General features: G+C 64.3%; 7 protein-coding genes across 12 annotated transcripts; all 7 read right to left on the bottom strand.

Annotated features, from left to right (window-relative positions):
• Positions 1-25316: 25316 nt before the first annotated feature.
• Positions 25317-37271, bottom strand: ACADVL (acyl-CoA dehydrogenase very long chain). Of its 2 annotated transcripts, none has more exons than XM_045000662.1 (20): positions 37138-37271; positions 36692-36770; positions 35569-35637; positions 35143-35215; positions 34859-34923; positions 34596-34730; positions 34351-34495; positions 32886-33015; positions 32667-32753; positions 32095-32293; positions 31544-31648; positions 30919-31005; positions 30745-30807; positions 30404-30505; positions 29203-29300; positions 28953-29025; positions 28686-28758; positions 28322-28394; positions 27973-28048; positions 25317-26237 (listed from the first exon to the last, which is right to left on the bottom strand). In XM_045000662.1, the coding sequence occupies exons 1-20, from the start codon at positions 37197-37199 to the stop codon at positions 26100-26102; spliced, it is 1932 nt and encodes a 643-aa protein (XP_044856597.1). In that variant the 5' UTR covers positions 37200-37271; the 3' UTR covers positions 25317-26099. The 2 variants fall into 2 exon arrangements, with proteins under 2 accessions (XP_044856597.1, XP_044856596.1); XM_045000661.1 differs by having other exon boundaries at positions 32667-32792; positions 37138-37270.
• Positions 37272-41481: 4210 nt separating this feature from the next.
• DVL2 (dishevelled segment polarity protein 2) lies at positions 41482-58207 on the bottom strand. The gene is made up of 15 exons (XM_045000652.1): positions 57897-58207; positions 53297-53366; positions 52889-53034; positions 51730-51839; positions 51327-51459; positions 50715-50805; positions 50543-50612; positions 49848-49987; positions 48095-48171; positions 46361-46428; positions 45807-45941; positions 45556-45687; positions 44108-44284; positions 43053-43277; positions 41482-42092 (listed from the first exon to the last, which is right to left on the bottom strand). The coding sequence occupies exons 1-15, from the start codon at positions 58070-58072 to the stop codon at positions 41626-41628; spliced, it is 2217 nt and encodes a 738-aa protein (XP_044856587.1). The 5' UTR covers positions 58073-58207; the 3' UTR covers positions 41482-41625.
• A 2003-nt stretch (positions 58208-60210) lies between these two features.
• Positions 60211-69631, bottom strand: PHF23 (PHD finger protein 23). The gene is made up of 6 exons (XM_045000646.1): positions 69569-69631; positions 69235-69349; positions 66814-66845; positions 65438-65530; positions 63941-64613; positions 60211-61175 (listed from the first exon to the last, which is right to left on the bottom strand). Exons 1-6 carry the CDS (start codon positions 69629-69631, stop codon positions 60949-60951), a joined length of 1203 nt encoding a protein of 400 aa, XP_044856581.1. The 3' UTR covers positions 60211-60948.
• Positions 69632-70415: 784 nt separating this feature from the next.
• Positions 70416-80919, bottom strand: LOC123357405 (GABA type A receptor-associated protein). The gene is made up of 4 exons (XM_045000642.1): positions 80766-80919; positions 72352-72430; positions 71746-71864; positions 70416-70900 (listed from the first exon to the last, which is right to left on the bottom strand). Exons 1-4 carry the CDS (start codon positions 80853-80855, stop codon positions 70835-70837), a joined length of 354 nt encoding a protein of 117 aa, XP_044856577.1. The 5' UTR covers positions 80856-80919; the 3' UTR covers positions 70416-70834.
• A 3006-nt stretch (positions 80920-83925) lies between these two features.
• CTDNEP1 (CTD nuclear envelope phosphatase 1) lies at positions 83926-101179 on the bottom strand. 5 transcript variants are annotated; one of them, XM_045000664.1, is made up of 8 exons: positions 95483-96065; positions 94471-94537; positions 93431-93549; positions 92864-92935; positions 89241-89344; positions 87174-87285; positions 85818-85902; positions 83926-84580 (listed from the first exon to the last, which is right to left on the bottom strand). In XM_045000664.1, the coding sequence occupies exons 1-7, from the start codon at positions 95729-95731 to the stop codon at positions 85819-85821; spliced, it is 807 nt and encodes a 268-aa protein (XP_044856599.1). In that variant the 5' UTR covers positions 95732-96065; the 3' UTR covers positions 83926-84580; position 85818. The 5 variants fall into 5 exon arrangements, with proteins under 5 accessions (XP_044856599.1, XP_044856600.1, XP_044856602.1 ...); XM_045000665.1 differs by lacking the exon at positions 95483-96065 and adding an exon at positions 96949-97659 and having other exon boundaries at positions 83931-84580; positions 89228-89344; XM_045000667.1 differs by lacking the exon at positions 95483-96065 and adding an exon at positions 101026-101176 and having other exon boundaries at positions 83932-84580; positions 89228-89344.
• Positions 101180-103576: 2397 nt separating this feature from the next.
• ELP5 (elongator acetyltransferase complex subunit 5) lies at positions 103577-109654 on the bottom strand. Its single transcript, XM_045000653.1, has 8 exons — positions 109590-109654; positions 107239-107299; positions 106901-106981; positions 106487-106713; positions 105814-106007; positions 105409-105507; positions 104630-104730; positions 103577-104301 (listed from the first exon to the last, which is right to left on the bottom strand). The coding sequence occupies exons 1-8, from the start codon at positions 109639-109641 to the stop codon at positions 104193-104195; spliced, it is 924 nt and encodes a 307-aa protein (XP_044856588.1). The 5' UTR covers positions 109642-109654; the 3' UTR covers positions 103577-104192.
• Positions 109655-125937: 16283 nt separating this feature from the next.
• CLDN7 (claudin 7) lies at positions 125938-134795 on the bottom strand. The gene is made up of 4 exons (XM_045000650.1): positions 134300-134795; positions 127412-127576; positions 126936-127020; positions 125938-126340 (listed from the first exon to the last, which is right to left on the bottom strand). The coding sequence occupies exons 1-4, from the start codon at positions 134520-134522 to the stop codon at positions 126175-126177; spliced, it is 639 nt and encodes a 212-aa protein (XP_044856585.1). The 5' UTR covers positions 134523-134795; the 3' UTR covers positions 125938-126174.
• Positions 134796-135621: the final 826 nt, after the last annotated feature.

The raw sequence follows: 135621 nt of genomic DNA, 5'->3' as shown, positions 1-135621 counted from the left end.
CTCTGCCACAGCCACACACACACACACACACAGATAGCCATTGAAATACACAGTCACAGCCATCCACACACACAGCCGCAGCCGTCCACACACACGCACTCACAGCCACTACACACACACACACACACCGCCACAGCCACACGCGCACACAGCCCCACTGAGCCCCCCCCACCCAACCACACGCGTACACGCAGCCCCCTGCACCTTCGTCACCCCCCTCTTCCGACTGACGTGCCTGCTAGCCTACAACACACGCCCAGGGCACCCAACACACACACGGCTCCCACCTCGGGTCACCCCCCGCCTCCCGCCACCCCCCCCCCACTCACCATCTGGCAGACGGGAATGAAACACCCGCCCGGGGCAAGGTCCCGGCACCCCCCCGGGGACCCCTAACCACGAGCTGGAACTAGCCCCCGCTACGCCTCCTGCTCTCTGGCACCCACCAGCTGTCTTCGCGCACGCACACACACACACTCACCAGCAGGGGGCAGCACGGTCACTCACACACGCGTATACACACATCTCACAACACGTGCGCGGACCCACATTCCCACACACTCGCAACCGCGCACCGCCTGCAGCGTGCGCAACTCACCCCGCACACAAAAATAGCCACAGCCGCACACGAACACAAGTACACACACACACACACGCCGAACACAAAAAATAGCCACAACCGCACGTGAACACAAAGTACACACACGCCGAACACAAAAAATAGCCACAACCGCACGTGAACACAAAGTACACACACGCCGAACACAAAAAATAGTCACAACCGCACGTGAACACAAATACACACACATACACACACACACACACACACAGAACCCAAAAATAGTCACAGACACTCACAGCACAAACACACACACCCACACAATTACACACACACCCTAAATACACACACTGCAGACACACACACACACACACACGGGGTGCCAACATGCCAGGGGGATTTTTAGCTGAGAGCCCTGGCCCCCCGTCCCCGTGCCCTGGAGGAGGTGGGGCATTTGGCAGAGCGAGTACCCCAGTTGCCCCCAAATTGGGGGCAGGGGGTGTGATGCACACACACACACACACACCAGGCCCACCCAACCTCCAGCCAGCAGGGGCAGCACACAAGGAGGGAGCGAGTGTGGGAGGACTGGCTAGGCAGCCGGCAGCACAACGGAGACCCCCAGCCTCCCCCCCCCAGCCCCATAGAGACCCCCCAGAACCCCACCCCACCCCATAGAGAGCTCCCAGCCTCCCACAGCCCCATAGACAGCCTCAGCCCCCCAACCTACCCACCCAGAGCCCCAGCATAGTGCAGACCTCCAGACCCACTCCTAACATCACGGAGACCCCCCCCCCAGCCCCAAAGAAAGACCTCAGCCACCCCAAGCAACAGAGCCCCTCCAGGAGCCCCCCCCCGAGCAGCCCAATCCCTCCCACCGCCCCGGGGAGCACCCCCAGCCTCCCCCACAGTGAGCCTACAGGAACCCCCTCACAATGCTATTCAGACTGCCAGCCCCATAGAGAGTCCCCCTGCACTCCCTCCCAGCCCCATAGAGAGCCCCCAGGACCTCCCAGCCCCATAGAGAGTCCCCCTGCACTCCCTCCCAGCCCCATAGAGAGGCCCCAGCCCCATAGAGAGCCCCCAGGACCTCCCAGCCCCATGGAGAGTCCCCCTGCACTCCCTCCGAGCCCCATAGAGAGGCCCCAGCCCCATAGAGAGCCCCCAGGACCTCCCAGCTCTAAGAGAAAGCCCTCAGGATGGCCAGCCCCATAGAGACCAACCCTCCCCCTCTCCTCACCCCCGCACATCAATATCATGGAGACCCCGAGTCCCACCCCATCACCATGGAGACCCCCTAGCCCTCCCACACAGCATCACGGAGATCCCCCCCAGTATCATGGAGGCTTCCATCACCCCCCCCCCCGAGCACCATGGAGACCCTCAGCCCCCCCCAGCACCCCAGAGCACCATGGAGACCCCCAAACACCCCCCAAAGCACCATGGAGACCCCGAGCGGCCCCCAGCACCTCAGAGACTCCCCCACACACATCACCATGGAGACCCCCCTCCCCCCTCCCCCACAGCACCATGGAGACCCTCAGCCCCCACCAGCACCCCAGAGAAACCCCCAGAGCACCATGGACCCTGAGCACCCCCCCCAGAGCACCATGGAGACCCCAAACACCCCCCCAAAGCACCATGGAGACCCCAAGCGCCCCCCAGCACCTCAGAGACTCCCCCACACACATCACCATGGAGACCCCCCCCCCACAGCCCCATGGAGACCCTCTGCCCCTCCGAGACACCCCAGATCACCACGGAGACCCTCTGCCCCCCGTCCCCCACAGCACCATGGAGACCCCGCGCACCCCCCACCCCGCCAGAGCACCATGGAGACCCTCAGCCCCCCATCACCATGGAGACCCCGAACACCACCCAGAGACTCCCCCACACACACACACACATCACCATGGAGACCCTCAGCCCCCTCCCCCACTGCACCATGGAGACCCTCGGCCCCCAGCAACCCAGAGACACCCCCACATCACCATGGAGACCCCGAGCAACCCCCCCTCCCCCCCCACACACAGCAGCATGGAGACCCTCAGCCCCCCCCCACCCCAACCACCCCCCCACCGATCACCCTCAGCCTTTCCAGCACCACAGTGACCCTCCTTCCCCCCCCCACCTCCAGCCCCATGGAGACCCTCTCCCCCCCCCCCAGCCCCCCTACCTTGGTGGTGACTATGCAGAGACAATCCATAGCTGGGGAGGAGGGCGCCGCTGCTCGGGGCGGATCTGCAGCACATCAGATATTCCGGGGGGCCGGGGAATTAATTGCCCCCCCCTTGGCCTTCAATTGCCCCCCCTCCTCCTCCTCCGCCGCCGCACGCAGGCTCCGTGCCCCCCCCTCCCCACCGGTGCGCGGATCCCTGCTCCCTCCGAGGCGCAGGGTGCGGGGGGGGGGAGAGATGGAGGGATGGGGGCGGGCGGCGGGCGGGGGGCGGGGGGGTGCGCAAGGCGCGGGGTGGCGGAGGGGGGGGGTGCGGGAGGAAGACGGGATGGGGGCAGGCGGCGAGCGGAGCGCGGTGGAAGAGGCAGGAAGGAGGGATGGAGTCAGGCGCCGGGCGGAGGAAGAGAGGGAAGGAGGGAGGGAGGGATGGGAGGGGGGAAGGGTGGGGACCGCAGGCGGGGAGCGGAGGGGGTGGAAGGAAGACGGGATGGGGGCAGGCGGCCAGGGGAGGAATAGAGAGGGGGGGAAGGAAGGAGGGATGGAGGAAGGCCACGTGTGGAGGAATAGGGGGTGGGAGGATGGAGGGATGGTGGAAGGCAGCAGGTGGAGGGATAGAGGGTGGAAGGAAGGAGGGATGGAAGAAGGCAGCAGGCGGAGGAATGGGGGTGGAAGGATGGAGGGATGGAAGAAGGCAGCAGGCGGAGGAATGGGGGTGGAAGGATGGAGGGATGGAAGAAGGCAGCAGGTGGAGGAATGGGGGTGGAAGGATGGAGGGATGGAAGAAGGCAGCAGGTGGAGGAATGGGGGTGGAAGGATGGAGGGATGGAAGAAGGCAGCAGGCGGAGGAATAGGGGTGGAAGGAAGGAGGGATGGTGGAAGGATGGAGGGATGGAAGAAGGCAGCAGGCGGAGGAGTGGGGGTGGAAGGATGGAGGGATGGAAGAAGGCAGCAGGCGGAGGAATAGGGGTGGAAGGAAGGAGGGATGGTGGAAGGAAGGAGGGATGGAAGAAGGCAGCAGGTGGAGGAATAGAGGTGGAAGGATGGAGGGATGGTGGAAAGCAGCAGGCAGAGGAATAGGGGTGGAAGGATGGAGGGATGGTGGAAGGATGGAGGGATGGAAGAAGGCAGCAGGCGGAGGAATAGGGGTGGAAGGTTGGAGGGATGGTGGAAGGATGGAGGGATGGAAGAAGGCAGCAGGCAGAGGAATAGAGGTGGAAGGATGGAGGGATGGTGGAAAGCAGCCGGCGGAGGAATAGGGGTGGAAGGATGGAGGGATGGTGGAAGGCAGCAGGCGGAGGAATAGGGGTGGAAGGAAGGAGGGATGGTGGAAGGCAGCAGGCGGAGGAATAGGGGTGGAAGGAAGGAGGGATGGAAGAAGGCAGCAGGTGGAGGAATGGGGGTGGAAGGATGGAGGGATGGAAGAAGGCAGCAGGTGGAGGAATGGGGGTGGAAGAAGGCAGCAGGTGGAGGAATGGGGGTGGAAAGGATGGAGGGATGGAAGAAGGCAGCAGGCGGAGGAATAGGGGTGGAAGGAAGGAGGGATGGTGGAAGGATGGAGGGATGGAAGAAGGAAGCAGGCGGAGGAGTGGGGGTGGAAGGATGGAGGGATGGAAGAAGGCAGCAGCCGGAGGAATAGAGGGTGGAAGGAAGAAGGGATGGAAGAAGGCAGCAGGCGGAGGAATAGGGGTGGAAGGAAGGAGGGATGGTGGAAGGAAGGAGGGATGGAAGAAGGCAGCAGGTGGAGGAATAGAGGTGGAAGGATGGAGGGATGGTGGAAAGCAGCAGGCAGAGGAATAGGGGTGGAAGGATGGAGGGATGGTGGAAGGATGGAGGGATGGAAGAAGGCAGCAGGCGGAGGAATAGGGGTGGAAGGTTGGAGGGATGGTGGAAGGATGGAGGGATGGAAGAAGGCAGCAGGCAGAGGAATAGAGGTGGAAGGATGGAGGGATGGTGGAAGGATGGAGGGATGGAAGAAGGCAGCAGGCAGAGGAATAGAGGTGGAAGGATGGAGGGATGGTGGAAGGATGGAGGGATGGAAGAAGGCAGCAGGCAGAGGAATAGAGGTGGAAGGATGGAGGGATGGTGGAAAGCAGCAGGCGGAGGAATAGGGGTGGAAGGATGGAGGGATGGTGGAAAGCAGCAGGCGGAGGAATAGGGGTGGAAGGATGGAGGGAGGGTGGAAAGCAGCAGGCGGAGGAATAGGGGCGGAAGGATGGAGGGATGGTGGAAGGATGGAGGGATGGTGGAAAGCAGCAGGCGGAGGAATAGGGGTGGAAGGATGGAGGGATGGTGGAAGGATGGAGGGATGGAAGAAGGCAGCAGGCAGAGGAATAGAGGTGGAAGGATGGAGGGATGGTGGAAAGCAGCAGGCGGAGGAATAGGGGTGGAAGGATGGAGGGATGGTGGAAAGCAGCAGGCGGAGGAATAGGGGCGGAAGGATGGAGGGATGGTGGAAAGCAGCAGGCGGAGGAATAGGGGCGGAAGGATGGAGGGATGGTGGAAGGATGGAGGGATGGAAGAAGGCAGCAGGCGGAGGAATAGGGGTGGAAGGATGGAGGGATGGTGGAAGGAAGGAGGGATAGAAGAAGGCAGCAGGCAGAGGAATAGAGGTGGAAGGATGGAGGGATGGTGGAAAGCAGCAGGCGGAGGAATAGGGGTGGAAGGATGGAGGGATGGTGGAAGGATGGAGGGATGGAAGAAGGCAGCAGGCGGAGGAATAGGGGCGGAAGGAAGGAGGGATGGTGGAAGGATGGAGGGATGGAAGAAGGCAGCAGGCGGAGGAATAGAGGTGGAAGGATGGAGGGATGGAAGAAGGCAGCAGGCGGAGGAATAGGGGCGGAAGGAAGGAGGGATGGTGGAAGGATGGAGGGATGGAAGAAGGCAGCAGGCGGAGGAATAGAGGTGGAAGGATGGAGGGATGGTGGAAAGCAGCAGGCGGAGGAATAGGGGTGGAAGGATGGAGGGATGGTGGAAAGCAGCAGGCGGAGGAATAGGGGCGGAAGGATGGAGGGATGGTGGAAGGATGGAGGGATGGAAGAAGGCAGCAGGCGGAGGAATAGGGGTGGAAGGATGGAGGGATGGTGGAAGGAAGGAGGGATGGAAGAAGGCAGCAGGCGGAGGAATAGAGGTGGAAGGATGGAGGGATGGTGGAAAGCAGCAGGCGGAGGAATAGGGGTGGAAGGATGGAGGGATGGTGGAAGGATGGAGGGATGGAAGAAGGCAGCAGGCGGAGGAATAGGGGCGGAAGGAAGGAGGGATGGTGGAAGGATGGAGGGATGGAAGAAGGCAGCAGGCGGAGGAATAGAGGTGGAAGGATGGAGGGATGGAAGAAGGCAGCAGGCGGAGGAATAGGGGTGGAAGGATGGAGGGATGGTGGAAGGATGGAGGGATGGAAGAAGGCAGCAGGCGGAGGAATAGGGGCGGAAGGAAGGAGGGATGGTGGAAGGATGGAGGGATGGAAGAAGGCAGCAGGCGGAGGAATAGGGGTGGAAGGATGGAGGGATGGTGGAAGGAAGGAGGGATGGAAGAAGGCAGCAGGCAGAGGAATAGAGGTGGAAGGATGGAGGGATGGTGGAAAGCAGCAGGCGGAGGAATAGGGGTGGAAGGATGGAGGGATGGTGGAAGGATGGAGGGATGGAAGAAGGCAGCAGGCGGAGGAATAGGGGTGGAAGGAAGGAGGGATGGTGGAAGGATGGAGGGATGGTGGAAAGCAGCCGGTGGAGGAATAGGGGTGGAAGGAAGGAGGGATGGTGGAAAGCAGCAGGCGGAGGAATAGGGGTGGAAGGATGGAGGGATGGTGGAAAGCAGCAGGCGGAGGAATAGGGGTGGAAGGAAGGAGGGATGGTGGAAGGATGGAGGGATGGTGGAAAGCAGCCGGCGGAGGAATAGGGGTGGAAGGATGGAGGGATGGAAGAAGGCAGCAGGCGGAGGAATAGGGGTGGAAGGAAGGAGGGATGGTGGAAGGATGGAGGGATGGTGGAAAGCAGCCGGCGGAGGAATAGGGGTGGAAGGATGGAGGGATGGAAGAAGGCAGCAGGCGGAGGAATAGGGGTGGAAGGATGGAGGGATGGTGGAAGGATGGAGGGATGGAAGAAGGCAGCAGGCGGAGGAATAGGGGTGGAAGGAAGGAGGGATGGTGGAAGGATGGAGGGATGGAAGAAGGCAGCAGGCGGAGGAATAGGGGTGGAAGGAAGGAGGGATGGTGGAAGGATGGAGGGATGGTGGAAGGCAGCAGGCGGAGGAATAGGGGCGGAAGGATGGAGGGATGGTGGAAGGATGGAGGGATGGAAGAAGGCAGCCGGCGGAGGAATAGGGGTGGAAGGATGGAGGGATGGTGGAAGGATGGAGGGATGGAAGAAGGCAGCCGGCGGAGGAATAGAGGTGGAAGGATGGAGGGATGGTGGAAAGCAGCCGGCGGAGGAATAGGGGTGGAAGGATGGAGGGATGGTGGAAGGATGGAGGGATGGAAGAAGGCAGCAGGCGGAGGAATAGAGGTGGAAGGAAGGAGGGATGGTGGAAGGATGGAGGGATGGTGGAAGGATGGAGGGATGGAAGAAGGCAGCCGGCGGAGGAGTGGGGCAGGAACCGAGGAAGACGGGCTGGAGGGAGCTCTCTGGGGGGTGGGAGTGGTGGAAGGAGAGACGGGGGGAGCCTACGCCGAGCTGGGGGGGTCCATGGGGCCGGGGGTGGGGAGCGGGGCCGGGGGAGCCCGGGAGCAGCGGGCAGGGCCGGGCACCCGCCCCGTGCGGCCAGCCGGGTCCTGGCAGCGAGTCAGAGCGGGGGGGGGGGCTGCTCGGGGCGGGGGGGCGGGGGGGGTTAACCCCCTGCATGCCGGGAGGGACTGGACTGGTGAGAGATACACGAGTGTGTGTGTGTGTGTGTGTGTGTGTGTGTGTGTCCCCGCGCGTGCGACAGTGACAACGAGAGAGACACACAAGTAGTGTGTGTGAAAGAGAGACAATCCGTGTGCATGGGTGTGTAAGAGAGACACAATCAATTGTGTGTTTGTGAGACAGGGACACAATGTGTGTGTGTGTGTGTGTGTGTGTCCCCACGCGTGCGACAGTGACAACGAGAGAGACACACAAGTAGTGTGTGTGAAAGAGAGACAATCCGTGTGCATGGGTGTGTAAGAGAGACACAATCAATTGTGTGTTTGTGAGACAGGGACACAATCTGTGTGTGTGTGTGTGTGTGTGTGTGTGTGTGTGTGTGTGTGTAAGAGAGACTGTGTTTGAGAGAGACACAATCAATGTAGCTGTGAGGCACACAATGTATTTGTGTAAGAGAGACAATTGGTGTGTGTATGTGTGAGAGAGAGACAGAGACACAAGCAGTGTGGGGGGGTGAGAGAGAAAGAGAAAATCAGTGAGTGTTTGTGCAACAGACAAAATCAGTGTGCGTATGAGAGAGAAAAAATCGGTGTGTTTGAGAAAGAAAATCAGTGTGGATGGGTGTGTAAGAGAAACACAATCATCCTGGGTGTGAAAGAGACAAGTGTGTGTAAGAGAAACAATCGATGTAGGTGTGAGACACACAATGTGTGTCAGTGAGACACTATCGCTGGGTGTGTAAGAAAGACAGACACAAGCAGTGTGTGTATGTATGTGTGTGAGAGAGAGACACACACACAATCAAGGAGTTTGTGAAACAGACAAAAATCAGTGTGCATGAGAAAACCAGTGTGGATGGGTGTGTACAAGAGAGACACAATCAGTGTGTGTTTGAGACAGGGACACAATTAGTGCGTGAGAGAGAAAGAGAGAGAGACACACAATCAGCCGGGTGTGAAAGTGACACAATGTGTGTGTAAGAGACACAATCAATGTAGGTATGAGACACACTATGTGTGTGTGTGTATGAGAGAGACACAATCGGTGGGTGTGTAAGAGACACAGACACAAACAGTGTGTGTGTTTGAGAAAGAGACAGTCTGAGTATTTGTGAAACAGACAAAATCAGTGTGTGTTTGTGAGAGAAAATCAGTACGGATGGGTGTGTCAGATAGACACAGTATGTGTTTGTGAGACAGAGACACAAGCAGTGTGTGTGTGTGTGTGTGTAAGAGAGAGACACACACAATCAGTAAGGCTATGAGACAGATAGAATAGGGGTGTGTGTGTGTGTGTGTGTGAGCCCGAGAGGCACAATCTGTTTGTGTAAGATCCAAGAGGTGTGCCAGACGGGGTGTATGTGACAAAGAGACCAGGGGGTCTGAGGGCGAGAAACCCCCCCGCACCACCCCACAAAACACCCCACTGACCATCTCACACCCACACACCCCGACACATGGCCGGCTGGAGATGCCACCGACTTCCAGCGCCCCCTAGAGGGGACAGGCCCCTGCCCCACTCCCCGCCCCCCTGAGCCAGCCAGTCCCCGCCCTGGGGCCGGAGGGGAGCCAGCGCCCCCCAGAGGGGACAGGCCCCTGCCCCATTCCCCACCCCCCTGAGCCAGCCAGTCCCCGCCCTGGGGCCGGGTGGGAGCCAGCGCCCCCCAGAGGGGACAGGCCCCTGCCCCATTCCCCACCCCCCTGAGCCAGCCAGTCCCCGCCCTGGGGCCGGGGGGGAGCCGGCGCCCCTAGAGGGGACAGGCCCCTGCCCCATTCCCCGCCCCCCTGAGCCAGCCAGGCCCCGCCCTGGGGCCGGGGGGGAGCCGGCGCCCCCTAGAGGGGACAGGCCCCTGCCCCATTCCCCGCCCCCCTGAGCCAGCCAGTCCCCGCCCTGGGGCCAGATGGGAGCCGGCGCCCCCTAGAGGGGACAGGCCCCTGCCCCATTCCCCGCCCCCCTAAGCCGGCCAGTCCCCACCCTGGGGCCGGAGGGGAGCCGGCGCCCCCCAGAGGGGACAGACCCCATGTCCTGCCCCCACACTCCTCCCCCCGTCTCTCCCCCCATAAGGCGAGGCTAAGCTTAATCACCATCACATCATTCAATTAACGACATCCTCCCAGAGGACCCCCCCACCACTGCTCGCCCCCACCCCACAAATTGTCTTAATCACAATCGAATGGGATCCAACGTCTCCTGCCCCACACCCCACGGCGCCATGGGAAATGGGGCAGGATTAGGGAGATAAATGTTCCTGCTAGGTGAATCCCTTCCCACACTTCCACCCCAGAACTGCCCCCCCAGTGGTACAGACACCCCCCCCCAATATCATCCCACTCCTACACCCCCATTAGTACATCCCAGAACTGATGCCAATGCTCAGGGTGACCCCAGGGGGGCGCAGTGGGGCAGGGAGCGGGGTTGGGGGGGCTCCGCAGGGGGCGCTCTCCCCTGGCACAGGGCTGGCCCCACGGCAGAGCTAGGGAGAATTTTTTCAGGGGTCGGGGAGTGAACCCAGGAGTCCTGAGTCATTCCCGCTGCAAGTGAGTCCATTCCGGGTCCTTAACCCCCTGCCCCCTTCTTCTCTAATCCCTAGACAGCCAGACAGATTTCTGAGTATGGGGACGGACAGATGGCTGTGTAAGGGGATTGGATGGACAGACAGAGGGATGGCTGGATGGACGGATAGCTAGCTGTGTATGGGGACGGACGGATGGATGGATAGCTGTGTATGGGGACAGAGGGACAGATGTGTATGGGGAGGTGTGTATGGGGACAGAGAGACAGATGTGTATGGGGACGGATGGATGGATGGATAGCTGTGTATGGGGACGGACGGACAGAGGGACGGACAGCTGTGTATGGGGATGGATAGATGGATGGATGGATAGCTGTGTATGGGGATAGATGGATGGATGGATAGCTGTGTATGGGGACAGATGGACAGAGGGATGGACAGCTGTGTATGGGGACAGATGGATGGATGGCGTATACGGGGATGGATGGGTGGATGGATGGATAGCTGTGTATGGGGATGGATGGATGGATGGATGGATGGATAGCTGTGTATGGGGATGGATGGATGGATGGGTGGATAGATGGCGTGTATGGGGACGGACGGACGGACGGATGGATAGCTGTGTATGGGGATGGATGGATGGATGGGTGGATGGCGTGTATGGGGATGGAGGGATGGATGGATGGATAGCTGGCGTGTATGGGGATGGATGGATGGATGGATGGATAGCTGGCGTGTATGGGGATGGATGGATGGATGGATGGATAGCTGGCGTGTATGGGGATGGATGGATGGATGGATGGATAGCTGGCGTGTATGGGGATGGATGGATGGATGGATGGATAGCTGTGTATGGGGATGGATGGATGGATGGATGGATAGCTGTGTATGGGGATGGATGGATGGATGGATGGATGGATGGTGTGTATGGGGATGGAGGGATGGATGGTGTGTATGGGGACGGAGGGATGGATGGATGGATGGTGTGTATGGGGACGGAGGGATGGATGGATAGCTGTGTATGGGGACAGAGGGATGGATGGATAGCTGTGTATGGGGATGGACGGACAGAGGGACGGACAGCTGTGTATGGGGACAGAGGGACAGTTGTGTATGGGATGGATGGACGGACAGACAGACGGACGGATAGCTGTGTATGGGGATGGATAGCTGTGTATGGGGACAGAGGGACAGATCTGTATGGGGATGGATGGACAGACAGATGGATAGCTGTGTATGGGGATGGATGGCTGTGTATGGGGAAGGACAGATGGAAGCATGGATGGTTGAATGGACGGACGGATGGACAGCTGTGTATGGGGATGGATGGACAGCTTGAAATCTGAGAGTGGGTGTGGATGGATGGACGAATGCTCATACTGACAGCTGTGCATGAGGCTTGATGGAAGGACAGCTGTGTATGGGAATAAATGGATAGACAGATGGACGGAGAGCTGTGCCTGGGGACGGATGGATGAACAGATGGAGAGCTGGGTACAGGTGGGGATGGATGGACAGCCAGCAGCTGTGTATGGGGATGGAGGGATGGCTGTGTAAGGGGATGGACAGACGGATAGCTAGCTGTGTATGGGGGGGGGTGGATAGATGGATAGCTGTGTATGGGGATGGATGGATGGATGGTGTGTATGGGGACGGAGGGATGGATGGATGGTGTGTATGGGGACAGAGGGATGGATGGATAGCTGTGTATGGGGATGGACGGACAGAGGGACGGACAGCTGTGTATGGGGACAGAGGGACAGTTGTGTATGGGATGGATGGACGGACAGACAGACGGACGGATAGCTGTGTATGGGGATGGATAGCTGTGTATGGGGACAGAGGGACAGATCTGTATGGGGATGGATGGACAGACAGATGGATAGCTGTGTATGGGGATGGATGGCTGTGTATGGGGAAGGACAGATGGAAGCATGGATGGTTGAATGGACGGACGGATGGACAGCTGTGTATGGGGATGGATGGACAGCTTGAAATCTGAGAGTGGGTGTGGATGGATGGACGAATGCTCATACTGACAGCTGTGCATGAGGCTTGATGGAAGGACAGCTGTGTATGGGAATAAATGGATAGACAGATGGACGGAGAGCTGTGCCTGGGGACGGATGGATGAACAGATGGAGAGCTGGGTACAGGTGGGGATGGATGGACAGCCAGCAGCTGTGTATGGGGATGGAGGGATGGCTGTGTAAGGGGATGGACAGACGGATAGCTAGCTGTGTATGGGGGGGGGGTGGATAGATGGATAGCTGTGTATGGGGATGGATGGATGGATGGATGGATAGCTGTGTATGGGGATGGATGGATGGATGGATGGATAGCTGTGTATGGGGATGGATGGATGGATGGATGGATGGATAGCTGTGTATGGGGATGGAGGGATGGCTGTGTAAGGGGATGGACAGACGGATAGCTAGCTGTGTATGGGGGGGGTGGATAGATGGATAGCTGTGTATGGGTGTGGAGGATGGATGGATGGATGGATAGCTGTGTATGGTGATGGATGGATGGATGGATGGATAGCTGTGTATGGGGATGGAGGGATGGATGGAGACCTGTGTATGGGGATGGGTAGATGGAGACCTGTGTATGAGGCAGATGGATGAATGGACGGATGGATGGATATTTATGTATGGGGATGGATGGATGGGTTGATGGCTGGATGGATAGATGGGAATGGATGGCCGGACAGACAGATGGAGACCTGTGAGTGGGGATGGATGGATGGAGAGCTGTGTAGGAGGCAGATGAATGGATGGATATTTATGTATGGGGGATGGATGGCTGGATTGATGGCTGGATGCAGGGCCGGCTCCAGACTCCAGCGCAGCAAGCACGCGCGTGGGGCGGCCCTTTCCCGGGGGGGGGCGGCAGGCTGGGCCGGCGGACCTGCCGCAGTCATGCCTGCGGGAGGTCCACCGGAGGCCCGGGACGACCGGACCTGCCGCAGGCATGACTGCGGAGGGGGCGCTCGTCCCGCGGCTCGGCTGGACCTCCCGCAGGCATGACTGCGGCAGCTCAAGCGGAGCCGCCGGACCTGCGAACCGTCCGCAGCCGCAGGAGGTCCAGCCGAGCCGCGTGACCAGCGGACCCTCCGCAGTCATGCCCGCGGGAGGTCCGCTGCTCCCGCGGCTCCGGGGCGCCTCCCGCGCATGACTGCTTGGGGCGGCCAAAAAGGTAGAGCCGCCCCTGGCTGGATGGATAGATGGCAATGGATGGCCGGAAAGACGGATGGATGGCTGTGTATGGGGATGGAGGGATGGATGGATGGATGGATGGATAGCTGTGTATGGGGATGTATGGATGGATGGATAGCTGCGTACGGGGATGGAGGGATGGATGGAGACCTGTGTATGGGGCAGATGGATGGATGGACGGATATTTATGTATGGGGATGGCCGGATGGGTTGATGGCCGGATGGATAGATGGGAATGGATGGCTGGACAGACGGATGGAGAGCTCGGGGGGGGTGGATAGATGAATGAATGGACAGATAGATGGGGATGGATGGCCAGCTGCATACAGGGATGGACAGAGGGACAGACGGGCAGCAGTGTACGGGGATGAACCCATGCAGGGACTAACCGAGTGATCGAGGTGCACGGGGATGGACAGACTGAGGCGCACGGGAAGGACGGCTGGATAGCTGTGTATGGGGATGGATGGACATAAGGACACATAGCTGTGTATGGGGACGGATGGATGGATAGCAATGTATGGGGATAGACGGATGGTCAGATGGATGGGTGGACAGAAAGCCGTGCATGGGGCTTGATGGACAGATGGACGGACGAATAGTGATGTATGGGGATGGATGGATGGACAGCTGTCTATGGGAATGGATGGATGGCATGTATAGGGACGGACAGACAGATCGGTGGATGGATAGCTGTGTATGGGGATGGATGGATGGATGGATAGCTGTGTATGGGGATGGATGGATGGATGGATAGCTGTGTATGGGGAGGGATGGATAGAGGGTGTGTGTGTATGGATGGACAGATAGAAGGTAGAAGTGGATAGATGGATGGATGGGTAGATAGAGATGGACGGATGGACAGATAGATAGATACGGATGGATGGATGCATAGCTGTGTATCGGGATGGATGGATGGATGGATGGATGGATGGATAGCTGTGTATGGGGATGGATGGATGGATGGATGGATAGCTGTGTATGGGGATGGATGGATGGATGGATGGATGGATAGCTGTGTATGGGGATGGATGGATGGATGGATGGATGGATGGATAGCTGTGTATGGGGATGGATGGATGGATGGATGGATGGATGGATGGATAGCTGTGTATGGGGATGGATGGATGGATGGATGGATGGATGGATGGATAGCTGTGTATGGGGATGGATGGATGGATGGATGGATGGATGGATGGATGGATAGCTGTGTATGGGGATGGATGGATGGATGGATGGATGGATAGCTGTGTATGGGGATGGATGGATGGATGGATAGCTGTGTATGGGGAGGGATGGATAGAGGGTGTGTGTGTGTATGGATGGACAGGTAGAAGGTAGAAGTGGATAGATGGATGGATGGGTAGATAGAGCTGGACGGATGGACAGATAGATAGATAGATACGGATGGATGGATGCATAGCTGTGTATTGGGATGTATCGATGGATGGGTGGCCAGACAGATAGAGGGGGATGGATGGCCGGCCAGACAGCTGTGTTTGGGGATGGATGGCCAGACTGATGGCCAGAGATGTACGGGGCTGGATGGACTGTTGGAGAGATGGAGAACTGTGTATTGGGATGGACAGAAGGACAAACGAACTGACAGCCGTGTATGGGGATGGATGGATGGACAGCTGCCTATGGGGATGGACAGATAGCTGTGTATGGGGATGGATGGGTGGACAGAAAGCCATGCATGGGGCTTGATGGATGCATAGCGATGTATGGGGCTGGATGGACAGACGGATAGCTGTGTATGGGGATGGTCAGATGGAAGGACGGACGGACAGCTGTGTATGGGGACGGATGGACAGGCTGACGGATAGCTGTGTATGGGGATGGATGGATAGCTGTGTAGGGGGACGGACGGATGGGTGGATGGATGGATAGCTGTGTATGGGGATGGATGGAGGGATGGAGGGATAGCTGTGTATGGGGATGGAGGGATGGATGGATGGATAGCTGTGTATGGGGATGGAGGGATGGATGGATGGATAGCTGTGTATGGGGATGGAGGGATGGATGGATGGATGGATAGCTGTGTATGGGGATGGATGGATGGATGGATGGATGGCTGTGTATGGGGACGGATGGACAGGCTGACGGACAGCTGTGTATGGGGATGGATGGATAGCTGTGTAGGGGGACGGACGGATGGGTGGATGGATGGATAGCTGTGTATGGGGATGGATGGAGGGATGGAGGGATAGCTGTGTATGGGGATGGAGGGATGGATGGATGGATAGCTGTGTATGGGGATGGAGGGATGGATGGATGGATAGCTGTGTATGGGGATGGAGGGATGGATGGATGGATGGATAGCTGTGTATGGGGATGGATGGATGGATGGATGGATAGCTGTGTATGGGGATGGATGGATGGATGGATGGATAGCTGTGTATGGGGATGGAGGGATGGATGGATGGATGGATAGCTGTGTATGGGGATGGAGGGATGGATGGATGGATAGCTGTGTATGGGGATGGAGGGATGGATGGATGGATAGCTGTGTATGGGGATGGAGGGATGGATGGATGGATAGCTGTGTATGGGGATGGATGGATGGATGGATGGATAGCTGTGTATGGGGATGGATGGATGGATGGATAGCTGTGTATGGGGATGGATGGATGGATGGATGGATAGCTGTGTATGGGGATGGATGGATGGATGGATGGATAGCTGTGTATGGGGATGGATGGATGGATGGATGGATAGCTGTGTATGGGGATGGACGGATGGATGGATAGCTGTGTAATGGGATGGACGGACAGAAAGCCATGCATGGGGCTTGATGGACGGATGGACGGACGCATAGCTGTGTAGGGGGGTGGATGGATGGATGGACAGAAAGCTGCGTATGAGATGGACGGATGGTCAGATGGATGGGTGGGCGGACGGACGGACAGACGGAAAGCCGTGCATGGGGCTTGATGGATGGACGGATGAATAGTGGTGTATGGGGACGCAGGGATGGATGGATGGACGTACAGACAAATAGCTGTGTAGGGGGATGGACGGATGGCTGTGCATGGGGATGGGTGGATGGATAGCCGTGTACAGGGATGGATAGACAGACAGACGGATGGACGGATGGCTGTGGGGTGGGTGGATGGATGGACAGACGGATGGATGGATGGACAGCTGTGCACGGGGGTGGGTGGATGGATGGATGGACAGCTAGGTGTGTCTGGGGATGGACGGACGGACGGCTGTGCACGGGGGTGGGTGGATGCAGGGCCGCCCAGAGGGGGGGGCAAAGGGGGCAATTTGCCCCGGGCTCCGCAGGGGCCCCCAAGAGAACAGCGGAGGCTCCCGCCTCCGCCCCTCTCCGGGAGCCTCAGCGCATCAAGCGCCGAGTCTCCGGCGGGGCCCCTGAGCCCCGCCCCGCTCCGAGCCGCATGGTGAGGGGGAGGGGGCGGGGCCGGGAGCTCCGGGCTGAGCTCAGCTCCCTCCGCTCGGCGTGGAGCTCCCAGCCCCGCCCCCTCCCCACGCGGCTCTGAGCGGGATGGAGCTCAGGCCCCGCCGGGGACACGCTGCGGCTGTTCCGGCGAGGCGCTGAGGCTCCGGGTGAGGAGGGAGCCGGGGGTAAGAGGCTGGGGCCGGGGCGGGGGGGAAGCGGGACCCGCCGCCGAAGCGCAGCCCGGTCTTCGGCGGCGGGGGGCCCCTTCCGTTCCGGGACCCGCCGCCGAAGTGCCCCGAAGACCCGCGGCGGGGACCCCCCCCCCCGCTACCGAATTACCGCCAAAGACCGGGCTGCACTTCAGCGGCGGGTCCCGCTTCGGCGGTAATTCGGCGGCGGGGGGCTCCCGCCGCGGGTCTTCGGGGCACTTCGGCGGCGGGTCCCGGAACGGAAGGGCCCCCCGCCGCCGAAGACCCCGGGCCCCCGGAATCCTCTGGGCGGCCCTGGGTGGATGGATGGACGGATGGATGGACAGATAGGTGTGAATGGGGATGGATGGACGGATGGATGGATGGATGGATGGATGGATGGATGGCTGTGCATGGGGGTGGGTGGATGGATGGACAGATAGGTGTGTATGGGGATGGATGGATGGATGGATGGACAGCTGTGCACGGGGGTGGGTGGGTGGATGGACGGATGGATGGCTGTGCACGGGGGTGGGTGGATGGATGGACGGACAGACGGATGGACGGACGGCTGTGCATAGGGGTGGGTGGATGGATGGACAGATAGGTGTGTATGGGGATGGATGAACGGACGAATGGATGGACGGCTGTGCACGGGGGTGGGTGGATGGATGGATGGACGGACAGACGGATGGATGGACGGCTGTGCATAGGGGTGGGTGGATGGATGGATGGACGGACGGACGGACGGCTGTGCACGGGGGTGGGTGGATGGATGGACGGACAGACGGATGGATGGACAGCTGTGCACGCGGGGGGGTGGATGGATGGATGGACTGAGGGCTGGATGGACGGCTGTGCTTGGGGGTGGGTGGATGGATGGATGGACTGACGGATGGATGGACGGCTGTGCACGGGGGTGGGTGGATGGATGGACAGACGGATGGATGGACGGCTGTGCACGGGGGTGGGTGGATGGATGGATGTACAGACGGATGGATGGACGGCTGTGCACGGGGGTGGGTGGATGGATGGATGGACAGACGGATGGATGGACAGCTGTGCACTGGGGTGGGTGGATGGATGGATGGACGGCTGTGCACTGGGGTGGGTGGATGGATGGATGGACAGACGAATGGATGGACGGCTGTGCACGGGGGTGGGTGGATGGATGGAAGGACGGACAGACGGATGGATGGACGGCTGTGCACGGGGGTGGGTGGATGGATGGACGGACAGACGGATGGATGGACGGCTGTGCACGGGGGTGGGTGGATGGATGGACGGACAGACGGATGGATGGACGGCTGTGCACGGGGGTGGGTGGATGGATGGACGGACAGACGGATGGATGGACGGCTGTGCAGAGGGGTGGGTGGATGGATGGACGGACAGACGGATGGATGGACGGCTGTGCACGGGGGTGGGTGGATGGACGGACAGACGGATGGATGGACGGCTGTGCATAGGGGTGGGTGGATGGATGGACAGATAGGTGTGTATGGGGATGGATGGACGGACGAATGGATGGACGGCTGTGCACGGGAGTGGGTGGATGGATGGATGGACAGACGGATGGATGGACGGCTGTGCACGGGAGTGGGTGGATGGATGGATGGACAGACGGATGGATGGACGGCTGTGCACGGGGGTGGGTGGATGGATGGACAGACGGATGGATGGACGGCTGTGCACGGGGGTGGGTGGATGGATGGATGGACGGACGGACGAATGGATGGACGGCTGTGCACAGGGGTGGGTGGATGGATGGATGGACGGCTGTGCACGGGGGTGGGTGGATGGATGGATGGATGGACAGACGAATGGATGGACGGCTGTGCACGGGGGTGGGTGGATGGATGGATGGACAGACGGATGGATGGACAGCTGTGCACAGGGGTGGGTGGATGGATGGATGGACGGACGGATAGCCGTGTACGGGGACAGCTAGAAGGACACACTGACGGCTGGCCAGGCGGACAGCTGCCCCCGGGGGCGGACAGACGGGCGGACCCCCCCCCCGCCTCTGCGTTTACCTTGGCCCGAGCCCTGCGCGCCGGCAGGGGCTGCGCGTCCGTCACCGTCGCTTCGTAGACCTCCTGGATGTCTGGGGAGGGAAGACGCCCGGAATTTACCGCCCCCCCGGGGTCGGGAGGTTTTTCCCCAACACTCCTGCCCCCCAAACGCCACCCCGCCACCCCTTCCCCGCCACAGCGCCCCCTGCTGGGAGAGGCCAGGCCCGGTGTAGATCTTCTACACGGCCGAGCCGAGCCGCCGTGTCTGAAAGCTCCTTAGACGCCGGCCGGCCCTCGGCCTCCTCCCCTGCCCCCACCCGGGTCAGAGCTAATTAGCGCAGATTTAAACCCTAATTATAGCCCTCCCCCGGCCGCCAGGCCCCACTGCAGCCTCCGCCGCCCACACGTGGGGGGGGGTCACCCCACAGCCTCCGAGGCCGGACGACCGCTCAGCTAAGCCAGGCCGGCCGGTTCGGGTCAGCGTCACGCACCTCCCCACACTTTACGCCCCTCCCCGAATCCCTACCCCAAGCCCCGCCCTTGCTGTTTAAGCCCCTCCCCTTTACAACCCCTAAGCCCCGCCCCCTGCTCAGTCAGTCCCACCCCCATCCTTAAGCCCCTCCCCACACAGTCCCTCAACCACTGCTCCCCTTAAACCCCGCCCCTTCCGTCAGCCCCACCCACAGGCCCTAAGCCCCTCCCCTTTTGCGACAGCCCCGCCCCCAGCCCCTAAGCCCCGCCCCCAGCCCAGCACCTACCCAGCAGCGCCTGGAAGAGCCGGCTCTGGAAGATGCTAAGCAGCGTCTGGGCCTTTTGCCGGAAGCTCTGGTCCGGCGTCTCCTCCATGAGGCGCAGGGCGGCCTGGGCCTCTGGTGGGGGGGCAGATGGGGGTCAGGCTAGGCGGGGGGGGCAGGTGCATGCAGTGGGGGTTGTTTCCAGGGTCTTCCCCCCCACACACACAAAGCTGGGGTGTGCAGAGCGCCAAGGAGGAGGGGAGCCACTGGGCAGGGGAGGTATTTCCAGGGGGCACCCCGCCATGGGGCATGTGTGTGTGTGGGGGGGGTTTCTGGGGCAGCCCCTGGGAGACCCCCCAAGGTGGGACACAGTTCTGGGGGGGACTCTGGGGTGGGGCAGCATGGGGGGGGACCCAGCAGACACAGCCACACACACACACAGCAAGTCACCACTACCCCCAAGTGCACCCGCCCGCACCCACAAACCCTGTTACACACACACACACACCCCACCTGACTTGCATCTCAGTACACTCGAAGCCTGACACCACAACACACACACACACACACACACACACACACCACCTGACTTGCATCTCAGTACACTCGAAGCCTGACACCACAACACACACACACACAGTCCCAAAATTGGACCTCCAGCTCTCTCTCTCACACACACACACACACCTACCTCTTCAACCCCTTGCCCTCAAACAACACAACTCACACTCTGAGTCCTCCGCAACACCTCAACACACACCTCTCTGCTAGACACCCCACAACTTCAACGCAACAGGCAAACGATCAAAACTCGCCCATCCCAGTTGCCACAGGCACAACCCATCCACCTTCCACACACACACACACACACACACCCCTCCACAGAGCATACAGCCCAACTCCCCCCCCCCCCACACACACACACCATTGTACCCAAACAAGGCAACTCTCACACCACAACACAGCCTCGCAAACCTTCACACCGCAACGCTTGCCGCTCTCCCATGCAACCCCACAACTGTACCCAGCACGGAAACGCTCCTGCCTTCGCGTCTGCCATGCTCCATGCAACACAACCCACCTCACACGCCCCACTCATGCAGACAAACCCACAAAACCTGCATTTCCACACCCGCCTCTCCCCCATCCGATCCCACACCTCCACGCACACAGCGTTTTATCCAGCCCCACACTACACAACACACAAACTCCACAACACTACACAAACCTCCAAACACACCCCTCTCTTATCCAACCCCACACTACACAAAGTCACACACCTCCACACCTGGCTTTCTACCATCCAACCCCACAACACTACACAAACTTCCAGACCTCCACACCCACCTCTCTCCCATCCTACCCCACAACACTACACAAACTTCCACACCTCCAAACACACCCCTCTTATCCAACCCCAGACTACACAACACACAAACTCCCACACCTCCACATCCGCCTCTCCATCATACCCAACACTACACAACACACAAACTCCCACACCTCCACACCCACCTCTCTCCCATCCTACCCCACAACACTACACAAACTTCCACACCTCCAACCCCACACTACACAACACACAGTCACACACCTCCACATCCGCCTCTCCATCATACCCAACATTACACAACACACAAACTCCCACACCCGCCTCTCTCCCATTCTACCCCACAACACTACACAAACTCCCGCACCTCCACCCCGTCCTACTCCACAACACAACCCCACACAAACTCCCCCACCTCCACATCCCGCTCTGTCCCCTACAGCCCCCACTCCCTGCCCCAACTCGTGCACACGCTGCCATACAACACAGCTCCTACACAACACACAAACACACCTCTTCCCCCGTAGTAGGCCACCCCAAACTTTGCCCTCTGCGACACGACAACACGCCAGCACATCGCTCGGCCCCTCACGCCCATGGAGAACCCCCCCCCCGATGTTTGCTCACCCCCATACACGGCTCATCCCCAGGGCCCCCCCCCAAGCTCTTGTGCTGGGGTGGGAGTGGGGATAGCTCAGAGGGGGGTAGAGAGGTATCCCGGAGGCGCCATCTTGGGGGGCGGAAGGGGGTCCCTACCTCTCCGTTTCCTTGGCATCACGGTGCCCGGCGTGGGGGTGGGCAGTGTGTGTGTGTGGGGGGGGGGAGACACACGCGCTAATCTCGTAATCTGCCTTCCCAACAGCTGCCAGCTTAAAAGATTGGGAGCCCGGCAGAATTGTGGGTAGCGTAGTTCTTTCCCCGGGGTGGGGGTGGGGGCTGCAGGACACAGCCGGCGGGGGGGCGGGACGGACTGGGGGCAACTTGAAGCGTGATTCCAGGGGCGAATGACTTTTTGCCGTTGGCCGAGCTTGGGCTCGATCCTTGAACGTTTGAAAAGGTCCTACCAGGGCGTTTACACGGCACCTGCCAGCCCCCTCCCCCCCCCCGAGTGCCCAGAAACTGAGTTGAAACAGGAGTGAAACGGACTTTGCCAACCTCAAAGCTCCTGAGGCAGGCCCCCCCCCACCCCGAAATCATGAGATGGGCTTCAAAAATCAGGAGATTACATGAAAATAATAGATCTGCAAGAAGAGAACAAAGCAATGGAAAGAAAATGAATTCTTGGTTCACCTTTGGAACTCCACGCCACATGATTATCCGACCAGCACACCATATAAATTGAGACAAATTTTCATTCAGCACCCTAAAACTATTTATAATCATTTGCATTCATTCACTTTTTAAGATTATATTCATAGATTACATAGATACATTAACGATCATCGTCGTATATATTAGCTTTTATATTAAATATAACATGTAAAGATGTTCTATATATTAAAAATAGGTACATAATATTATACAAATATTGTCTATTAAATACATCTAAAGATGTATTCTTACATATAGATTATACAACTTTCGAATAGAATAAATATGTGTATTAATGTTCTATATATTTAATTTTAAAATATTAATTACAATACACTAAGTACATATTAAATATATATTTATTGCTGTTTTAAGTATAATGGGCAAGATGTATTTACATATAGATTATTAAATATAATATACAACCATTTATTATAGATATTTATATACTAAAATGTTTATATATATATATTATTAAATGTACAAAGATCTTTGTCGTATGCAAAGATGTATCATCTTTGTTAAATAGATATATTATACATTATATTAATTATAAAGATTTACATTTCATCTTAAATATTATATACATCATTTTATAGCTTTTTTATAGAATATTCAATTATACCGAGATTAATTAATTATAAAGATTATATTTGTTATATTAAATATACAGAAATTTGTATTTTTACCTATATTATGTATCTATAATGGTAAATACAACTATTTTATTAATTAGAAATATGTATTATCTTTCCATGTATTAGATATCTATAATATGAAAGGTAATATACCATTATATTAACTCTAAATATGTATTATCTTTACATATATACAATAAATATGCAACCATTATATTAATTACAAAGATGTATTGCAGGGGTCGGCAGCCTTTCAGAAGAGGGGTGCCGAGTCTTCATTTATTCACTCTAATTTAAGGTTTCGCGTGCCAGTCATACATGTTAACGTTTTTAGAAGGTCTCTCTCTATAAGTTTATAGTATATAACTAAACTATTGTTGTATGTGAAGTAAATAAGGTTTTTAAAATGTTTAAGAAGCTTCATTTAAATTAAAATGCAGAGCCCCCCGGACTGGTGGCCAGGACCCGGGCAGCGTGAGTGCCACTGAAAATCAGCTTGCGTGCCGCCTTCGTAACCTCATTGGCTACGATACTGCCACTGTGTATTAAATGTAATATACAACCATTATATTATAATTATTTACACATATCAAATTCTATACAATATATTAAATATACAAATATGTATTATCTGTTATGTTAATATAAATATATATATATATAGAGAGAGAGATGTATTATTGGTCCATACACATTAAAATATATAGATTACGGTCAATGTATATCAAGTTATTTTCATATTAAAATATGATATATACTAAATGCACTAAGCAAAGATTTCTTTTCATAGCACATAGCCTATGTCATTATCGACGTTAAATTAAATAGGCCTCACCCCTGAATGTAACGTAAAAGAAACTAACCGCAATCACCGACATTGCCGTGAAAAGTTGCAATTTGGCCGAAACGGCGTGGCTTGGGCTGGAAAACTCGTGAAATGGTTTGAACCGGCGCCACACATTTACGGCTAATTAGCCTGTTTGTGCTCAGCGCCGGGATATCCCAGGCTGTTCCATTCCCCTCGGATTTGAACTTGGGATTAGCCAGAGCATCGCCCGGGCCTTGTATCTGAAGCCAGCGCGAGACGGACACTCGGCCGCAGCCCTCGGCAGCCGGGTCCGACGGCCAGTCTCCCTCGCGGTTACAAATCGGTCCCTCGTTCCCGACGTCCGGCCTGGCTCTGCCTTGCTCCGCTAGATTCAAGAGCGTGTTAATACCCGGGGTTTTCTCCCCGCCAAGGGGTATAGACCCTGGACCCCCAGGTCACCGCGTTTCCAGAAGCCAAACAGTTCACGAGCCGGAAGGCGTTTTTAATCCAGCCCTCTACACCCTCTCCAGCAGCGCCACCGACGCTTTAAACGGCACACACCTGAACCGGATGCCATTTTCCGGCCTCAGGCTCCCCAAGGGTAAATATACCGGGGTAAATCGCGCGTTCGCCTCGCTTTACGCCATGAAGTTAAGCTGCTAACCTGTGGAACTCCTTGCTACATGACACTGAAGCAGCCACGGGATTGCTAGAGCCAGGGATACCGTTTCTATATCCGTTGCCGATTCCCCACCATGTGATGAGCTCCGAGCCCAAGACAGTGGCACGGAGAATTATGAGAAGGGTTGTTAACCCGCGGGACTCCCTGCCACATGATGGCTGGTGAGGCAACCGCTTGGGATGCTTACATAGGATCACTAGAACCTTGGACTGACCTTCAATCCAATTAATTAGAGCCAGGACCAAATAATGAGGGGTGGGGATGGGGCAGTGACAGGATACCGGGCTAGATGGGCTCATAGTCCGATCCAGGATGGCAGGGAGGGGCCGGGATATCGGGCCGCACGGTCCATTCTTGCCACACCTTGATTTCATTCCCTTCCCAGCCCCCCGTCCCTCCACAGAATCCTCCAGGTGTTAACCAGCGGAACTCCCCGCCGCATGGCTGCACCATGCAATACGCAAGCAGCAATTCCTTTTCTCCCCACTGGCTCCTTGGAAATTAGCAGCTCCCCACTGGACTCAGTGGGGCATATCCCCAGGTGGTGTAATTGAAGGGGATCAGGACACTCTGCTCTAACCCACCAGCCTGCAGTCCCCTCCCGGAGCCGGGGAGAGAACCCAGGAGTCCTGCCTCCCAGCCCTCCCTGCTCTAACCCACCAGCCCCCACTCCCCTCCCGGAGCTGGGGAGAGAACCCAGGAGTCCTGGCTCCCAGCACCCCCCTGCTCTAACCACCAGCCCCCACTGCCCTCCCAGAGCCAGGGAGAGAACCCAGGAGTCCTGGCTCCCAGCCCCTCCCCGCTCTAATCCCCACCTGAGAGTCTGAACCCCAGCTTCCCCCCAAATCCACCCCCCCCCAGCCCCCAAAGCAGCCGCACAGGGAAGTCCCGGTTGTAACGCATCCAGTCCTCCAAAATGTTTGATTTATTACCGACAAGGAAACAGCAGCCGGGCCGGGCTGATGCTGGCTGGGATCGGGGGAGCCCCATTTCTGGGGGCACCCCTGCTTGGAGGGCAGCAGTGTCGGGGTGCCCGGTTTTCTCCCACAGGTGCAAGATTTGTGGGCAACCCCCCCGCCCCCACCAGCCTGGCACCTCCCCCACCCTAAAACCGACCCGTCATCAGGGGAACATAACGCAGCTATGGCTGATTAAAGCTCAGATCTATCCCCAGGGGGGAGAGGGGACCTTTGTAACTCACATTTCCCTTCATGGGGCTGCCTCGAAACAGACATTTACCCCCTCCTTGGGGGAGCCTTGAAAAAGACATTCCACCTCCCCGGGTAGTTCCCCCCTCCTCCAGGGTAGACATTTCTCTCCTCCTACAGGGCAGATCCCGCTGCTTCCTCCAGAGTAGCCTCAAAAGACACATTTCCCCCCTCCTCGGGGAGCCTCGAAACAGACATTTCCCGTCCTTGAGGGAGCCTCGAAACAGACATTCCCCCTCCTCCAACAGGGGCACATTAAGGCATTTCCTCAGCAGAAGAGCTATATCCCAGAGGTAGCATGTTAGGCTGGGCGTATTGGGGGAAGGGAAAGGGGTACAGTACCCCACTAATTGCCCCCCCCTCCGTTCCCAGATGCTTCAGGGAGAGGGCAGAGGTGTATGCCGGGAAGTGGAAGGGGCCAGTTTGGGGGTCAGAGTGTCCCAGGCACGTCTCCCCTGTCCCCGCTGGAGCTGCGTCGGGGCTCAGAAGCCCAAGGGGTTGGGGGAGACCACACCCCCGCTCTCCACCACGGCCCGGGAGATGCTCCGCAGCTGCCGGAAGGTGTGCCGGGCGCCGTCTGAGCTCAGCGGGCTAAGGGTGGCCGTGAGGCGCTCGTAGGCCTGGAGCGAGACAGGGAGAGAGGGGGAAGGGAGGGGTGAGAGATGGGCACGGAGACACCCCCACCACCACCACCACCAAAAAAGTCCTGCCCATCCCCCCACCAGCACTGAGCGGTGAAGAGAGGAGTGGGCGGGGGGGGGAAGAGAGGGAGGGAGGGAAGGAGAGATGGCAGAGGGAGGGGTGGGTGGATGGATGGAGGGAGGATGGCAGGGACAGGAAGCTGACGGAGGGATGGACAGAGGAACGGACGGACGGAAGAAGGGATGGAGGGATGGAGGTGTGAATGGAGGGATGGAGGGATGGAAGAAGGGGGGACGGAGGTGTGGATGGAAGAAGGGACGGAGGGACGGAGGTGTGGACGGGAGGGAGGGAAGAAAGGGTGATGGATGGAGGAATGGAAGAAGGGATGGAGAGATGGAAGAAGGGGTGATGGATGGAGGGATGGAAGAAGGGATGGAGAGATGGAGGAAGGGATGGAGGTGTGGAAGAAACGGGGACGGAGGTGTGGATGGAAGAAGGGATGGAGGTGTGGACGGCAGGGACAGACAGAGGAGTGTACAGACGGATGGAAGAAGGGGTGGTGGATGGAGGGATGGAAGAAGGGATGGAGAGATGGAAGAAGAGGTGATGGATGGAGGGACGGAGGAAGGGATGGAGGGACGGAGGTGTGGACGGCAGGAACGGACAGAGGAGCGTACAGACGGATGGAAGAAGGGGTGGTGGATAGAGGGATGGAAGAAGGGATGGAGGTGTGGGGGGACGGAGGAGTGTACAGACGGATGGAAAAAGGGGTGATGGATGGAGGGACGGAGGAAGGGATGGAGGGACGGAGGTGTGGACGGCAGGAACGGACAGAGGAGCATACAGACGGATGGAAGAAGGGGTGGTGGATGGAGGGATGGAAGAAGGGATGGAGGTGTGGGGGGACGGAGGAGTGTACAGACGGATGGAAGAAGGGGTGGTGGATGGAGGGATGGAAGAAGGGATGGAGAGATGGAAGAAGAGGTGATGGATGGAGGGACGGAGGAAGGGATGGAGAGATGGAAGAAGAGGTGATGGATGGAGGGACGGAGGAAGGAATGGAGGGACGGAGGTGTGGACGGCAGGAACGGACAGAGGAGCATACAGACGGATGGAAGAAGGGGCGGTGGATGGAGGGATGGAGAGATGGAGGAAGGGATGGAGAGACGGAGGTGTGGACGGCAGGGACAGACAGAGGAGTGTACAGACGGATGGAAGAAGGGGTGGTGGATGGAGGGACGGAGGAAGGGATGGAGGGACAGAGGTGTGGATGGCAGGAACGGACAGAGGAGCATACAGACGGATGGAAGAAGGGGTGGTGGATGGAGGGATGGAAGAAGGGATGGAGAGATGGAAGAAGAGGTGATGGATGGAGGGACGGAGGAAGGGATGGAGGGACGGAGGTGTGGACGGCAGGAACGGACAGAGGAGCGTACAGACGGATGGAAGAAGGGGCGGTGGATGGAGGGATGGAAGAAGGGATGGAAGAAGGGGTGATGGATGGAGGGACGGAGGAAGGGACGGAGGGACAGAGGTGCGGACGGCAGGAACGGCCAGAGGAGCGTACAGACGGATGGAAGAAGGGGCGGTGGATGGACGGGCTGCCGGGGGGAGAACCGGGAGGGCTGGAGCCAGCAGACACCAGCTGCGGCTGGAGGGGGCTCTGGGGCTGTGGGTCTGGCTGGGGGGCCGCCCCCCCCACCCCGTACTCACCTCCTCACACCAGGTCTCGCAGAGCAGCTTTTCGTGCTGGGCGGTGGGCTGGGCCTGGGCCAGGGAGCGCGACGCCCTGGGGGGGGGGGGAGAGATAAGCCATTAGAATGGGGGCCCCCCCCCAAAAAAATTTGGGACCAAGAACCCCCTTAGAAACACATGGAAAGGCCCCCGACCCGCTCCCCCAGCCCAAGGGGTGAGCCCCCGCCCCCACAGCCCCTCCTGGATGGAGGGGGGACACCCCAGACCAGCCTCCCCCCCCCCAATAGCCCCCCCGACACCCCCCCAACCCCCCCAGTCCCATCTCCCCCCCCGAGCCCTCCCCTGTGCCCCCTGCCCCGGGCATCACCTGGACAGCAGCACCACCATGGCGTAGAGATCGATGGCCCCGTCCGCCACCCGCTTCAGCACGAACTGCTCGTCTGGGGGGGGAGTAAAGCGGGAGGGGTCAGGGCAGAGCCAGCCCCCCCCCAAAGCAACCCCCCTTCCCTGCTCCTCCCCCAGTGCACCAACCCCCCCCCAAAAAAACCTTTCTGGCCCCCAAACCCTCGCTCCCCTCCCAAACCTTCCCAGCCCGCAGCCATGGGGGTCCCCCAATCTTCCCACCCCCCTCAACCCCCCCCGCACGCTGCAGCCCACAGATGTGGGGGGAGGGACGGCGACCCAGGCCCCCTTCCCCCCCCCCAACCAGGGCTCCCCCCAAATCCACTCACCCACAATTTTCTTGCCGTATTTCAGGAGCAGCTCCTCCACCGTGGCCCCGAAGAGATCGACCCCGCGCACCAGCTGGGGGGGGGGGGGGAGAGGGAACGGGGGGGGGGCAGGGTTAGCGGGCGGGGGGGCAGACCCACCCCCGCAAATATCCCCCGCCCCCCGAGATCCAACCTCCCCAAAATGGGGGGGGGATCTCACGGGGTCGGTGCGAGTCGGGGGCATGGGGATCGGAGTCTCCCCGCTCCCCCCCCATTCCCCAGCTTCACCTGCTCGGCGCTGGGGTCCAGGTCGGGGTGCACCACGTCCCTCAGGGTGATCCCGGAGCCCCACCCGGCTTTCCTGGGGGGGGGGACAGACGGCACGTGAGGGACCCCCCACACACACACAAGAGCAGCGCTCCCCCCTCCAAGGACCAAAACCTCCCATCCCAGGGACCCCCCGGAGAGTGAACCCCCCCCATAGACCCCCCCGCCCCATCAAGAGCGCCCCCCCGGGAGGTGTCCCCCCCCCCGGTACCTGCGGAGACGTCGGGTGGCCTCTTGCGCCAGCAGCCCCACGTTCCCCACGGGGCTTTTCAGGGCTTGTTGCAGCCTCCGCAGCTGGTTCCCGGCGTTCTGCGGGGGGGTGGGGGGGTGTCAGTGACCTGCGAGGGGGGGGGCACGGACATTTCCCCCCCCCCATCCCAGAGAGGAACCAGCCCCTTCCCCATTCCAGGGTCTCCCTCGCCCCAGCAAACCCTGTCCCGGGTCTCCTGTCCCCCCCCCCCCACAGATCATCTCCCATCCTTCCCCCCCCCCGCAACAGCACAGCCCCCCTCCCTCTTTGAGCTCCACCCCCATAGCCCTCCCCCACCCCCATATCCCCTCCCAGCCACAGCCCCCCACCCCTCCCCCCAAATCTCCCCACCACAACCCCCCTTTGAGCTCCACCCCCATAGCCCTCCCCCACCCCCAGAATCCCCTCCCCCACCCCCCATATCCCCTCCCAGCCCCAGGCCCCCCACCCCTCCCCACCCCCACAATCCCCTCCCCCACCCCCCAAATCTCCCCACCACAACCCCCCCTTTGAGCTCCACCCCCCACCCCTCCCCCACCCCCAGAATCCCCCACCCCCCATATCCCCTCCCAGCCACAGCCCCCTACCCCTCCCCACCCCCAGAATCTACTCCCCCACCCCCCAAATCTCCCCACCACAACCCCCCCTTTGAGCTCCACCCCCATAGCCCTCCCCCACCCCCCATATCCCCTCCCAGCCACAGCCCCCCCACCCCTCCCCACCCCCAGAATCCCCTCCCCCACTCCCCAAATCTCCCCACCACAGCCCCCCCACCCCTCCCCCACCCCCCAAATCTCCCCACCACAACCCCCCTTTGAGCTCCACCCCCATAGCCCTCCCCCACCCCCCATATCCCCTCCCAGCCACAGCCCCCCCTACCCCTCCCCACCCCCAGAATCCCCTCCCCCACCCCCCAACTCTCCCCACCACAGCCCCCCCACCCCTCCCCCACCCCCCAAATCTCCCCACCACAACCCCCCCTTTGAGCTCCACCCCCCACCCCTCCCCCACCCCCAGAATCCCCCACCCCCCATATCCCCTCCCAGCCACAGCCCCCGCTTTGAGCTCCACCCCCCATGCCCCCACCCCAAAAATCTCCCCCCCCGCAGCACCCCCTCTTGGAGATCCTCAAGTAGCCCCTCCCACTCCCACCCCCCCACACCTGGAAGCCGTTCAGAGCCACGAAGAGCCGCAGGATGTCGTTGGTCCCTTCGAAGATCCGGAAGATCCGGAGATCCCGCATCACCCGCTCCACGCCGGCGTCCTGGGGTCGGGGTGGGGACAGCATTAGCCGGGGGTGGGGGGGTCCCGGCACCCTGGGGGAGGGTGAGTATCCAGGCCCCGGGGGGGAAGTCGGACAAGGCTGGGTCAGCGGGAGGGGGGGGGTCCCAGTGCCAGAGCAGGTCGGCTGCGGGTGGGGGGGGGGATCCCGGCACTGGGGGGAGGCTGGGGGGGGGACGGGACATCCCAACAATGGAGGGGGGGGGGAGCATCTCCACTCACCTGCATGAAGCCCATGCCGCCCATAATCTGGATACACTCATCCGTCACCGTCCAGGCAGCTTCCTATGGAAACCAACCCACAGCCCCACGGTCATGTACCTGCCCTGCGGCACCCCCGGCTGGGGGCTGGGGTCCCCGGGAACTCCCCCCATTCCCCGCCCCGCGGAGCCTCACCGAGCCGAAGATTTTGCTGATGGCTGCCTCCGTTTGGAAATCGGCCGCTCCTTGGTCCATGTTAGCGCTGATCATATACGCCATGGACTGCACGGAGAGACAGCACAGGTGAGATGCGGCCACCTCTGGGGCGGAGCGGCCGGTGACCCGGGGACCCCTCGCCCGGCGCTGAGATGCGGCCACCTCTGGGGCGGGGCGGCCGGTGACCCAGGGACCCCTCGCCCGGCGCTGAGACGCAGCCACCTCTGGGGCGGGGCGGCCGGTGACCCAGGGACCCCTCGCCCGGCGCTGAGACGCAGCCACCTCTGGGGCGGGGCGGCCGGTGACCCAGGGACCCCTCGCCCGGCGCTGAGACGCGGCCACCTCTGGGGCGGGGCGGCCGGTGACCCAGGGACCCCTCGCCCGGCGCTGAGATGCAGCCACCTCTGGGGCGGGGCGGCCGGTGACCAGGGGACCCCTCGCCCGGCGCTGAGATGCGCCCACCTCTGGGGCGGGGCGGCCGGTGACCTGGGGACCCCTCGCCCGGCGCTGAGATGCAGCCCCCTCTGGGGCGGGGCGGCCGGTTACCCAGGGACCCCTCGCCCGGCGCTGAGATGCAGCCCCCTCTGGGGCGGGGCAGTCTCACCTCAGTGACATAGTGCAGCATGGCCATACGTGCCAGCTTCTCCTGGATGGCTCCAAAATTGTGGATTTTGTCCCCAAACTGGGTGCGACTGGCTGCATGCTCCACCTGGCGGGGGCGGGGGAAAAGGCCACCCAACCGTCAGGCGTGCCAATATCCCACAATGCAATGGGGTAGTTGGGGGAGGCAGAATTCCCACAAGGCAGTGGGGTTGGGTCACTGTGGGGAGATGAGGGTCGCCGTAGGGGGAGGACTGGTGGAGACACCGGGGGGGAGATGGTGGTCACTGTGGGGGGGGGGGAGACTGCTGGGAGTGAGGGTCACCACGGGGGCATCACTGGGGGAAGAGGGGGACACCAGGAGAGATAGGGGGTTGCCGTGGGGGGGGTCTCGGTGGGGAGATGAGGGTTGCCGTGGGGGGGACTGGGGGGAGTGGGATCGCCATGGGGGACTGATGGGGACCCCAGAGGGAGATGGGGGTCACTTTGGAGAGATGGGGGGCGCCATGGGGGGAGTGGGGGCGCCGGGGGGGGGGTCACCGCGGGGACACTCACCGCCTTGCCGATGACGCCCCGCATGGTCCCGGCCAGCGCGGCCGCCATGCCAAACCGCCCGCTGTTGAGGACGTTCATGGCCACCTTGAAGCCGGCGCCCGGCGGCCCCAGCACGTTCGCCGCCGGCACCCGCACGCCCTCGAAGTGCACCTCGGCCGTGTTCGACGCCTTGATCCCCATCTTCTTCTCGGGGGGGCCGCTGCCACGGGGGGGGGGCGGGGGTGAGTGCGGGGAGGAGGGGGGCCGCCGCTGCCCCCAAAATACAGCCCCGCCAATGTACACCCCGAAATAAAGACACCGGCCAACTCCCCCCCACCCCGTACAGACCCCGCCAACGTCCCTCGAAACCCATGCCCTGAAATACGGCCCCCCCCTCACCAACAGCCCCCAAAACGTACACCCCGGAACACCCCACCCCTGAAATACCCAAATATACACCTGCCCCATGCCAATATACGCCACCTCTGAAATACACCACCACCACCAAAGTCATGCTATGCCCGGAAACCCCCAAACCCCGGGGCCTGCCCCCCCCAAAACACCGCCGGGCTGAGTTTGGGGGGGCTACTCACTGGGTGACCCCCCCGAACGCTCGCTCCACGATGAAGGCCGTGACCTTCTCCTTCGCCTCGCCCGTCGCCTCGTTCTTTACGGGGGTCTTGGCGAAGACGGTGAAGAGGTCGGCCAGCCCGCCGTTACTGTGGGGGGGGGGGGCGGTCAGGAAAGTAGGGTATGCCTGGGGGAGTCCCTAGCCCTGCGCCCCACAGCGCCCCCCCCGGGCCGGGGCGCACCTGATCCAGATCTTGCCCCCGTCCAGGGTGTAGTAGGCGCCGCAGGGGCTGGGCCGGGCGGTGGTGCGGATGGAGGCGGCGTCCGAGCCGCTGGCCGGCTCCGTCAGGCAGAAGGCGGCGATGGTCTCTCCTGGGGAGGGGAGGTGGGGGGGGGGGGCAAGGTGACACGCTGGGAGGCGTTGCCCTTCCAGAGCCCCTCCCACTCATTAGGCCACACCCCTTTCGTTAGACCCCGCCTCCCGATGCTCCCCAAATCCTCCTCTAGCTTCCTGCCCCCCAAATCCTCCCGTATCCCCCCGTAGCCCCGCTATTCCCACCCCGCCGCCCTGCCCCTCATCCTCACGTACCCCCCGCTATCCCCGCCCCTCCTGCCTGCCTCGCCAATCCTCCCGTACCCCCCGCTATACCCACTCTCCTGCCTGCCTCGCCAATCTACCCGTACCCCCCCGCTATCCCCACTATCCTCCCTGCCTCGCCAATCCTCCCGTACCCCCGCTATCCCCACTCTCCTCCCTGCCTCGCCAATCTACCCGTACCCCCGCTATCCCCACTCTCCTCCCTGCCTCCCGTAACCCCGCTATCCCCACTCTCCTCCCTGCCTCGCCAATCTACCCGTACCCCCGCTATCCCCGCCCTCCTCCCTGCCTCGCCAATCCCTCCGTACCTCCCCCCGCTATCCCCACTCTCCTCCCTGCCTCGCCAATCCTCCCGTACCCCCGCTATCCCCGCCCCTCCTCCCTGCCTCGCCAATCCTCCCGTACCCCCCCCGCTATTCCCGGCTCTCCTGCCTGCCTCGCCAATCCTCCCGTACCGCCCCCCGCTATCCCCACTCTCCTCCCTGCCTCGCCAATCCTCCCGTACCCCCGCTATCCCCACTCTCCTCCCTGCCTCGCCAATCCTCCCGTACCCCCGCTATCCCCACTATCCTCCCTGCCTCGCCAATCCTCCCGTAACCCCGCTATCCCCACTCTCCTCCCTGCCTCGCCAATCTACCCGTACCCCCGCTATCCCCGCCCTCCTCCCTGCCTCGCCAATCCTCCCGTACCCCACCCCGCTATCCCCACTCTCCTCCCTGCCTCGCCAATCTACCCGTACCCCCCCGCTATCCCCGCCCCTCCTGCCTGCCTCGCCAATCCTCCCGTACCCCCGCTATCCCCACTCTCCTCCCTGCCTCGCCAATCCACCCGTACCCCCGCTATCCCCACTCTCCTCCCTGCCTCGCCAATCCTCCCGTACCCCCCCCGCTATCCCCGCCCTCCTCCCTGCCTCGCCAATCCTCCCGTACCCCCCGCTATCCCCGCCCCTCCTCCCTGCCTCGCCAATCCTCCCATACCCCCACTATCCCCACTCTCCTCCCTGCCTCGCCAATCCTCCCGTACCCCCCCGCCCCTCCTCTGGGGCCCCTGGCACTGGTCACTGTTGGTCGACAGGATCCTGGCCCACCTCCCTCCACCGCGCTCCTCACCTGTGGCCAGCCGGGGCAGGTATTTCTCCTTCTGCTGGGGCGTCCCGTAGAGCAGCAACCCCTTGAAGCCGATGGACTGATGGGCCCCCAGCGTGATCCCCACGCCGAGGTCGTGCAGCCCCACGATCTCCACCAGCCGGGCGTACTGCGGGGAAAAGGGGTGAGCGCGGGGCTGGCCGCCCCCCGGGGGGGGGGGGCCTTCCCCTCTAGGGGGCACCAGCTGGGTCGGGGGTGGGGTGTCTTACCTGGGTGTTACTCAGCCCCAGACCCCCCAGCTCGGGGGGGATCTGCAGCCCGAAGGCCCCCAGCTCCTTCAGCCCCTGCATGGTCCGGTCCTCCACTCGTTCCAGCGAGTCGTTCGCCGCCGGGTCGTTCACCTCCTGGGGGCAGGGGGGGGAGTCTGAGGGAGGGCCCCCCCCACAGCCCCCCCCCACAGCCCCCCCAAACTCAGCCCCTTCCCCCTCACCCATGTCTCCCCACAGCCCCCTAAAACAACCCCCCCCCTCACCTGGAAGAAACGGCTGACGGGTCCCACGAGCTCCTTCAAGAACTGGCCCTGCTCCTCGGTCAGCACTGGGGGGGCAGGGGGAGAGTCAGGTGGTGAGTGATGGGGTGGGACCAATGGGGTTGGGGGGGGTGGGGGTTCAAGCTCCCTGCCCCCAACTTCCCCCTTCGAGTCACCCCCCCAAGCCAACGGGGCAGCCCCGCCTCCTCCCAGCCCCACCGTGGGGGCAGCAAGCCCCCCACCCCCACCCCAGACTCCCCCCACCCCCACCCCAGACTCCCCCTTACCTGACGGGTAGGGGAACACCTGCTCCGTGGTCATCCGACCCTGGAACATCCCCATGGCGAAAGACTTCGACTCCTGGGGTGGGGGAACAGAGTGAGGGGGGGGGCCAATCGGGGTCCTGTCCCTCCCCTTTGGAACCCCCCCCCGACTCAACCTTGAACCAGGGGAAAAATGCGTGGGGGGGGCGACCCCCCATACACCAGCAAACGCTGTCAATTCCTTTCCAACCAGAGAGGGACCCCCCCCACATCAGACTCCGGCGATCCCCCCTCTAACCGGGGCGGGGGGGGGGATTGGAACCCCCCCCCCACACACACACACACAATCCCCCTCGAATGGGAGTGGGGAAATGAGGTTAAAGGAGAGACCAGATCCACAAATCCCTTCCCGGGCCCCTGAGCGGGGTTTAGGGGTGGGGGCGTACGTACCCCCAGCAGGGACTTGGTCTTGGATACTGTCGGAGAAGCCGTCCCTGCTCCAGCCTTCTCCAGCACAGCCTGCGGGGGGGGGAGACAGAGCGCGTCAGTAAGGGGCTGTGGGTCGGGAATGAGGGGCACTGGCAGAGCTGGGGGGGGGGGGGAAGGGGCTGGTATTGTTCTCAGGGGACCAGGCCAGATGTTAAAGCCTCCCCTGGTCTCCTTCCTCCTCCCCGCCCCCCCCAAACTCGGCTGTCACCTTTCCTCTAAATACTTGTGTCCCGTGACTTATCCCAGAATAACAAAACCTTTCACCCAGATAAATTCGCCGAGATTCCAGGTAACACAAGGATTAAACAGAAACGCGGCCAACTCTGCGGTGGGTTGACCGGTTATTCAGGAACCCTCGCCCGGCGCTGAGATGCGGCCACCTCTGGGGCAGGGCGGCCGGTTAGCCAGGGACCCCTCACCCGGCGCTGAGATGCAGCCACCTCTGGGGCAGGGCGGCCGGTTAGCCAGGGACCCCTCACCCGGCGCTGAGATGCAGCCACCTCTGGGGCGGGGCGGCCGGTGACCCAGGGACCCCTCGCCCGGCGCTGAGATGCAGCCACCTCTGGGGCGGGGCGGCCGGTTAGCCAGGGACCCCTCACCCGGCGCTGAGATGCGCCCACCTCTGGGGCAGGGCGGCCGGTGACCCAGGGACCCCTCGCCCGGCGCTGAGATGCAGCCACCTCTGGGGCGGGGCGGCCGGTTACCCAGGGACCCCTCGCCCGGCGCTGAGATGCAGCCACCTCTGGGGCGGGGCGGCCGGTTACCCGGGGACCCCTCGCCCGGCGCCGAGATGCGGCCACCTCTGGGGCGGGGCGGCCGGTTACCCAGGGACCCCTCGCCCGGCGCTGAGATGCAGCCACCTCTGGGGCGGGGCGGCCGGTTACCCAGGGACCCCTCGCCCGGCGCTGAGATGCGCCCACCTCTGGGGCGGGGCGGCCGGTTACCCAGGGACCCCTCGCCCAGCGCTGAGATGCGCCCACCTCTGGGGCGGGGCGGCTGCTTAACAGCCTCACCGGGGTTTCGGGGCAGGACGTGAGAGATTGATGGGGACAGTGGGGAGAGCGCCCCCCCCGCACGTCCTTACCTCGGCAGCATGGGTGCTGTACAGACAGGTGGCGTAGGGCAGGGGGGTGGGGTATGTCCCGGCCAAGGGCCCCCCAGAGCTGGAGAGAGACGGGAACAGGTCAGCGGTGGGGGGGCCTATGGGGGGGGGAGTGAGGGAGAGGCAGCCCCTTCCCCTGCTGCTCCCCTCCCCGTTCTTCCCACCCCTTTGGGGTCATCCCCCCCCACCTAATCCAGCTCACCCCATCCTCTCCCCTCCCCCACCCTCACAACGTCCCCCAATTCCCCTCCCCCACCCACTTCCTACTCCTGCCCCCCCCGCAGCTCCCCCTCTCCTGCCCACCCCCACACATCCCTTTCCCCCAGCTGTCTCCTCCTCCAGAGCCTTCCCCTCCCCCACCGTTATAATGCCCCCACCTCCTACTCCCCCCACATTCCCGTTTCCCACCCCAACATCCCCCCCCTCACCCGCGGGGGGGGCGGCGCAGGAGCCGCAGGCAGAGCCCGGGGGCCGCTCTCGCTCCCCGCATGGTGCCGGGTCCGTCTGTCCGCCCCTCCCCGCAAGGTCACCGGGATCGGGCCGGCCCCGCCCCCCACCCCCCACCTATGGGTGCGGAGGGGGGGGGGAGGGGCCTGCCTGGGGCGGGGAATCCTGGGAAAGGCCGCTCGAGTGGGGGGGCGTGATGTCATGAGGGACACGTCACTGCCCCCCCCAGGTGTCTCCCCCACTCACACCCCCCTCCCCCCACCCCAGGGGTCCCCTCTACAGTCTAGTCCTCCCCCCGCGTCACAGGCCTCCCCCAGGGATCCCCCCCGACTCACCCCAGGGATCCCCCCTACAGACTATCCCCCCCGGGTCATAGCCCCCCCCAGGGAGCCCCCCGATTCACCCCCTCCCCCCACCCCAGGAACCCCCCTACAGACTATTCCCACCCCGGGTCACAGCCCCCCCAGGGATCCCCCCCGGCTCACCCCCCTCCCCCCACCCCAGGAACCCCCCCTACAGACTATTCCCCCCCGGGTCATAGCCCCCCCAGGGATCCCCCCCGACTCACCCCCTCCCCCACCCCAGGAACTCCCCCTACAGACTATCCTCCCCGGTTCATAGCCCCCCCAGGGATCCCCCCCGACTCACCCCCTCCCCCACCCCAGGAACCCCCCCTACAGACTATCCCCCCCGGGTCATAGCCCCCCCAGGGATCCCCCCCGACTCACCCCCCTCCCCAGGAACCCCCCCTATAGACTACCCCCCCGGGTCATAGCCCCCCCAGGGAGCCCCCCGACTCACCCCCCTCCCCCCACCCCAGGAACCCCCCCTACAGAGTCTCCCCCTGGGTCATAGCCCCCCCAGGGAGCCCCCCGACTCACCCCCCTCCCCCACCCCAGGAACCCCCCCTACAGACTATCCCCCTGGGTCACAGGGCCCCCATGGAGCGCCCCGATTCACCCCCCGCCCCCCCACCCCAGGAACCCCCCCTACAGACTTCCCCCCCGGGTCACAGCCCCCCCAGGGATCCCCCCCGGCTCACCCCCCTCTCCCCACCCCAGGAACCCCCCCTACAGACTATTCCCCCCCCGGGTCACAGCCCCCCCAGGGATCCCCCCCGACTCACCCCCCTCACCCCACCTCAGGGATCCCCTCTACAGACTATTCTCCCCCCCCCGCCTCACAGCACCCACCCAGGGGTCCCCCCCTACAGTCTGTTCCTCCCTGGGTCACAGCCCCCCCCACCCATGGGCCCCCCCTACAGTCTATTCCCCCCCCCGCGACTCAGAGACCCCCACCCAGGGACACCCCCCCACCCAGGGGTTCCCCCACCTACAGTCTCTTTCCCCCTGGCTCGCAGCCCCCCCCCCCCCGAGGGATCCCCCCCAACCCATTCCCCCCCCCAAGGTCACTCATACCCCCCCCCACCCCCGCGGGATTCTGCCTCCCCGGCCCTCCTTCACTTTCATGCAACTTTTATGTAAAATAGATGCAAATTAGTTCCCTGGGCATGTGATGGGCCAAGGGCAGTTTGGGGGTGGGGGGGGAGAACCTGGCTACTCCCCCCCTCCCCCGCATTGCCCATTGATCTCGAAGAGCCCGGAGCCAGGCTGCCCTTAGTCAAAATGGCCGCCAACTCCCACTGCCATCGGTGGGCCTGAAGCCAGCCTGCCCTCACCTTAAATGGCCACCCACGTCCTTTACCCAATAGGGCTGAAGCCAGGCTGCCCTCACCTAAAATGGCCACCTCCTGCCATTACCCAAAGGGGCTGAAGCTAGGGTGCCCTCACCCAAAATGGCCACCTCCTGCCATTACCCAAAGGGGCTGAAGCCAGGCTGCCCTCACCCAAAATGGCCACCTCCTGCCATTACCCAATGGGGCTGAAGCCAGGCTGCCCTCACCCAAAATGGCCGCCTCCTGCCATTGCTTTCTCTGGGCCTGAAGGCTGCTGCTCCTATTGTACTATATCACCATGGTAACTGAGCCCCCCCTCAGCCCAGCCCCACTGGGAGATGTGAGCCCCAGAAAGCAAAAAAGCCTCTGACCCCCGTGGGTCTACTGGAGTCAATAGGCCAGAGGATCAGGTGCTGGGGACACGCATCCCTAGACTGCACTCCCCTCCCAGAGCCGGGGAGAGAACCCAGGAGTCCTAGCTCCCAGCCCCCCCTGCTCTAACCACCAGCCCCCGCTCCCCTCCCAGAGCCGGGGAGAGAACCCAGGAGTCCTGGCTCCCAGCCCCCCCTGCTCTAAACCACCAGCCCCCACTCCCCTCCCATAGCCAGGGAGTGAACCCAGGAGTCCTGGATCCCAGCCCCCACTCCCCTCCCAGAGCCAGGGAGAGAACCCAGGAGTCCTGGCTCCCAGCCCCCCTGTTCAGCCCCCACTCCCCTCCCAGAGCCAGGGAAAGAACCCAGGAGTCCTGGCTCCCAGCCCCCCTGTTCAGATACCAGGGTGATGGGCACCAGCTAAGCCCCTGCGAAGGACCACATCTGCACCCCCAGCCAATGCCGGCGCACAAACACCCCCCCTGCCCCCCAATTTTTTTCCGAGCCCTTTACTTTATTTTTATAGGTTTATTGTTCTTTTCATACACAAAGAGCTAAAAATAAATACATTATTCAAAATAGGATTCTGCTACCATGCCCCCCTCGGCAAGGGGGGGCACACTGCTAGAGAAATGGGGGACCCCAGCACCATTTACGGGGGGGTATGTACCCTATGTGTGGAGCTAGAGAAATGGGGATCCCCAGCCCCATGTATGGGGGGTAGGTAGTGTATGTAGAGGGGGGGCTGGAGAAACGGAGGACCCCCCCATGCCATTAGGAGGGGTACACAGCCTATGTGAGGGGCTGGAGGTAAGGGGGACCCCCAACACCATTCACGGGGGGGGTGTTACACATGCTGTGTGTTGAGGGAACAATCGCCACCCCTTGGGGGTGATCCGAGCCAACTCAGAGCCCACCCCCAGGCAACAGGGGCGGATCGGGAATATCCCCCCCCAACCTCGAGTGGTCTTGCCTTCCCAGTCAGAAACACCCCTGCGCCCCCCGAGCACCTGACCGCTTGGTTTAGACGAGAGCGGTCGCTATCGGCCAGGTGCGTCGGGGGCAGAGGGGGTGCCCCCCAAATGCAAGGGGGGGAGGAAAGGAGGAAGGAGTCGAGGAAAGCTCGTCAACTGACCACGCCTGCAGGCGGAGAGGGATCGTAGCTCGCCGGGGGGGGGGGGTCGGAAGCGGGGTAACTGAACCCCCCATATCAGACACCCTGATTATGCAAGTTTGGGGAGGATAAAATGGGACCTTTCGAAAACGGTGCATTTTTTTTTTTTTAATACAAAGAACGTTTATAAAAATGTCTCAAAGAACGTGGTTTTTCTGTTTTTGTTTTTAAATCGATAATAAAAAAAAAGATTAAAAAAAAGGATCTTTTTGGAAGGGAAAAAAGATCTCGTCACTTCATCCACACCGGGGCTGCGGGGGGGGTGGTACCAAGCGGCGCCGGGGTGTCAGTACCAAGGGGGGGAGCTGGTTCCGGACAGTCCGGCCCAAAACTGGAGAGCGCGCCCCGGCGCCAGCCCCCAGTCCTGGCTTCGCTCCCCAGCGGTGGGTCACGTGACCCCGTGCGCGGTCACGGGGCTTTAAGAAAGGCGTAGGCCCCGGAAGGCGGTCACATGACTAGAACTGGCGACTGGCGTGGCCGCTGGCCACGGGAGATGACAAGGCTGTCAGGTGGCCCGGGGACACGAAATCACCTGACCAGGCGCCAGTCATGTGACATCAAGGCAGCTACAGGACAGGAAGGCTGAGTCACGTCGGACCACACGTGGTCACGTGACGGCGGAAGACTTGGTTCATGGAGCCCGTCGGATGTCAGGGACGTGGTGGGAGGGGGTCACATGATCAGAGGGGAACCAGGCGGGGTGTTGGTCACGTGACCTGCCTGGTCCAGCAACCACGGGTGGCCACCAACTCAGTCACGCGACCCTGGAAGGCTCCGTGGCTGGAGGTCACCCGCTGTCAAGGTGGCTACAGGCTGTCACATGACCCCAGAAGGCTCTGTGGCTAGAGGTCAAGGCTGCATCACGTGACCCCCCAAAAAGGGTAACGTGGAGGGAGATCACGTGATACCAGCTGGTCACATGGCATCTGAAGGCTCCGTGTGGATGGCAGGTCACGTGACCTCAAGGCAACGCGTGATAGCCACGTGGCCAGGAGTTCGGCCAGGCGGCTTCTCAAGGCTCCGTGGCTTGGACGGAGGTCACGGGCCATCAAGGCAACGTGGCCGGGAGGTCACATGAGGTTGAGGTGCTTACGGGCTTGGGTCACGTGACACGGCACCACGGGCGGCTGGGCTGGCCGTGCGGCATCAGACGGCTCCGTGGGACGGAGGTCACGTGACACCAAGGCAGCCACGGATCGAGTCCCACGGCGCGTGGGCGGCGTCCCGTGACCGCGGGCCGGCCGGCCGGTCACATGACGTCGACGAAGAACTCGCTGGGGTTCCCCATGGCCATGTGGAAGGACTGGCGGCTGGCGGTGAGCTCGGGGGGCACCGAGGCCAGGTCCCGCACCGGGGGGGCGCCGGGGGGCTGCACGGAGGCGGGGCCGGCGCCGGGGGGGCCGGGGGGCATCATCATCACCATCATGGGGTTGTAGGGCAGGGGCACGCCGGGGGGCCCGTAGGAGTGGTGGGAGCGCAGGCTGCTCACCAAGCTGTGGTGGCTGCGCTGGGGGGCCCCGCCCGCCTCGGCCCCGCCCACGGCCAGGGCGGGGCCTCCCCCGCCCCCCGGCTCCGCCCGCCGCAGGCTGCCGCGGGTCGAGAACTCCGATTCGCTGCCGCTGCCCGACTTGGAGTCGGGGGCCGCCTTCTCGTCCTTGGCCTTCCCCCGGCCCCCGCCGCCCCCGTCGCTCCGGTTCGAGCCGCTGCTCCGGCTCCCTGCAACGAGCGGGGGGGGGGGTTAGCGACCCGCCAACCCACAGGGAGCACCCCTGTTACACAGCGAACCCAGGCGTCCTGGCTCCCAGCCCCCGCTACTCTAACCACCAGCCCCCACTCGCCTCCCAGAGTCGGGAAGAGAACCCAGGAGTCCTAGCTCCCAGCCCCCGTTACTCTAACCACCAGCCCCCATTCGCCTCCCAGAGTCGGGGAGAGAACCCAGGAGTCCTGGCTCCCAGCGCCCCCCTGCTCTAACCCTCCAGCCCCCACTCCCCTCCCAGAGCCGGGGAGAGAACCCAGGAGTCCTGGCTCCCAGCCCCCCTGCTCTAACCCACCAGCCCCCACTCCCCTCCCAGAGCCGGGGAGAGAACCCAGGAGTCCTGGCTCCCAGCCCCCCTGCTCTAACCCTCCAGCCCCCACTCCCCTCCCAGAGCCGGGGAGAGAACCCAGGAGTCCTGGCTCCCAGCGCCCCCCTGCTCTAACCCTCCAGCCCTCACTCCCCTCCCAGAGCCAGGCAGAGAACCCAGGAGTCCTAGCTCCCAGCACCCCTTGCTCCAACCTACCAGCCCCCACTCCCCTCCCAGAGCTGGGGAGAGAACCCAAGCGTCCTGGCTCCCAGTCCCCCCTGCTCTAACCACCAGCCCCCATACGCCTCCCAGAGCCGGGGAGAGAACCCAGGAGTCCTGGCTCCCAGCCCCTCCCGCTCTAACCACCAGCCCCCACTCCCCTCCCAGAGCCAGGGAGAGAACCCAGGAGTCCTGGCTCCCAGCCCCTCCCGCTCTAACCACCAGCCCCCACTCCCCTCCCAGAGCCAGGGAGAGAACCCAGGAGTCCTGGCTCCCAGCCCCTCCCGCTCTAACCACCAGCCCCCACTCCCCTCCCAGAGCCGGGGAGAGAACCCAGGAGTCCTGGCTCCCAGCCCCTCCCGCTCTAACCACCGGAGCCCAGGCGTCCGCTCACCCTCGCTGTGCTGGCTGCTGGCGCTGCCCATGCCGTAGCTGTAGGAGGAGAGCTCGTGGTAGGGCGGGGGCTGGGTGCTGTAGGGGTGGGGGGCCGGGTACTGGTAGGAGAAGGTGGGCATCAGGGGCCAGGGCGTGGCCCCGGGCAGCGGGAGCGGCGCCAGCGTGTCCTGGTCCGAGGCCCCGCTCGAGCCGTCGTTGTCGTTGAGGGAGAGGTTGGCCATGTCTGCGAGGGAGGAGGAGAGGGTCAGGGGGGCGGGAATGGGGCAGGGGCCTGTCCCCTCTAGGGGGCGCCGGCTCCCACCCGGCCCCAGGGCAGGGACTGGCTGGCTCAGGGGGGCGGGGAATGGGGCAGGGGCCTGTCCCCTCTGGGGGGCGCCGGCTCCCGCCCGGCCCCAGGGCAGGGACTGGCTGGCTCAGGGGGGCGGGGAATGGGGCAGGGGCCTGTCCCTTCTGGGAGGTGCCGGCTCCCACCCGGCCCCAGGGCATGGACTGGCTGGCTCAGGGGGGCGGGGAATGGGGCAGGGGCCTGTCCCCTCTAGGGGGCGCCGGCTCCCCCCCGGCCCCAGGGCGGGGACTGGCTGGCTCAGGGGGGCAGGGAATGGGGCAGGGGCCTGTCCCCTCTGGGGGGCGCCGGCTCCCCCCCGGCCCCAGGGCGGGGACTGGCTGGCTCAGGGGGGCGGGGAATGGGGCAGGGGCCCGTCCCCTCTGGGGGGCGCCGGCTCTCATCCCCCCAGGCTGGTGGTCTGACCCGGCCTGCTCGGCAAGGAACTTAGCAAAGAACCCAGGAGTCCTGGCTCCGGCTCCCTGTAACCTCCTGCCCAGCCCCACGGGCCGAGGGGGGGGCTGAGCGGGGTGGGGGTTAGCAGGCCCGGGGGGTCGGTGGGGCGCAGGGAACGACAGGACGGGAAAGAGGGAGCAGGGGGGATCCCCTTGTTTAAGGCACCCCCAGGCCGGCTCGGCTCGGCATCCCCCCCAGATCGGGCCTGGCCCCCGCCCCCCAGCCCGGAGCTCGGCCCCCGGGGGGCAGGGGGCCGTGGGGTGGGGGCCGCTCACAGTTCTCGCAGCCGCGGAGGTCCCCGAAGACGTAGTAGCACTGCTCGGAGAAGGTGATCTTGTTCACCGTGTGCCGGATGAAGCCGGCTTTCAGCAGGTTGCTGGCGTATTTCCGGGCCTCGCGCCGGTCCTGGAAGCCCTCGACGTGGTGATAGAGCCAGTCCACCACGTCCGAGCCTGGGGGGCGGGGGGGGAGGGGGTCAGCAGGGGGCGCTCTCCCCTGGCACGCGGGGCTGGCACTAGGGGGCGCTGTGGGGCAGGGAGCGGGGCGGGGGGCTCAGCAGGGGGCGCTCTGACTGCAGGGCCGCGCTAGGGGGCGCTGTGGGGCAGGGAGTAGGGGGGGCAGCAGGGGGTGCTCTTCCCTGGCAGGGGGCTGGCCCCAGGGCGGCGCTAGGGGGCGCCGTGGGGCAGGGCCAGCAGGGGGCGCTCTCCCCTGGCAGGGGGCTGGCCCCAGGGTGGCGCTAGGGGGCGCTATGGGGCAGGGAGTTCAGCAGGGGGCGCTCTCCCCAGGCAGGGGGCTGGCCCCAGGGCGGCACTAGGGGGCGCTGTGGGGCAGGGAGCGGGGCTCTCAGCAGGGGGCGCTCTCCCCTGGCAGGGGGCTGGCCCCAGGGTGGCACTAGGGGGCACTGTGGGGCAGGGAGCGGGGCGGGGGCAGCAGGGGGCGCTCTCCCCTGGCAGGCAGGGCTGGCCCCAGGGCGGCGCTAGGGGGCGCCGTGGGGCACGGCCAGCAGGGGGCGCTCTCCCCTGGCAGGCAGGGCTGGCCCCAGGGCGGCACTAGGGGGCGCCGTGGGGCATGGCCAGCAGGGGGCGCTCTCCCCTGGCAGGCAGGGCTGGCCCCAGGGCGGCGCTAGGGGGCGCTGTGGGGCAGGGAGCAGGGCGGGGGCAGCAGGGGGTGCTCTTCCCTGGCAGGGGGCTGGCCCCAGGGCGGCGCTAGGGGGCGCCGTGGGGCAGGGCCAGCAGGGGGCGCTCTCCCCTGGCAGGGGGCTGGCCCCAGGGTGGCGCTAGGGGCCGCCGTGGGGCAGGGCCAGCAGGGGGCGCTCTCCCCTGGCAGGGGGCTGGCCCCAGGGTGGCGCTAGGGGGCGCTGTGGGGCAGGGCCAGCAGGGGGCGCTCTCCCCTGGCAGGTAGGGCTGGCCCCAGGGCAGCACTAGGTGGCGCCGTGGGGCACGGCCAGCAGGGGGCGCTCTCCCCTGGCAGGGGGCTGGCCCCAGGGCGGCGCTAGGGGGCGCTGTGGGGCAGGGCCAGCAGGGGGCTGGCCCCAGGGCGGCACTAGGGGGCGCCGTGGGGCAGGACCAGCAGGGGGCGCTCTCCCCTGGCAGGGGGCTGGCCCCAGGGCGGCTCTAGGGGGCTCTGTGGGGCAGGGCCAGCAGGGGGCTGGCCCCAGGGCAGGGCCCGCTCTCGACCCCGACCCCCCCCCCGGCCGGGCGGCGCCCCCCGGCGGCCGACGTACCCAGGAAGGCGTTGGGGATGGTGATCTTCAGCCACATGCGGTCGCGGACCTCCAGCCCGGACTCCGGGGAGGCCATGGCCTTGGTGACGGACGCCATGTCCGTGTGGACCGACAGGTTGAACTCGCCGAAGCCTGCGGAGAAAGGAGCGATGGGACCCCCCCGGCGGGGACCGGCTGGCTGGGGGGAGGGGGGGGGGCCGGGGGGCCCCGGGGCCCGGCCCCTCGGGGGGCGGGGGGGCGCCGCTACTCACGCTCGCTCTCGGCGACGGAGCTGCCGGAGGTGATGGTGCTCATGGAGCTGCTGCCGGGGTAGGCGGCGAAGGCGCCGGTCAGGGCGGCCGAGTGGGAGACCCAGGCGGCCGGGTCGATGGGTTGGATGGGCTCATCTGGGGGGGGGGGATGCAGGAGGAAAGACTGAGTTCCCCCCCAAAAGGCAGCACCCCCCCCGTCACTCGCAGCCCCCCCATCAATGAGAGATCTGACTCTCAGAGACGGGGTGTCCATGGGGCAGCCCCCCCGCTATCTCCACACTCCCGTACACAACCCCCCCCACAACATCACTGATTTTCACTCCTCAGCCCCCCCCCGTGAACCCCCCCTCACCACGAAGCGCCCCCAGACCTGGGAGGACGCCGGCCACTCACACCCCAGACATCGCCCCAAACTCGCCACCCCGCGGAGCCGGGGACCCCGGAGATCATGGCAGTGAGGTGCAAGACGCCCCCTCCCCCATCCTTCAGAGGGGGGCCACCCGTTCACCCCCAAACCCCGAGGCAAGGGGGGAGACGCCGGCCTCGCTACTTACTCCTGGGCAGCGTGAAGTAGCCCTGGGGGGAAGGGTCCCAGCACTTGGCCACCGTCAGCACGATCGGGCTATAAGAGAAAGGGGGCGGAGGTGAACCCCAACTCCCTCCTGCCACTGAGAGGCGGCCACCTCTGGGGCGGGGCGGCCGGTTACCTGGGGACCCCTCGCCTGGCGCTGAGATGCAGCCACCTCTGGGGCGGGGCGGCCGGTGACCCAGGGACCCCTCGCCCGGCGCTGAGATGCGGCCACCTCTGGGGCGGGGCGGCCGGTTACCCGGGGACCCCTCGCCCGGCGCTGAGATGCGCCCACCTCTGGGGCGGGGCGGCCGGTTACCCGGGGACCCCTCGCCCGGCGCTGTGATTCGGCCACCTCTGGGGCAGGTGGCCGGTTACCCGGGGACCCCTTGCCCGGCGCTGAGATGCGCCCACCTCTGGGGCGGGGCGGCCGGTTACCCGGGGACCCCTCGCCCGGCGCCGAGATGCGCCCACCTCTGGGGCGGGGTGGCCGGTGACCCGGGGACCCCTCGCCCGGCGCTGAGATGCGCCCACCTCTGGGGCGGGGCGGCCGGTTACCCAGGGACCCCTCGCTCGGCGCTGAGATGCAGCCACCTCTGGGGCGGGGCGGCCGGTTACCCAGGGACCCCTCGCCCGGCGCTGAGATGCGCTGAGATGCGCCCACCTCTGGGGCGGGGCGGCTGTTTAGCAGGCAGCGATTTTGGGGACCACACTTAGCTCTGCCGCCAGCCCAGTTCCCGGGGCTCCGGGGGCGATTCTGCGCCACTGGGCAAAGCAGAAATGAACGTTGTGCTCCGCGATTTTCCATCCCCCGCCCCCCCCCCAGAAATGGGCTGTGGGGGCTGCTGTTTCTCCCTCTGGATCCCTGGGCTCTGTGCGGGGGGAGCAGGGATCTGCCGGGGGGGGAGGGAGCCCTGCAGCTGGGCTCTGGGGAGGGAGGGGCTTTGGGTGTATTGTCTGGGCGGGGGGGGGACCATGGATGGGCTCTAGAGGAGTGGGGTTGGGGGTCTCTGGCCCCCCAGCTGGACTCAGAGGGGAGGAGAGGGGGCAGAGAAACAGGAACGGAGGATTCCTGGGTTCTCTCCCCGGCTCTGGGAGGGGAGTGGGGGCTGGTGGGTTGGAGCAGGTGGAGCTGGGAGCCAGGACTCCTGGGTTCTCTCCCTGGCTCTGGGAACGGAGTGGGGGCTGGTGGGTTGGAGCAGGGGGAGCTGGGAGCCAGGACTCCTGGGTTCTCTCCCCGGCTCTGGGAGGGGAGTGGGGGCTGGTGGGTTGGAGCAGGGGGGGCTGGGAGCCAGGACTCCTGGGTTCTCTCCCCGGTCAGAGGGGTCACTTTAGCTCTCTACTCCTGGGGGAATTTGTGGGTGTTTGTGTAAATTGTCGACGGTATTTGGAAATAAATAACCAAAGTCATTGAAACTGGCCTGATTATGCAGTGTTATTTTGACACACAACATTTCCAGAATTTTCATGTATTGTGCACAGAATTTGCAAATGTTTGCCGCAGAATTTGCAAATTTTTGCCGCAGAATTTGTAAATTTTTGCCGCAGAATTTGTAAATTTTTGCCGCAGAATGCCCCCAGGTGTAAATTACCAGCGAAGGGCTCCTAGGTAAGGCCCATCCACCACCACAAGCGACCTCGGGACCGACCTGAGACAGGGTCCTGGGGCACCCCCCAGGCCTCCCCTCCCCCTCCCCCCACCCCGGTGCCCCCCACTCACCCCGGCTTGTGGACGATCTCCCTCAGGACTCTGACGGCGTCGTCGTTGCTCATGTTCTCAAAGTTAATGTCGTTCACCTGTCGGGAAAGAGCGACACAAAGTGAGCCGACTCCTTCCTAGGCAGGGTGAGCAGCGGAGCCCGGACGCCTGGGTTCTCTCCCCGGCTCTGGGAGGGGTGTGGGGGCTGGTGGTTACAGCAGGGGGTGCTGGGAGCCAGGACTCCTGGGTTCATTCCCCAGCTCTGGGAGGGGAGTGGGGGCTGGTAGGTTAGAGCAGGGGGGGCTGGGATCCAGGACTCCTGGGTTCTCTCCCCAGCTCTGGGAGGGGAGTGGGGGCTGGTGGGTCAGAGCAGGGGGGGCTGGGAGCCAGGACTCCTGGGTTCTCTCCCCGGCTCTGGGAGGCGAGTGGGGGCTGGTGGGTCAGAGCAGGGGGGGCTGGGAGCCAGGACTCCTGGGTTCTCTCCCTGGCTCTGGGAGGGAAGTGGGGGCTGGTGGTTAGAGCAGGGGGGGCTGGGAGCCAGGACTCCTGGGTTCATTCCCTGGCTCTGGGAGGGGAGTGGGGGCTGGTGGGTTAGAGCAGCGGGGGCTGGGACCCAGGACTCCTGGGTTCTCTCCCTGGCTCTGGGAGGGGAGTGGGGGCTGGTGGGTTACAGCAGGGGGGGCTGGGAGCCAGGACTCCTGGGTTCATTCCCTGGCTCTGGGATGGGAGTGGGGGCTGGTGATTAGAGCAGAGGGGGCTGGGAGCCAGGACTCCTGGGTTCGCTCCCCGGCTCTGGGAGGGGAGTGGGGGCTGGTGGGTTAGAGCGGGGGGGGCTGGGAGCCAGGACTCCTGGGTTCTCTCCCCGGCTCTGGGAGGGGAGTGGGGGCTAGTGGGTTAGAGCAGGGCGGGCTGGGAGCCAGGACTCCTGGGTTCGCTCCCCGGCTCTGGGAGGGGAGTGGGGGCTGGTGGGTTAGAGCAGGGGGGGCTGGGAGCCAGGACTCCTGGGTTCTCTCCCCAGCTCTGGGAGGGGAGTGGGGGCTGGTAGGTTAGAGCAGGGGGGGCTGGGATCCAGGACTCCTGGGTTCTCTCCTCAGCTCTGGGAGAGGAGTGGGGGCTGGTGGGTCAGAGCAGGGGGGGCTGGGAGCCAGGACTCCTGGGTTCTCTCCCTGGCTCTGGGAGAGGAGTGGGGGCTGGTGGGTTAGAGCAGGGGGGGCTGGGAGCCAGGACTCCTGGGTTCTCTCCCTGGCTCTGGGAGGGGAGTGGGGGCTGGTGGTTAGAGCAGGGGGGGCTGGGAGCCAGGACTCCTGGGTTCTCTCCCCGGCTCTGGGAGGGGAGTGGGGGCTAGTGGGTTAGAGCAGGGGGGGCTGGGAGCCAGGATTCCTGGGTTCGCTGCCCGGCTCTGGGAGGGGAGTGGGGGCTGGTAGGTTAGAGCAGGGGGGGCTGGGAGCCAGGACTCCTGGGTTCTCTCCCTGGCTCTGGGAGGGGAGTGGGGGCTGGTGGGTTAGAGCAGGGGGGGGCTGGGAGCCAGGACGCCTGGGTTCTCTCCCCGGGTCTGGGAGGGGAGTGGGGGCTGGTGGGTTAGAGCAGGGGGGCTGGGAGCCAGGACTCCTGGGTTCGCTCCCCGGCTCTGGGAGAGGACTGGGGCTCGAATCTCGGCCCGGGGCAGGGAGGGGTCTGTGCAGCGCCCGGCCCAACCGGAGGACCCCCCCCCCAATCTCACAGTGACCGGTGCCCCCGGCTACAGGAGGGCCCGGGAGTGGGGGGGGGGGCGCACCTGCAGCAGCATGTCCCCCGGCTCAATGCGCCCGTCAGCCGCCACCGCACCCCCCTTCATGATGGAGCCGATGTAGATGCCCCCGTCCCCCCGCTCGTTGCTCTGCCCCACGATGGAGATGCCGAGGAAGTTGTACTTCTCTGCGGGGGGGGGGGGGAAAGGGGGGGTCAGCGGAGGCTTCACCTCCTCTTGGAACCTTCCCTCATCCCCCCCCCCCCAACTTTACCCTCTACTTGGAATCTTCCGGTCTCTCCCCCTCCGCCACTTGTAATCTTCCATTCTCTCTTCCTATACCCCCATTGACCCCACTCTTTTGGAATCTTCTGTGCTCACCCCCCCCCCCCCGAACTTGGAATGTTCTATGATCACCCCCCCCACACACACAGAGCTCCCTACTTTCAATCTTCCATTCTCGTGCCCCCCCCCCCATCCTCCTCACTTGGAATCTTCCATTCTCTTCCCCACTCCCTACACACTTAGACTCTTCCATTCTACCCCCCCCCACCCCAGTTGGTACCTTCCATTCCCTCCCCCCCCCCACCAGAGCTTCCTCCAAACCCCCACTCCCCCTCTGCCCCAGGCAGCTCCTCCCCCCACATCTCTCCCCTTCCCATGCCTCCACTCCAGCTTCTCCCCACCCCCGCACCCGGCCCCCTGTCCTGCCCCCCGCCCCCGCCGCCTCCCGCCCCCCTTACCCATGTTGAGCGTGACCGTGATGATGTTGAGCGACATGGTAGAGTCGGTGACGCTGCTGAAGGACGACGTCTGAAACGGAACGGGGGAGTCAGTGGGGCAGAGGCAATGCGGCCCCCCCCCCCCCCGCCAGCTCCCTCCCTCCCTGGCACAGGGGGGGGGGCAGGCCCTTACCCGCTCCAGGCGCGGGGGGCGCTGCTTCCGCCGCCTCCGGTGGCGCTTAAGGAGGCGAGAGGCACTGCTCTGCTCCGTGGAGCTGCTGAACCTGGCGGGGAAACGGAGGTTATGGCTGGGGCTGCAGGGGAAAAGACAATTGAACCTTCGGGGGCGGGGACTGCCCCTGCCCCCTCCCCCAGGGGGCATATCCTCCACACACCCCCGCAGCATCCTGGGGAACCCACCCTGGTTTGTCCCGTCCCTGGGGCCCATCTCCCCAAGGAACGTCTGTCCCCAACTCCCTTCCCCACACTGGGTTACCCAGCCCCTGGATTCTCTGCCACCACTTCCCTGTCCCACACCAGCAGCACCCCCCTGCCCCCAGATCCCACCACCACAGGGAACCCTCAACTCCCTGCCCCACACCAACAGCACCCGGCTGGGTTACCTTGCCCCCGTATCCCGCCTCCACCAGGGAGACCCCAATTCCCTTCCCTCCACCAGGGGGACCCTGCTAGTTTACCCTGGGTTCCCCCACAACTAGGGGGACTCCCATGGGGTTTGCTCCTGGATTTGCCCCTGGATTCCATCCCACCACCAGGGATCCCCGTGGGTTCACGCCCTCCCCACCTGCTCATGGTGTCGTCGTCCTCTGAGTCGCACAGGCTGGTGGTCTCGATCTCGCTGGTCAGCAGGGTGGACGAGCTCTCGTACCCGGCCAGGTGTCGTTCCAGCCGCGACTGCCCATTCGGCCGGTGCCCGCCTGCGGTTAGGGGGTGGGGGGGGGAGATAGGGTCAGGAAGCTGAGGTGACGATTGCACACCCTTCCCAAAGCCGGGGAGAGAACCCAGGAGTCCTGGCTTCCAGCCCCCCCTACTCTAACCCACCAGCCCCCACTCCCCTCCCAAAGCCGGGGAGAGAACCCAGGAGTCCTGGCTTCCAGCCCCCCCTGCTCTAACCCACCAGCCCCCACTCCCCTCCCAGAGCTGGGGAGAGAACCCAGGAGTCCCGGCTGGTTCTGGGCCTCTCTCACCACCATGCTCCGCGCTCTCCCGGCGCCGCGGCCTCTCCCTCCGCAGTGACACGACTGACTCCGTCTCCGTCTCATGCTCCAGGTTCTCCCGGCTGCCCGAGATGTTAGGGCTGCAAAGACCCACGGTTGGTTACTGTTGAGGTCCACAGCTGCCACCCCTCCACCCAGGGGAAGGTGGTCCCTTCCACCTCCCCCACCTGTGGACTCTTCCAAAGTCTCCACCCCTGTTTAGTCAGTGGATTCGTCCAATGGGATCTATTGCAAACGGGTCTGGGGATTAGGCAGGATTCTGCTCCACGCCCACCCCCAGCCTGTACTGGCTGGTGGACCCTTCCACCCCTCCCCTGTTTATTGGCAGGTGGACTCTTCCACCCAACCCAATGCAAAGGATTTTCTCCCTCCATCCCCAGGACTAGGAGGTGGACTCTTCCACCCCCTCAGGACTGCAAGTGTGCTCTTCCACCACCCAGTGCACAAGATTTAACACCCTCCCCCCCCCCCAAATACTGGGAAGTGGACCACCCCACTCTGCCCATGATGAGTCGTTCCCCCCAATATTAGCAGGTGTACTTTTCCGCCCCACCCTGGGTTCCCCCCAATACTGGCAGGTGGACTCTTCCACTCCCCCCGCCCATGATGAGTGGTTCCCCCCAATACTGGCAGGTGGACTCTTCCACCCTGCCCTGGGTTCCCCCCAATACTGGCAGGTGGACTCTTCCACCCTGCCCTGGGTTCCCCCCAATACTGACAGGTGGAGTCTTCCATCCTCAATGCAGAGGATTTAAGCCCCCCCCCAATACAGGCAGGTGGACTCTTCCATCCCCAACACAGAGGATTTAAGCCCCCCCCCCATACTGGCATGTGGACTCTTCCATATCCACCGCAGAGGATTTAAGCCCCCCCCCCCAATACTGGCAGGTGGACTCTTCCATCCGCAACCCAGATGATTTAAGCCCCCCCCCCCCAATGCTGGCAGGTGGACTCTTCCATCCCCAACCCAGAGGATTTAAAACCTCTCCCCAGTACCAAAGGTGGACTCTTCCACTTGATCAGTGGCTCCCCCCATTACTGGCAATTGGTCTCTCCCACCCCCAAATGCAGAGGATTACACCCCCCCCCCCGTACTGAGAGGTGGACCCTCCCCCCCCCCCGTACTCACTGGAAGGAGGGGGGCCGGGAGTCCCCGATGCCGCTAGTCCTCTCCACGGGCAGCGGGGGCAGGGGGGGCGGCGGGGGCGAGGGCTCCGGTCGGGTCTCCGCGGGAGTCGGCACCGGCTCGGGCTGGGGGGTCTCCGAAGACACCAGCTGGGGGGGAGGAAGGATGCGTGAGTTGCCTTGGACTGAACCATCCCACGGCCCCTGAGCCAGCAACACCCCCCCACCCCCCAAAATAGTCTGATCTGGGCAGTGGGAGGGACCATAGCAGGCTTGGGCAGCCCATTGGTCTGATCCAGGGCAGCAGGCGGGATACCGGGGTAGATGGGCCCATGGGTCTGATCAGTAACAGGGAGTTTCTATGCCCCAGTGCAACTTCCTGTAGCGAGGAGAACGACCCACACGGCCATACCCAGGAGACGACTCTCCCGTTGAAACAAGGCAGCTTCGCATTGTCGTCTGAAATCTCCTCTTTGACCACCCTACAGCGGCGAGAAAGGGAAACAGATTAGCGCGGCCATGTGACCAGGCACCCCTCGCCCGGCGCTGAGATGCAGCCACCTCTGGGGTGGGACACCGAAGCCGATTAACAGCGACACCACACAACAATTTAAGGCCGGGATTGTTCGGTTTGTGGGATCTCAGTCCAGGCCTGTGGCACTCCAAGCAGGGAGATAATTACACGCATGTATGAGGAGGGGGATTTTAGGGAGGCTGAATGGAATAAGCCCGGCTGGAAATTCAGCCCGGACATCGGACTTCAAATCCCTACACAGATGTTCCAGAGGATCGTTAACAATTCTGAGGGCCGTGGAAAATGCCTGCTCCCCTTAACCAAAGATTTACCATGCTCGGATGGGTCTGGCTATTTTAATCAGTCTATATGAGTAGCTCAAATGCCGATTGCCAGAGGCTGGGGTCAGGGTTTTAAACAGGAGGAAAGCAAATTTAGAATTTCTCAATGAACTGAACCCAAATGAGATTTACAGTCGCGGGTTTTAATTTATTTATCCTGTTAAAAAGAATTTCGCAACCTCTACGGACCAGAAATATTTTCACGACGGTTTCAATTCTGTGTCTGTTTTGACTAGTATAACGATTGTCCTTTCTAATCAAATGTCTGTATTTTCAGCTTTTTTAATTACCCCAAATGTACAAAGAATGTTATTTATGGATCACTAGATATGGATAACTATTGTGTTATTTATACTTTAAAATCTATGCCTATTAATAATAATCCAATACATATACATATATTATATGTGGTATTATTGATAACAAAATCCATGTCTGGTTATAATTAATAATTATTAATCCACTATTTGTAGCTAGGCTTGGAAAGATTAGATTTTAATTGGTAAATGTCGGTAAACATCGATTGCACCACGGATGATACTCAAAATTTACAGAAAAATGATTCTTGAGAACTCATTCGCGTTTCATTTAAGGCTATTTACTCTGTCTATTTTGACACGTGATGTTGATCATTTGCGTTTTCACGGTTATAAAGATTTAACTCGTTGATTCTTAAGTATCAGAGGGGTAGCCGTGTTAGTCTGGTACTGTAAAAGCAGCAAAGAATCCTGTGGCACCTTATAGACTAACAGACGTTTTGCAGCATGAGCTTTCGTGGGTGAATACCCACTTCTTCGGATGCAAGAATAAAGTATAATTCTTAACACTCGCTGTCATTAAATTATCTGGTCCACCTCATAATTTCCCACAACCGTGAAAGTTTAAATCCATAACGGTAATAAAAAGCAGACGTAAACCCCATGATTGTGCAAATGCATAATGGATAAAAAATTGAAAACAATGCTTCAATCCCATAATTTAGTGATCCCCAACACGGTGCCCGCCGGGGCACCTATGCACACCCGCGTACTGGCCGGCAGACAAGCATCCGCCAAAATGCCGCCGAAAAGCGCCACCGAATTGCTGCTGAAAAGCCGCTGATTTTCGGCGGCATTTTGGCGGCGACGCCTCGTGACGTTGCCACTTCTCGGCGGCATTTCGGCGGATGCTTGTCCGCTGGCCATGGTCCTCGGCGGCTCGTCGTCCGGCGCCCGCCACCCGGAACTCACCGTGAGAACTCAGATCGATAAACCTGAAAATACGCTTAAACCACCCATTTTGCACAACTATGAACATTTAAAAGTGATCCGTCTACCCGCATAATTTCACGCCGCTGGGACATTCCATATTGATAAGCATTAAAAATGCATCAGCCCCCTAATTTTGCACATACTGTGAAACTTTTAAATCGATACAAATCGGGGCGGGGGGGACGACTCTTTAAAATAAACATGGATATTATCCATCAAACTGATTTAAAAATTTCAAATTTTGCCAAACCTATTTCTACCGTATTTGCGTGGACATATATAGCTCACCGTCATATCATATGTATGTTCCTAAACCATAAGCCGCATTGCATTATTTGTCATTTATGACCAATTTTATGCATTCCGACGTTTATAACCCCAAAGCGGTGTTGGATTCAGCCCCACAGCTACGTTATTTTGTCACTCAAGACAGGTATGTTACTATTTTGTTTATCAAGAGGGCCCTACCAAATTCAGTGTCACGGTCACAGGATTTTTAAAATCATCAGTGTCACGATTGCAGCTCGTTAAATCTGAAGCGTCATGGTGTTGGAACCGTGGAGGTCCCGACCAAAAAGGAATTGTGAGGGGAGGGGGGGTTGCAAGGTTATTGTAGGGGGGGGGTTGTGGTGCTGCTACCCTTCCTCCCGCGCTGTTTCTGGCGGCCGCCCTGCCTTCAGAGCGGGGCGGCTGGACAGCGGCGGCTGCTGGCTGGGAGCCCAGCTCTGAAGGCAGCGCCGTCGCCAGCAGCAGCGCAGAAGGATGGCGTCTTCTGGTAACGCCACCCTTAACTTCTGCACTGCTGGGCCCTCGGTCAGCAGCCGCCGCTCTCCGGCCGCCCAGCTCCGAGGGCAGCGCAGAAGTAAAGGTGGCAATACCCTGCCCCCAAAATAACCGTACGAGCCCCCCGCTGTAACTCCCCTTTGGGTCAGGCCTCCCAATTTGAGAAACGCTGGTCTCCCCCGCCCCCCCCCGCCGTGAAATCTGCCTCGCACAGGGGAAAAGCAGACCAAAGACCGGATTTCACAGCGGGAGAGCAGATCGCACGGCGTCCGGGGGGCGGGTTTTTCGTGGATTTGGTTTCTAAGTCAGGGCCGAGCCTGGAGATTTATAACCCCCTGCCGCTTAGTTATGACAATTTTGAAATTCAATTCATCTACGTTCGATTATTCAGCCCCGCCTATTTATGAGTGGCCAGTTACGCCACCATCAGGACAGAGCCTTCTCGCTCCCAGCTCCGCTCCCCGGATTCTCTGCCGGACACCGGGGTCCCCCTGGCGCAGGGGTGGGGGGAGGGGGTCTCCTGGAGGCCTGAGTCCTCCCCCAGGGAGAATAATGGGGGGGCCGGGGTCCCCTGGACTCCTGGGTCCTCCGGGGGTGGGGGAGGGGCACAGAGTCTCCCAGATGCCTGGGCCCCCCCAGAAGAGAGATGGGAGGCGGGGTCCCCCAGACTCCTGGGTCCCCCCCCGAAAAGAGGACGATGGAGGGCAGCAGGGTATCCCAGATGTCTGGGTCCCCCCAGAAGAGAGATGGCAGGCGGGGTCCCCTGGATGCCTGGGTTCCCCAAGGGGGAGGGGATGAAGGAGGGGGCAGGGTCCCCCGGACATCTAGGTCCCCGGGGAGATAGGCGGGGTATCACAGATGCTTGGGTCCCCCGGGGGGGGAGGGAGAGATGAGAGAGGGAGCGGGGTCTCCCGGACACCTGGGTCCTCTGGGGGGGAGGATGAGAAAGGGAGCAGGGTCTCCCAGATGCCTGGGTCCTGGTGGAGGGGGAGTGGGGGTCTCCCAGATGCCTGCGTCCCCCCGGAAGGGAATGGAGGGGCAGGGTATCCCGGACGCCTGGGTCCTCGGGGAGGGATGAAGAGTGGGCAGGGTGCCCTAGACGCCTAGGTTTCCCGGGGCGGGGCGATCGGGGGGCGGGGGTCTCCCGGATGCCTGGGTCCCCCCGGAAGGGGATGGAGGAGCAGGGTATCCCGGACCCCTGGGTCCTCGGGGAGGGATGAAGAGTGGGCGGGGTGCCCCATATGCCTGGGTTTTCCGGGGTGGGGGATGGGGGGGCGGGGGTCTCCCGGATGCCTGGGTCCCCCCGGAAGGGTATGGGGGGGTGGGGTCCCCCCAGACGCCTGGGTCCCCAGGGAGGGATGAAGAGGGGACGGGGTCTCCCGGACGCCTGGGTTCCCCATGGGGGCAGGGTCCCCCGGACGCCTGGGTCCCCCCGGAAGGGGATGGGATCTGCCGGACGCCTGGGTTCCCCGGGGGGGATGAGGAGGGGGCGGGGTCTCCCGGACGCCTGGGTTCCCCATGGGGGCAGGGTCCCCCGGACGCCTGGGTCCCCCCGGAAGGGGATGGGATCTGCCGGACGCCTGGGTTCCCCGGGGGGGATGAGGAGGGGGCGGGGTCTCCCGGACGCCTGGGTTCCCCATGGGGGCGGGGTCCCCCAGACGCCTGGGTCCCCCCGGAAGGGGATGGGGGGGCAGGGTCCCCCGGACGCCTGGGTCCCCCCGGAAGGGGATGGGATCTGCCGGACGCCTGGGTTCCCCGGGGGGGATGAGGAGGGGGCGGGGTCCCCCGGACGCCTGGGTCCGGTGGGGCGGGCGGGGGGTCTCCCGGACGCCTGGGTCCCGGTTGGGGGAGGGGGATGAGCAGGGGGCGGGGTCTCCCGGACGCCTGGGTCCGGTGGGGGGGCGGGGGGGTCTCCCGGACGCCTGGGTCCCGGTGTGTTGGGGGGGGGGTGAGAAGGGGGCGGGGCCCCCCGGACGCCTGGGTCCCGATGTGTTGGGGGAAGGGGATGAGGAGGGGGCGGGGTCTCCCGGACGCCTGGGTCCGGTGGGGGGGGGGCGGGGGTCTCCCGGACGCCTGGGTTCCCCGGTTGGGGGGGCGGGGCCCCCCGGACGCCTGGGTCCCCACCCGAAGTCCTGGTCCATGCTCTTGAAGAAGTACTTGGCGCCGGGCCGGCTCAGCGCCGCCTTGACGTGCCCCAGCGTGATGCGCTCGGCGGGCACCGGGATCTTCACCAGGTAGGGGGTCTCCTCCTCGTCCAGGTGGTAGATCACCTTGGTCTCGCCCGCTCCCCCCGCCGCCATGGTACGGCCCGGCCCGGCCCGGCCCAGCGCGCCTGCGCCGCCCCCGCCGGCGGACGGGAACGAATCAATCCCGCGGGGTGGGGGCGGGGGGGGAGAGGGGAGCGCGGCGGCGGCGGCTGCCCCCCCCGCGCGCGCGCCAGCCGCTCTCTGTCTGGGACCGTCTCGTCTCTACGCTACGCGGGCCGCTGTGCGCGGCTGCGTCACGGCGCTGCGTGCGTGAGTGCGTACCCGCGACGGGCCTCCGCCGCCTCCCCCCCCGTCACGTGACGGAGAGGGCTGGGCCTGTGGCCTTCCCGCGCGCCCCTCCCCCAGCCGCACGTGCACGCGTCAGCGCGTCACGCAGCGGGCTGGCGTCACGGGGAAGGGAGGGGGAGGAGCTTTGGGGAAGGGGGAGGGGCCAGAGGGAAAGGGTGGGGGAGGGGAGTTAGAGGGGGAGGGGCAGAGGGAAAGAGTGGGGGAGGGGAGGCAGGGGGAGGCACAGGGAGGAAAAGGGGGGGAGTCAGAGCAGGAGGGGGTACTGGGGGGGTCAGAGGGAAAGAGTGGGGGAGGGGCAGAGGGAAAGGGTGGGGGAGGGGAGGCAGCGGGGAATGGGAGTCAGAGGGGAGAGGGCACTGGGGGGGTCAGAGGGGGAGGAGACAGAGCAGGAGGGGGTATGGGGGGGTCAGAGGGAAAGAGTGGGGGGGGAGGTAGAGGGGCAGGGGGAGGCACAGGGGGGAAGGGGGGATGGGAGTCAGAGCAGGAGGGGGTACGGGGGGGTCAGAGGGAAAGAGTGGGGGAGGGAAAGAGTGGGGGAGGGGCAGAGGGAAAGAGTGGGGGAGGGGAGGCAGCAGGGAATGGGAGTCAGAGGGGGAGAGGGCACTGGGGGGGTCAGAGGGGGAGGGGGAGGAGACAGAGCAGGAGGGGGTATGGGGGGGTCAGAAGGAAAGAGTGGGGGGAGGTAGAGGGGCAGGGGGAGGCACAGGGGGGATGGGAGTCAGAGCAGGAGGGGGTATGGGGGGGTCAGACGGAAAGAGTGGGGGGGGAGGTAGAGGGGCAGGGGGAGGCACAGGGGGGAAGGGGGGATGGGAGTCAGAGCAGGAGGGGGTACGGGGGGGTCAGAGGGAAAGGGTGGGGGAGGGGAGGCAGCGGGGAAGGGGGAGGGGAGGGGAGTTAGAGGAGGGAAAGTGGGGTAGGGGAGGGGAATCAGAGTGGGAGGGGGCACCGGGGGGGTCAGAGGGAAAGGGGAGGGGAGGCAGAGGAGGGAGGCGCAGGGGAAAAGGGGGAAGGGAGTCAGGGGGAAATGGAGGAAGCAGGGGAGTCAGAGGGGGGGTCAGAGGAGGAAGAGGGGAGGGGGTCAGAAGGGGGAGGCAAAGGGAGGAAGTTAGGGAGAGGTGGATGGGGGCCGGGGGGAAGGCAAGGGGAGGGTGCAGAGGGGGGAACATAGGGGAGGGAGAGTCAATGGGGGGAAGAGGGAGTGGGGGGGAATCAGCGAGGGCTGGGGGGGAGGAGAGGGGGGAGCATCAGAGGGATGGGGAGTCAGGATGGAAATGGGGGAAGGGAGATGGAAGAGGTGGGGGGCTGGGCAGGGGAGCGGGGGGCTGGTGGAAGCAGCCCATTGTGCACGGGGGAGCCGCAGGGGCTGGACAGACACGGGACTCGTGACACCCCCACTGCTTCCCCCTCCCCCGCTGCGGGCAGAGTTGGTCTCTCCCCGGTACTCCTACCGCACCCCTTGACCCGAGGGGAAACTGAGGCAGAGAGCGGCCACACGGCTCGGCTGAGCTCCCCCAGTGGCCTCTCCCAGCAGGGGGGACCCACTACCTCCCCCCCCACACACACACACACAGCACCTCCTGTCCATGGGGTCCAGCCTGAAACACAGGAGCCGAGTCGCTGGAGCTTTGTGAGCTGTGACAAGGAGGTGGGAAGGGATGTTTACAGTAGGTCCTACGCAAACCTCGACGCTGACTTTCCCTGCTCCCGCTTCCCAGTCGAGGGCTCGCGTCCGGGCGACAACCGTGGCCAAAGCCCCGGCTCCCCCCACCCCCCGTTTGTGAGTGCCCGGGGGGCATCTGCTTCCACCCCCTAGGGGCAACAAGGCCCCACAACACACACCCCCGTAGAAAAGAGGGCAGCTCCATTCTCCTGTACAAACGCAAAAGGGTCCACGTTATTTATTTACATTTAAGCTGCAAAATATTATTAAAACAAAGGGGGGGGTTGGAACTGCACCCCCCCACCCCCACAAAAGAAACACAGATTAAAGAGCCGTCTGGAGGGGGCAGGGGGGGGGCTGAGATCTGGTCTCCCTTTTCGGGGTGGGGGGAGGAGACGCTGCAGCTGTTAATTAGGGGCACCCCCCCACTCTTCAAACTGCACCCGTCTATTCAGAGCACCCCCCCCGCTGCTCCTCGCCCGGCGACAGCCCCCCCGCCCTTTCGCTGCTTTGGTGGGGGGCCGGCCGAGGGCGACCAGCCCGGCCCCGAAACAGGTCCCTTGGTGGGAAAATGACCAAACACCCCCCCCTTCTTTGTTGATTCTCCCCCCCCTCCGCTGCACCCCACTTCTGCCACCTATTGGGGGGGGGGCAGGAGTCAAGTCTCCATTTTAAAAAGGAAACCAGGGTGGGGGGGGGAGATTTAAAAACAAAAAAAACACACAAAATAAACCCCTCCACTTTCCTTCTATATTTACAGCCGGGAAGGGGGGCCGGAGGGGGGAGCACCCCCAATCCCCCCCCCCCATCCGCTCGGTTTCACTTCCCCATCCCCGTCCGCCGGGGGAGGGGGGGGTTAACGTGAACACACAGATGTCGGGGCGAATCTCCCCTCCGCTCGGGGCGATCCGGGGGGCTGGGGGAGGAGAGTCCAGCTCGGCGGCCGTGTGGGGCCCGGTCCCTAGGGCTCCCCCCCGCCCCGGGGGGCCGGCGCGGCGGCGGAGGCGGCGGCGGCTTTGCGGGCCCCCTCTTTGCACTTCTGGCAGTAGAAGATGTCGGGGACGTTGGTCTTTTTGATCTTGGCGCAGGAGAGGTGGATCCAGGTGCCGCACTGGTTGCACTCGATCATGGGCCGCCCGGCGAAGGGCTTCTGGCAGTAGCAGGTGATCAGGTCCCACGAGTCGTCCCCTGGCGGGGGGCAGAGACGAGCCGGGGGTCAGGGCCTGGCGGTGGGGAGAGCCCGGGGGGCAGCAGAGCTCCCCCAGCCCCGCCCCTCACCCCCGTTAGCCCCGCCCCATTGGGGGAACAGCTCCCCCTAGCCCTGCCCCCATTAGCCCCGCCCCTCACCCCCATTAGCCCTCCCCCAGCCACGCCCCTCACCCCCATTGGCCTTGACCCATTGGGGGAACAGCTCCCCCAGCCCCGCCCCCATTAGCCCCGCCCCTCGCCCCCATTAGCCCTGCCCCATTGGGGGAACAGCTCCCCCAGCCCCGCCCCTCACCCCCATTAGCCAAACCCCATTGGGGGAACAGCTCCCCTAGCCCCGCCCCTCACCCCCATTAGCCAAACCCCATTGGGGGAACAGCTCCCCCAGCCCCGCCCCTCACCCCCATTAGCCAAACCCCATTGGGGGAACAGCTCCCCCAGCCCCGCCCCTCACCCCCATTAGCCTTGACCCATTGGGGGAACAGCTCCCCCAGCCCCGCCCCTCACCCCCATTAGCCTTGACCCATTGGGGGAACAGCTCCCCCAGCCCCGCCCCTCAGCCCCACTAGCCCCGCCCCGTTGGGGAACAGCTCCCCCAGCCCCACCCCTCACCCCCACTCGCCCCGCCCCATTGGGGGAACAGCTCCCCCAGCCCCGCCCCTCACCCCCACTCGCCCCGCCCCATTGGGGGAACAGCTCCCCCAGCCCCGCCCCTCACCCCCACTCGCCCCGCCCCATTGGGGGAACAGCTCCCCCAGCCCCGCCCCTCACCCCCACTCGCCCCGCCCCATTGGGGGAACAGCTCCCCCAGCCCCGCCCCTCACCCCCATTCGCCTTGACCTATAGGGGGAACAGCTCCCCTAGCCCCGCCCCTCACCCCCAGTCGCCCAACCCCATGGGGGGAACAGCTCCCCTAGCCCCGCCCCTCACCCCCAGACCTACATTAGCCAAATCCCATTGGGGGAACAGCTCCCCCAGCCCCGCCCCTCACCCCCAGACCTAAATAGCCAAACCCCATTGGGGGAACAGCTCCCCCAGCCCTGCCCCTCACCCCCCAGACCTAAATAGCCAAATCCCATTGGGGGAACAGCTCCCCCAGCCCCGCCCCTCACCCCCCAGACCTAAATAGCCAAATCCCATTGGGGGAACAGCTCCCCCAGCCCCGCCCTCACCCCCATTAGCCTTGACCCATTAGGGGAACAGCTCCCCCAGCCCCGCCCCTCACCCCCAGACCTACATTAGCCAAACCCCATTGGGGGAACAGCTCCCCCAGCCCCGCCCCTCACCCCCATTAGCTCCGCCCCATTGGGGGAACAGCTCCCCCAGCCCTGCCCCTCACCCCCATTCCTAGCCCCGCCCCATTGGGAACACAGCTCCCCTAGCCCCGCCCCCCTCACCCCCCTATGCCTAGCCTAGCCCCGCCCCACCGGCATCACAGCTCCCCCTGCCCTCAGGGCACGACCAACTCCAGCCCCAGGTGTCCGTCCCGCCCCCCGATGTGGCTGGCACCCCCGGCTACCGCGCAGGGACCCTTCCCCTCCACCCCCGAGGCGCCACAGCCGGGCACGGCCCCTCACAAAGCCAGGCCGGGAGCCGGGCTTCCTGGCTTCCAGCCCCGGCTCTGGGAGGGACGTGGGGCCTGGAGAAACAGGTATCATCTGCCTGACGACGGAAGGGCTGAATACACCCTCGCCACTCAAACGACGGCAGCGGGCTTGGATTCGGGACCCCCGGGGCTCAGTTCCCAGCCCTGCCGCAGACCCCTGGCACAATCCGTGCCTCAGTTTCCCCACCCAGCATCCAGTTAGAGTCTGAGCTCTTCAGCTGGTCTCTCGCGACGCTAACGGCCCCAAAGTTTCAAGCCATTCGCGTCGTCTTGCCCTGTCTGCCTGTCCCTGGCCGGTTCGCTTCAACCCGCTCCACCCCACGACCAGTGGCTCGTGCGGGACGAGAACGTCTACACTGTCATCGAGAGTAGGGGCTGGTGGTTAGATTAGTGGGGGCTGGGAGCCAGGACTCCTGGGTTCTCTCCCCGGCTCTGGGAGGGGAGTGGGGGCTGGTGGGTTAGAGCGGTGGGGGCTGGGAGCCAGGACTCCTGGGTTCTCTCCCCGGCTCTGGGAGGGGAGTGGGGGCTGGTGGTTAGATTAGTGGGGGCTGGGAGCCAGGACTCCTGGGTTCTCTCCCCGGCTCTGGGAGGGGAGTGGGGGCTGGTGGGTTAGATTAGCGGGGGCTGGGAGCCAGGACTCCTGGGTTCTCTCCCCGGCTCTGGGAGGGGAGTGGGGGCTGGTGGGTTAGAGCAGGGGGGGCTGGGAGCCAGGACTCCTGGGTTCTCTCCCCGGCTCTGGGAGGGGAGGGGGGGCTGGTGGGTTAGAGCAGGGGGGGCTGGGAGCCAGGACTCCTGGGTTCTCTCCCCGGCTCTGGGAGGGGAGTGGGGGCTGGTGGGTTAGAGCAGGGGGGGCTGGGAGCCAGGACTCCTGGGTTCTCTCCCCGGCTCTGGGAGGGGAGTGGGGGCTGGTGGGTTAGAGCAGGGGGGGCTGGGAGCCAGAACTCCTGGGTTCCATTCCCAGCACCAGCCCGCAGGGAGCAGAGGCGGAGCAACGTTTTGGCGGGCCACCTTCCACCCCGTCCGTCACCACGCCTTCCCCTCCCGCCGCCCCAGCACGCCCCGCAGCGCCACCCCCCCCCCGCCCACGCCCGGCCCCACGGCCCCCCTGGGAGAACAGGCCCGGCGGCCCCGGCCCCCTCACCTGACTCGACCATGATGTCCTCGTCCATGACCCGCATCTCCCCCTCGCTGGAGCTGCCGTCGCCGTCCTGGCTGGTCTCCGTGCTGCCGCAGTCCTTGCCCTCCCCGCCCCCCAGTTTGGGCTCCGGGAAGCCGCCCTCGGGCAGCAGCTCCTCCGGGGAGGGGGCCGCCTCCTCCTCCTCCCCGCTCCGGCCCAGCACCGCCGCCGCCCCCCCCGCCCCCGCCGCCTCCTCCTCCGAGTCCGTCTCGCTCAGGGAGGCCTTGAGCTTCTTCTCGGCCTTTTTCAACTTCCGCTTCTTGCTCTTTTTGATGCGCGAGCGTTTCTCGCCCGCCGAGTCCCCCCGGCCGCGCCGGGCCGCCTCGGGGGCCGCCCCCCCCGCCCGCCGGCAGCGCTTCTCCTTCCGCTTGTCCCCCAGCGGGCCGGCCCGGGGCGGCGCCGGCGGCGGCCGGCCGGCCGGATCCAGGTCGAAGAGGGAGTCCTTCAGCTTCATCTTCTCCAGCAGGGAGCTGTCCGCCTTGAGGCGGCGGAAAGCCTTCTTCTTGGAGGACTTGGCCTTCTTGACGAAGGTCTCGATGGTGTGCAGGTCCGAGTGGGTCGACTCCCAGCCGTCGCTGTCGGCCACGCTCTCCGGGCGCAGGGGGGAGCTGGAGCCCGAAGGGGTCCAGTCGCTCTCCTGGGGTGGGGGGAGGGAGATCAGGGGTGAGCGTTGGGCGTCTTTCCCAGCACGCACTGCGGCCCGGGTCAGGAGAGGGCGTTGCCCGCTCTCCCAGAATGCAACGGGCCCCGGGCGCCGCGCTTCCCAGCATGCACCATTCCCAGCCGGCTGGGAGACTTAGAGGCCTGCGTTCGTGCAGGGCGGCCGGAAGGACTACACGTCCCACCATGCAATGCTGCTGGCCAGCCCCGCCCGTGCGGACATGTCCTCTGGGCAGCCGGGCTGACAACACACTACAGCTCCCACAGTCCCCTGCTCCAGCCTCTTAGCTAAATGGCCGGGCTGCAGGGCATGCTGGGACCTGTAGTTTTCTGAGGCCAGAAAACAAGGCAGGGGCCTATGGAAAAGCCTACATCTCCCAGAATCCTGTGCTCTGGGGGGGGGCTCCCAGAAGGGCCTGCTGGGACATGTAGTAGATCCCGATAGGACTGGGAATTGGAGTGCCCCTGGCACCGACCCATTCCCCACCCCGAGCCGGCGCCCCCTAGAGGGGACAGGCCCCTGCCCCATTCCCCGCCCCCCTGAGCCAGCCAGTCCCCGCCCTGGGGCCGGGGGGGGGAGCCGGCGCCCCCCAGAGGGGACAGGCCCCTGCCCCATTCCCCGCCCCCCTGAGCCAGCCAGTCCCCGCCCTGGGGCCGGGGGGGAGCCGGCGCCCCCTAGAGGGGACAGGCCCCTGCCCCATTCCCCGCCCCCCTGAGCCAGCCAGTCCCTGCCCTGGGGCCGGGGGGGAGCCGGCGCCCCCTACAGGGGACAGGCCCGTGGGGCCTAAGGGGGTCGCTCACCTCCTTGGTGGATGGGATGTAGCCAGCATAGGCCAGGACAAAGCTGCAGAATTTGTTGAAGTCCTCGATAGTTCGCCGCCGCTTCTCGGGGGGCTGAAAACAGAGACAGGTTAGGGGGAATTAAGTGCTGCCCCCCCTCCCCGCCCTTGCGTCAGGGCCTCCCAGGGGTTAATCGCACCCCGAGACGCTGGTCACACAGCAAGGCCAAGCTGGGGAGAGAACCCAGGTGTCCTGGCTCCCAGCACCCCCAACCCTCTAAACACTAGACCCTGGGAGCCAGGACTCCTGGGTTCTCCCCCCGGTTCTGAGAGGGGAGTGGGGGCTGGTGGGTTAGAGCAATGGGGGCTGGGAGCCAGGACTCCCGGGTTCTCTCCCCGGCTCTGGGAGGGGAGTGGGGGCTGGTCGGTCAGAGTTGGGGGCGCTGGGATCCGGGACTCCTGGGTTCTCTCCCCAGCTCTGGGAAGGGAACGTGGTCTGGTGGTTAGAGCAGGGGGGGCTGGGAGCCAGGACTCCTGGGTTCTCTCCCCGGCTCTGGGAGAGGAGCGGGGGCTGGTGGTTAGAGCAGGGGGGGCTGGGAGCCAGGACTCCTGGGTTCTCGCCCCTGCTCTGGGAGGGGAGCGGGGTCTGGTGGTTAGAGCAGGGGGGCTGGGAGCCAGGACTCCTGGGTTCTCTCCCCGGCTCTTGGAGGGGAGCGGGGTCTGGTGGTTAGAGCAGGGGGGCTGGGAGCCAGGACTCCTGGGTTCTCTCCCCGGCTCTGGGAGGGGAGCGGGGGCTGGTGGTTAGAGCAGGGGGGGCTGGGAGCCAGGACTCCTGGGTTCTCTCCCCAGCTCTGGGAGGGGAGCGGGGTCTGGTGGTTAGAGCAGGGGGGCTGGGAGCCAGGACTCCTGGGTTCTCTCCCCGGCTCTGGGAGGGGAGTGGAGGCTGGTGGTTAGAGCAGGGGGGGCTGGGAGCCAGGACTCCTGGGTTCTCTCCCTAGCTCTGGGAGGGGAGCGGGGTCTGGTGGTTAGAGCAGGGGGGCTGGGAGCCGGGACTCCTGGATTCTCTCCCTGGCTCAGGGAGGGGAATGGGAGCTGGTGGGTTAGAGTGGAGTGGGGGGGGTTGGGAGCCAGGACTCCTGGGTTCTCCCGCCCCGCCCAGGGCTCCGGGAGGGGTCCAGTGCCCGCGGCCAGGAGGGGCTGCAGCGGCCACATGCCCAAGTGTTTGTGATGGGACGTGGTTGCAACAGAACAGACCTTCCCAACCCCCAGGGCCACCCCCACCCCCACGCCACGCCCAAAGAGGGAGGGGGGAGGGGCCTCAGGCAAGGAGGGGGGCCTCTGCCCCCCCACCCTCATGTGGGACCCCAGTGTGGGGGGCAGGGAAGTGCCCGGACTCACCTGCGTCTCCGCTTTGAGGTTCGGGGGTGGGTCTGGAAAATAAAGGGGGGGCGGGTAAGTTTGGGGGGTTCTCCCCCCCTCCCCCCGCATCGGTCTGGGGTCAGCAGCCTTCCTTCTCAGACACCCCCCGCCCCAGTGTCTGGGATCCTACCACCCCATAGACTTGGGGGGCTGGGCCTTCACTCACCCCCCCACACACACACAACCCAAGACCCTGTCCCCCCAACTCTCCTGGGGAGAGACCCCACTCCTCCCTCCACCCAGGGACACCCCCCACCTCAGCCCCTCCCCCCGGGACAGAGACACCCCCACCCAGCCCACCCCCACACTTCTTCCTCACCAAGCCCCCAGGTAAAGAGCTGGCGGGGGGGGGGGGATGCGGTGGGCTGCAGAGAAGATGCCCCTGGGGAGGGGAACCTCCCCCCTCTCCAGCCAGGACCTCGGGGCGTGGCCTGCCTCCCCCTCACCCCTGGCTCCTCCCCCTCCCAGCCCCCCCCACCCCCTTCCACTGCCAGCTCCTCCCCCCCTCAGCTGCCCCACCCTCACTGACAACTCCTCCCCTCCCCCCCGCCACCAACCAACCCCCCCACTGCTCCCTAGCACCCCCCCCCCGACCCATCTCCCTGCTTCTGTGCCCCCCCTTCACAGCCCAGTCTCCCTCCCCCCCCCACAGCTCCCCGGCTTCCCAGCCCCCACCCCGGCTCAGCTCCATGGTTAATATTCCACCAAACAGCCCCCCCCTCCGGCGGCAGCCAGCCTCCCCCCCCCCCACCCCTGCAACTCCAGCTGCCCCTTCCCCTCTGGACAGCACCCCCAGCCTCTGAACAACCCCCACCCCAGCTCTGGGGCACCCTCCTCATCCCCCGGCTGCCCCCCTCCCTAGCCCCCCCCCCAAGTCTCCAGCTCCTGTCTCCGCCCCCCTCCCCGCAGAGGTTTTCGCCATGGTTTCCCTCTCGTGTTTCCCCCCCCCCTTCACCCCGGTTCCTCCAGCTTCTCCTTCCTGCCTCCCCCCCCCAGGACCGTCCCCCCTCCGCTTCAAGCACCCCACTTCTCGCTCCCCCCCTCCGCCAGTCCCACCTTCCCCCCTGCTCCTTCCAGCCTCCCCCCAGCCCCCCAATCTCCCCCCCCCACGGCGGTCAGCTCTCCCGCAGCTCCTCCGAGCCCCCCAACCCCGCGATCCTGCCCCCCAACACCGGTCTCACGCCTCTCCCTACTCCCCCGTCTCCTACCCCCCCCGCCGTACTCCCCCGAGCCCCCACCCCCCCTCCACCGCTGTGCACCCCCAATACACACACACGGCGCCTCAGCTCCCCCCTCCTGCCTCCTCTCGGCCCCCCCAACCCCGCCTCCCCAGGGCCAGTCCCCCCCCCAACCCCCAGCTGGCCTCTTGCCGCCCCCCTCCCAGCTCCGGGCTCCCCCCCAACTCTGCCCCCCGCCAGATCTCCTCCGGCTCCCCCTCCCCAGGGCCAGTCTCCCCTCCCCACACCCTGTGCCCCCCAATCCCCAAAATCTCCTCCGGCTTCTCAGCTCCCCAGGGCCACTCTCCCCCGCCACACGCTGCGCCCCCCCCAACCCCCCAGATCTCCTCCAGCTCCAGATTCCCGGCCCCCTACTGCGCCCCTCCCCTCCCCCCCGCTCGCCTCCCCAGCTCCGGGCTCCCCCCCACACACACTGTGCCCCCCAGATCTCCTCCAGCTCCCCCTCTCCCGGCCCCCTACTGCGCCCCTTGCCCCCCCCCCAGCTCCCGGCCCCCCCTCCCCAAGGCAGATCTCCAGATCCCCCCACTCCCAGTTCACCTCTCCCCCACCACACGCTGTGCCCCCCCCAGCTCCGCATCTCCCGGCCCCCCTACTGCGCCCCTTGCCCCCCCCTCTCCAAGGAAGATCTCCAGATCCCCCCCACTCCCGGCTCTCTCCCTCTCCTGTGCCCCTCCAGCCCCCTCTCCCGGCCCCCCGACTGCGCCCCTTGCCCCTCCCAGCTCCCCCCCAAGGCAGAGCTCCAGATCCCCCCCCCACTCCCAGCTCTCCTCTTCCCCCCAAGCTCCGGTCTCCCCCGCACACGCTGTGCCCCCCCCAGATCCCTCTCTCCCAGCCCCCCCCCCGGGCCAGTCTCCCCCCCCCCCCCAGATCCGTCTCTCCCAGCCAGCCCCCCCCCCCCCGGGCCAGTCTCCCCCCCCCAGCCTGTGCCCCCCCCGATCCCCCTCATCTCCTCCAGCTCCCGCCCCAGGGCAAGCGCCCCCCACTCCTCCAGCCCCCCCAGCTGGTCTCCCCCCACCCCCACACAGCCCCCCCTTTCTGCCCCCCCAGCTCCGATCTCTCCCTCCCCACACACTGCTGAGCCCCCCCCAGCCCCCGAGTTGGTCTCCCCCGGCCCCACTGTGCCCCCCAAGTGCCCCCCCGGCTGTTCCCCCCCCCCACGCACCTTCTGGGCTGGGCTCCGCCATGGCCTCGCCGCCCCGCGCGGGGCTCGCACCCCGGGCCGCTCTCTCCCTCCGTCCGGTGCCGCCCGACTCCGCTCCCCGCCCCGCCCGGCCGCCCCCTTGGCTCCCCCCCCCGCCGCCGCCGCCGCCGCCGCCGCGCTGCACCCCGGGAGATGGAGTCCGCGGCCCGGCTCCCCCCGCCCGCATGCGGTCGGACCAGGACTACAACTCCCAGCAGCCCCCGCGCCACGAGGGCGCGCTCGCCCCTCCGCCCCAGCCGGGCACGCCGGGAGATGAAGTCCCCCCAGCCCCAGGCTAGCGGCGCGACGACCCTACTTCCGGCGTGGGGCGGGACTTCCTGCGCGGAGGGCGCTGGGAGCTGTAGTCCTGCGGCGCCATGGCGCGGACGGAAAGCGCCTGTAGGCTGACTCCGCCTACGGGCCAGGCGGGGCGCTGATTGGCCAGAGGCAACCTGTCACCACCGAGCAGGCCCCGCCCACCCTCTCCCTAGAGAGTTGCAGGGGCAGGACTCCTGGGTTCTCTCCCCGGCTCTGGGAGGGGAGTGGTGGTTAGAGCAGGGGGGGGGGGCTGGAAGCCAGGACTCCTGGGTTCTCTCCCCGGCTCTGGGAGGGGAGTGGGGGCTGGTGGTTAGAGCAGGGGGGGCTGGGAGCCAGGACTCCTGGGTTCTCTCCCTGGCGCTGGGAGGGGAGTGGGGGCTGGTGGGTTAGAGCAGGCGGGCTGGGAGCCAGGACTCCTGGGTTCTCTCCCCGGCTCTGGGAGGGGAGTGGGGGCTGGTGGGTTAGAGCAGGAGGGGCTGGGAGCCAGGACTCCTGGGTTCTCTCCCCGACTCTGGGAGGGGAGTGGGGGCTGGTGGTTAGAGCAGGGGGGGCTGGGAGCCAGGACTCCCGGGTTCTCTCCCTGGCTCTGGGAGGGCAGTGGGGGCTGGTGGGTCAGAGCAGAGGAGGCTGGGAGCCAGGACTCCTGGGTTCTCTCCCCACTGCCTGAGGGACCCACACCACCTCTTGTCTATGACCCCTTCCCCCTTCCAAGGGGGGGGACAGTCTCTTCCTGCCCCCCCATGATCTCCCCAACAGCAGCCATCGGTTGGCCACCCCCCAACTCACCATGGTCCCCACACAGTGTCATCCTCCCCCGCCCCGGCAGAAATAACACCCCACAAGGCTCAGCATTTTCCTTCTCATTTTATTATGCCCCCTCTTTCGCCCCCCCCCTGCACACACACCACATTACAAGCGCTGACGGGGCCCCCTGGTGGCAGCTCGGGGCCCTGCTGGGTGACGCGAGGAGCCAGCAATTTTGGGGGCAAGGGGGCGGGGTGGATGCCCAAGGGGGGGCTGGAAAAACCCTTCATGGCAGGAAATCAGAGGTTAGCCAAGGAAACCCAGGCAGAGCAGGGAGGGGTGGTTACATGGGGAGGATTTAATTATGCAGATGGGGGGGGTGACAGGGAGGGGTGCCCCCCCCCATCCTCACCCCGGGAGGAGAAAGGCTCTTATCAAGGAGATCAACCAACAAAAGGAGAAAGTGCAGGTCCCTTCGGGGAGGAGGGCGCCCCCCGGTGGCGGAGCGGAGCGGGGCGCCTCACATGCCGTAGACGCTCTCGTCACTGTAAGCGATGTACAGGAAGAAGTCTTCCTCGTGGTGCTCCTGCCGGGCGGTGGGAGGGGGGAGAAAAAGAGGAGGGTCATTACCGGGGAGGGCGCCCCCTGCCCCACAGCGCCCCCTAGCGCCGCCCTGGGGCCAGCCCTGCCTGCCAGGGGAGAGCGCCCCCTGCTGAGCTCCCTGCCCCACAGCGCCCCCTAGCGCCACCCTGGGGCCAGCCCTGCCTACCAGGGGAGAGCGCCCCCTGCTGAGCCCCCCACCCAGCTCCCTGCCCCACACCGCCCCCTAGCGCCGCCCTGGGGCCAGCCCCGCCTGCCAGGGGAGAGCGCCCCCTGCTGAGCCCCCCACCCAGCTCCCTGCCCCACAGCGCCCCCTAGCGCTGCCCTGGGGCCAGCCCTGCCTGCCAGGGGAGAGCGCCCCCTGCTGAGCCCCCCACCCAGCTCCCTGCCCCACAGCGCCCCCTAGCGCTGCCCTGGGGCCAGCCCTGCCTGCTAGGGGAGAGTGCCCCCTGCTGAGCTCCCCGCCCCGCTCCCTGCCCCACAGCGCCCCCTAGCGCTGCCCTGGGGCCAGCCCTGCCTACCAGGGGAGAGCGCCCCCTGCTGAGCTCCCCGCCCCGCTCCCTGCCCCACAGTGCCCCCTAGCGCTGCCCTGGGGCCAGCCCTGCCTGCCAGGGGAGAGCGCCCCCTGCTGAGCTCCCCGCCCCGCTCCCTGCCCCACAGCGCCCCCTAGCGCTGCCCTGGGGCCAGCCCTGCCTGCTAGGGGAGAGCGCCCCCTGCTGAGCCCCCCGCCCCACACCGCCCATAGCGCCACCCTGGGGCCAGCCCTGCCTACCAGGGGAGAGCGCCCTCTGCTGCCCCCTCCCCGCCCCACAGCGCCCCCTGGCGCCCTACCTGGTACAGCTGGCCCATGGTGGCGCTGGTCGGGGGGATGACGTTGTTGACGAAGAAGAACAAGGCGTCCTCGGCCCTTAGGTGGATTCGCTTCCGGATCAGGAAGTAGAACTGTCCGACTGGGGGAGAACGGGGGGGGTCAGGATACGAGGGGGGCGGCCTCCCCAATACCCTCCCACGACCCACACACTCCACGCCCCCTACTCTCCTCCCCCCTCCAAGGGCCTTTCTGGGAATCCCCCCGCCCCCAGCGCTATGTGGGAGGGCTGGAGCTGGGGGGATTTCCCCCATGGGGGCACACCCTGGTTTATCCAGCCGTTGGAGAGGCTACCCAGTACCCCTCCTCTGCGCCCCCCCCCCGAAAACCCCACCTGTCCCTTTAAGAGACTATCCCAAATCCTCCCCCTTCATCTGCCCACCCCCACTGAGACCACCCCCTCCATCTGCTCCCCTCGTTCCACCCCATGACCCCTGTTCCCAGAGACAGGCCCCCAAGGACCCCCTCCCCCCCATCCAGTCACAAGCCCCTCCCACCCCGCTGGATCTGCCCCCATCCCGTGACTGTCCCAGCAGCACGGCGCCCCCTGGGGGGGGGGCAGCACTGACCTGTGAGGTCTGACGGGACCAGGTATTTCTTCTTGTCCAGGTCTCCTATCCGGGCTTTGGGGGCTTTCTCCACAATCACCTGCGGGGGAGGGAGGAGACGCGGGGGATCAGCTGGGCGCCCCCCCCCTCGGCACTTGGGGGGCTGGGAGTACAGCCCCGTGGGGGTGGGGAGGAATAGCTCAAACCAGGGGGCGGTGGGAGGGGCTGGGATGGCTCTGCCCAGCAGTCCAACCTGACCACACCCCCAAACACACACACACACAATGGTCCGACCCAACCCCCCCCCCGCAAACACACACAATGGTCCGACCCAACCCCCCCCCGCAAACACACACAATGGTCCGACCCAAACCCCCCCCAAACACACATAATGGTCCAACCCAACCCCCCCCAAACACACACACACACAATGGTCCGACCCAACCCCCCCCCAAACACACACACACACAATGGTCCGACCCAACCCCCCCCGCAAACACACACAATGGTCCGACCCAAACCCCCCCCAAACACACACACACACAGTGGTCTGACCTGACCCTCCCCCCCAGGGAAGGTCCCGGCAGGGGAGGGCAGGGGGCAGGAGGAAGGCAGGGAAGGTCCCGGCAGGGGAGGGCAGGGGGCAGGAGGAAGGCAGGGACGGTCCCGGCAGGGGAGGGCAGGGGGCAGGCAGGGAAGGTCCCGGCAGGGGGCAGGAGGAAGGCAGGGAAGGTCCCGGCAGGGGAGGGCAGGGGGGAAGGCAGGGAAGGTCCCGGCAGGGGAGGGCAGGGGGCAGGAGGAAGGCAGGGAAGGTCCCGGCAGGGGAGGGCAGGGGGAAGGCAGGGAAGGTCCCGGCAGGGGAGGGCAGGGGGCAGGAGGAAGGCAGGGACGGTCCCGGCAGGGGAGGGCAGGGGGCAGGCAGGGAAGGTCCCGGCAGGGGGCAGGAGGAAGGCAGGGAAGGTCCCGGCAGGGGAGGGCAGGGGGGAAGGCAGGGAAGGTCCCGGCACGGGAGAGCAGGGGGCAGGAGGAAGGCAGGGAAGGTCCCGGCAGGGGAGGGCAGGGGGAAGGCAGGGAAGGTCCCGGCAGGGGAGGGCAGGGGGCAGGAGGAAGGCAGGGTAGGTCCCGGCAGGGGAGGGCAGGGAGCAGGAGGAAGGCAGGGACGGTCCCGGCAGGGGAGGGCAGGGGGCAGGCAGGGAAGGTCCCGGCAGGGGGCAGGAGGAAGGCAGGGAAGGTCCCGGCAGGGGAGGGCAGGGGGAAGGCAGGGAAGGTCCCGGCAGGGGAGGGCAGGGGGCAGGAGGAAGGCAGGGAAGGTCCCGGCAGGGGAGGGCAGGGGGCAGGAGGAAGGCAGGGAAGGTCCCGGCAGGGGAGGGCAGGAGGAAGGCAGGGACGGTCCCGGCAGGGGAGGGCAGGGGGCAGGAGGAAGGCAGGGAAGGTCCCGGCAGGGGAGGGCAGGGGGCAGGAGGAAGGCAGGGAAGGTCCCGGCAGGGGAGGGCAGGGGGCAGGAGGAAGGCAGGGAAGGTCCCGGCAGGGGAGGGCAGGGGGCAGGAGGAAGGCAGGGTAGGTCCCGGCAGGGGAGGGCAGGGAGCAGGAGGAAGGCAGGGAAGGTCCCGGCAGGGGAGGGCAGGGGGCAGGAGGAAGGCAGGGAAGGTCCCGGCAGGGGAGGGCAGGGGGCAGGAGGAAGGCAGGGACGGTCCCGGCAGGGGAGGGCAGGGGGCAGGGGGAAGGCAGGGACGGTCCCGGCAGGGGAGGGCAGGGGGCAGGCAGGGAAGGTCCCGGCAGGGGGCAGGAGGAAGGCAGGGAAGGTCCCGGCAGGGGAGGGCAGGGGGCAGGCAGGGAAGGTCCCGGCAGGGGGCAGGAGGAAGGCAGGGAAGGTCCCGGCAGGGGAGGGCAGGGGGAAGGCAGGGAAGGTCCCGGCAGGGGAGGGCAGGGGGCAGGAGGAAGGCAGGGAAGGTCCCGGCAGGGGAGGGCAGGGGGCAGGAGGGAGGCAGGGAAGGTCCCGGCAGGGGAGGGCAGGGGGAAGGCAGGGACGGTCCCGGCAGGGGAGGGCAGGGGGCAGGAGGAAGGCAGGGAAGGTCCCGGCAGGGGAGGGCAGGGGGCAGGAGGAAGGCAGGGAAGGTCCCGGCAGGGGAGGGCAGGAGGAAGGCAGGGAAGGTCCCGGCAGGGGAGGGCAGGGGGCAGGAGGAAGGCAGGGAAGGTCCCGGCAGGGGAGGGCAGGGGGCAGGAGGAAGGCAGGGAAGGTCCCGGCAGGGGGCAGGCAGGGACGGTCCCAGCACGAGAGGGCAGGGGGAAGGCAGGGACGGTCCCGGCAGGGGGCAGGAGGAAGGCAGGGAAGGTCCCGGCAGGGGAGGGCAGGGGGGAAGGCAGGGAAGGTCCCGGCAGGGGAGGGCAGGGGGCAGGAGGAAGGCAGGGACGGTCCCGGCAGGGGAGGGCAGGGGGCAGGAGGAAGGCATGGACGGTCCCGGCAGGGGAGGGCAGGGGGCAGGAGGAAGGCATGGACGGTCCCGGCAGGGGAGGGCAGGGGGCAGGAGGAGGGCAGGGGGCAGGAGGAAGGCATGGACGGTCCCGGCAGGGGAGGGCAGGGGGCAGGAGGAAGGCAGGGAAGGTCCCGGCAGGGGAGGGCAGGAGGAAGGCAGGGACGGTCCCGGCAGGTGGCAGGAGGGATGCACTGATGTGGGGTGTCTCTTTCGAGGTCCCGGGGGGCTGCCCTCTAGCTTCCATGGATTTCTCTCCCCCAGGGCGCCTGATGGGGGGTTGCGGGTGCGGGGTGGATGAGGACACACTACACCAGGGACTCAGAGACCCAGTTTTTATGGCAGATCTGGGGGTGGTAAGGGAGGGTAGGAGGGTCTCAACCCCCCCACACTTCTGGGTACATTTCCTGGGGTAACAGGACCCAGACGGGGTGTCAACTGGAACTGAATGTGTGTCTATGGCATGGGTCACACATGGGTTAGCCATGGGGGTTCACAACAGGACCCGATCTGGGTATTTCCGCATGTGGGAGGGAGGGAGGGAGGGCCCCAGTCTTGGTATTTTGGGGGGGTTCCCTCCACCAGAAGGTGAGGGGCAAAGATAACCCCCACAGGGGGTGTTTCTCTAAATAAGACCAGGCCTGGGTATTTGGGGTGGGGGGATGGGGCAATGTGGGTCGTGGGGGGGGAGAATATCCCAGGGTGAGGAATACCATGGGGGCCAGGGGTGCTTCTGAACAGGATATGGTATTTTGGGGGAGGAGGGGGTCAAGGATGCGTGTCCCACTGCAGAGGGAGTATCCTGGGGTCTCGCTGGGGGGTGCTCCTATGGGGAGGAGGGTCCTGGGAGAGGCACATCTGGGAGGTATGGGGGGGGTCTCCAAGACACAGGGTCTGTCTCACTCATATTTCTGCAGGGGGTCCCAGTCTATGGGCCATACAGGGGCGGGTCTCTCATAGGGTATTTCTGAGGGAGTCCCAGTCCATGGGCTGTACGGGGCGTGTGTGCCTCTCACAGGGTTTTTCGGGGGGGGGGGGGTCCCAGTCCATGGGGCAGGGCTCACAGGATATTTCGGGGGGGAGTCCCAGTCTATGGGCCGCCCGGGGGCAGGTCAACATAAGAACATACGAAGCGCCCTCCTGGGTCAGCCCAAAGGTCCATCTTCCGACCGCGGCCAATGCCAGGTGCCCCAGAGGGAGCGAACCTAACGGGGAACGATCCCGTGATCTCTCCGGGGACCCCGGGCCCTTACCCCGCCTGGCTAATAGCCACTAATGGCCTTAGCCTCCATGAATTTATCCCGTTCTCCCTTAAACCCTGTTCTAGGCCTGGCCTTCCCCACCTCCTGAGGCGAGGAGTTCCCCAGGTCCACCGTGCGCTGGGTGACCGAGAACTTCCTTCTCTTCGTTAAACCCGCTGCCCGTTAATTTCACGTGGTGGCCCCTAGTTCTTGTATTATGGGAACAAGTAAAGAACTTTTCCTTCTTCCCTTTCTCCTCACCCGTCATGATTGGATCGACCCCTCTCGTATCCCCCCTTAGTTGCCCCTTTTCCAAGCTGAAAAGTCCCAGCCTCTTTAATCTCTCCTCATGTGGGACCCGTCCCAAACCCCTCTCATAGGGTATTTCAGGGGGGTCCCAGTCCATGGGCCGTACGGGGGCGGGTCTCTCATAGGGTATTTCAGGGGGGTCCCAGTCCATGGGCCGTAAGGGGGCGGGTCTCTCATAGGGTATTTCAGGGGGGGTCCCAGTCCATGGGCCGTACGGGGGCAGGTCTCTCATAGGGTATTTCAGGGGGGGTCCCAGTCCATGGGCCGTACGGGGGCGGGTCTCTCATAGGGTATTTCAGGGGGGTCCCAGTCCATGGGCCGTACGGGGGCGGGTCTCTCACAGGGTAGTTCTGGGGTGGGGTCCCAGACCACGGGCCGTACAGGGGCGGGTCTCTCATAGGGTATTTCAGGGGGGTCCCAGTCCATGGGCCGTACGGGGGCGGGTCTCTCACAGGGTATTTCAGGGGGGTCCCAGTCCATGGGCCATACGGGGGCGGGTCTCTCATAGGGTATTTCAGGGGGGTCCCAGTCCGTGGGCCGTACAGGGGCGGGTCTCTCATAGGGTATTTCAGGGGGGTCCCAGACCACGGGCCGTACGGGGGCGGGTCTCTCATAGGGTATTTCAGGGGGGTCCCAGTCCACGGGCCGTACAGGGGCGGGTCTCTCATAGGGTATTTCAGGGGGGTCCCAGTCCATGGGCCGTACGGGGGCGGGTCTCTCACAGGGTATTTCAGGGGGGTCCCAGTCCATGGGCCGTACGGGGGCGGGTCTCTCATAGGGTATTTCAGGGGGGGTCCCAGTCCATGGGCCGTACGGGGGCAGGTCTCTCACAGGGTATTTCAGGGGGGTCCCAGTCCATGGGCCGTACGGGGGCAGGTCTCTCATAGGGTATTTCAGGGGGGTCCCAGTCCATGGGCCATACGGAGGCGGGTCTCTCATAGGGTATTTCAGGGGGGTCCCAGAGCACGGGCCGTACGGGGGCGGGTCTCTCATAGGGTATTTCGGGGGGTCCCAGTCCATGGGCCATACGGAGGCAGGTCTCTCATAGGGTATTTCAGGGGGGTCCCAGACCACGGGCCGTACAGGGGTGGGTCTCTCATAGGGTATTTCAGGGGGGTCCCAGTCCATGGGCCATATGGGGGCGGGTCTCTCATAGGGTATTTCAGGGGGGTCCCAGTCCATGTGCCGTACGGGGGCAGGTCTCTCACAGGGTATTTCTAGGGGGGGTCCCAGTCCATGGGCCGTACGGGGGCAGGTCTCTCACAGGGTATTTCTAGGGGGGGTCCCAGACCACGGGCCGTACAGGGGCGGGTCTCTCAAAAGGTATTTCTCGGGGGGGTCCCAGTCCATGGGCCGTACGGGGGCAGGTCTCTCACAGGGTATTTCTGGGGGGGGTCCCAGACCACGGGCCGTACAGGGGCGGGTCTCTCAAAGGGTATTTCAGGGGGGTCCCAGTCCATGGGCCGTACAGGGGCGGGTCTCTCATAGGGTATTTCAGGGGGGTCCCAGTCCATGGGCCGTACGGGGGCGGGTCTCTCACAGGGTATTTCAGGGGGGTCCCAGTCCATGGGCCGTATAGGGGCGGGTCTCTCACAGGATATTTCTGCAGGGGGTCCCAGTCCATGGGCCGTACAGGGGCGGGTCTCTCACAGGGTATTTCAGGGGGGTCCCAGTCCTTGGGCCGTATAGGGGCGGGTCTCTCACAGGGTATTTCAGGGGGGTCCCAGTCCATGGGCCATACAGGGGCAGGTCTCTCACAGGGTATTTCTAGGGGGGGTCCCAGTCCATGGGCCATACAGGGGCGGGTCTCTCACAGGGTATTTCTGGGGTGGGGTCCCAGTCCATGGGCCGTACAGGGGCGGGTCTCTCATAGGGTATTTCAGGGGGGTCCCAGTCCATGGGCCGAACGGGGGCGGGTCTCTCATAGGGTATTTCAGGGGGTCCCAGTCCATGGGCCATACGGGGGCGGGTCTCTCACAGGGTATTTCTAGGGGGATCCCAGTCCATGGGCCGTACGGGGGCGGGTCTCTCACAGGGTATTTCAGGGGGGTCCCAGTCCATGGGCCGTACAGGGGCGGGTCTCTCATAGGGTATTTCAGGGGGGTCCCAGTCCATGGGCCGTACGGGGGCGGGTCTCTCACAGGGTATTTCAGGGGGTCCCAGTCCATGGGCCGTACGGGGGCGGGTCTCTCATAGGGTATTTCAGGGGGTCCCAGTCCATGGGCCATACGGGGGCGGGTCTCTCACAGGGTATTTCTAGGGGGGGTCCCAGTCCATGGGCCGTACGGGGGCGGGTCTCTCATAGGGTATTTCAGGGGGGTCCCAGTCCATGGGCCGTACGGGGGCGGGTCTCTCACAGGGTATTTCAGGGGGGGTCCCAGTCCATGGGCCGTACGGGGGCGGGTCTCTCATAGGGTATTTCAGGGGGGGTCCCAGTCCATGGGCCGTACGGGGGCGGGTCTCTCATAGGGTATTTCAGGGGGGTCCCAGTCCATGGGCCGTACGGGGGCGGGTCTCTCATAGGGTATTTCAGGGGGGGTCCCAGTCCATGGGCCGTACAGGGGCGGGTCTCTCACAGGGTATTTCTAGGGGGGGTCCCAGACCATGGGCCGTACGGGGGCGGGTCTCTCATAGGGTATTTCAGGGGGGGTCCCAGTCCATGGGCCGTACGGGGGCGGGTCTCTCATAGGGTATTTCAGGGGGGTCCCAGTCCATGGGCCGTACAGGGGCGGGTCTCTCATAGGGTATTTCAGGGGGGTCCCAGTCCATGGGCCGTACAGGGGCGGGTCTCTCATAGGGTATTTCAGGGGGGTCCCAGTCCATGGGCCATACGGGGGCGGGTCTCTCACAGGGTATTTCAGGGGGGTCCCAGTCCACGGGCCATACGGGGGCGGGTCTCTCATAGGGTATTTCAGGGGGGTCCCAGTCCATGGGCCATACGGGGGCGGGTCTCTCATAGGGTATTTCAGGGGGGTCCCAGTCCATGGGCCGTACAGGGGCGGGTCTCTCACAGGGTATTTCAGGGGGGTCCCAGTTCATGGGCCGTACGGGGGCGGGTCTCTCATAGGGTATTTCAGGTGGGTCCCAGTCCATGGGCCGTACAGGGGCGGGTCTCTCACAGGGTATTTCTAGGGGGATCCTAGTCCACGGGCCGTACAGGGGCGGGTCTCTCATAGGGTATTTCAGGGGGGTCCCAGTCCATGGGCCGTACAGGGGCGGGTCTCTCACAGGGTATTTCTAGGGGGATCCTAGTCCACGGGCCGTACGGGGGCGGGTCTCTCATAGGGTATTTCAGGGGGGTCCCAGTCCATGGGCCGTACGGGGGCGGGTCTCTCACAGGGTATTTCTAGGGGGGGTCCCAGTCCATGGGCCATACGGGGGCGGGTCTCTCATAGGGTATTTCAGGGGGGTCCCAGTCCATGGGCCGTACGGGGGCGGGTCTCTCATAGGGTATTTCAGGGGGGGTCCCAGTCCATGGGCCGTACGGGGGCGGGTCTCTCATAGGGTATTTCAGGGGGGTCCCAGTCCATGGGCCGTACAGGGGCGGGTCTCTCATAGGGTATTTCAGGGGTGACCAAGTACATGGGCCATACGGGGGCGGGTCTCTCACAGGGTATTTCAGGGGGGTCCCAGTCCACGGGCCATACGGGGGCGGGTCTCTCATAGGGTATTTCAGGGGGTCCCAGTCCATGGGCCATACGGGGGCGGGTCTCTCATAGGGTATTTCAGGGGGGTCCCAGTCCATGGGCCGTACAGGGGCAGGTCTCTCACAGGGTATTTCAGGGGGGTCCCAGTTCATGGGCCGTACGGGGGCGGGTCTCTCATAGGGTATTTCAGGGGGGTCCCAGTCCATGGGCCGTACAGGGGCGGGTCTCTCACAGGGTATTTCTAGGGGGATCCTAGTCCACGGGCCGTACAGGGGCGGGTCTCTCATAGGGTATTTCAGGGGGGTCCCAGTCCATGGGCCGTACAGGGGCGGGTCTCTCACAGGGTATTTCTAGGGGGATCCTAGTCCACGGGCCGTACAGGGGCGGGTCTCTCATAGGGTATTTCAGGGGGGTCCCAGTCCATGGGCCGTACAGGGGCGGGTCTCTCACAGGGTATTTCTAGGGGGATCCTAGTCCACGGGCCGTATGCGGGCTGAGGGGGCAGGTCTCTCACAAGGGGGGGGGGGTCCCAGTCCAGGGGTGCCACAGATGCGGGGGGGGGGGCGGGTGTCTCGCAGGGGGTCTCGGGGGGGGGGATCCCAGCCCAGGGGCCCCACAGGGGGGCGGGGGTCTCGGGGGGGGATCCCAGCCCAGGGGCCCCACGGGGGGGGGGATCCAGTCGGGGGGGTGGGACCAGGGGGCGGGGGTCCGGTCCGGGTCCCGACCGGACGGGCCCGGTCCGGTCCGGGAGGCTCCCGGGCTCTCACCGGGACGCGGTCCGGGTATTTCTTGCGGATCTTCTCGCCCTCGCAGCGGCGCCGCTCGAAGGGCTGCTCCTCCTTGTACAGGAACTTCATGGCTGCGCTGCTGCCTGCGCCGCCGGCGTAAGCGACGCCCGCCCTGCGCCGCTGGCGTAACGGCCGCCCGCCCGCCCTGCGTCGGCTCCCTGCGCCGCCGGCGTAAGCGCCGCCCGCCCTGCGCCGCTGGCGTAACCGCCACCCGCCCTGCGTCGGCTCCCTGCGCCGCTGGCGTAACCGCCGCCCGCCCTGCGCCGCTGGCGTAACCGCCGCCCGCCCGCCCTGCGTTGGCTCCCTGCGCCGCTAGCGTAACCGCCGCCCGCCCTGCGCCGCTGGCGTAAAGGCCGCCCGCCCGCCCTGCGTCGGCTCCCTGCGCCGCTAGCGTAACCGCCGCCTTCACCTACGCCGCTAGCGTAACTGTGGGGGTTCTTTCCCGGCCTCACAGCTACGCCGCAGGCGTAAAGGGGCCGAGCTTCCCCCCGCCCCCATTTTCCGGGGCTACGAAAAGGGCGTAAGTCCCGCTTCCGCCTGACTCATTCCGGACTGGGCAGGGCCACGCTACGGGCGCAGCCCAGGCCTTTCCCCACCGGCCCGCACACCGCACAGCCGCGATTCACAGAGCCCCATACGCTGCGCCACCTGCGTGGCAGTTTGACAACAAAATAGTGCGGGGGGCGGGGGGAGACGGAGCTGCGGTAATAAAGAGGAGGGGCAGGGCCTCCATGGAGAGGGGAGCGGCGGGAGAGGCGTGGCCACTGCGGAAGGGGGCGTGGCCATGCCGGAGAGCTCGCCAAGAAACAGGGTGGCGGAAGGATACGGCCAGCGCGGAGGGAGACGTATCATGTGATTGACGTCACGCAGGCGTATGGGTCACGTGCCTGCCGGGAAGAAGATCCGGCCGGGAGGAGGCTGATAAACAGGGAGAGGCCCCGTGACCGTGCGAGGGGCGCGGAGTGAGAGACCAATGGGTGGAAGGGGCGGGGCGAAGGGGGCGGGGCCAATGGGGAGGGAGGAACCATGTAAAGGGACACACAGGGGAGGGTTCATTGTGGAAGAAACCAAAAAGGAAATGGGGGGGGGGAGCGGGAAGGTGGGTGAAACCATCGGAGGGGAAGGGGCAGAAGAGGGAAGAGACCAAGGGAGAGGGGTGGGGGGAACAGCCTTGCGTGGGGGAGGGTCCAATGCGGGGGGGGGAGCTGGGAGCCAGAACTCCTGGGTTCTCTCCCCAGCTCTGGGAGGGGAGTGGGGGCTGGTGGGTTAGAGCAGGGGGGCTGGGAGCCAGGACTCCTGGGTTCTCTCCCCAGCTCTGGGAGGGGAGCAGGGGCTGGTGGGTTGGAGCAGGGGGGGCTGGGAGCCAGGACTCCTGGGTTCTCTCCCCGGCCCTGGGAGGGGAATGGGGGCTGGTGGGTTAGAGCAGGGGGGGCTGGGAGCCAGGACTCCTGGGTTCTCTCCCCGGCTCTGGGAGGGGAGCAGGGGCTGGTGGTTAGAGGAGGGGGGGCTGGGAGCCAGGACTCCTGGGTTCTCTCCCCGGCTCTGGAAGGGGAGTGGGGGGTGCGGGGTTAGAGCAGGGGGGGCTGGGAGCCAGGACTCCTGGGTTCTCTCCCCGGCTCTGGGAGGGGAGCAGGGGCTGGTGGTTAGAGGAGGGGGGGCTGGGAGCCAGGACTCCTGGGTTCTCTCCCCGGCTCTGGGAGGGGAGTGGGGGCTGCGGGGTTAGAGCAGGGTCCGCAAAGCAGAGGTGGGGAGGGGGAGCAGACTGATGAGGGGAGGGGCTCACTGAAGAGACCACCCCCCCTCCACCGCCGCCTACCTCAGCCCCCCAACTCCCCCCAGCTTCTGGCTTCCCCTTTGAGTCCCAGGTCAGCTCCACCCACAGGGAAGTGAGTCACCACCAGGATGTCGCGTACTTCAGCTGCCCTGCCCCACACCCAGAAACGCCTGGCTTGAAAGTGGCCCTGAGATGCAGCCACATCTGGGGCGGGGCGGCCGGTGACCCAGGGACCCCTCGCCCGGCACTGAGATGCGGCCACCTCTGGGGCGGGGCGGCCGGTGACCCAGGGACCCCTCGCCCAGCACTGAGATGCGGCCACCTCTGGGGCGGGGCGGCCGGTGACCCAGGGACCCCTCGCCCGGCGCTGCATTCAGCAGCAGAGGAACCGTCCCACCCCCCTGCCATGGGAGGCTCCCATAATTCACCGCAGCCTGGGGGTGGCAGGAAACGGCAGGAAGTGCCTGAAAACAGAACCCGGCCCCGACCGCACGGTTCCCCCGGGCGCCAGGAAAGTACCTGGGGATTGTGCGACCTCAGAGGGGTATTTTACATTTCAAATGAAAACAGATGTGCCGTGCCCCACGGTGCCCCCTACCGCCGCCCCGCCTGCCAGGGGAGAGCAACCCCTGCTGAGCCCCCCGCCCTGGTCTCTGCCCCACGTCACCCCCTAACGCCGCATTGGGGGCCCCCCTGCCCCACAGTACCCCCTAGGTAAGAGACCATCTGTCAAACCCACAGCACAGCAGGGTCGTAGGTGCCCCCGTCTCCCCCACACTGGGAGGCTGGGAGCCCGGACACCTGGGTTCCATCCTGCCGCAGGTGGGGCTGATGGTGCAGCAGCGTCCTCAGCTGATCATTGAACCCAGCCCCACCCTCAATGAGGCCCTCGAACCCTCTCACTCCCCTACTGGCGGAGAACTGTAGCCAACCCAGGCCTCCGGCAACTGGGGAAACTGAGGCACAGAGGCCAAGCAGGAGACACGCGGGCCCTGTCGCTTGTGAACCAACTGGGCACTGACCCCAGGCAGACTCGGGCCTCTGGCGGCTTCCCCACCACTCACGTGCCTTCCCATCACCACCCGCTCAACCCCACTCCCCTCCCTGAGCGGGGAGTGAACCCAGGAGTCCTAGCTCCCAGCCCCCCCCTGCTCTGACCCATCTGCCCCCACTCCCCTCCCAGAGCTGGGGAGAGAACCCAGGAGTCCTGGCTCCCAGCCCCCCCTGCTCTGACCCACCAGCCCCCATTCCCCTCCCAGCACTGGGGCCAGAATCCTTCCATCTCCCCGCGCAAGACTCCAGCTGTTGAACATGTGGAGCGGGCTGGGAGGGGGGGGCGCCGCGACCCCCCCCCCGGCGGTAAGAACTCTCCGAACACGGCACCGGTTCTGGCCTTGCTTAGCGGCTATAATTTCCCGCCCGGCTTTTCCTTCTCCCGCTCCCCCCGAGTCCGAGGAAAGAACCCCACAGAGAAGGGGTCGTCCCGGGGGCACCGATCCGAGACCCAACGCCTCCCCCCGGGCAAAAAAAAAATCCAGCGGCTCCAGCCCGGGGAGAGGCGGAGGGAAGAACAGAACGAAAAAGGAAACGAAAAGAAAAAACGAGGTCTTTGTACAAGGCCGGGGGGGATGTAAGTGGGGGGCGGAGTCTTGTAAAACCAGACCCACCCCCCCGGCCTGATCGACACGTCCATCCGCGCGCCGTCGTGCTGCACACCCCCTTTCTTTGTCCAGCTGCCGGATAAGCTCCGCCCTCCGAGTCAGTCCCCGCCCATTCTTGGCATGGGGGGGGGGTCGTTTGTTGGTGGGGAATTGGGGGGAGCGGGTGAACCCCCCCACCCCACCCCGCTCTTCTCCAGAGTTCAGGAAACGGTGGCAGAGTCCACGTGGTGGTGGTGGTGGCAGCGGTGGGATCCGGCGGAGGTCAGGGGCCGACGCCTGAAGAAAGGAGGTGCTGACGTCACCAGAGGCGGTGCTGATGGAGGTTCCGGCTCAGCACCGACCGCACGTCCGCCGTGAACCTGGGCAGGGGAAGGGACGCGTTAGGAGAGAACCCAGGAGTCCTGGCTCCCAGCCCGCTCCCCTAATTAACCAGACCCCTTGGAGCGATGGACCCCTAGGTCCCGGCACAGAGCACAGGGACTGCGCAGAGTTTTAAGGGATCCCCCTCGCCGCCTAATAATTCACCTGTGGAACTCCTCGCCACAGGACGGCGCGACCGCCAAAAATAGAACGGGACCGGGAGGGTGGATCCGTGACCGGCTAGTAACCCAGGCGGGCGGAGCCGTGACTCCAGAGAGGAGGGGGCCCGGCAGGGAGGTGCCGCAAGGATTCGGGGCAGAGCCCCACGCCGGAGTGTCCTGCTCATTAAGCCTGGGCTCTGTGGCGCGGTCGGATATGGAAGCATCAGAGTCCAACCCTTCTGCCTGCGAGCGCTTGGATCTCCAGCTCAGAGCAGTGTGGGGTTTTAAGCAGAGCCAGGGAGAGGACCCAGGTGTCCTGGCTCCCAGCCCCCCTGCTCTGACCCACCAGCCCCGCCCCCCTCCGCCCCCCCGGCGGAGAACCCAGGAGTCCTGGCTCCCAGCCCCCCCTGCTCTGACCCACCAGCCCCCCCTCCCCTCCCAGAGCCAGGGAGAGAACCCAGGAGTCCTGACTCCCAGCCCCCTGCTCTGACCCACCAGCCCCCACTCCCCTCCCAGAGCCGGGCAGAGAACCCAGGAGTCCTGGCTCCCAGTCCTCCTGCTCTGACCCACCAGCCCCGCACCCCCCGGCGGAGAACCCAGGAGTTCTGGCTCCCAGCCCCCCCTCCACCAACCCACCAGCCCCCACTCCCCTCCCAGAGCCGGGGAGAGAACCCAGGAGTCCTGGCTCCCAGCCCCCCCTGCTCTAACCCACCAGCCCCCACTCCCCTCCCAGAGCCGGGGAGAGAACCCAGGAGTCCTGGCTCCCAGCCCCCCTGCTCTAACCCACCAGCCCCCGCTCCCCTCCCAGAGCTGGGGAGAGAACCCAGGAGTCCTGGCTCCCAGCCCCCCCTGCTCTAACCCACCAGCCCCAACTCCCCTCCCAGAGCCGGGGAGAGAACCCAGGAGTCCTGGCTCCCAGCCCCCACTCCCCTCCCAGAGCCGGGGAGAGAACCCCGGCGTCCTGGCTCCCAGCCCCCACTCCCCTCCCAGAGCCGGGGAGAGAACCCCGGCGTCCTGGCTCCCAGCCCCCCCCCGGTGCTGGCGGAGAACCCCGGCGTCCGGGCCCGGCGGGTACCTCAGGGCGTCCAGCATGGGCAGCAGGTTGAGCAGGGCCGTGTCGCTGGGGTCGCTGAACCACGACTTGATGGGGATGGCGTTGTCTAGGAGAGAGGGACAGACGGACGCCTCTTAAAGGGGCGGCGCCGGCCAACTGGGGTACATCCCCCCCGCCCGCCCCCCCGCAGTACCACATACCCACCTGCTGCCCCACCCCCCGTGACCCAGCAGAACCCCCGGGGGGGCGTCTCTGTGGCTCATGATCCTCCCCCCCCTCCATTTGGGGGGAGCCACTTCTCTTCAGTCAGGACATTAGAGCAACTGGGAGGGGGCTGGTGGGTTAAAGCAGGCGGGGCTGGGACCAGGACTCCTGGGTTCTCTCCCCGGTTCTGGGAGGGGTGTGGGGGCTGGTGGGTTAAAGCAGGGGGGGCTGGGACCAGGACTCCTGGGTTCTCTCCCGGCCCCGGGAGGGGTGTGGGGGCTAGGGGACAGCGCGGGGGGCTAGGGGGCAGCGCGGGGGGCCGGCTCGTACCTGGGTGGCTCCGGTAGTGCGGGGGGGCAGCGCGGGGGGCTAGCGGGCCGGGGGGGGCCGGCTCGTACCTGGGTGGCTCCGGTAGGGCGAGGTGGCAGCACAGGGGGCGAGCGGGGGGGGGGCGGCTCGGCGCTGGGTGCCTCCAGTACGGTTCGGGGGCAGCGCGGGGGGCTAGGGGGCAGCACGGGGGGCTAGGGGGCAGGGGGGGCCGGCTCGTACCTGGGTGGCTCCGGTAGGGCTAGGGAGCAGCATGGGGGGCTAGCGGGCAGCACGGGGGGCCGGCTCGTCCCTGGGTGGCTCCGGTAGGGCTAGCGGGCAGCGCGGGGGGCTAGAGGGGTGCGGGCGGCTCGTCCCTGGGTACCTCAAGTGCAGTGAGGGGGCAGCGCGGCGCGCTAGGGGGCAGGGGGGGCTGGCTCGTACCTGGGTGGCTCCGGTAGGGCTAGGGGGCAGCATGGGGGGCTAGCGGGCAGCACGGGGGGCCGGCTCGTCCCTGGGTGGCTCCGGTACGGCTAGGGGGCAGCACGGGGGGGCTAGGGGGCAGCACGGGGGGGGCTAGCGGGGGGGGGGCGGCTCGTCCCTGGGTGGCTCCGGTACGGCTAGGGGGCAGCACGGGGGGGGCTAGGGGGCAGCACGGGGGGGGCGGCTCGTCCCTGGGTGGCTCCGGTACGGCTAGGGGGCAGCACGGGGGGGCTAGGGGGCAGCACGGGGGGGGCTAGCGGGGGGGGGGCGGCTCGTACCTGGGTGGCTCCGGTACGGCTAGGGGGCAGCGCGGGGGGGCTAGGGGGCAGCACAGGGGGGGCTAGGGGGCAGCACGGGGGGGCTAGGGGGGGGGGCGGCTCGTACCTGGGTGGCTCCGGTAGGCGCCCGGCGAGTTGTCCAGGATGACGACACTCGACAGGTCGCTGTGCACCACCGACAGGTCCTTGATGTAGCTGCCCAGCTCCAAAGTGCAGTGCTGGGGGGGGGACAGGTGGGGGGGGGTGAGTGGCTACCGACCCCTGGGGTTCCCCCCCCAGTGCCCCAGCCCACACTCCTCCCCCCCCCCCCAGGGGCCATGCTGGGAGATCAGGGGGGCGGGGGGGGATGCAGGGGTCCCCCAGCTGCCAACTGGCTGCTCCCTCCCACCAGCTGAAGCCCCGCCCCCTTCTCCTTAGCGCTTCTAACCAAAGCCCCGCCCCCAGCTCCCTCTAAGCTCCGCCCCAGTCCCCTGCTCCCCCAAAGCCCCGCCCCCAGACTCCCTATGCTCCGCCCCAGCCCCTCCACCCTGCTCCCCCTAGCCCCCACTCTGATTTCTCTAAGCTCCACCCCCAGTCCCCCTGCTCTCCAAAGCCCCACCCCCCACCCCATCTAAGCTCCACCCCCAGTTCCCCCCCCTCTGCTCTGCAAAGCCACGCCCCAGCCCCATCTAAGCTCCACCCCCAGTTCCCCCCCTCTGCTCTCCAAAGCCACGCCCCCAGCCCCATCTAAGCTCCACCCCCAGTTCCCCCCACTCTGCTCTCCAAAGCCACGCCCCCAGCCCCATCTAAGCTCCAACCCGTCCCCCCTGCTCTCCAAAGCCACGCCCCCAGCCCCATCTAAGCTCCACCCCCAGTCCCCCCTGCTCTCCAAAGCCCCACCCCCCACCCCATCTAAACTCCACCCCCAGTTCCCCCACTCTGCTCTCCAAAGCCACGCCCCCAGCCCCATCTAAGCTCCACCCCCAGTCCCCTGTTCTCCAAAGCCACGCCCCCAGCCCCATCTAAGCTCCACCCCCAGTCCCCTCTGCTCTCCAAAGCCACGCCCCCAGCCCCATCTAAGCTCCACCCCCACCCCCTCTGCTCTCCAAAGCCACGCCCCCAGCCCCATCTAAGCTCCACCCCCACCCCCTCTGCTCTCCAAAGCCACGCCCCCCACCCCATCTAAGCTCCACCCCCAGTCCCCCCTGCTCTCCAAAGCCACGCCCCCAGCCCCATCTAAGCTCCACCCCCAGTCCCCCCTGCTCTCCAAAGCCACGCCCCCAGCTCCATCTAAGCTCCCCCCCCCCCCCCTCTGCTCTCCAAAGCCACGCCCCCAGCCCCATCTAAGCTCCACCCCCAGTCCCCTGTTCTCCAAAGCCACGCCCCCAGCCCCATCTAAGCTCCACCCCCAGTCCCCTCTGCTCTCCAAAGCCACGCCCCCAGCCCCATCTACGCTCCACACCTTGTCCCATGTTCTCCCAAGCCACGCCCCCAGCCCCATCTAAGCTCCACCCCCTTTCCCCCTGCTCTCCAAAGCCACGCCCCCCACCCCATCTAAGCTCCACCCCCAGTCCCCTCTGCTCTCCAAAGCCACGCCCCCAGCCCCATCTAAGCTCCACCCCCAGTCCCCCCTGCTCTCCAAAGCCACGCCCCCAGCTCCATCTAAGCTCCACCCCCACCCCCTCTGCTCTCCAAAGCCACGCCCCCAGCCCCATCTAAGCTCCACCCCCAGTCCCCCCTGCTCTCCAAAGCCACGCCCCCAGCCCCATCTAAGCTCCACCCCCAGTCCCCCCTGCTCTCCAAAGCCACGCCCCCAGCTCCATCTAAGCTCCACCCCCACCCCCTCTGCTCTCCAAAGCCACGCCCCCAGCCCCATCTAAGCTCCACCCCCACCCCCTCTGCTCTCCAAAGCCACGCCCCCAGCCCCATCTAAGCTCCAACCCCAGTCCCCCCTGCTCTCCAAAGCCACGCCCCCAGCCCCATCTAAGCTCCACCCCCAGTCCCCCCTGCTCTCCAAAGCCACGCCCCCAGCTCCATCTAAGCTCCACCCCCACCCCCTCTGCTCTCCAAAGCCACGCCCCCAGCTCCATCTAAGCTCCACCCACAGTTCCCCCCACTCTGCTCCCCAAACCCCACCCCTCCACCCCCATCATTCCTCCCATCTCCCCGCCCCCCACTCACCTGCCGGTAATACCTTCTCTTGAGGATACTCCTGTTGTTGTCCAGCTTGTCGGCCACCGCGGAGCCGTAGATCTCCATGCTGGCCGTGAACACCACCAGCTCATACCACTGGCTCACCTGGCGTGGGGGGGGGGGAAGGGAGGGAGGGAGAGGAAATCAGGGCAGGATGGAGACCTCCACCTCCTCCCAGCGGGGGGGGCGGTGCCAGCCAGATACCCCCATGGGCCCCCGAGAGAGCAGGCAGGATGGCAGTGTCTTTGGGCACGCATGCATGGTCATGGCAGTCCAGTTCTATGGAGGGCAGGGGGTCTAGTGGTTAGAGCAGGGGGGGCTGGGAGCCAGGACTCCTGGGTTCGCTCCCCGGCTCTGGGAGGGGAGTGGAGGCTGGTGGGTTAGAGCAGGGGGGGCTGGGAGCCAGGACTCCTGGGTTCGCTCCCCGGCTCTGGGAGGGGAGTGGGGGTTGGTGGGTTAGAGCAGGGGGGGCTGGGAGCCAGGACACCTGGGTTCTCTCCCCGGCTCTGGGAGGGGAGTGGGGGCTGGTGGGTTAGAGCGGGGGGGCTGAGAGCCAGGACTCCTGGGTTCTCTCCCCAGCTCTGAGAAGGGAGTAGGGGCTGGTGGGTTAGAGCAGGGGAGGTTAGGAGCCAGGACTCCTGGGTTCCATCCCTTGGCTCTGCCACCAGCCTGCTTGGGCAAGTCCCTTCCCCTCTGTGCCTCAGTTTCTTCTCCCACGCTCGGCCTAGACCGATCTCTTCGGGGGAAGGACCCATCTACCTGCGCGCGCAACACCCAGCGACAGTCTACGGCATCCCTCGAAAAGCCATAATCTGCTGACTATCACCGTCCCGTTAAACCGTGCGCCCCAACGCTGCCTGAGCCGTGATGAGGTTTTACTGCGGCTCTGGTCCCGAAACACACTGCGAGTCAAGAGAGGACTGGCCACAGGCGTTAGACAACCAGTCGCTACGGCAGAGCCTGGGGGTTTTCCAATCCCTCAGAGCTTGCGGCTCTGAACCCTTCAAACCTTTCAAAAGTTTACAACTGAACGTTAACTTAATACAGCTTGGAAACTTGACTTGTGCGTTTGCCCTTTCCCTCCGCTCGGCTCTGCTGCTGGCGGGCTGCCTACTTCCGGTTCCAAGCGAGGTGTGTGGTTAACCGGGCGGCTCCTCGCTTGGGGGTTCGCAGCTCTGTACTAAGACCTGCCGCGGCTGGGGAGGTGAGAAATCTGACTGAGCGGCAGCAACGTGTAGGGTTTCGAAGGCGCGTTTGGCTTTGTGACGCACGCCCGCCCTTTATGCTGAAAAAAAAATCAACCTCTCTCCAGCTAATAAGCTCGGAGGGTTGTTTTCTCTTTGACGGGATGACAGGGAACAAACAGAACAGGGAATCATCAAGGGATCCATCCGCTGTCGCCCGTTCCCAGCTTTTGGCAAAACAGAGGCCAGGGCCACCCTCCCTGCCCAGCCTGGCTAATAGCCGTTGATGGACCTACGTGACGCAGTGCGAATGTTCTTCATGTTTTCTCTCCGGGCTGTGTGGGTGCCTCAGTTTCCCCTATGCAGTTCTCGAGCGTCTGGGGGGGGGGGGGGATTGTTGCAGAGCCCTAGGGGGCCGGTGTGATCCCCTGGGCCCCTCCGCTGCAAAGGTGCCAACTGAAGGTGTTGGAGAACAGAGGTCAGGTGGCCTCCTGGCCGGGGAAGAGACCAAGGCCAGAGGAGAGGCTGGAGAGTTTTAGTTTGGAGCTGGCTGGGAAAATGGAGGAGACCTCCTGGCCTCCCCCGGCCCCCCCAAGATGGACCTGACGGAGGGGGGTCCTGTTGTCTGTACCCACAAGACCTGTCTTGGACTGTGTTCCTGACGTCTAAATAAACCTTCTGTTTCACCGCCTGGCTGAGAGTCACGGTGAATCAAGCCGGGGGTGCAGGGCCTTGTCTGCCACAAACTCCGTGACACCCCGTCCTCCGTGAATTTATCTAGTTCATTTTTGAACCCTGTTATGACCTTGGCCTTCACAACATCCAGCGGCGAGGAGTTCCCCGGGTTGACCGCGCGCTGTGTGAAGAAATACTCCCCTTGGTTCGCTTTCAACCGGCCGATTTCATTTGGCGACCCCTAGTTCTTGTCTTATAAGGAATACCTAACGCGTCCTTCTTTATTTTCGCCCCACCCGTCACGATTTTATCGACCCCTCTCATATCCCCCCTTCGCCATCTCTTTTCCATCCTGAAAAGTTCCAGTCTCATTAATCTCTCCTTGCACCCATTTCCGTTGCCCCTTTTCCAATCTTTTCGGAGATGGGGCGGCCACATCTGCACGCGGCATTCAAGACGTGGGCGTCCCACGGATTTACAGAGAAGCAAGGTGACGAGCCAATTCAAAAGCTGGACAGGACAAGAGGCATCTCTCTGGGGCGGAGAATTTGCAGGGGCGTAGTTCACGCGCGGCTAGGAGAGCGTTCGGCAAGGGGGGGAGTTTGCACGCTGAGGGCGGGGAGCCAGCGAGCCGGGCGTGGTCCGTTCCCACCGCAAAGCCGCAAGAGGCAGCCTGGGCTGGAGAATTACGGGGGGCCATGCCCCCGTCCCCAATCCCAGGGGCGGAGCTCTGTACACAAGTACCGCCCCCATCCCGCCTGGCTCCAGTCACAACCAACTCCCTCTCTGTCAGAGAGGCTGGAGCACAGGAGCACTTCTGCTGCGGAGGGGAAACTGAGGCACGGTGTGTTTAAACACAGAAGCTGCCCTAATGGATCAAACCAACGGTCCGTCTAGCCCCGGATCCTGTCCCAGGGCTTCAGGGGGAGCGTACGGACCAGGGCAACGGGAGCGATTCCCTCCTATCCCTTGGCTAACGGCTACTAGAGGTCTCCCGGCTCTGGGAGGGGGGTGCGGGCTGGTGGTCAGAGCAGGGGGGGTTGGGAGCCAGGACACCTGGGTTCTCTCCCCGGCTCTAGGAGGGGAGTGCAGGCTGGTGGATTAGAGCGGGGGGGGCTGGAAGCCAGGACTCCTGGGTTCTCTCCCTGGCTCTGGCAGGGCAGTGGAGGCTGGTGGGTTAGAGCAGGGGGGGCTGGGAGCCAGGACTCCTGGGTTCTCTCCCCGGCTCTGGGAGGGGAGGGGGGGCTGGTGGGTCAGAGCAGGGGGCGCTGGGAGCCAGGACTCCTGGGTTCTCTCCCCCGGCTCTGGGAGGGCAGTGGGGGCTGGTGCGTTAGAGCAGGGGGGCTGGGAGCCAGGACACCTGGGTTCTCTCGCTGGCTCAGGGAGGGGAGTGGGGGCTGGTGGGTTAGAGCAGGGGGGCTGGGAGCCAGGACACCTGGGTTCTCTCGCTGGCTCAGGGAGGGGAGTGGGGGCTGGTGGGTTAGAGCGGGGGGGCTGGGAGCCAGGACTCCTGGGTTCTCTCCCTGGCTCTGTAGTCAAGCGGGTTGAGGGGGAGGGAGGCAGCAGCAGATCCGGGAACTGAGTCAGGCCTCTGCAGCGGGGTTCTGGCGCCAGCCGAATTTCACTGGGGGGTTGTGGAGAATAGCAGGGCGGCTGGGGAGCAGATGGGGGGTATCTCCTGCATGGTCCGGGACGAGGCGGGTTCGGATACAGGACCCCCACCCCGGAAGAAAGCAGGACAGGACGGGGGGGGCCCCCCACTTACCACTTCTAGGAAAAAATCCACGTGCGGCCTTTTATGTACAAAAAAGCGGACGGGGTGTTTGTCTATCACAACCTGGAGACCGGAGAGGAGACGGGTAAAGCAGGGGGCTGGACACACACCCCCCCCACTGCCCCTCTCGGCCAGAGTTACCCCCAGAGGGGACAGGCCCCTGCCCCACTCCCCGCCCCCCTGAGCCAGCCAGTCCCCGCCCTGGGGCCGGGGGGGAGCCGGCGCCCCCTAGAGGGGACAGGCCCCTGCCCCATTCCCGGCCCCCCTGAGCCAGCCAGTCCCCGCCCTGGGGCCGGGGGGGAGCCGGCGCCCCCCAGAGGGGACCGGCCCTAGACAGCGTATAATCCCCACACAAAGGCAGTTCCCCTTGTCTCTGGCCTCTCCCCATGGGGAGCTAAGCTGGTGAAGGATGTCGCCGAGGCGGCGGGGGGGGGTGAGTGTAGGACCTACACAATTTACCTGGGGGTTGCAGAGTTCTGGAGGGCAGAAACCCCCCCCCCACACCCAGATCTCCCCCCTCCCACCCCTTCACTCCACGGTGCCCAGCCCCCGTCTCACCTTGAGGATGAAGTCGGGAGGGGTCCCGGGCCGCACCGTGGGGCGCATCACCCCGTCGTGGTGGGAGTGGATCAACGTCTCGTCCAGGTCCAGCACCAGGACCTTCCGCTTCACCTGGTCTGGGGGGGGACACGGGGAGCTGTCAGAGGCAGCCCCCCCCCAAACCCCTGCCCCAATCCAAGTCAGCCCTGAGTAACCGGCATCCAGCCCCACACCCCGCATGCTGCCCCGGGGGCAGAGACGCCCCGTCGGACCTCCCTGCTGGATGGTTCAAATGCAACCTCCACCCCTTTGCTGCTCCTGGGGAGACACCCCCTCTTACCCCAGAAAATCTGGGGAGTCCCTGCAGCTCCCCGGCTCTGGGAGGGGAGTGCAGGCTGCTGGGTTAGAGCAGGGGGGGCTGGGAGCCAGGACTCCTGGGTTCTCTCCCCGGGTCTGGGAGGGGAGTGCGGGCTGCTGGGTTAGAGCAGGGGGGGCCGGGAGCCAGGACTCCTGGGTTCTCTCCCCGGCTCTGGGAGGGGAGTGCGGGCTGCTGGGTTAGAGCAGGGGGGGCCGGGAGCCAGGACTCCTGGGTTCTCTCCCCGGCGCTGGGAGGGGAGTGGGGGCTGGTGGGTTAGAGCAGGGGGGGCCGGGAGCCAGGACTCCTGGGTTCTCTCCCCGGCTCTGGGAGGGGAGTGCGGGCTGGTGGGTTAGAGCAGGGGGGGCCGGGAGCCAGGACTCCTGGGTTCTCTCCCCGGCTCTGGGAGGGGAGTGTGGCTGGTGGGTTAGAGCAGGGAGGGGGCTGGGAGCCAGGACTCCTGGGTTCTCTCCCCGGCTCTGGGAGGGGGGTGGGGGCTGGTGGGTTAGAGCCGGGGGGCTGGGAGCCAGGACTCCTGGGTTCTCTCCCCGGCTCTGGGAGGGGGGTGGGGGCTGGTGGTTAGAGCGGGGGGCGGGGCTGCGAGCCAGGATGCCTGGGTTCTCTCCCCAGCTCTGGGAGGGGAGCAGGGTCGAGTGGTGAGATCGGGGGGGGGGGAGCCGAGGGACGGGGGGGATATACTTACTGAGCCGGTTGCGTGCGGCCGGGGAGAGAGGGAGCACGTCATAGCGCACCGTCTGGTACTGGATCACCTGCCGCGAGAGCAGAGCGGGACGGGCTGTCATAGCCGGGAGCGTCCAGCTCCTAAACTCCCCCCACGCGCACACACCCCCACCCACCCTTCTACTTGAGGCACCCCCCCCCTTATCAATCCATTTCTTCCCCCTCCTTCATTCGTTCCACATGCTCTGTTCCCCACCATGCCAGGGGCTCAGTGTCACCCCCCCCCACACCCCATAATGGGGTAGAGTGGGGGGGCCGGGAACCAGGACTCCTGGGTTCTCTCCCTGGCTCTGGGACAGGAGTGGGGTCTGGTGGTTACAGCAGGGGAGAGAACCCGGGGAGAGAACCCAGGAGTCCTGGCTCCCGGCCCCCCCCTGCTCCAACCCACCAGCCCCCACTGCCCTCCCAGAGCCGGGGAGAGAACCCAGGAGTCCTGGCGCCCGGCCCCCCCTGCTCTAACCCACCAGCCCCCACTCCCCCCCCCCGCCATGCCTTTTTAACCCCCTGCCCTATCACATGCCGTGGCACCTGCCTGCCCCGGAGAAGCCCGGATTAGCTTTGCCACAGGCCAACCCCCTGCTTCACACCTCCCCCCCCGCTCTATTTTAACCACCCACCTGCTTCCCCGCCTCAAACCGCGCCCGGGTCACAGGCCCCCGGCACCTGTCGTCCCTTGGCAAGGGCACGGATCCCGCGCCACCCGGCCGGCGGCTGGCGCCGGCCACCCGGGCCAGCCGCCAGGGCCTCCTCCCGGGATCAGCTTCCCAGGCGGTTCACCCCGGCTGATCCGATCCGGCGACCCCAGAGAAGGCGGCCGATCGGGAACCCAAGGACGGCCCCCGCCCACAGCACAATCCCAGCCCAGCTCCCCTCGGATTGGGCTCCGATGCCGGGCTGGGGGGAATGCCAGGGGTTGCTCGCCCCCCCCCCCATCTCGCTCCGAACAGCTGGAGAACTGCCGGCAACTGACCCACCAGGAGCATCCGCGGAGATTTGATTGTGGGCTCTAGGGGGCGCCAGCTCTGACCGACAACGGGCGGAGACGGGGGGGTCCCCCTCCTTAGCGCCCCGCCCAGAGGGGCCCCCCCAAATCGGTCCGCGTAGCTCCCCGGGAGTCCACGCTGCCCGACCCCGCCGGAGATACCACCTCCCAGGATGCTCTGCGAGCCCAGTGCATTGTGGGAGAGCGCGGCTGTCCGAGGCGCGCACCCCTGGGGAATCATGGGAAGGCACTGGAGGCCTGGCAGGGGGGGTTAGCGGCTCGGGGGGACACAATAGCGCCGGGAGTGAGGGGGAAGGGGTGAAAATCAGCCCCCAACCTGCGCCTGGTCCACCCCAGGAGGAGGATCGGCAGCCAGGCCCCGGGCACACGGCACGGGCACCGGCCTGCCCATCACCTGCCCAGAGGAGCCGTCTGGGGTTGGCGCCGGGCAGTATTTTAAGCACGTTAACCCTTCCACTGGCAGGTGTCCCAAGACAGACGACAAAAGGAGAGCAAGGCTTAGGTATGCCACCCCGTCCCGGGGACGGGGCCCGGACGCCTGGGTCCCAACTCCCCGTCCCGGGGACGGGGGCCCGGACGCCTGGGTCCCAACTCCCCGTCCCGGGGACGGGGGCCCGGACGCCTGGGTCCCAACTCCCCGTCCCGGGGACGGGGGCCCGGACGCCTGGGTCCCAACTCCCCGTCCCGGGGACGGGGGCCCGGACGCCTGGGTCCCAACTCCCCGTCCCGGGGACGGGGGCCCGGACGCCTGGGTCCCAACTCCCCGTCCCGGGGACGGGGGCCCGGACGCCTGGGTCCCAGCCCGGATGCCTGGGTCCCAACTCCCCGTCCCGGGGACGGGGCCCGGACGCCTGGGTCCCCTTCTTGCCTCACTCCATCCCAGACGGTGCCAGGACGCCTGGGTCCCAACTCCCCACTCACCCCTAGACGGCACCAGGACGCCTGGGTCCCAACTCCCCACTCACCCCTAGACGGCACCAGGACGCCTGGGTCCCAACTCCCCACTCACTCCTAGATGGCACCAGGATGCCTGGGTCCCATCCCATCACACACACCCCAGACTTCACCAGGACGCCTGGGTCCCAACTCCCCACTCATCCCCAGATGGCACCAGGATACCTGGGTCCCAACTCCCCACTCACCCCTAGACAGCACCAGGACGCCTGGGTCCCAGCCTGACCTAACCCCACCCGCCCAGATGGAGCCAGGACGCCTGGGTCCCATCAGCCCAACGCTGGGAACCAAGAGCCGCCCAATGGCCCGTGGCAGAGGCCAGACGGACACGGGAGTTTAGCCCCACGGTCCATGGGGTGGTGAATTTGATTGGCCACGTGGGCTGGGTCAGAGCCAGCGCCCCACTCCCCACCCCCAGGAAGAACTCAGGGCCCCACCGAGCCGGGCGCCGCACCCGGCAGAGAAACGCAGACAGACTCTCACCTCCGTAACGCTGCCGACACCACACAAGCAACGCGGCACAGACAGCGTGGCCGAGGAGGGGGGAGGCCAGGACGCCTGGGTTCTGTTCTCAGCACCCTGGGTGACCTCGGGCACGGCCCCGTTCCGTGCCTGTTTCCCCATCCCTAACGATCCCGCCCGCCTTTGGAAAGCGCCGTGAAATCTCCGGTGTCCCGTAAATCCACAAGAAACTGACCCTGGTGTCTGGGGGCCTCCCGATCCGAGGTTGGTCGCCTATTTTACGGACAGACTCTCTAAGCCTCAGTTTCCCTAAAGGCTTGAACCGCAGCCCGCGTCGGTCCTAGGCTAACCACTGAGATCGGGGGGGCCCCCTCCAGTATTCCTCAGCTTCCCCCGCCCAGGATAAGGCCCTTCACCAGGCCCTGCCCCGAGGAACTTCCGATCTAACGGCCGAGGAGCATTTATCCCCGGTTTCAAGATAGGGAAACTGAGGCACGGCAAAGCCATTTTCCAAAGATGCCACAGGGAGGCACATGAGCTGGATCCGGACGCCCCGGAGTCCAGATCCTTTCAAAGGTTCCTTTCCAGGATTATAAGGGGCTGCTCTGATCCCCTCTGGGGTCTTCCAAACGGGGCTTCGAAAGCCAGGGTGAAAATACTCGACACAGAGAACGGACGAGGACATTTCTAGCCTCTTTAAACCGGGCAGAATTTGACAGAGGCCGGGGGGGGGGGGTGTTCACTTCATTTCTTGTGTTAAACGACAGGGACAGAGGGGCTAGTGGTTAGAACGGCGAGGGGGGGGGGCTGGGAGCCAGGACGCCTGGGTTCCCTCCCTGGCTCTGGGAGGGGAGTGGGGCTCGTGGGTTAGAGCAGGGGGGGCTGGGAGCCAGGACGCCTGGGTTCTCTCCCCGGCTCTGGGAGTGGAGGGGCGGCTGGTGGTTAGAGCAGGGGGGGTGGGAGCCAGGACGCCTGGGTTCCCTCCCTGGCTCTGGAAGGGGAGTGGGGGCTGGTGGGTTAGAGCAGGGGGAGCTGGGAGCCAGGACGCCTGGGTTCTCTCCCCGGCTCTGGGAGGGGAGAGGAGGCTGGTGGTTAGAGCAGGGGGGGCTGGGAGCCAGGACGCCTGGGTTCTCTCTCCCCGGCTCTGGGAGGGGAGTGGAGTGGAGGCTGGTGGGTTAGAGCAGGGGGGGCTGGGAATCCGGACTCCTGGGTTCTCTCCCCGGCTCCGAGAGGGGAGCGAGGGCTAATGGATTAGAGCGGGGGAGACTGGGAGTCAGAACTCCGGGATTCTAGCCCTGATGGCCTCCCAAGTCCCTTGCCGATCCGTGACTCAGTTTCCCTGTCTGACAAAGGGGGGTTGCGGGAGGAGGTTTTCACCACCCGGTGAGGCAGGGAAGTTACCAGCACATTTCACGGGCAGGTCCCTTCCCCCTTAGCCCAGAAACTACCCGCTTTTGTGGTGGGTCAACCGGCTTCATGGGCTGCCGGATCTTTGCGCCAACGGACCAGCCGGACGTCGCCCGCCTGCCAACGACACACACTCACTCGCCAGGCAGCTAAGGACACTCAGCCAGCATAATGATCCCCCCTCCCAGCTGCCCCCCACCAGACGTCCCCCAAGACTGCTCCACGGGGCCAGTCACCCCCAGAACCCCCTTCACTAGCTCCCCTCCTACCCCCACCTGCCCTGGGGTGCCAGCCCCCCAGACCCCCCTGTGCCGTGGCTACATATTTAATCCCCCCGTGCCCCCTCCCTTGGCTGCTTTTTTCCCTCCTCCGAGTCCTTGTTCCATTGCTCCAGATACCCCCACACCAGCCCCGCAGGTGCCATCCCAGATCCTGCCCAGACACTCCCACCAGATCCCCCCGCTGTCCCCCGATCCCCCCAGCTTCTCCCCCAATCAGCCCCAGTCGCCCTCCCAGTCTCCCCGGACTCCCCCCAGTCAGCCTCCCAATTGTCCCCCCAGCCCTTCCACCCATGGTCTTCCCAGATCTCCCAGCCCCCCAGAACCTCCCACAATCGGCCCCAGGTGCCCTCCTAATCCCCCCAGATCCCCCTAGCTGCCTTCCCAGTACCCCTGGATACCCCAACGGGCCCCAAGATCCCCTACACCAGTGCCCCACTTCCCCCCTCTAGTTCCCCCTAACCCAGTCCCCCCCCTGGGTACCACTCCCCAGTTCCCTCCCCAAGCCATGCTCCCCCCCCCCGGGGTCCTGCTCCCTGGATCCCCCCAGGCCCCTCTCCCCAGCTGTCCCTGAGGTCCCCTCCACCCCACCGGGTCCAACCCCTGCCCCGCACCCCAGTTGCTCCCCGGGTCCCTCCAGCTATGGCCGCCCCACAGGTCCTGCTCCCTGGGTCTCTTCCCCCCCCCAAGGTCTGGCACCCCAGTTACACCCCGGGTCCCCCCCAACCATGCTCCCCCCACCTCAGTCCTGCTACAATGTTGCCACCCAGGCCCCACCCCCCGCTCCCAGGACCCCCAGGATCCCCCCCCAGCCCCGCTCCCCGGCTCCCCCCCCAGCCACCGATCCCTGGGTCTCTCCCCCCCCCACAAGGCCTCACATCCCGGCTTCCCGCTCCCCGGCTCCTCTGCCAGCTGCCCCCCAGATCCCCCCCCAACCCCCGCTTCCCCCCCCCAACGAGGTGTCCTGCTCCCTGGATCCCCCCAGCCCCCGCTCCCCCACTCAGCCCCCGCACCCCAGTCGCCCCCCGGGTACCCCCCCAACCCCCGCTCCTGCTACAATGTTGCCCCCCCAGCCCCCGCTCCCAGGACCCCCAAGGGCTCCCCCTTCCCAGCCCCCAATCCCTGGGTCTCTCCCTCCCCCCAAAGGACTCACACCCCGGATCCCCACAGGTCCCTCCCCGACCCCCGCCTCCCCCCCCCGACCCCCGCCTCCCCCCCCCCAGCTCCCGATCCATGGGTCTCTCCCCCCCTCCAAGGCCTCGCCCCCCGGCTCTCCCCCCAGCCCCCGATCCCTGGGTCTCTCCCCCCCGCCCCGCTCACACCCCAGCCCCCGATCCCTGGGTCTCTCCCTCCCCCCAAAGGCCTCACATCCCGGATCCCCCTAGGTCCCTCCCCGACCCCCGCCTCCCCCCCCCAGCTCCCGATCCATGGGTCTCTCCCCCGCTCCAAGGCCTCGCCCCCCGGCTCTCCCCCCAGCCCCCGATCCCTGGGTCTCTCCCCCGCAGGCCTCACACCCCAGCCCCCCCCGCCCCCCAGCCCCCTCATCCCTGGGTCTCTCCCCCACACACAAGGCCTCACACCCCAGCCCTCCCCCGCCCCCCAGCTCCCCCCCCACCCCCGATCCCTGGGTCTCCCCCCCACCCAAGGCCTCACACCCCGGATCCCCCACCCCAGCTACCTCCCAGGTCCCCCCCCCGCCCCCCGGCTCCCCCCCCAGCCCCCCGATCCCTGGGTCTCTCCCCCCCCCCCAAGGCCTCCCACCCCAGCCCTCCCCCGCCCCCCGGCTCCCCCCCCAGCCCCCCGATCCCTGGGTCTCTCCCCCCCACACAAGGCCTCACACCCCAGCCCTCCCCCGCCCCCCGGCTCCCCCCAGGTCCCCCCCAGCCCCCCGATCCCTGGATCTCTCACCCCCCCAGGCCTCACACCCCAGCCCTCCCCCGCCCCCCAGCTCCCCCCCGGTCCCCCCCAGCCCCCCGATCCCTGGGTCTCTCACCCCCCCAGGCCTCACACCGCAGCCCCCCCGCCCCCCGGCTCCGCCGCCACCCCCGATCCCTGGGTCTCTCCCCCCCACACAAGGCCTCACACCCCAGCCCCCCCCCGCCCCCCGGCTCCCCCCCAGCCCCCCGATCCCTGGGTCTCTCACCTCCCCCAGGCCTCACACCCCAGCCACCCCCCATCCCCGATCCCCGGGTCTCTCCCCCCCACACAAGGCCTCACTCCCCAGCCCTCCCTCCCCAGCCCCACCCCCCGGCTCCCCCCAGCCCCCCGATCCCTGGGTCTCTCCCCCACACACAAGGCCTCACACCCCAGCCCTCCCCCGCCCCCCGGCTCCCCCCAGGTCCCCCCCACCCCCGATCCCCGGGCCCCTCCCCCCCACCCCCAGGCCCCCGGGCCCGGCACTCACGGTGCGGACCTGCCGCCGCAGCAGGTAGAGCAGGAAGCTCCAGAGCTTGGTGGCGAAGGCCACGAAGCTGCGCAGGCCGAGCAGGCACTGGGTCCGCATCATCCCGGCCCCGGCCCCGGCCCCGCCGCCGCCCCCCGCCCGGCCCAGCTCCGCCAGCTTCGCGCCCGGGCCGGGCCACGGGGCCGCCAGCCGCCGCCGCCGGCGGGGGCTGGGGCGGGGGGGGGGGAGGGGCGGGGGCGCGAGGCCCCCCGGGCGGGAGGCGGGGGGGGGGAAGGGCCCGATCCGGGGGAGGGGCCGAGCGCGGGGAGCCCCCGGGGGCGGGGTCCGGGGGGGGTCGCTGGGGGGGGGCCGGTCTCGCGCCTGGGCTCCGGTCGGGCTCCTGCCCCCGCCGCCGCCGGCGGGTTCGTTTCCGGTCCAACCACTTCCGGGTGAGGGGTCGCGGACGCGCTTGCGCGCCTGGAGGGAGCGTCGGGGGGGGGGGGGAACGGGCGCGCGCGCGCTCGTGCGCGTGCGCCGAAGAAGGCCCGGCCGGCGCTGGCCGCTGGGAGGGGGGAAGGGAGGAGAGCGCGGTGGGGGGGGGCGGGGCCCTCGAGCGTTTGCGCATGCGCCAAACGAGCGGGAAGCAAGAGAGCGGGGGCAGGGGGGGAGAAGGAAGAGGGAGCGGCCTGGCAGGCGGGTGGGAGGAGCCAGGGGGAAGGGGGCGGGGCTTAAAGGGAGAGCGGCGACTGGAGGCTGAAGGAGGAAGTGGGAGGGGCCAGAGGCAAGGGGGTGGGGCCAGAAAGGGCAGTTGGGACCGGCCAAAAAAAAAAGGGGGGGGAACAAGGCCTGGAGGGGAGGGGCTGGGGGGGCAATGGGTGGGGCCACCGGAAAAGGGGCGTGGCCTGTGGGAAGACAAAGTGGGCGGGGCTAAAAAGGGGCAGGGCTTGAGATGAGGGGAGGTGGGGTTAAGGGGAGGGGCCAGGACGGTGGGTGGGGCCATCAGAAAGGGGCGTGGCGCGGAGACGGGCCAAAGTGGGAGGGGCCTTATAAAGAGGGTGGGGCCAGGCACCACGGTTGGGAATGGCAAAAGGGGCGGGGCTTGAGGGGGGCCAGTGTGGGAGGGGCATCAGAAAGAGGCAGGGGCCACAGCCCAGAGACAGCAGGCGGGATCATCCAAAAGGGGCGTGGTCCATGGAGGCAGTGGGTGGGGCCAGACAGCCAGCGGATCCATCGGAAAGGGGCGTGGTCAAGGGAGTGGGTGGGGCCAGAGAAAAGGGTTGGGGCCAGACAGCCAGCAGATCCATCAAAAAGGGGCGTGGTCAAGGGAGTGGGTGGGGCCAGAGAAAAGGGGTGGGGCCAGACAGCCAGCGGATCCATCAGAAAGGGGCGTGGTCAAGGGAGTGGGTGGGGCCAGAGAAAAGGGGTGGGGCTAGACAGTAGCTGGAACCATCAAAAAGGGGTGTGGTCAAGGGAATCAGTGGGTGGGGCTAGAGAAAAGGGGTGGGGCCATCAGAAAGAGGCAGAGTCAGAGGGAGGCATGGGCAGAGGGGCCAGGAGAGAGCGATGCCACCCAGACGGTTCCCGCCCCCCCACCAAGCCACGGGCAACACAAGCCCCCACCCCGGCATCCGGTCCCCGAAGATCAGCAGCCCCCCCCCCAGCCCGCCGGCTCCCCCTGCCCCAGACACACAGCACCCCACACGGGTCTCCGGGGAAACCGAGGCTACGTTTATTGACGGGAGCACCCAGAGCCGAGCCAGCACGGTTGCCAGGACTGAGCGCCGCTGCCGGCCGACCGAATAAACTAGCCCCGGAGCGTCCCCGCCCTTCACCCCCCTCCCGCAACCGGACCCTCCTTGCCCCACAGCCCCCACGTTCGGGACCCATCCAACCACGGCCGGGGGTGTGGGCCAGATGGGAGCTGGAGGCCCCTACCCCACACGGTCTTCCTTCGGGGACGGTTAAGTAAGCCAATGCCCCCTGTGGGGCTGTCCCCCCCTTGCTGTCTGCACATCAGCTACTCCCCCCCCCAGTTACTGTAGTGGAAAGATTCTGGGGTACAAGCCCCCCAGTGCACTGAGGACAGATGGAGCGTGACTGGGCTGGATGAGGTTTGCCCTCTGCCAGGGACAGAAGGGGATCCCCCCCCTAAAGTGCTGGGGGTAGCGGCCACCACCCCCCTCCCTCCCCGCTCTTTGCTACCAAGAAACTCAACCTAGTGGTGGAGATGGGGGTAGAACCCAGGCGTCCTGGCTCCCAGCCCCTCCTGCTCTAACCCCCCAGCCCCCACTCCCCTCCCAGAGCCAGGGAGAGAACCCAGGCATCCTGGCTCCCAGCCCCTCCTGCTCTAACTCCCCAGCCCCCACTCCCCTCCCAGAGCCGGGAGAGAACCCAGGAGTCCTGGCTCCCACCCCTCCTGCTCTAATCCACCAGTCCCCACTCTCCTTCCAGAACCGGGAAAAGAACCCAGGAGTCCTGGCTCCCAGCCCCCCACCCTGCTCTAACCCACCAGCCCCCAACTCCCCTCCCACCGATCCTCCTCTCCCTCCACCAGCGTCGCTCCATCCACCATGCACCGCTATTAACGTGCTTCAGTTTCATTTCACCCCTAAACGAGGTTTATACCAACAAGGGCACAACAGGAGTTGTTGGGTGTTTTGGTAGGACCTACCACAATAAGGGAAGCGGCTAGTTTTAAAGGCATGGGGGCCTCTCTGGACTGAAGAGGGATGAGTCCTACCGCTACAAATTGAGAGGGGAGTTCCAATCCAGCCCCATGGCAAGGACTGGCTGGCTCAGGGGGGCAGGGAATGGGGCAGGGGCCTGTCCCCTCTAGGGGGCGCTAGTGCCCATCCACCCTTCCTTTATGGAAGTCTATTCCCATGCCATGGCAGGGGGGGGGGTAGGGATGGTGTTGGGGGGGCTGGCATGGGTGCAGTAGGGAGGGGGCGCTCAGCCCCCACTTCTCACCGGACAGATACCAACCCCATCAAAAGCCCACTGGCCCCATTCCGGGCCACAGACACAGCCCTGGGCGGGGACACGCGGCCGCGCTCCTGGGTAGCTCCCCACACAGTGGCGCCCAGGTCGGGCTCTGTCACAGATCTCGCTGAAGGTCCCGCCGGGAGGCACAGATCCAGGGGTCCATTTGGGGGCGGGGGGGGAGCCCCACACATCCCCCGCCCCCTACTCAGTTTTCACACGTCCAGGTCGTCGTCCGGATCCTCTTCGTCCAGGTCGTCCGCGGCGTCCGGTTCGTAGTAGATCTTCCCGCCACTGGTCGAGGCCTCCAACAGAGACGACTTCCTACCACAGGGAGGGATTTGGGGTTGGGGGGGGGGGGGTCAGCTCCCACGGAACTAGAGATCGGGGGGCGGGGGGCAGAGGAGGGATGGCTGGGGGGCAGGATGGGTATCGGGAGGATTCAGAGGCAGGGCAGAGAGACCGGGGGTGGGGGTCCAGGGGGCGTTTTCCGGCAGGGGTTGTCCAGAGGGCATCTCCCCTGGGGGAGGGTGCAGAGCAGAGGGAGTTGATGGGGTATCCCCCCGCGGGGGTGCAGAGCGGAGGTGGGGGGGCGTCTCCTCTGGGGGGGGGGTGCCGAGGGGAGGCGGGGGGGGGCATGCACCCCACTCACTTTTGGGCGCTGAAGTGGAAGGGCAGCGGCATCCCGTCCCGGGCCCGGCGCTCCGTGTCCGACAGCCGCAGGTTGAAGGTTAGGTTGGCGGCGGGGTCCACCTGGCGGGGGGGGGGGGGGGAGATGCCCGTCACACACACTGCTGGGGGCCCCCCCCCCAGTATGAGTCACCCCATGGGGTCACCTCCCTCCATGGGGGGACAGCTTGGCTAGAGGGGGCCCGCAGCGGAGATAGGGGATCGCTGCAGAGCCCCCCCCGCCCCCAGACAGCCCCCCCAACCCTACCCCTCAATCAGTGCCCCCAATAACCCCAACACCCCCTGCCCCACAAACCCCCACTACCCTGTCCCTGAACCGGCACCCCCAGATCCCCCCCATCCCAAGACACCCCACAACCCCAACCAGCACCCCCAGGACCTCCAAATCCTCCCATCCCCCAAATCAGCACCCCCAGTCGGTGTCCCTGGGAGGTCCAGTTCCCGCCCCCCACTCTCTGCTGGCCCCCCGCCCCGAGATCCCTGACCCCACCCAGCCCCTCAGATCTCTGCTAACTCCCACGCCCCTCACCTGTGAGATCTCCATCCCACCCCCCTAACCTGCCCCCCAAGACCCCCTCACCTTACACCCCCCCCAGTGCAGGGGGGGCAGCTAAGCTTGGATTTCGAAAGGAACAGAGTTTGGGGTGCTCTGGTGTCCAGATACCTGCGGATCCCCCCACCCCACTGCTGTGTAACCGCGGCCCCCCAGCTCCATAAGGAAAGGGAAGGGGGGGGTCATACCGTGGAGTGGGGGTCGGCGTCCTCATCGCGGGGCACGCTCCCCGTGGGCTCCCCAAGGGCTTTTGGGGTGAAGCCGGCCAGGACGGTGAAATATTCCTCCTGTGTGGGGGGGGAGGGGACGAGGATGAGACAGAACCAACCCCCCCCAGTTTGGCACCCGCTGCCCCCCACTGCTGGCCCCCCAGCCTCAAAGGGGGGCTGTCGCCCCTTCCATACAACTCCCTTCCCACTGCCCACCCAGCTGGTAAGATACCCCGACCCGTCCGAGACCCCCCTCCCCTCCATAACTCCCCCACTGTCCTTTCATCTGGGGGGGTCATTGCCCCCCAATATCCACCCATCACCGCCCTGCCCTCCCCCCCCACACACACCCCGATCTGGGCGTCTCCGCCTGCCTTCCCCCACCTTTTTCAGGACCTTCCCGGTCCCCTTACGCTGCAGCATGGAGGCCAGACGGGGGGCGTCCCCCCCACTCCCCATGCCCTCGGGGGCCGGCCCCACCCCCACCACGGCTCGGGCCAGGGAGCGGAGGGTCTCCACCAGGCCCGGGGGGTGCAGGTCTTCGTGCAGCAAGGCCAGGATCCTCGTCACCCGCAGACCTGAGCGGGGAGGGAAGGGAGAGGTCAGACACCCCCACACCACCCAGAGCTGGGGAGAGAACCCAGGAGTCCTGGCTCCCAGCCCCCCCGCTCTGACCCACCAGCCCCCACTCCCCTCCCAGAGCCGGGGAGAGAACCCAGGAGTCCTGGCTCCCAGCCCCCCTTGCTCTGACCCACCAGCCCCCACTCCCCTCCCAGAACCGGGGAGAGAACCCAGGAGTCCTGGCTCCCAGCCCCCCCTGCTCTAACCCACCAGCCCCCACTCCCCTCCCAGAGCCAGGGAGAGAACCCAGGAGTCCTGGCTCCCAACCCCCTGCTCTAACCCACCAGCCCCCACTCTCCTCCCAGAGCCGGGGAGAGAACCCAGGAGTCCTGGCTCCCAGCCCCCCCTGCTGTAACCCACCAGCCCCCCCTCCCCTCCCAGAGCCGGGGAGAGAACCCAGGAGTCCTGGCTCCCAGCACCCCCGGGGAGTCCACACCTGCGCTGGCAGCCGCCCTCGGGATCCGTCCCAGCGTCTGGCAGACGGCGGGCAGAGGCTGGCGCAGCAGAAGCCAGCTGAGCGAGTCCAGGACGACGGCGGCAGGTCCGGCGGGTCCCCGGGCCAGGCGCCCCGCCACCCCCAGCGCCGTGAACTCCTCCGCCCCGAAGCCCCCGGCCTCCCCGGTCCAGCGCAGGGGGTCCGTGAAGCCATCCTGATAACACAACCTGGGGGGGGGGAGGTCAAAGGTCAACCCAGGGAGTTCGTTATGGGAGGGGGCAGCTGTAACCGAGGCGCCGCTGCCTGAGTCTGCCGAGAGCCTGAGCCCGTTGCGTCAAGAGCGGGCAGCTACCCTGTGCCTCTGGCCCCACTTATTGGGGAGGGAGGGGTCTTGGCTGGGGGGGCAGGACTCACCGCACGGTCACGGCGGGGTCGAAGCCGGCCCGGAACTCTTCCTCGGGGATTTCGAAGCCGAAGACGTGGACGGATTCCCCCCTGGAAGCACAAAGGGGAGACGGGACAGGGATGAGCCACGAGCGTAGGGGAGCCGCAGGCCACAAGGGGGGCGCTGGGGGTCAAGGGGGCAAATTGTGGGTTATGGGGGGGGGGAGCACCCGGCAGCACCCCTCCTCCGCCAGGGGAAGGCCAGGAGACGGCAGGCCGTGTGCCGGCAGGGAGCGTGCGTCTCTCTCAGCCGCCCCACGGTGGGGGGGCCAACGGGGCTGCTGGGGAGGGGGGGGCGCTGCACCCACCTGTGCGCCGAAGCTGCCACAAAGGTCTTGAGCAGGCTGCGGCCCTCGCACGCGGCGGTGTCTGCGGGGAAAGGCCCCGGGGCCGGTGAGACGGGGATCGCTCTCCCCCCGCCCTCCCCCCCCCGTAGGGAAATACACAGACCCCTCTCCCCTTCCAGCTCCCCACAAGCCTCCCCCCCCCCCTGCCCAGCTCTCCCTGCTCCTCCCACCCCCCGGCCCTGCCAGGGTCCCCTCTGCTTCCCCCCGGCTCCCCCTCCCTCCCCAGCTCCCTCCTCCTCCTCCTCCTCTAAATCCCCCCTCGCCCAGGCTCCCCCTCCCCTCATTGCTCCCCCTCCCTCCCCAGCTCCCTCCTCCTCCTCCTCTAAATCCCCCCTCGCCCAGGCTCCCCCTCCCCTCATTGCTCCTCCTCCCTCCCCAGCTCCCCCCATTGCTCTTCCCATTGCTCCCTCTCCTCCCATTGCTCCTCCTTCCTCCCTAGCTCCCCCCCTTGCTCCCCTCCAGCTCCCCCCAACTCCTCCTCCTCCTCCCTCCCCAGTTCCCCTCCCCCACTGCTCCCCCTTCCTCCCTCCCTCCCCAGCTCCTCCTTCCTCCCCAGCTCCCCCTCCCCCATTGCTCCCCCTTCCTCCCCAGCTCCCCCATTGCTCCCCCTTCCTCCCCAGCTCCCCCTCCCCCATTGCTCCCCCTTCCTCCCTCCCTCCCCAGCTCCCCCTCCCCCCGTGCTCCTCCTTCCTCCCCAGCTCCCCCTCCCCCATTGCTCCTCCCATTGCTCCCTCTCCCCCCATTGCTCCTCCTTCCTCCCTCCCCAGCTCCCCCCATTGCTCCCCTCCAGCTCCCCCCAACTCCTCCTCCTCCCTCCCCAGTTCCCCCTCCCCTCATTGCTCCCCCCCGCTGCCCAGCTCTCCCTGCTCCTCCCACCCCCCGGCCCTGCCAGGGTCCCCTCTGCTTCCCCCCGGCTCCCCCTCCCTCCCCAGCTCCCTCCTCCTCCTCCTCTCTAAATCCCCCCTCGCCCAGGCTCCCCCTCCCCTCATTGCTCCCCCTCCCTCCCCAGCTCCCCCCCTTGCTCCCCTCCCCCCAGCACCCCCTCCCCATTGCTCCCCTCCCTCCCCAGCTCCTCCCATTGCTCCTCCTTCCTCCCTCCCCAGCTCCCTCCTCCTCCTCCTCCTCCTCTCTAAATCCCCCCTCGCCCAGGCTTCCCCTCCCCCCATTGCTCCCCCTCCCTCCCCAGCTCCCCCCATTGCTCCCCTCCAGCTCCCCCAACTCCCCCTCCGCCCGCCCCAGTTCCCCCTCCACCCCTGCTCCCCCTCCCCCAGTGCTCCCCCTCCCTCCCTAGCTCCTCTCATTGCTCCCCCTTCCTCCCCCCCTCCCTAGCTCCTCTCATTGCTCCTCCTTCCTCCCTCCCCAGCTCCCCCTCCCCCAGTGCTCCCCCTTCCTCCCTCCCTCCCAGCTCCTCCCACTGCTCCTCCCTCCCCAGCTCCCCCTCCCCCATTGCTCCCCCTCCCTCCCCATTGCTCCTCCTTCCTCCCTCCCCAGCTCCCCCCTTGCTCCCCTCCCCCAGCTCCCCTTTCCCCCATTGCTCCCCCTCCCCCCCAGTTCCCCCTCCCCCATTGCTCCCCCCTCCCTGCCCAGCTCCTCCCATTGCTCCCCCTTCCTCCCTCCCCAGCTCCCCCTCCCCCATTGCTCCCCCTTCCTCCCTCCCTCCCTCCCCAGCTCCTCCCATTGCTCCCCCTCCCTCCCCAGCTCCCCTTCCCCCAGTGCGCCCCCTCCCCCCTTCTCCCATTTATCCCTGTGCTTGCCCTCCCCCCCTGCTCCCCTTTCCCCCATTGCTCCCCCTCCCCCCAGCTCCCCTTTCCCCCATTGCTCCCCCTCCCTCCCCAGCTCCCCTTTCCCCCATTGCTCCCCCTCCCACCAGCTCCCCTTTCCCCCATTGCTCCCCCTCCCTCCCCAGCTCCCCTTTCCCCCATTGCTCCCCCTCCCTCCCCAGCTCCTCCCATTGCTCCCCCTCCCCCCCACTGCTCCCCCAACTCCTCCTCCCTCCCCAGCTCCCCCCTTGCTCTCCCCACAGCTCCCCCTCCCCCATTGCTCACCCTTCTTCCCCAGCTCCTCCCCTTGGTCCCCCTCCCCCATGGCTCCTCCTTCCTCCCTCCCCAGCTCCCCCTTTCTCCCCAGCTCCCCCCATTGCTCCCCTCCCCCAGCTCCCCTTTCCCCCATTGCTCCCCCTCCCCCATTGCTCCTCCTTCCTCCCTCCCCAGCTCCCCCCATTGCTCCCCTCCCCCAGCTCCCCCAACTCCTCCTCCCCCTCCCTCCCCAGTTCCCCCCTCCCTCCCCAGCTCCCCCCATTGCTCCCCCCTCACCCTGGATGAGGACGAGCCCCCCCGTTGACCCAGCCACCAGCTCGTTCAGCATGCCACCCCCTCCTCCCCCCGCCCCTCTGCGCCGGCGCCTCCCTATGACCTCACCGTACGGCGACAGTCCCTGCGCACGGAGCGGGAGGCCCTCCCCTGGGCGGCGCCATGTTGGGACGCAGGCGTCCTCCCCGCTGCCTGCTCAATAAAAATGGTGGGGGAGGGGGCGGCAACAGAGGTTTTAGGCAGCCCCTCATGACACCTTGGGGGTGGGGGGAGGGACGAGGTCTTCTCCAGTCGTTTTAGGGCTTCATTGGGGGGAGGTGTTTTTCAGGCACTGAGTTAGCCACCTCAACTGCCTCTTGGCCAAACTTCTGCCAACATGGAGGGATTTGGGGGTCAGCTTAAGAGGCCCTTGAAGCCCCATTGGCTGCATTGAGGGCTGGGCTCCGACCAAGGCCCCCAGTCCCATCCCAAAGGGGCAAGAGTCCCCCCTCGCCCCTCCCCCGCTCTTAAGCCCATATCCCAACATGGTGCCCATAAAAACAGTCCCACTTCGAGGACCCCGTCCATCCCGATCCTGCGCTACCCTCTCCTAGCCAACCCGGTGCCCCCAAGCTGGTCAAATCTCCCACTTCCCCCAGCCTTGTCTCCACCTCCATAGCCCCCATACAAGAATGACCCTACTGGGTCAGACCAAAGATCCATCTAGCCCAGTGTCCTGTCTTCCGACAGTGGCCAATGGCAGGTGCCCCAAAGGGAATGAACAGAGCAGTGAATCATCAAGTGATCCATTCCCTGTCGCCCATTCCCAGCGTCTGGTAAACAGAGGCTACGGCTACCATTCCTGCCCAGCCTGACTAATAGCCATTGATGGACCCATCCTCTGTGAACTTATCAAGTTCTTTGTTGACCCCTCTTATAATCTTGGCCTTCACAACATCCTCTGGCAAGGAGTTCCACAGGTTGACTGTGCGTTGTGTAAAGAAAAGACAGTGTGATGCACTCGCAAAAGAGGGTGTATGAACAGGCATGTCATACGCAAGACACGGGAGGCCGGTGTTCCACTCCGCTCTGCCTTGGGTGAGGCCTCAACTGGAGTATAATATCCAGTTCTGTGCCCCGTCCTTTCAGAAAGATGGGGCCAACCTCGAGAGAGAGGCCAGGAGCAGACCAACAGAAATGAAAACCCGACCCGTGAGGGGAGGTGGGGGTGGAATTCCCCGTCATCGGAGGTTGTTCCCGTAACACCATTTGAGGTCCACTGGCTGACGGCGCTATTAAACTCAACTATCAACCCAACCCATGGAAGGGTAGTCAAATTAGACCCACGCCCTTCCAGAAGGTCCAGGAACAGGCTTAAAATAAAAGTTAGCAAAGCCTGTTGTAGGGTTTTCCGTGCCCCAGCCATGCCAGAAGACCCCTCCCCATTCTCCATTGAGCCACAGTCACCAGAACCCAAAATCTGCCATTTATTGCTTGGTCATAAAAAATTGACTCTAAAACAAGTCAGACGGCAACGTTGCTGCACCTCTGACGTGCCAGGAGGGCTCCTCCGGCGAGGAAGAGAACGGAGACAGTCGCCGCTAACCCAGTCAGCACCAAAGCCACCCCGCGATCCTTCGTGGCCCCTGTGGGGAAGAGACCAGAGAGTTAGAATTGGCGCCCAGAGCTTGCGTGGAGTTGATGGGACCATTGGATCATCCCATCTGACTTCCTGGCTACCACAGAGCGAAAGGCACTGGCTTTTCTCCCCTGTATTGATCCCAATAACTTGTGTGGGACTGACGCATCTTCTGGATTGGAAGATATTTAATACCTATCATCGCATGCACTAGTGAGACGTCACCTCCGGTCGCCCGTTGGTCAACGGTCTCAACCATCCATCAACCACATGTCACATGCCCTTCCGCGCTCCCCCCCCCCCCCCGCTGTCCCCAAAACTACCTCATTCTCCTTCACCATGCTTCCTTCAGAACAGGGAATCATCAAGTGATCCATCCTTTGTTGCCCATTCCCAGCTTCTGGCAAGCAGAGGCTAGGGACACCATCCCTGCTCATCCTGGCTAATAGCCATTGATGGACCTGTCCTCCATGAACTTCTCTAGTTCGTTTTTGAACCCTGTTCTAGTCTCGGCCTTCACAACATCCTCTGGCAAGGAGTTCCACAGGTTGACTGTGCATTGTGTGAAGAAATACGTCCTTTCGTTTGTTTTCAACCTGCTGCCTGTTCATTTCATTTGCCGACCCCTAGTTCTTGGGTTATGAGAAGGCGTAAACAACACTTCCTTAGTTACTTTCTCCACACCCGTCATGATTTTATAGACCTCTCTCATATCCCCTCTTTAATTGTCACTTTTCCAAGCTGAAAAGTCCCAGTCTTATTAATCTCTCCCCATTCAGCAGCCATTTCAGACCCCTCATCATTTTTTCACCCTTTTCTGCACCTTTTCCAATAGATCTTTTTTGCGACGAGGCAACCACAGCCTGCATTGTGCTGTCGTTTCTCATCTTCTCCGGAGATAACAAACTCTTTGGAACGCAGGGCTGGGAGGTGTCTTGAGAGGACATTTGGTCCATCCCCCTGCACTGAGGCACGGGCAAGTATACCCATACCATCCCTGAGAGTGGTTTTTAATCGAATGGGGGCCTGGTCCACTAGGGTGACCAGATGTCCCGATTTTATAGGGACAGTCCCGATATTTTGGGCTTTGTCTTATATAGGTGCCAATTACCCCCCACCCTCTGTCCTGATTTTTCACCCTTGCTCTCTGGTCACCCTATGGTCCACCCATGGGCTACAGTATTTCCCGATCGCTGTAAATCACTGGATTCTCCCCCCTACCTTTAGCGGTCATCTTCACCACCTTCACCCGGTCCCCGGACCTCGGAGCTGCCTCACGGCTCGGCGAAGGGCCTACCGTCACATCAGCCTCCGCTTCTACCTCAGTGGAATTGCCTAGAGAGGGGGGAATTTCAAAGGATAAGCCTCGATTGCACTGGAGCTATTAGGCTGGAAGGCGGGAATCGCTTTGATCGAGAGATGATCGCAGACCTGGTTAAAAGTTGACGGGTTGAGCCATTTTCCGTCAGGCTGACTAGAAGGAGCAATTAAGCCCCTTTAGGCAGTAGAAGCCACCACCCAAGGCACCCAAGCAGGTTAAGCCCCACGTCACAGTTCCCACCACTGATCTGGTCCCACTTTCGCCACAGGGCCCTAGCCATCACCTTTGGGCAAGCTCTGCAGTTCACTTCTTCGAGATCTGGGATTTACGCTGAACTTCGCTGCCATTATCCCAGGGACCAGGACAGGGTGACCCAGCCACCAGCCAGCTCCAGGAGAGCAAAGTGGATTCAAAATACATGCCCCATTCTCCCACGATAAACAGTTATGTGTTGCCTCTCTGCCCATGGCTTCCTGCTCTCAGCCACCGCCTCTTGGGCAGAGACCCACGTCCCTCAACCTTCTGATCGTCCCAACGGAAACCCCAAGGATTGCGGAGCTGAAAGTAGGGCGTTTCTGACCACAGGAACACGCGACCCAACCCCAAGAACGAGCTGACTTCCGTAACAAGTACATGAGGTACCTTCACAGAGGAGGAAGATGATGGCGAACATTGTTCTGCACGGGACGGGGCGAGTAGATGGATGTGCCGAGGTACATTGCGTTGTATCTCGATCGACCTGACCGAGCTGGGGTGTTTGGGACCGTGCGAATTGTATTCAACATCTATTTTGTTTTCAATAGAGAGGAGTTCCTTTAATCCCAGCGATATACTAATGTGTATAATACGGGAACTGATCTTGGGACAAGAACCTGCCAACCCTCAAACGGGTAACCGGGGATTCTTAAGTAATCAGTATAATTAATACATAATCTGAAGATCGGGCCACAAATGAAAGAGGCACTGGAGCTTAAGCGATTAGATACCAGGGCTGAAGCAAACTCTTTTTGTTTTACGTTCATAACGGCAAGCCCAGAGGTGCCGGGGCCGAGAGCCGGCACAGATTAAGCCCAGCCCCCACGGCTGTCTCAGCAAGCACATTTATTCTTAAAGCGAAAGCGTTAGAGGACGAAGTACGACTTCCCGTACTCACGCTGAAAGCTGACCAGTCCCCCATAGGGCGCCAAAATCTTTCCAACCCATGGGCCGAAGCTCCTGGCCAGTGAGTGGGTCGGTCGGAGAGAAAGCCGGTGGCAATTCCAGCTCATCCTTTTATAACCAAAAGCATTTTCCTCGTCTTGTAGCACCTGCAAAACCCAGCTCAGACCTGTATATGGAAGCCACCACCTCTCTAGCATGGTTTATTCAGCGTAATCACCTGCCCCTGATTTTTCTTCCCAGAGAAACTCTGGTGACCCTCCCTCCCGGATTAGGACATGATCCTGCATAAACCTGTCATAGCTTGAATCCAATATGGTCCTCAAAGACACTGCGTAGGATTATGGCATCTGTCATACCTATCCATTAGGGATTGCTCCATTAGTTAACTCGCTCCCTGCTGGGAAGGATTCCAAGTTTGGGACGCATCCGAATCAACGCAGTTGAGTGGAAGACCCTACAAAAAACAGTGGACGCCTCAGGGAGCGGATGACAATGACTCTGAAGTCGAGGCCGCCGGACACGTGAACCGAACGGGGTGGGAGCGAGAGGCAAACGGCAGACTGTGGTAGCGGGTCATTTTTCACTCCGTTTTCAAGCCGTCGCTTTAAGAATAAGGGGGTTTCCCGGCCTTGCTTGGAGGCAGGGGGCTCGGTAGGGAACAGGGTAGGGTGACCAGACAGGAAATGTGAAAAATTGGGATAGGGGGTGAGGATAATAGGAGCGTATATAAAAAAAGACCCAAAAATCGGGACATCTGGTCACCCTAGAACAGTGCAATGTGGGACTTTCAGATTGAGTTTGCAGAGAGCCAGCCTAGAGTAAGGTAGGGCTGAATCCTGCTTTAGAGAGCAGCCTGTTTTCTCTCTCTCTGTTTTGGGGATTCTTCTTCTGGAGCCCGTGCAATGAGGTAGCCTCATCTTACAACCTTTCAAGAAGTAGAGTTGAGGTTTTTAAAGCTCTCTTCTCTGTCGTAGGCCATGAAACCTAACAGGACGCAAGCCGCAACCGCTGGTCTGGGGCGACAGGGGTCCCTGCCCACCCCCGAGAGAGGTGGGCAGGGGACTGGACTCGATGACCTCTCGAGGTCCCTTCCAGTCCTAGAATCTATGAATCTAGGGGACGGGTTAGTGAGCCTCAATGGGTGCTGTTAAAGAGTCCGAGAAGCGGGATCAGAGGCACAATTGGTGGACATTTTTGGCTAATCAACAAGTATATTTGGTGGGGGGGAATTCAAGCTATTCACCAAAATAGAAGTCATGTCTGTGGGGAGGAGACATTGACGGAGTCCGGGTACCTTTGACGCCATCCTCTTTATGCACAAAGTCCTGTTTCACTGAGCACAAGAGGAATCAAAACCAGCAAGAGGCAATTTATGGGCTTGTAATTCCAAGCCTCTTTCCAGATAGCACTCTGCCCAAAAAAATCTAGCAAGGTCTTTTTCTTCAGGCTCACACAGACCAACACACCCCCTGTGCCCGCATGTGCTGTTGTTCGGGTGGGGCCTGCTAGTGTTTCCACTATCAGATTCCCCAAGAAAGTTTAATTGTTCCTTACATATTTCCCCAAATAAGAACATAAGAACGCCCATAGTAGGTCAGACCAAAGGTCCGTCCAGCTCAGTGTCCTGTCATCTGACAGCGACCAATGCCGGGTGCCCCAGAGAGAATGAACAGAACAGGGAATCACCAAGCGATCCATCCCCTGTCGCCCATTCCCAGCTTCTGGCAAACAGAGGCTGGGGACACCATCCCTGCCCATCCTGTCTATCCTCCTATCTAGTTCTTCTTTTAACCCTGTGAAGGCCAAGACTAGAACAACATCCTCTGGCGAGGAGTTCCACGGGTTAACGGTGCATTGTGTGGAAAAAATACTTCCTTTTGTTTGTTTTAAACCTGCTGCCCTTCATCATATCCCACCCCTCAGTCGTCTCCTTTCCAAGCTGAAAAGTCCCAGCTCATACGGAAGCCGTTCCAGACCCCTACATCATTTCTGTTGCCCTGTTCTGAACCTTTTCCAATCAATCTTTTTTTTTTGAGATGGGGCGACCACATCTGCACGCAGTATTCCAGATGTGGGCGTCCCATGGATTTATAGAGAGGTAGGGTGACCGGACGTCCCGATATTGAGGCGTTTGTCCCGTGTCCCGACCGATCTTTGGTCCGGACGCAATTTGTCCCGATATTTCGCTCCGCCAGCAGACACCTCCCCCATCCCCGAAGTGTCCTGATATTTTCTCCCCTCTCATCTGGTCACCCTATAGAGAGGCAATAGGATATTTTCCGTCTTATCATCTCTCCCTTTCTGAATGATTCCCACCGTTCTGTTCGCTTTTTTCACCACTGCACCTGGAGGGGATGTTTTCGGAGACCTACCCACAAGGACGCCCAGATCTCAAAGGTTGGGGTGTCTCCCCCCCCCAGTTTTAAGGAGGTTTCACTCAACCCACGGACTTTGGAACCTACCTGGCCGTGAAGGAAGATGCCTCTTGCGTTGGATTCTCCTGGATCGACCTCTGAACGCCCCACGATTCCTGTCCTCGCAGCATTTGCCGACGGCCCCAGAGCCTTTTCCCGGAGGCGAGCTGCTAGAAAGAAGAGGAGGATGACCTACAGCCCCCCTCCTAGGCGTCACGTCCAGCTACTCACGCCGTCGCTGGGGAAGGGTTAAGATTTGGGGGACCGAGGAAGGGGACACACGGGAGGCCTGGAACCCCATATGGGAGATGCCAGGTCAGGATGCCAGGGAAAAAAAATCAAGCAGGTGGATTCCTGGTCCAGCTCCTAATCAGCTGCTCTGGGACTCTGCCAATCGGCCTGTGGGGCACAGTCTCCCACTAGGGCCGGTCACCCTTGCGGCCCCAGGTTCGAGACCCGCTCACGACCGAGCTCTGCCGGAACTCGTGCGTCAGCTCCTCCTCTATCCGGCTTCCTAAACCCCTCGCAACTCCGCCCGGCCCGAAACGTTCGGGGAAAGAAACCTGAGATTCCCCCGAGGCGTCACGTGCGTCTTTCACAGCGATTACCTTGTTCCTGGCCTCCCGGGGGCCACCCGAATAAAGCCGGGCGGAGGTTTCCGCGCTGCCAAGCAGAGATCAAACGGAAAATGGTCCCGTAACCCAATGGCTGGCCACATTCAGACAGGAGATAAGGTGCAAAATTTTAATCAGTAAGACAAATTCACCATTCGGACAACTTAGCAAGTGTTTCAGGGGTACTTCTCCAACACTGGCCGATTTTAGCTCAAGCGTGGGTGTGTTTTTCTAAAAGGAATTAATTCAGGGATGTTCTCTTGGTGTGTGGTATCCAGGGAGGTCAGGTTACTTGCCATCACCAATTGCACTTGTAAGTTACCTGGATTTCAGGTAGCAATTGATCAAAGAGCGTCCCCAAAAAGAGAGGACACTCGATCTCCGTTTCACGAACCGGACGCTCGTCAAGGCCTCGTTTCCGGTCTGAACTTCTCCGGCGTCCGCTCGATCTCACCTGGCCTTTGCGGGCCAGAGGAAGGAGCCCTCCCGCTATCTGGTTTCCCCCTCGCCAAGCCGAAGGCAATTCTAGACGGCGATCGGGTTACCTCTTTGTCCTGCTTTTCCACTAGCTAAAGAGATTGAACTCCCAAAGTCTATGAAAGAGAACAGACGTACTTGTGGCACCTGAGAGACTAACAAATTTATTTGAGCATAAGTTTCCGCGGGCGACAGCCCACTTCATCTGATGCATAGCCTGGAACATAATGGAACCTTCCCTGTTGCACATCCCCTGACCACCCCCCAAGAACCTCCGCCCCATCCACCCACCCCCTCCTCCCTGACTGCCCCCCGGGACCCTCCGCTCCCCACCCCCTTACCAGCAGCAGCGGTGTGGCTGCGGGGGAGGGACTGGGGGGCCAGGAGCTCAGGGGCCGGGCAGGCCGGTCCTGCAGGCTGGATGTGACCCGCGGGCCGTACTTTGCCCATGTCTGGTTTAAAACAAAGAAAAGGAAGGATTTCTCCTGCCCTCAGGCGGTTGAAATCACACACACACACACACACACACTCAGCCTAAAATAAAAGTGTGTCGAACGAAGGTGTTTTCTACAACGGGCATCCAGGCCTCGATATGAAGCCATCACGGACTAGAAAACCCACCTCGCTTCCCTCGCGAGTGGGGCTAAAGCCGCCTCCTTCCGACCTTGAATGCGTCTGGGTTTCACGACCGCCCTGGTTCTTGCTCAACCTTTTGCCACGAGCTTCGGGAGGCCGGCCGGGCCGGCCGCGGAGGAGGAGCCGCCAGAAGTCGCAATGGTGCATTTCTCCCTAGACTGAACACTCGCTCGCATGCAAGAAGCGATCTAAAAATCGAGCCCCTTCGGGGCACCGGGAGGAGGACACGGTCCCCTCCCTACTCTCCTTGCGATACGGAGAAGGAAAGGAGAACGCCAAAATATTTACGGAGTCCGAGATTCCCAGGCTAGAAGGGACTCAGAGGCCCCGCCCCTTCCATCAGAGGCCCCACCCCTTCCCTCAGAGGCCCCGCCCCCATCACTCCCCATTACGGCCCGTAAAAAGTGACGTGATGGGGCCGTGCTCCCCTGGCCCCCCCCCCGTTCTGACCCTCCCAGCCCCGCGATTGTGACCATCTAATCCAGTGGTTCTCAAAGGGTTACAGTTGTCTGGCAAGGTCGAACGCCTCTGTTTTAGTCCGAGAACTGCCCTGAAATAATCCCTTTTAGAAAACCATCCCGTCTCGATTGAAAAAGGGGTCAGGGATGGCGAATGCACCCCAACCCCGGGTAAATCGGGTTAATCACGCTCATGGTTAACGATCTTGCACCTTATGACCGGTCTGAATGCGTCTCGCTTCCAGCCGTCGGCACGGCCGGAGCGCTGGGCGGGCGGCGTGGTCCCGGCGCCGGGAGGACGGGTGGCGTGGTCCCGGCCCGGGAGGGGGGGGTCTCGTGCGCATTGCAGCCCCCGGTCAGCCTGCCCCCTCTCGGCCAGAGCTGCCTCTTTGTGACAGTAACTCAGGTAAGCTCCTTGAGAGTCTCTCACTGTCTAGTGTCCTAATCCTTCTCATGGCTCTTCTCCGACCCCTCTCCAGTTTTATCACCATCTTCCCCCAGCAGCGGTCGCACCAGGGCTGAAGCCAGAGGACAAAGAACTGCTCTACACCTTCTCCGGGTCCCTCTGTTGCTCCATCCCCAGCATCGTTCAACCCCAGCCTCTCCCTTGATCAGCTCCACACCCTCACGTTGATCCGATCTCCCGCCATGATACCCAACTCTTTTTCAGAGCCCCGGCCGCTGAGGCTAGAGTCCCCCCATGCCGTAAGCTTGGCCTGCCCTGCCACGCCAGCACAGACACCCAGAAAATGCTGGGATCCCACTTCTGCCACCAGTACCTCTCTGGGAGAGAAAGGGCCTTCTTGGGTCCTAGATGTCTACATGTACATTTAGCCCAAGTAAAAAGCTAGCCAACCGGTGTCCCATCCTGTGCTTATTTACCGCTTCCCCCCATTTGCAAGGGGTCACCCTCAAACTATCAGAAAATTTATCAGAAAATGCTGGGATCCCACTACTGCCACCAGTACCTGGATCCTAGATGTCTACATGTACATTTAGCCCAAGTAAAAAGCTAGCCAAGCAGTGTCCCATCCTGAGCATTATTTACCGCTTCTCCCCATTTGCCGGGGGTCACCCTCAAACGATCAATCAGAAAATGCTGGGATCCCACTTCTGCCACCAGTACCTCTCTGGGAGAGAAAGGGCCTTCTTGGATCCTAGATTTCTACACGTACATTTAGCTATAGTAAAAAGACTAGCTGAGCGGTGTCCCATCCTGTGCAGTATTTACCGCTTCTCCCCATTTGCTGGGGGTCACCCGCAAACTATCAGACGACACCAAAACATCTATTGAAATCAGGATGATTCTAAAATACCTTTGAGGCTCATTGATTTCTCCTCCAGTGGGAAGCTGACCTAGAGGCCCCTCCCACCATCCCCGTCGGCCACCGATTGGCTGCTGTCACGTCGTGCAGGGATCCCCCCGATGGGAGAACGAGTCCTAGGATGGGGTTCCCCTTTAGAGACTCACCTGGGGGAGCAACACGCAAGACGGACCACACCTGGGCTGGCTCTACTGGCAGGTAGGTGGCGGTAAGAGAGTGTGGTGGTATAGACCGAGAAGTCCAGCATCCCCTGGAAGGAATTGGGCATTGGAATTAATCCAGCGTTGTTCCCTGCCCCAGCTGTCCAAGAAGCTACTGAGATTGGCTGCGTAGCCTGGGCTGGATTAAGGTCCCCAGCTCATGGAGGTATTTAAAAAAAAAATTAGACCCGTGTCTTGGTCATGCGGGGAAGGAGCCGTCCTGAGTGTAACTGACTCAGCAACCCTGCCTGAGTCTGCATAGAGCCTGAATCGATTGCTCAGACGGCACGTGGGAAGGGATGGAAAGACCTGCCCCACGAGTCTCTATGGGGTGTTAACTTCCTGATGCACTGCTTTGGAGAGAGGGAAAAAAAAACCAGACGACACCTGTCTTGCCACGCCAGCAAAGACACCCAGGCACCGGGATCCCACTTCTACCACCAATACCTGTCTGGGAGAGAAGGAGCCGCCAGTTACACCAAAGTGGGAGACAAAGCAACAACCCAGGAGTAGAACCATCCCATAATTTGCTTTGGCAGAATCAAAACATTTCATGGGCAAAACAAACAGTGGCAACGAATCATTTAGACTAATTTGGTTTAGGCTTCATTATCTCGAATATCGCTTTGGTAGCCCATCTCCAGTATTTAGCTATTCAAATGAATTGGAATATTTATATAAAAGTCAGCCGTAGATTTTCATCAGTAAACGATAAACATCAATGCCATCATGCACACACACACACACAAGGCAGTGAAAAAAAGATTTCCATCCACGCCAGTAGACAAAGCACGGACGTTACGAACAACAGAGTTACGAACAGACTGGTCAACCGCCCCCCTCGTTTGGAACTGGAAGTAGGCAATCAGGAATTTTTTGGTTAAGAGCAGCGGTTTGTGTCTGCGTAGTAAAGTTTCAAAGCCATATTAAGTCTTCAAGTCCATGAAAATTTGTTACAAGGAAGAGAGAGGTAAATTGTTCTCCTTAACGTCCGAGGATAGGACGAGAAGCAAGGGGCTTAAATTGCAGCCAGGGCGGTTTAGGTTGGACATTAGGAAAAACGTCCTGCCAGGGTGGTTAAGCGCTGGAATAAATTGCTCGGCGGGTTGTGAGAGCTCCATCGTTGGAGATTTTAAAGAGCCGCTGTTTTAATCTGTCCCTCGAGCTCCCGCTGGGGCTTGCCCCGCTCCGGTGCTCCAGCCGGGAAGCAGGGTCGGAGGCTGCTCCACGTGGCTCACAGAAGCGTGGCCGCTCTCCGGCTCCTACGCGGAGGGGCGGCCAGCAGGCTCCGCGCTGCCCCCGCAGCTCCCATTGGCTTGACAGAGCCCTGGCTGGGATGATTCAGTTGGGAATCATAGACTATCAGGGTGGGAAGGGACCTCAGGAGGGATCTAGTCCAACCCCCTGCTCAAAGCAGGACCAATCCCAACTAAATCATCCCAGCCAGGGCTTTGTCAAGCCTGACCTTAAAAACCTCTAAGGAAGGAGATCCCACCACCTCCCTAGGGAACCCATACCAGTGCGTCACCATCCTCCTAGGGAAATAGTGTTTCCTAATATGCAACCTAGACCTCCCCCACTGCAACTTGAGACCATCAAAAGGACGTATTTCTTCACACAACGCACTGTCAACCTGGGGAACTCCTCGCCGGAGGATGTTGCAAAAGCCGAGACTAGAAAAGAACCAGGTAAGTTCATGGAGGACGGGTCCAGCAGTGGCTATTAGCCAGGCTGGGCAGGGAGTGTGGCCCTAACCTCTGTTTGCCAGACGCTGGGAATGGACGACAGGGGATGGGTCACTTGATGCCTTGCTCGGTTCATTCCCTCTGGGGCACCTGGTGCTGGCCACTGTCCGAAGACAGGACACTGGGTAGATGGTCTGACCCAGTAGGGCCGTTCTTAGGTTCTTCAACAGGGCGGGAGCCAAGGGACAGCAGGATTCAGAGGGACCGAAAGATGACGTAGGTGCCCCACCAGGAGAGCCTGGAAGTTCTTGAGAACTTGCTCCAGAACCCAGAGGTGGGGGCTCCGGGAAGCCAAACTTACCTCCGGCCCGGCCCAGCGTGGAGCCAGATCCACCGCGAGGAGGGGGACTCTCCCCGGGGGCAGGAGACCCCTGAGAGGGACCCAGGGAAGGGAGCGGGCAGGAGCCGTCGTGGCTCCTGGCCAAGGCCAGGCGGAGGGACAGGACAACACAACCGTCACCCAGGCTAGCGGCAGCCAGAGGCCACCCCCCATCTTGCCTCTCCGCAGCAATCAAGAGGGACCAGGGCGCTGGATCCTCTTATACCCAGGTGCTGTTCCCACCTGGCTCCGGTAATTCCCAGCTCAGGGCGGGTTGAACCCGGGACCAATCAGAGGCAGGAAGGAGGCTCGGGTGCAGCTGGAGGGGCCAACGCAGGGCAGCTGGAGACACAGGTGGGTGCTTGGGAGTTACGGGCTAAACTCACAGGGTGGGGGCTGGGAGCCAGGACTCCTGGGTTCTCTCCCGGGCTCTGGGAGGGGAGTGGGGGCTGGTGAGTTAGAGCAGGGGGGCTGAGAGCCAGGACTCCTGGGTTCTCTTCCAGCTCTGGGAGGGGAGTGGGGGCTGGGAGCCAGGACTCCTAGGTTCTCTCCCTGGCTCTGGAGGGGAGTGGGGGCTGGTGAGTCAGAGTAAGGTGGGGGTGGGAGCCAGGACTCCTGGGTTCTCTCCCTGGCTCTGGGAGGGGAGTGGGGGCTGGTGGTTAGAGCAGGGGGGGCTGGGAGCCAGGACTCTTGGGTTCTCTTCGGACTCAGTGAGGGGAGTGGGGGCTGGTGAGTCAGAGCAAGGTGGGGTGGGAGCCAGGACTCCTGGGTTCTCTCCCTGGCTCCGGCAGGGGAGTGGGGGCTGGTGGTTAGAGCCGGGGGGCTGGGAGCCAGGACTCCTGGGTTCTCTCCCTGGCTCCGGCAGGGGAGTGGGGGCTGGTGGTTAGAGCAGGGGGGGCTGGGAGCCAGGACTCCTGGGTTCTCTCCCTGGCTCTGGCAGGGGAGTAGGGGCTAGTGATTAGAGGGGGGGGGGCTGGAGCCAGGACTCCTTGTCCCTATAGACTGATGCAGGAACTGTCTATGTGTCTTTGCAGCATGTGGTGGGATGGGGGTGAGGGGAACCTGATTGCACTCGGTTGGGGGGGGCTCTCTAGTCTGCACCATGGGGACCCCAATCTTTCAGGAGGATCTGTCCAGTATGTGGCACACTGTGGCCTCCCGCTGTGTGTGAATGGGGGGGCACCCTGAAGGTGGTGACCCATGGACCACCTGGCCTGACAGGGGTCCCCCAAAAAACTCATCTTCTCCAGGGGTCCTGCCATTCCCCACCCCCTCCCTGGAGGGCCTCTCTTTCAGGGTCTCCCTGCCCCCCCTCCTTTTGGGGTGTCCCATTCTTGGGGGGGCTGCAGCCAACAGGGCTTCATGTCCGCGAGCAGCTGCCGCTCTGGCCCTCGTGCGCCAGAAGAAAAAGTCCAGGGAGTGGTTTTAAGCTGGGAGGGGGGGGGGGGTCACCCCTGAAAACGGCTGCCCCTTCCCCCTCACTGAGTCACTCAGAGATGCCCCCCCCCGCCAGCCTGAGATTGGGTCAGTTTTGTTCCGTGCCTAGAAAGTCCCCCTGGAATGAAGTGTAAACGTAGCGCTGGCTTGGGGGGGGGCGGGGGGAACCCCACCAAGCCCCCATGATGGGAAGAGGCCCAGCTGTGGACCGAAGCCCCCCCACCCATTAAACACCTTATTTTTTTAATGCATTTATAGCCTATTTCGCCCCAGCCATAAGACGGTGAATTCCCCTTTTGTAGGCCAACAACCCAAACAGTCCTCCCCGCTCTGGCACCCACAAAGCCAGCCCCCGCCCCCAGCAGGCACCTGGCCCTAAACCCGGCCCGGGGAGGGGAAATGGGGGACGGGGTAACTGGAGGAAGACAGCCACGGGGCAGGGAGAAGGCCGGGAGAGTACGAGGGACCCCCTAAAATAGAGAGAGGATGAGGGGGTGCAAAACGGGCAACGGGCCTGGTGCTGAGATGCAGCCACCTCTGGGGCAGGGCGGCCGGTTACCCGGGGACCCCTCGCCCGACGCTGAGATGCGGCCACCTCTGCGGCGAAGCGGCCAGTTACCCGGGAACCCCTCGCCCGGCGCTGAGATGCGGCCACCTCTGGGGCGGGGCGGCCGGTTACCCAGGGACCCCTCACCCGGCGCTGAGATGCGGCCACCTCTGGGGCAGGGCAGCTGGTTACGCAGGGACCCCTCGCCTGGCGCTGAGATGCAGCCACCTCTGGGGCGAAGCGGCCGGTTACCCGGGGACCCCTCGCCCGGCGCTGAGATGCAGCCACCTCTGGGGCGGGGCGGCCGGTTACCGGGGGACCCCTCGCCCGGCGCTGAGATGCGCCCAGCTCTGGGGAAGGGCGGCCGGTTACCCAGGGACCCCTCGCCCGGCACTGAGATGCGGCCACCTCTGGGGCGGGGCGGCCGGTTACCCGGGGACCCCTCGCCCGGCGCTGAGATGCGGCCACCTCTGGGGCGGGGCGGCCGGTTACCCAGGGACCCCTCACCCGGCCCTGAGATGCGGCCACCTCTGGGGCGGGGCGGCCGGTTACCCAGGGACCCCTCACCCGGCCCTGAGATGCGGCCACCTCTGGGGCGGGACGGCCGGTTACCCAGGGACCCCTCGCCCGGTGCTGAGATGCGGCCACCTCTGGGGCGGGGCGGCCGGTGACCCGGGGACCCCTCGCCCGGTGCTGAGATGCGGCCACCTCTGGGGCGGGGCGGCCAGTGACCCAGGGACCCTGTGATGGAGCAGGGCGGATTTGACCTGGGAATGGTGCAGGGAGGTGACATGGGCGATGAGAAGGAATCTACCAGAGCTGTAACCTGAGCCAGGAGGGGGGTTGGGAGAATTCACAGGTGCCTGGGAGACTGAACAAAGGGACGGGGGAGGAGAGCAGCTGGAGGGATGTGGTTTCAGTTTGGGGTGGGGGGTGCAGCGCAGGGAACCCCAAGCTGGAGTCTAAGCTCCCTGAACCCCCAGAAGGACCAGATTGATGGGTCCTGGTTGTGCCTACAAGCTCTGCTGTAACCTGCGTCCCTGTTGTCCAATAAACCTTCCGTCTTACTGGCCGGCTGAGAGTCACTGTGAATCCCCAGGAAGAGGGGTGCAGGGCCGGACTCCCCCACACTCCGTGACAGACCCCTCCCCCAGCGCTGAGATGCAGCCACCTCTGGGGCGGGGCGGCCGGTTACCCAGGGACCCCTCGCCCAGTGCTGAGATGCAGCCACCTCTGGGGCGGGGCGGCCAGTGACCCAGGGACCCCTCGCCCGGCGCTGAGATGCGGCCACCTCTGGGGCGGGGCGGCCGGTTACCCAGGGACCCCTCACCCGGCCCTGAGATGCGGCCACCTCTGGGGCGGGGCGGCCGGTTACCCAGGGACCCCTCGCCTGGCGCTGAGATGCAGACAGCACCTTTCCTGGAGGGGGGCCGTGTGCACACACCCTCATCTCCCCCTTTGGGAAACCCTGCCCCACCCCTCGAGGACACCCCCAAAGACAGATCTCTCCACGAGGAGGCACCACACGGTCTTTCCAAAACACACAGGTTTTAATTTCTGTACAAAAAAAAGAGGACAAAGACCACACGAATCCCAGCCGCGCACAGATCATTCGTTAAAAACCCCCTAACGAGCGGGAGTGCTTTTTAAATAACGACATTGGTCATTCCCCCCCCACCCCCGCAATTAAACTCCCCCTCACAATAAAAATAAAAAATAAAATACAAATTCCACCATAGCGATTATGGGGCGAGATTCTTAAAGGGGGGGGGGCATTTTAAGGGCAGATTGTGAGATTTCAGGGTGGGGATCTCCCCCTCTTCAGAGACAGACGGGGTCAGTTATATGGGGGTTTAACCCCGGCTAAAAAAGGAAGAAAATCTCTGAGCTGATTTCTCCAACGTTCGGCAGAATACACACGCCCCATAAGAAATCCTTTAGACGGGTATATCCTGTTTTGGGGTGCTCTTAAAAAACCCTCCCCCGCTTATAAAATGAAAACCCACTCCCTCCCCCCCCCAGTCAGCTACACTGAACAGAATTTAGGGGTACCCCCTTACTCAGTTAACCCTCCCCCAAGCACACGGCACCCCCAAAAATCCTCCCTGTGCCCCCAAAAACGTGGGAAGGTAGAAAAACCGAAATCTCAAATGGGCATGGATGCTTTTAAAACCATCTGCGCGGAGTTCGGGAGCACCCCGATATTCCTAAGTGGGGGTACCCCCCCCCATGCAAGGGGTTAACCCCCTTTGCCGGCGCCGGGATAGTGACGGCAGAAAGGGGTCCGGGCCGCAGAGCTGGCCTCCGATCAGGGCACTAGACGTATTCCTTGTTGGTGGGGGGCCGGGAAGCGGCTTTGCTCTTGGGGTACTGCTGGTTGTACCCCGATTTCCCAGGGCAGGAGCAGGACAGGAGACCCCCGCCCAGCAGCACCAGGGCCGAGCCAGCCCAGCCGATGAAGATCGCCGATCCAAACTCATACCTGGGGAGGGAGGGGGAGACTGATCAGCTGTGGGCCCGCCCCTTTCCCCCATAGCCCCGCCCTGTTCTGGTCAGCCCCACCCCTTTCCCCCATAGCCCCGCCCCTTTCCCCATAGCCCCGCCCCTTTCCCCATAGCCCCGCCCCTTTCCCCATAGCCCCGCCCTGACTCAGGAAACCTTAAGATGCAGCCACCTCTGGGGCGGGGCAGCTGGTTATATACACAGTTGAACAGTCCATTGAGGCAAGGGGAGAGCACCCCCTGCTGCCCCCGCCCCACTCCCTGCCCCACAGCGCCCCCTAGCGCTGCCCTGGGGCCAGCCCTGCCTGCCAGGGGAGAGCGCCCCCTGCTGAGCCCCCCGCCCCGCTCCCTGCCCCACAGCGCCCCCTAGCGCCGCCCTGGGGCCAGCCCTGCCTGGCAGGGGAGAGCGCCCCCTGCTGAGCCCCCCGCCCCGCTCCCTGCCCCACAGCGCCCCCTAGCGCCGCCCTTGAGCCAGCCCTGCCTGCCAGGGGAGAGCGCCCCCTGCTGAGCTCCCCGCCCCGGTCCCTGCCCCACAGCGCCCCCTAGCGCCACACATGGGAGAAGCCCGCAACTCACTTGGCGTTCATAGGTACCGTGACGTTGTAGAAATCTTGCACGATCTGGTTTCCGTACCAGGAACAGGCGATCAGCGCCGCTAAACCTGGGGAGGAGAGAAACACGGGCTTCGAAATGCCACCCGGCGCCTGTCCCCTCTGGGGGGCGCCGGCTCCCCCCCTGGCCCCAGGGCGGGGACTGGCTGGCTCAGGGGGGCGGGGAATGGGGCAGGGGCCTGTCCCCTCTAGGGGGCGCCGGCTCCCACCCGGCCCCAGGGCGGGGACTGGCTGGCTCAGGGGGGCGGGGAATGGGGCAGGGGCCTGTCCCCTCTAGGGGGCGCCGGCTCCCATCTGATTTCATGCATGAAATGAATTGCCCAGGTCTCAGCCAGTCGCCCCAGCAGTGGGAGCGTGGAACAAGGGCTCCCACCCACTCCAGGCCTGGGCACGTCGAGGGACCCGGCGGCTACCCACCCGCCGGCCCCTTCCTGGACTCACCGCCCACCACGAAGACGAGCCCCCCGGTCATGGCGATGCGCGCCTTCTGCACCTTGTTGTCCCCCCCGCAGCGGGTGCACTTCATGCCCATGGAGGCGACGCCAATGCCCACGACGCCCATCACGATGGAGACCACCATGAGCGCCCGCGTGGCCTGGAGAGCAGCTGCCGGGGGGCGAGAGAGAAACTGGGTGAGGCAGCTGAGTAGAACCCAGGAGTCCTGGCTCCCAGCCCCCACTGCTCTAACCACCAGCCCCCACTCCCCTCCCAGAGCTGGGGAGAGAACCCAGGATTCCTGGCTCCCAGCCCCCCCTGCTCTAACCACCAGCCCCCACTCCCCTCCCAGAGCCGGGGAGAGAACCCAGGCGTCCTGGCTCCCAGCCCCCACTGCTCTAACCCACCAGCCCCCACTCCCCTCCCAGAGCCGGGGAGAGAACCCAGGATTCCTGGCTCCCAGCCCCTCCCTGCTCTAACCACCAGCCTCCCCTCCCAGAGCTGGACAGAGAACCCAGGCGTCCTGGCCACCAGCCCCCACTCCCCTCCCAGAGCCAGAGTGACCCCAGGAGTCCTGGCTCCCAGCCCCCCTGCTCTAACCACCAGCCTCCCCTCTCAGAGCCGGGGAGAGAACCCAGGCATCCTGGCTCCAAGCACCCCCCCTCTCTAACCACCAGCCCCCACTCCCCTCCCAGAGCTGGGCAGAGAACCCAGGAGTCCTGGCTCCCAGCCCCCACCCCCCGCTCTAACCACCAGCCCCCACTCCTCTCCCAGAGACAGGGAGAGAACCCAGGAGTCCTGGCTCCCAGCACCCCCCAGCTCTAACCACTAGACCGCACTCCTCTCCCAGAGATGGGGCGAGAACCCAGGCATCAGTAACAGGTTAGAAGGGTAGGAAGAAATGGTCAGTGTTCACCGTGGGGTGGCCGGGGCGCCGCAGTGGGACGAGGGCGTCCTTATCAACCGGGTGCCCCATGAGGTGCCAACGTCTGCAGAGACGGGCTCTCACCCACGGGCAGAGGAAACCCAGTGACGCACCCGGGACAACATCATCCCAACTTGTGCCTATAAAATCTTGGGGTCTACATGGGCCGTTACGACTCAAGAGTAGGATCTGGGGGTCGTTCTCCGAAACCCTCCACTCCATGTGCAGCGGCGTCGGAAAAAGGTTGGGGACCGTCACGCAAGGGATGTTGTCTATTCACGTCGACCATTCGGATCGGCAAGGGACAGAAAATATCACATCGCCCCTAGATAAATCCATGGGACGCCCCACATCTTGGAGATGCGCAGATGTGGGTCGCCCCGTCTCCGAACGGGGATCAGCAAAGGTTCAGAAAAGGGCAAACAAATGTGATTTGGGGTCCGGAGCGGCTTCCGTGCCAGGACGTTTCCGCTTTGAGAGGAGACGGCGCAGCCGGGATTTGATACGGGGCTATAAAACCGCGTGGAGAGAGGCAAGGAGGAAGTGGTGTTTCCTCCTCACCCGAGAACACGGGGTCGGCCAATGAAATGAATAGGCAGCGGTTTCCGAACAAAAGAAAGGAAGTGTTTCCTCACGCAACGCGCGGTCCATCTGTGGAACTCCTCGCTGGGGGACGTGGCGGAGGCCAAGCGTATAAGTGGCTTCCACAACGTTGCTGGAGGACCGGTCCGCCAATGGGGGTTAGCTAAGAAGGGCCCGGGGGCAACCCAGTACTCTGGAGGTCCCTAAATCTCCAGGCGGCAGATGCTGGGAGTGGATGCTGATCGCTAATCCCTCTGAACCACTGTCAGGAGACAGGACACTGGGCTAGAGAGACCATTGGTCTAACTCTTAAGAGTCCTGGCTCCCAGCCCCTCTGCTCTAACCCACCAGCCCCCACTCCCCTCCCAGAGCCGGGGAGAGAACCCAGGAGTCCTGGCTCCCAGCGCCCCCTGCTCTAACCCAGCAGCACCCACTCCCCTCCCAGAGCCTGGGGAGAGAACCCAGGAGTCCTGGCTCCCAGCCCCTCTGCTCTAACTCACCAGCCCCCACTCCCCTCCCAGAGCCGGGGAGAGAACCCAGGAGTCCTGGCTCCCAGCCCCCCCTGCTCTAACCCACCAGCCCTCACTCCCCTCCCAGAGCCGAGGAGAGAACCCAGGAGTCCTGGCTCCCAGCCCCCCCACACCTGCTCTACCCAGCAGCACCCACTCCCCTCCCAGAGCCTGGGGAGAGAACCCAGGAGTCCTGGCTCCCAGCCCCCCCTGCTCTAACCCACCAGCCCCCACTCCCCTCCTGGAGCCGGGGAGAGAACCCAGGAGTCCTGGCTCCCAGCCCCTCCTGCTCTAACCCACCAGCCCCCACTCCCCTCCCAGAGCCGGGGAGAGAACCCAGGAGTCCTGGCTCCCAGCGCCCCCTGCTCTAACCCAGCAGCACCCACTCCCCTCCCAGAGCCTGGGAAGAGAACCCAGGAGTCCTGGCTCCCAGCCCCCCCTGCTCTAACCCACCAGCCCTCACTCCCCTCCCAGAGCCGAGGAGAGAACCCAGGAGTCCTGGCTCCCAGCCCCCCCACACCTGCTCTACCCAGCAGCACCCACTCCCCTCCCAGAGCCTGGGGAGAGAACCCAGGAGTTCTGGCTCCCAGCCCCCCCTGCTCTAACCCACCAGCCCCCACTCCCCTCCTGGAGCCAGGGAGAGAACCCAGGAGTCCTGGCTCCCAGCCCCCCCTGCTCTAACCCACCAGCCCCCACTCCCCTCCCAGAGCCGGGGCGAGGACCCAGGAGTCCTGGCTCCCAGCCCCCCCCCTCCCCCGCTCTAACCACCAGCCCCCACTCTCCATATAAATCTAGGGTACTTTGGAAACCATTTGTCACCGTTGTAGCCTAAAGCTATAGATGCTTTGGGTTAATTACAACCTTGGTAAAGAGCATCTCATTCCAGCTTCTTTACATTTGCCCTGGGGAGGGAAATCTAGGATCAAAGCAGAGTGGGGGATGGGAGCCAGGACTCCTGGGTTCTCTCCCCAGCGCTGGGAGGGGAGAGGGGGCTGGTGGGTTAGAGCAGGGGGTTCTGAGAGCCAGGACTCCTGGGTTCTCTCCTCAGCTCTGGGAGGAGAGTGGGGGCTGGTGGGTTAGAGCAAGGGGGGCTGGGAGCCAGGACTCCTGGGTTCTCTCCCTGGCTCTGGGAGGGGAGTGGGGGCTGGTGGGTTAGAGCAGGGGGGGCTGGGAGCCAGGACTCCTGGGTTCCATCCCTGGCTCTGCCCCTCCCTGCCTCAGTTTCCCCAGTTATAAAGCAAGGGGGGGGGGGACAGGATCATCCCCAGCTGTTCTGCGCCTGCGAGGCTAAATCCTCCATTTGCCATGTCTCGCTGCGTCACCTGGGGGCGGGGGGAGGCCGAGCGGGAGACTTTGCCCCCATGGTGCCCGGTGCATTAATTTAAAAACAAACACCCCAGCGCCTGCTTCCCGCCAGCCACTGATTCCTTCCCCCCACCCCCGGGCCCAGCCCCAGGGTGAGTCAACTCACTTGCTCTCAATTCCCTGTCCCCAGCCGGCCCCACCCTCTGTGCTCTCCCCAGAGACAGGTGGAACCACCAGAGCCGGGGAGTTTCACTGAAACTGAGACAGAGACAGAAATTTCCCTGGGAGGGGAGTGGGGGGTAGTGGTTAGAGCAGGGGGGTGGGAGCCAGGACTCCTGGGTTCTCTCCCTGGCTCTGGGAGGGGAGTGGGGGCTGGTGCGTTAGAGCAGGGGGGGCTGGGAGCCAGGACTCCTGGGTTCTCTCCCCCGGCTCTGGGAGGGGAGTGGGGGCTGGTGGGTTAGAGCAAGGGGGGCTGGGAGCCAGGACTCCTGGGTTCTCTCCCCCGGCTCTGGGAGGGGAGTGGGGGCTGGTGGGTTAGAGCAAGGGGGGCTGGGAGCCAGGACTCCTGGGTTCTCTCCCCAGCTCCGGGAGGGGAGTGACCTGAGTTTCAATAACCACCCTCAGGCTGTCAAAGACACATCCAGTTTCTCCAGTCCAGGAGCAGTTTGAAATAACCTGGGTGTGGTGTTTACCTTCCTGCCCTGGCAAAGGCCACTAAGCTCCCATGTCAGCCCCCCCTGCACCCACCTCACCATCCTCTGCGCCCCAAGACACAGCCCTCCCCCAATTCTGTTAAACCCCAACACCTCAGAGCTATTCACACAGCGTTAGATAACCTCCCCCTCACTGTGCCCCCAGGCTCTAACCCACCAGCCCCCTCTCCCCTCCCAGAGCGGGGGAGAGAACCCAGGAGTCCTGGCTCCCAGCCCCTCCCTGGTCTAACCCACCAGCTGCCACTCCCCTCCCAGAGCCAGGAGAGAACCCAGGAGTCCTGGCTCCCAGCCCCCCTGCTCTGACCACCAGCCCTGACTCCCCTCCCAGAGCTCGGGAGAGAACCCAGGAGTCCTGGCTCCCAGCCCCCCTGCTCTAACCCACCAGCCCCCACTCCCCTCCCAGAGCCAGGAGAGAACCCAGGAGTCCTGGCTCCCAGCCACCCTGCTCTAACCCACCAGCCCCACTGCCCTCCCAGAGCCGGGGAGAGAACCCAGGCGTCCTGGCTCCCACTTTCTGGTCCTATTCTGCACTCAGATGTTGGGCAAGGTTTCGCCGAGGAGGAGGAGCAGCACCCGAGGATGAAGGGCAGATGAGGCCTGGTAGGGCACCCGGGGCTGCCAGCCTGGCAGGCCATGGCCCCGTGACCCCTGTGGTTGTGATTAGGTCTCCTATCGTGGGCTGGATGAAGGGAGTTTATTTTCCCGAATAACACAACCCGATAAGATTAAAAGGCCTGGATTGTTACGCAGAACTGTTTATAAACTCCCTGCCTGGTGCCAGGGAGAGAACCCAGGAGTCCTGGCTCCCAGCCCCCCGCTGCTCTAACCACCAGCCCCCACTCCCCTCCCAGAGCTGGGGAGAGAACCCAGGAGTCCTGGCTCCCAGCCCCCCCCTGCACTAACCCACCAACCCCCACTCCCCTCCCAGAGCCGGGGAGAGAACCCAGGAGTCCTGGCTCCCAGCCCCCCCTGCTCTAACCCACCAGCCCCCACTCCCCTCCCAGAGCTGGGGAGAGAACCCAGGAGTCCTGGCTCCCAGCGCCCCCCTGCTCTAACCCCCCAACTCCCCTCCCAGAGCTGGGGAGAGAACCCAGGAGTCCTGGCTCCCAGCGCCCCCCTGCTCTGACCCACCAGCCCCCACTCCCCTCCCAGAGCCGGGGAGAGAACCCAGGAGTCCTGCCACAGGCCCAGCCTCCAACCACTGGGCCCCACTTCCTCTCTGTGTGGTTTGCCCCACAACCAGGGCGTGTGCGCTCAGGCGAGTCTGAAAACTCCTTTTTGCTGCATTTTCCTTGACTCGCTCCAGAGGGGGGAAAAAGTGTGAGTGTGTGTGGGGGGGAGTGAATGCATAAGAGGATGGAGCCCCCCCCAGATCTGGACCCCAGACCCCCCCCCACACTCCAGGGAACTGTTTTCCCTGTGGGGTGGGACTTTGATCCCCGGAAATTTAATCAGCGGAAGAAGGCAGACAGCCCCCCCCCCCCCCTCCGCCTCCTACAGGTGCAGGCAGAGTCCACCTGTGTGGGTGTGGGGCGGGGGGGTGGAGGCCCAGGAAGGGAGGGGGGGGGTAGATTCATTCATGTCGCCCTTTGTCCTGGGTCTGAGCCGCAGGGCGAGGCTGCAGGAGTGACCCAACCGGTTCTGGGGGGGGGGGCGGAACGCGGGGGGGGGGGAAGGAAGAGAGGAATGAACCAGGGGAAGGAAAGGAAGAGAGGAGGGTGGACTGGGGGGGGGGTGGATGCACAAACCCAGGAGAGCTGGGGGGGGGGCAGGGGGGGTTCCCCTTTAATTCACACCTCACCCATGGAAGGGGGAGGGGGCTTTTAAAAAAAGCTCTCAACTCCCCCAATGTAAAGGGGCTTTGCAATCCCACTGGGGGGGGGGGGGTCTCTGTCCCCCCCCACACACACATTTAAAGGGGCTTTAACATCTTACTGGGGGGGGGGGGATATTAGGGTGAATTTAACAGCCAACCCCCAGGGAAATACCTGCGGGCGGGGGGGGGGGGTTGTACGGGCGGGGGGCGGATCGAAGTGAGAGCGCCTGGGAGGGGGGGAAGGGGGGAGCAGAGGGGGCGGGGGCGGGGAAGGGGGACCCCCAGTTCCGGGGGGAGCAGAGGGGGCGCGGGCGGGGAAGGGGGGATGGAAATGGGGGGTCCCTGATCCGGGGGAGCCGAGGGGGCGCGCGGGGGGGGGGGGAGAACGGGAGCCCCAGAAGTGGAGCAGGGCGGCGGGGGGGGGGGGGGAGAGAAACCAGCCCCTGTTTATAAAGGCGCGTTGGGTTTAAAAGCAAAATTGTGCAAATATTGAAACAGGGAACGGGGGGGGGGGGGGGGGGGGGGGGTGGGTGGGGGGGGGGGGGGGGGGGGGGGGGGGGGGGGGGGGGGGGGGGGTGGGGGCGGGGGGGGGGGGTGGGGGGGGGGGGGGGGGGGGGGGCGGGGGGGGGGGGGGGCTGGGGCGGGCGGGGCGGGGGGGGGGGGGGGGGGGGGGGGGGGGGGCGGGGGAGAAGGGAAGAAAGCGCTGGAAGGGGGGGGGCGCTCCCCACGAACGGGAGGGGGGGCTCAGAAGTCACTGGAGTTCCTCCCCCTCCCATGGCAGCGGGGTTCCCCCTCCCCCCCACATCCCCCACGCGCGCGGCCCCTCCCCACTCACCGCGGGGTTCCCCCTGCCCCCCGCGCCCCCCCCCACTCACAGCGGGGTTCCCCCTCCCCCACGCGCCCCCCCCACTCACAGCGGGGTTCCCCCTGCCCCACGCGCGCCCCTCCCCACTCACGGCGGGGTTCCCCCTCCCCCACGCGCGCGGCCCCTCCCCACTCACGGCGGGGTTCCCCCTCCCCCACGCGCGGCCCCCCCCCACTCACAGCTGAGGTTGAGGATGGAGTCGTAGGCTTTGCACTGGATCTGCCCCGTGCTCTGCCAGGCGCAGGACATCCACAGCCCCTGGTAGACCGCCACGGACGTGATGATGTTGTCCCCGGCGTAGGACGACATGCGCCACTGAGGCAGGATGGTGGCCGCGATCAGCGCCACCCAGCCCAGCAGGGCCAGCACGAAGCCCAGCAGCTGCAGCCCGGAGTTGGCCATGGCGAGCCACCCAGGAGAGAGAAAGAAAGGAAGGAAAAAAAAACACGCGTGGATCCGGAAACACGCGTGGATCCGGGCGTGCCGCCCAAACAAAGCGCCCTTCAAAAAAAAAAAAAAACCCTGGAAGGGGGGGACGGAGCAAAACGCTCGTGGATCCGGGGAGCGCGGCCCCCCCCCAAACAAAACACGCGTGGATCCGGGTGCGACCCAAACAAAAGAAGTGGAGGGGGAGGGGAGACACCGCGGCGCCTCCAGCCAGCTGCAAATCCTCTCGCGCTCCGCCCGCTACCTGGCCAGGTGAATGGCTCACCTGTATTTATGCCCTGGGCGGGGAGGGGGGGCGGGGTCAGCCCTGGGGGTGGGAGGGGACAAGCCTGAGGGGGGGGGGGAGTTTCATGACATCACCCCGGGGCCATGGGGACGGAAGGAGAGTCATGGCGGGGGGGGGAGGGGGGGTAAAACCAGGGCGGGGCAGGTTCCGGCTGGGGGGAGGGGCGGTCAACCCTGCTGCCCCCCCCGCCCACGCCTGCCTGAGCAGAACCCCCCCCCTCACCGCCCGCCCTGAACTGAGCAAATTCCTCCCCCGCCCCCTCCTCCAATGCCTTCCCCACTTGCAATGCCCCCCACGCCCCAGCCACCCACCGTGACTCAGTTTCCCTACCTGTATAATGGCTAGAAGGGGGGGGGTGTCACTGTGTATCTGGGCACCATGGGAGGGGTCCGATGGCGGGGGGTCTCCGTGCTGTTTGCACGTCGGGAATAGGATGTTGTGTGTGTGGGGGGGGGGATCTCTGGGTTCTCCGTCAGTCCCCGCCCCATAACGGTGCAGCGGGGAAATGCCTGGGGCTGGGAGCAGCAGGTGCCTGAATAGACTGGGGGGGGAGGGGGAGGGGGGAGTGGGGGGGCGAGGCGGGGGCAGGGGGGAGGGCAGGGGGGAGGCGGGGGGGGCAGGGGCGGGGGCGGCGTGTGTCACTGTCTGTGACTCAGTATCGCAAGTGAAATAGAAACTCCACTCACCGGTTCCCCCGTGTCATGAGCTCCGGGTCCCTGCCCCACACCCTGCCCCAGGGAATCCGCCCCAGAGACCTGCCTTCTGCCC

This window comes from Mauremys mutica, unplaced genomic scaffold, assembly GCF_020497125.1.
Source record: "Mauremys mutica isolate MM-2020 ecotype Southern unplaced genomic scaffold, ASM2049712v1 000557F_np12_obj, whole genome shotgun sequence".
Taxonomy (NCBI): Eukaryota; Metazoa; Chordata; order Testudines; family Geoemydidae; genus Mauremys; species Mauremys mutica.
The sequence above is the reverse complement of the archived record's forward strand: the minus strand, read 5'-3'. Positions and strand labels throughout refer to the sequence as shown.

What these genes read in the sequence shown, in the direction of transcription:
- CTDNEP1 (XM_045000664.1), bottom strand. Translation starts at nt 95,731, where the DNA reads ATGATTCCCCAGGGGTGCGCGCCTCGGACAGCCGCGCTCTCCCACAAT. An exon ending in GGCCGCACGCAACCGGCTCA is followed by an intron (nt 93,550 to 94,470) that starts GTAAGTATATCC and finishes GTCCCCCCCCAG; the next exon opens with ACCAGGTGAAGCGGAAGGTC. An exon ending in CGCCTACCGGAGCCACCCAG is followed by an intron (nt 85,903 to 87,173) that starts GTACGAGCCGCC and finishes CCTCTCTCCTAG; the next exon opens with ACAACGCCATCCCCATCAAG.
- ACADVL (XM_045000661.1), bottom strand. Translation starts at nt 37,199, where the DNA reads ATGCGGGGAGCGAGAGCGGCCCCCGGGCTCTGCCTGCGGCTCCTGCGC. An exon ending in TGGGGCTGAGTAACACCCAG is followed by an intron (nt 34,496 to 34,595) that starts GTAAGACACCCC and finishes TTTTCCCCGCAG; the next exon opens with TACGCCCGGCTGGTGGAGAT. An exon ending in TGGCTCTGAACGGCTTCCAG is followed by an intron (nt 29,301 to 30,403) that starts GTGTGGGGGGGT and finishes ACCCCCCCGCAG; the next exon opens with AACGCCGGGAACCAGCTGCG.
- LOC123357405 (XM_045000642.1), bottom strand. Translation starts at nt 80,855, where the DNA reads ATGAAGTTCCTGTACAAGGAGGAGCAGCCCTTCGAGCGGCGCCGCTGC. An exon ending in AATACCCGGACCGCGTCCCG is followed by an intron (nt 72,431 to 80,765) that starts GTGAGAGCCCGG and finishes CCTCCCCCGCAG; the next exon opens with GTGATTGTGGAGAAAGCCCC. An exon ending in CCATGGGCCAGCTGTACCAG is followed by an intron (nt 70,901 to 71,745) that starts GTAGGGCGCCAG and finishes ACCGCCCGGCAG; the next exon opens with GAGCACCACGAGGAAGACTT.
- CLDN7 (XM_045000650.1), bottom strand. Translation starts at nt 134,522, where the DNA reads ATGGCCAACTCCGGGCTGCAGCTGCTGGGCTTCGTGCTGGCCCTGCTG. An exon ending in GCTCGTCTTCGTGGTGGGCG is followed by an intron (nt 127,021 to 127,411) that starts GTGAGTCCAGGA and finishes TCTCCTCCCCAG; the next exon opens with GTTTAGCGGCGCTGATCGCC. An exon ending in ACGGTACCTATGAACGCCAA is followed by an intron (nt 126,341 to 126,935) that starts GTGAGTTGCGGG and finishes CTCCCTCCCCAG; the next exon opens with GTATGAGTTTGGATCGGCGA.
- ELP5 (XM_045000653.1), bottom strand. Translation starts at nt 109,641, where the DNA reads ATGCTGAACGAGCTGGTGGCTGGGTCAACGGGGGGGCTCGTCCTCATC. An exon ending in GACCCCGCCGTGACCGTGCG is followed by an intron (nt 106,714 to 106,900) that starts GTGAGTCCTGCC and finishes CCCCCCCCCCAG; the next exon opens with GTTGTGTTATCAGGATGGCT. An exon ending in TTCCACTTCAGCGCCCAAAA is followed by an intron (nt 104,302 to 104,629) that starts GTGAGTGGGGTG and finishes TCCCTGTGGTAG; the next exon opens with GAAGTCGTCTCTGTTGGAGG.
- PHF23 (XM_045000646.1), bottom strand. Translation starts at nt 69,631, where the DNA reads ATGGCGCCGCAGGACTACAGCTCCCAGCGCCCTCCGCGCAGGAAGTCC. An exon ending in ACCTCAAAGCGGAGACGCAG is followed by an intron (nt 65,531 to 66,813) that starts GTGAGTCCGGGC and finishes CTCTGTTTTCAG; the next exon opens with CCCCCCGAGAAGCGGCGGCG. An exon ending in GGACATCATGGTCGAGTCAG is followed by an intron (nt 61,176 to 63,940) that starts GTGAGGGGGCCG and finishes GCCCCCCGCCAG; the next exon opens with GGGACGACTCGTGGGACCTG.
- DVL2 (XM_045000652.1), bottom strand. Translation starts at nt 58,072, where the DNA reads ATGGCGGCGGGGGGAGCGGGCGAGACCAAGGTGATCTACCACCTGGAC. An exon ending in GGAGAGCGCGGAGCATGGTG is followed by an intron (nt 51,460 to 51,729) that starts GTGAGAGAGGCC and finishes CCCTAACCGCAG; the next exon opens with GCGGGCACCGGCCGAATGGG. An exon ending in GCCCCCCGCGCCTGGAGCGG is followed by an intron (nt 50,613 to 50,714) that starts GTAAGGGCCTGC and finishes GTTCCGTTTCAG; the next exon opens with ACGTCGTCCTTCAGCAGCGT.